Source organism: Microtus oregoni, unplaced genomic scaffold (assembly GCF_018167655.1).
Source record: "Microtus oregoni isolate MIOR12 unplaced genomic scaffold, Mior012 000035F_ref0000213, whole genome shotgun sequence".
Taxonomy (NCBI): domain Eukaryota; kingdom Metazoa; phylum Chordata; class Mammalia; order Rodentia; family Cricetidae; genus Microtus; species Microtus oregoni.
Window position 1 is genome coordinate 13,712,710 of NW_024543094.1, and position 143,526 is coordinate 13,856,235.

At 46.5% G+C, this 143,526-nt stretch overlaps 1 protein-coding gene across 7 annotated transcripts; it reads left to right on the forward strand.

Annotated features, from left to right (window-relative positions):
* The first annotated feature begins 12,555 nt into the window (after positions 1-12,555).
* On the forward strand, positions 12,556-98,441 carry Pfkfb3 (6-phosphofructo-2-kinase/fructose-2,6-biphosphatase 3). Of its 7 annotated transcripts, none has more exons than XM_041630753.1 (18): positions 12,556-12,673; positions 77,381-77,506; positions 78,811-78,907; positions 81,371-81,437; positions 81,894-81,968; positions 82,809-82,865; positions 85,418-85,542; positions 87,067-87,274; positions 87,629-87,775; positions 87,932-88,036; positions 89,446-89,575; positions 89,897-89,959; positions 90,071-90,135; positions 90,712-90,798; positions 91,631-91,804; positions 94,143-94,165; positions 96,045-96,097; positions 97,493-98,441. In XM_041630753.1, the coding sequence occupies exons 1-17, from the start codon at positions 12,658-12,660 to the stop codon at positions 96,085-96,087; spliced, it is 1,608 nt and encodes a 535-aa protein (XP_041486687.1). In that variant the 5' UTR covers positions 12,556-12,657; the 3' UTR covers positions 96,088-96,097; positions 97,493-98,441. The 7 variants fall into 7 exon arrangements, with proteins under 7 accessions (XP_041486687.1, XP_041486684.1, XP_041486686.1 ...); XM_041630750.1 differs by lacking the exon at positions 12,556-12,673 and adding an exon at positions 70,745-71,166; XM_041630752.1 differs by lacking the exons at positions 12,556-12,673; positions 96,045-96,097 and adding an exon at positions 70,745-71,166.
* The last annotated feature ends 45,085 nt before the right edge of the window (positions 98,442-143,526 follow it).

The following is a 143,526-nucleotide window of genomic DNA, read 5'->3' on the forward strand; positions in this document are numbered from 1 at the left end:
CATTAAGACTCAATTTGCTAAGACTGAAGGCTCTGGGTTCCCAGGGGAACTAACCCCAAAAGACTGTTGACGTCTTTACCTTGGCATGTGGCTGGAGGAGAGGACAAGGTGCCCCAGAGAAGGATGCTGTGGTACCTAACAGCAAGCAAACAGAGAGATGTGGGACTCTTGTATGCCCTTGTCTGGCTTAATATCCAGGTCAAGTCACTCCCCTAGTAGAGGCCAGTTCTGTTGTCAGGGAAAGTAGGATGAAGTCTTTCCTCTGAATCAAAAGTTTGTCTGGGCCAGGCTTCATGGGGCATTCATGGGGCAGACTTGTAATCCTAGGCACTCGAGAGCCGCTGCAGAAGGATCAGAAGTTCAAAGCCTGCCTGAGTGACTTACCACGAGCCTGTTTCAAAATTTCAAAAGGAAAATAATGTAGAGGATGTAGTGGGGGGCTCCAGTGCAGTGGGGGAGCCCTTGCCAAAGCTCCGAGGGATTCTTATTGCAGCAAACACACACACACACACACACACACACACACACACACACTAATAATTTTATACAGTTGTCGGATGCTATAAAAGTAACCCTGTGAAATCTCCCTGTAATATCACACGGCAAAGAACACAGCCAAGAGTCAAGCTACGCAATGAGAGGAAGCAGTGCAAATGACGTCTCATCAGGAAGTAGGTATCTGAATATATAAAACTTAACAGCAAAAGCAATCAAGCAAGCAGTCCACCACCCAACAGTGGACAGTAAAATTAAGTAGACACTTCTCAGAAGAGAACAGAGGGCCCACAAATAGATGCGCCATGTTCAACATCACCTTAGGAAGATGAAACTCAAGGCCAATAGGAGGCACCACCTCACCCCAGTCTGAGTGATGGTTCTATACGTGCCTGTGAAGATGGAGAGACAAGGAAGCCCTTCTGTGCTGTCAGTGGGCCTAGGAGTCGGCCATAATGGACAACAGTGTAAAAACTAATAGACATGCCATCTGGTCCAGTATCCCCACTCCAAGTGTATCTATTCAGTGAAAATGAAAGCAGTACGTATGCATCATGTATTATTTTGTTTGTTGTTTCTGCTGTGTTAGATAGGGACGCAGCCTGGCCTCAAATTTCTTATGTAACTGAAGATGACTTTGAACTTCTGATCCTCCTGCCTCTACTTCCCAAATACTGGCCAGCAGGCCGGTGCTACCATGTTCCACTGATGTGATATTGGGTTTGGGGCATGCTAGGTAAGTACTTTACCAACTAAGCTGTGGTCAAGACTAACCTCAAACTCTTAGTGATCCTCCTGCATCAGCTTCCCGAGTATCAGGATAATAGCTCTACTAGGCCCTGTTGAAATCAGTATTGTTATTTTTTGTTGTTGATGATTTTTTTTAAAGACAGGATCTCACTCTGTAGCCCTGGCTGGCCTGGAACTCAGTTTGTGGACCAGGTTGGCCTTCAGCTCACAGAGATCCACCTGTTTCCACTTCCCAATTGAAAACGCGTAGCACCACTCCTAGATCTTGATAATGGTTTGTTTCATTTTTTTGGAATAGGGTCCCATGTAGCCCATGCTAGCCTTGGACTCAGTAAGCAGCCAAAGATAGTTTCAAACTCCTTTTCCTCCTGCCTGCACCTCCAGTGCTGTGGTTACAGGCACATGTCACTACAGCTAGTTGAAATCAGTGTGTTTTAATTTTTTTTAAAGATTTATTTATTTTTTATTTTCTGAATGTGAATGTTTGCCTGCATCCACGAGTTACAGACAGTTGTGAGTCACCATGTGGGTACCAGGAATACAATTTGGGTCCTTTAGAAGAACAGCAAATTCTCTTAACCACAGAGCCATCTCTCACACCCTTGAATAAGTAGAAGAAACAACCGCACTCGCTCCCCAGTGTTCTCCGCAGTCCTGTTTCCTGGTGACACGAATGGAAACAACTTGTCAACTGATGAGCAGATACTGAAGATGTGGTCCACATCCACAACCGAATTCTTTCCAGCCATAGGGGAAGGGATGGGGAGAGATGGGCTCATCAACAGGAAAATAGTAGACAGAGAAAGAGGTCTGATCTGTGGTTCCATCAGTACAGTAACAATGACTGTACCTCTCATAAAAGTTTTCATCACAAAGACGGGATGAGGCAGAGGCAGGTAGATCTATGTGAATCCTAGGCCAACCTGGTCTACATAGTGAGTTCCAGGCCAACCAACTGCTCATAGTTAGGACCCTGTTTTACAATAACAATAAAGGGAGAGAGAGATGGGGTGGGGGAAAGAAAGGGAGGTGGTGGGGTAGGGGGAGAAGGAAAAGGAGTGCCCAGACATAGAAGTGGATGTCTGTAATCCTAACACACTGAAGGCCAAGGCAGAAGGATTGCTAGCAATTTTGAAATAGCCAGGCATTCTCTCCAAAAAGCATCACACTCTGCATGTGTGGGTCAAGACATCAGGTGACCCCACTAATGCGTGCAATTTTATGTTTTTATATCTCAGTTAAATGTTAATTCATAAATAAGAAAGAAAAAGAGAAAACCTGGGGCCTTCTGACCTAAGGAGGGTTTCCTAAGAGTAGACAAAGTACAGCCCTGAGTTGTGTGTGCCCTGCCCCTCTCCGTGGCTCCATCTTTACCGGGGCCCCATCCTTCTGTTTGGTGAGATCTCGAGGTGCCAGGTAAGCCCTGTCGATTAGAACTTTCTGTAGGTGCTCTTTCTTTCTGAGGCAGGATATTGGTCCAGGGGCATGCATTCCCAGGAGCACGTGGTTAGGTTGCACCTGCAGGATCTTCATTCATTCAGTTCCCAGCACCCACCTCCAGTGACCCTCCAGCTGCCAGGGCTCCCTGCATGTATGTGTTGCACAGAAACTCATGTCAGGCACAAATACATATGCAGAAGTAAATAAATCTAAAAAAAAAAATATAAGAATCTGTCTCTAGAGACCAAATCCTGACTTCTGAAACTTCGGCAGAGGGGAGAAAGAAAAACTAATTGAATTCCTCCAGTCAGGGATGTACATAAAAATTGATATGGATGGATGGATATAATATGGATAAATTGATTTACTAAGGCAAGAGTCTTGACATGTATCCCAAACAGACCCTGAATTTGCTATGTAGCCCAGGCTGCCCTCAAACTCATGAGCCCCCTGAGTATTACAGATATGTGCCACTAGCCCAGGCTTAGGGTTTGAATTAACCAGGAGGATTAATTGAGAGAGAAGGGATATGCTTTCTGTGAAGCCAGGCCAGGCTGACTGAGGACACCCACAAGCCACTGATGCCTAAGGCCCATTCCCTCCCAGTGTAAACTAGCGGCCAATTGAGAGCTGACTGTCTTCATAAATCACCATCAGAAGGGGTTAGAATTCTAAAAGGAACTCCGCATTTCCAGCCCTTGCATACAGTTACCCAAATCAGCTCACCTGAAGGGGTTTGCAGATGTGATTAAAGTCAGTTAAGCAACAGTTGACTTTAAGATTTTCTGAGGCTGAGGGCTGGAGAGTTAGGAGGAAAAAATGTCTGAGGGTAAACTGGGGGTTATAGCTCAGTTGGCAGAGTGTTGGCTAGGCACGTACAAAGCCCTAGGCTCCATCCCCAGCACCTCATCAACTTGGTATAGTTTACCCATGCCTGCACTTGGGAGGTGGAGGCAAGAAGATCCAAAGCCAGCTTCAGTGCAGGAGGCAGAAATGAATTGGGGGCTAGAGGCTCTGTCTAAAATGAAAAAAAAAAAAATGTTGAGGGAAATGCTGAGTCCATTAAAGCATGTTTTTCTCTAGAAGAAGCCAAATGTAAAACCCTGGATGAACTCAATACCTGACTCTTGGAACCAGAAAACCACGTGGCAAGAGACACAACTTCTGGGGTGGCGTCAGTTTGACAGCACAGGAAAGCAAGGGTGAGGGAAATGAGGTGCTTGTTTTGTCCAAACAAATATCGGAGCTGTGATCTGTTGTGTGGATTAGTCTACCCCAGTGAGGGGTGCTTTAGACAGGTGATCAAGAACCTGGGTTTTCCTCCAGTTCTGTGAGGCCTAGAAACAGCTGTGTTAACAGCTAGACCTTCCCCGGAAAGCCAGGAATGTGGATTGCTGGAGGGGTGGGCATTCCAGCTACCTTTAGAGAATTAATTTAAATGTCCACCCAGACTGAGATCCTCCATCCTCAGAACCTCCTGGGAGCTGCGTTTGGTAACTGTGGCCTATAATCCCAGCACTTGGGAGGCTGGAGAAGGAGGGTCACAAGTTTGAGGCCAGCCCAGTTTGCATGATAAGGCCCTGTCTTAAAATAACAACAGTGAAAACAAACACAAAAACACTGAAGACTAGAGGTGTAGCTCAATTGGTAGAGGCTTGCCTAGGCTGTGCAAACTTAATCCCAACAGTGAATAAGCAGGGTGTCTGGCACTTGCCTGTCACCCCAGTATTCAAGAGGTGGAGAGGAGGATTAGAAATTCAAGGTCATCCTTGCTATGGAGCAAGTTAGAGAAGCCGCGACTACGTCTCAAAACAAAACAAAAAATTATAGCCCTCAGGGCACAAATCATCTCACCCAAGGTGACAATTCTGCAGTGATAGAGGGAGAAAGGGTGGAGGAAGCCTGGAGCCCAGCCCTGTCTCCTCGACATCCCTGGCAATTAGGTTAGATTTTTAAAACACTGCTGTGCTGAGTCAAGGTCGCCCGGGGAAGCAGCACCGTCTTCTGATCGATACGCATCAGACAGGGCAGATGTGTCAGTGGCATAATTGACATCTCAGTGAGTAATGATGAAATTCCATTCTCTGACTCATACTAGATTGTCAAGGCCTCAGGACATGGTTTCAATTAAAAATGGTTTCGAATCCATTCTCGGTGTCTGAAAATCATCAGAGGCTATGTTCATACCTCTGCTGCCTTCCTCCAATGCTGACCACACTAACTCTGTCTTTCCACTCTGGAAGGCCTAAACAGGTTCACCCTACACTGGCCCAACCCATCATTGGGAGTTTCACTCCCTCCCCCTCTTTCTCTTTTCTTCTCCTTCCTGTTTCTTTCTGGCTGTCCCTCGCAGCTAGGTTGACCTTGAACTCACTGTATAGCCAAGAATGACCTTGATCTTCTGTTGTCCTGTTCCTGCCCAGGGAATGCTAGGATTACAGGCATTGAACACCCTGCTTGGGTTGTTGTCCTTTGTTCATTTGTTTTAAATGACTAGGGATCTAACCCCAGGATCTGTGTGTGCAGGGCAGGCACTCTTCCAATAGAGCTCCATCCCCAGCCCTCACTGGGTGTTTTCTAAACCAGCCCCTCCTAGCTGGTGTCTTGATGCTTTCTTCAAGGACATACCAGAAGCGTGCTTTGAGTTATGAAACATTGCCAACCGATTCCAATTGGTAGCAAAAGAGCAAGTGTTCCCAGGATTATTAAACAACAACTAAAATCAGAGGGTGCTGTCTGTTATTTGAACATGGAATGGAACAAAGCCAGCTGCCGTGTTTTTTGTCGTCTGTTCCCAACTAAACAAGCAAAGGAGAGAGATAGGGATACTAATTGTGTGGGGGTTTCCCTTCCAAGAACTCAGCCTCCAACTCTCCGGATGCCAGATGGTCGTCCTACGTTCTTGTCCAATTCTGATGATACTCGAAGTTAGTATCAGAAGCCACGATTTGAAGGCTGAGCATAAGACCCAAGAAAGTATTAGAGAAAGGGGTGACCACAGAGATGGCTCAGAGGTTAAGAGCACTGGCTGCTTTTCTAGAGGACCTGAATCCAACTCCCAGACTCTACATGACAGCTCTCAACCATCTGTAGTTCAGTCCCAGGAAACTGATGTTTCTCTTCTGGCGCTTTACAAAGGTGCTATACAGACACACATGCAGGCAGAACACCCACATATATAGAATAAAACAATTTAAAGAACTTTAAAGTATTTGGGGCAGTGGTATCTAGCCTGATGACTTGAATTTGATCCTTGGGCCCCCCATGTGGAAACGAGAGAGCCAACTCCCACAAGGTATCCTCTGACCTCCATATGTTTGTGGCAGGTGTGTGCCCACACACATACACACAAACACAAGTGAAATAAATGTAAAAAGAAAAGAAAGCAGAGTGTTGAGTGCCCAGCCTACTGACACTTCTGTCCAAAGTGGCTATAAAATCAGATGTCCTGCCGGGCGGTGGGTGCATGCCTTTAATCCCAGCACTCGGGAGGCAGAGGCAGGCAGATCTCTGTGAGTTTGAGGCCAGCCTGGTCTATAAAAGCTAGTTCCAGGACAGGATCCAAAGCTACAGAGAAACCTTGTCTCAAAAAATTAAAAAAAAATCAGATGTCTCTCTCTTCTTAAACCCTGTCTTCATTTTCATGTTCAGTTACCCACTAGAATAACTTAGAACCGGAGATGGCCATTTACTTGGTAGCAAAACGTTTTATTATGAAAGGTTTGAGTTAGGAGTGACCTCTGGGAGTTGGATAAGGATAGCTAAGTGTGGGTGGGGCACGGAACTTCTCTGTCCTCTGGGCTTACCAACTGGAATCAAACGGAATTTTATCCTAAATTGTTTAAATGGAGGCTTTCTTGCATAGCCATAATTGATCAAAGCATTCATCATAGGTGATCAAATGCTCTTTCCAGGGACTTGGACTGAGGGTACCAATCCCCTACTCATATCTTTCCAGCCATCGGCAATCTCACTGGCTTAGAAGTGACCCTCATCAGTCTGAAGGCCTAGGATGAAAACTTAGATGAAAGACCAAATACTCTATGTATGCCTTACAGTGTGCCCATCAGCAATGTAGCCTATGAATGAATGGATTCACTGGGGTAGAGGTGCCAACTGGAGGGATGGCCATCTCAGCAGACACCTGCTCTGGCTCTACTATGGCAACTGGGATCACACACCTGATGTGTGCATTCTGTGTAGCAGGCCCCCAGACCTTAGCACAACTGGCTCCATGATAGAAATGCCACTCAGGCTGTAAAACAAAGCACAGAGACAGAACCACCACCAAAACAAAGAAGACCTCATCCATCAAACTCCATAGTTCTGGGGATGCCTCTAACTGTACTATAGCCTTCCTTTTTGACTCCTGTAGTTCCACGTCTGGCTAATTGTTCTTGTTTACTGAAGTATGTCAATGCAGGACATGCTTTTGTGCTTAAAAGCTCACCCTGAGAAAGGCTTGGAGCTACATTAGGATCCTGAACACCCAGTATTGTTGCTGGTGGGCTAATAAAGACTTTCTCTTGACTTAAACCCTGTCCAAGCAGTCTTCTCTGGTGGATACCCCACAACAGTCTGTCTGACATACTCTTTTAAAAAATATTTGTGTGTGTGTGTGTGAGTGTACATGTGTGTATGTGAGTGTACGTGTGTGTGTGTGTGTGTGTGTGTGCGTGTGTATGTGAGTGTGTGGAGGTCAGTGGAAAACTTGTGAAAGTCAGTCCCCTCCTTCTACCAATGGGGCAGACATCCTGGAAGTCAGGGCTGGTAGCAGGTGCTTTTACGCACTGGGCCAACTTTCCGGTTCTTTTTTTTTTTTTTTTTTTAAGAGACGGGGTCTCGCTATGTTGCCCAGGCTGGAGTGCAGTGGCTATTAACAGGCGCGATCCCACTACTGATCAGCACGGGAGTTTTGACCTGCTCCGTTTCCGACCTGGGCCGGTTCACCCCTTCTTAGGCAACCTGGTGGTCCCCTGCTCCCGGGAGGTCACCATATTGATACCGAAGTTAGTGTGGACACCCGATCGGCATAGTGCACTACAGCCCAGAACTCCTGGACTCAAGCTATCCTCCCGTCTCAGCCTCCCGAGTAGCTGGGACTACAGGCGTGCGCCACTGTGCCCGGCTAACTTTCCAGTTCTTGACATACTCTTTATCTGGATCAACTGGCCAGAGATGAAGTTGTCGTCAGTAACAACCAAGTCCATGAGGCTAAGTCCACCTCCACTTCACAGCAGGGAAAAGGTCAGAGGGAGTAGACAGTCACTCACAGCACGGAAGCTGGATCTCTCCCATAAACCTCAGCCTGTACTCCTGAGACAGACTGGGGTCCATGCTTCTAACAACAGTGGTCTGACAGCTCATCTGACCTGTTCTCAGGCAAGATCCCTTTGCTGTTAGCTCAGAAAGTTTCACAGCTGAATACAATGATTTGTCAAAGCCAAGCAAGTCGGAAGGAAAAGTGAGAGCAGAGAAAGATTCATTACCTGCAGTAGTAAGGCAAGTGCAGGAACTTTTCCTGGAGCAACATGCTCCTCAAACAAAGCAGGTGGGGAGGTTTATCCAAGGCGCACACATGTTCAAGAAAGTACTTCATGAGAGGCTCAGTCCTGTGCATGCTCCCAAAGGTCATAGTTCAATCAAGGAACATCATAGATGCACATTTTGAGCTTATAGTCTAGCAGGGATATTTGAAAACCTATTCTGGCAGACAGGAGCTCATCTGGTCATGCTTACCTAGCTCACATAGTAAAGATGGCAGACAGTGCCCCTACCGGCATGTGCAACTCAAACCATAAAGTTCTAGATGGGAAAAAGTACTTTGAAGGTAAGACTTTGCCCTTAGAGTTGCCTGTCTCATGCAGCTGCTGACAGACCTCCATTTGAGACTCACTCCTCATTCTCGAGGGGATCAGGATAGACGTCATTTCTCTGAAGCTACTTAGCAGTGGAGGGGAGGGCCTTGTGCCTTCATAATTAATAGAATGTAACTTGTTTTGTTGAAGTTACACATATTTATCTGTATACGTGTAGGTATATGGGCATGCGTGCCTTGGCACGTGTGTGAAAGGCAGAGGACTTTTGGGAAATTGTTTTCTCCATCTGGAATGTGGATGCTGGGACTGAATTCAGGCCCTTAGGCTAGAAGCCACCTTTGTCCTAAATTAAGTCTGCTTCCTTGCTGGCTCAGTTTCCATATCAGCACGTGTTTCAGGGCTCATTCTCTGTGGAAGTATTCTTTCTATCTATCTATCTATCTATCTATCTATCTATCTATCTACCTATCTATCTATTTGCTTTGGTTTTCTTTTTTTTTTTTTTTTTTTTTTGGTTTTTCGAGACAGGGTTTCTCTGTGGCTTTGGAGCCTGTCCTGGAACTAGCTCTGTAGACCAGGCTGGTCTTGAACTCACAGAGATCCGCCTGCCTCTGCCTCCCAAGTGCTGGGATTAAAGGCATGCGCCACCATCACCCGGCCTGCTTTGGTTTTCAAGACAAGGTTTTTCTGTGTAACTGCCCTGGACATCAGCATGTGCTTAGAATTTTTTCTCTGTGGAAGGACCTTCCAAACAGCATTCTACTTACTTGTTTGTTTGTTTGTTTTTCAAGACAAGATTTCTCTGTTTAACAGCCCTGGCTGTCCTGGAATTCACGTCGTAGACCACAGGCTGGCCTGGAACTCACAGAGATCTGCCTGCCTCTGCCTTCTGAGTGCTGGGATTAAAGGTGTGCGCCACCCCCGCCTGGCAAGAGGTAGAAATTTTAATCAGTTTTTATGAGCTTTTTGACACAGTTTGGCCATTGTAACCTTAAGTGTACGGTTGACTCAGTTTTGTGGGATGACCGAGGTCTCCATGTTGTATGTCACCTGTTTTACTCCTGGGATCTGGAAAATTCAACACACAGTCTTTAAAATAAAAATGGGGGGGGGCTGGAAAGATGGCTTAGCGGTTAAGAGCATTGATTGCTCTTCCAGGGGACCCGGGTTCAATTCCTAGCACCCACATGGCAGCTCACAACTGTCTGAAAAGGATCTGACACCTTCACACCAATGCACATAAAATAAAGTTAAAAAAAACTATGTCTGTGCTGCTATCAAAAAATAAAATAAAATAAAAGTGGACCCCATTGTCTTTTAAAGTCCATTTTTAACTCTTTCTGTTTTTTCTGTCTAGCTTCTGTCTAGTCTGTATGAGTATCCACTAGGGCCGGAGGTGTAGCACAGTTGATAGAAAGCTAGACTAGCATGTAGGAAGCCCTGGACTTGACTCCCAGCACCACATAAACTAGGCATGAGAGGACATACCTATAATTCCAACACTTGGGAGGTGGAGGCAAGAAGGTCAGAAGTTCAAGATTATCCTTAATCACATAGGAAGTTGAAGGCTCCCTCGCGCTGGAGATCCTGTCTCAAAGAGATGTTAAATTCTCCTGGGACAGCTGGCATAGCTGTAAACAGCATGTATCGAGCTCTTGCCAGGCAGCACGGCTTTGGCTTGCTTTGTCTTTCCCGATGGGTACAGGTGGCTCGCTGATGTCACTGCTCTAGCAGTTTGGATGTGTGAGCTTTACCAGGGTCTTCTTTAAACATGATGGCTTTATTACTCCTAGGAGCTGGCCTACACTGTGTCTTTTCCCTGTAAGTTGAACTATAAGCAGATTTAACGATCGCTTAGGCCAACCTTTCTTTTTGCCTTCCCGATATGTTCTTCTGTGTAGGATGTAGTAGATTTATAGAGAGGCAGAGGTGTACACAAAGCCAGCTGGGGGAATTTCTTCAGCCCAAACCGCATGCTTGGTGGCACGGTCTCTCAGTATTTATGCTTTTCGTTATTCTTGAACAATGAAATACGATCATATCTAGTGTCATTTCCACCCTCCGACTCCCATTTTATCCCCACTACACATCCTCCTCCCCATCCATCCCTTTTCTTCTTCTGATAACCCACTAAGTCCAGCTAGTGCTGCCCGTGTGTGCATAGATGTGGGACTATCCCCCCAGAGTCTAGGAACCCCACCAGTGACTTGCCCCCAGATAGAATGATTCTCCCTCCCCAAGCAACTCTCAGCTGCCAGTAAACTCCTCATGAAGGCGCAGGGTCTGAGTGTGATGTCATCCCAGCTGGGCTGGGATTTGGGCTGGCACTTGGGTCCCTGTTGGGCAGGTAACCACAGCTGTCGCGAGTTCCTGAGTTTACGAGCCAGCCGTGTTGTGTCCTTAAGGCAGCGTTTCACAGTGTTCTTCCCCATCCTCTTGCATTCTTCCCACCTCTTCCTCAAGATAATGGAGGAGGTGTTAGGAGCAATTTGGGGACATAAAGGTGGCAGATGGCAAAGCCTTTGGGAGTGAACAGCTTTTATTTTAAAGATTTAGTTGAAAAAAGTAGTACAGGACACAAATTTGACCCTGATTCACCTACCTTGCAAAGCAGTGAGATAGACCTCAGGACAGTGACTTCCTTCTCTGTGGCTTTGCCTTTCTTCAAAATGAAGGATGGAGTTTCAGCTAGAACCTGTAAACCACAGCGGACTGAGACACTGATTCAACTAAGAAGAAGGAAGGAAGACAGGAAGGACATCCCCACACTCACTCCCCCACACCCCCAAACTATTGGAATGTTCAGCTCACCTGGACAGGTCCGTCCATTGCGTGGAGAGCCAGCCTCTTGTCATTTGAATGAATGTTTTAAATGCTAGAAGTTCCGTGACTCTTGCTTTCTTCAGAGTGCAACACAGAATAACTTGTTCCAGCAAGGCATGGTGGTGCATCCCTGGAATGTTTTCGGGAGTGTGAGACAACAGGACCAAGAGTTCAAGGTCAAGCCTTGTCTACTAGAGAATTTAAAGCCAGCCTGTGACTTGTGAGGACCGACCTTAAACAAAAACAGAAAAAGGAATAGAGGGAGGAAGGAAGGAGAGAGAAAGTATGCTGTTTCCTTAGACAGAAACGAACTTTTTAAGGTCCCGGAGTGTCTCACAGGCTGGTTTTGAACTCCTGGACTCAAGCAATCCCCAGCTTTCTATGTGCTTTGACTACAAACTGAGAATTTTTTTTATTCTTTCTTTTTTCCTTGTTTGTTGGTTTTATGAGGTTTGACCGTGTAGGCCAGGCTGGCCTAGAAGGGACAGTGGTCCTGGCTCCGGGTCTCAAGTATTAGGATTAATTAATTACCAGCCTGATAACACTATATTAGGCTTGATTAGTTAGTGAAAGCCTTAATTAATCAAAAAGAGGATCCTGCTTTGGGACATTTGGATCAACCAACTATCCAGCCTGAAGAAAGCTGCCGCCTCCTCCTTCTGGTTCCCTAAGCAACACTCTGTGGACAGATTATCAAACTGTGGGCGACGAGCTGTTTCAGACTCTGGGGAAACAAACCATTCACCCCTGTGGATTTAAAGATGAACACTCTCATCAGGTATGCCTTGGTGTAGGTGCGAAACTAGCTTAGCACGAATACTGTTAAACATGAGTTTTCCTAGGCTGCTCCTCTCAGCCTGTATTTTAGTGCCTATACAAGTCAGTCAGCCATTTGAAAGCCCCAACTTCATTAAGGTAAAAGAAGATAAAATTCCTCCAAGTTCATTCCTTCTCTACACCGCCCGAAGGAGCTGATGGATGAGCTAATTTTCACCCACTTCTAGATGGTTTTCCTCCATGGTTGGCATCTGCACAGGCAGGCGTCACCTTCAAGGCTCTAGGCTCAGGGCGGGACCTGGTCGCCCACCCCGGGCTCCGGGCTGCCGCCTGCAGGCGCTCAGAGCGCACGGGTGACGCGACTCCCGCGCTTCCTGCTCCGCGGCGGGGCCTCCTCCGCGCGGTGACGTGCCAGGCTGTGACCAAATATGTCCCTTTCCCCTCCCTCGCCGGCCCCATCGCCCGCAGGCCGCCCCGAGCCTCGGGGCTGCCACTTGGACGTCCGCCTGCCCAGGTGTCGCGGGCCAGTCCCCCGCGCGGCGTCCCCGACGCGATGCCCTTCAGGAAAGGTAGGAGGTCCCGGTTTCTCCGCAAGTGCGGAGACCCTTGTCCCCTCGGGGGTTCCGCCTTGCCTCCTCCCTTCCCGCACTAGCCATCCTGCCGCGCGTTACGCCCCTTCGCTCTGCGCTGCACCCGCCTGTCCCGCACTGTCCCCTTCAGTCTCGTCGTGTCCGCCGCTACACCACGTGGATGCGGGAACCCCCCGCTGGGCTGGGAGGCGGATAGCGCAGTGCTAGTACTTCTAGCTAACCCAAGGGTCCTACTGCGTCCCAGCTCCGGGATGCAGACAGAACACCGAACCGGGAATTTTAGGGTTTGTTTCTGGGAAACTTGGGTCATTCTGTTGGCCTGAGCTCGGCAGCCTGGGACGCATAGGAGGGCGACTGCTGAGCGGGGGAGGCCGCGTCGTATGCACGGCAGATCCCGTGCTAGCCCTGCGTCTGCATTGTCACCCCGGGGAAGTCATTTTTACCCCGCACTTTCAGTTTCCTCCGCGGCAAAATGGGCACAGGAAGAGAGCAGTCTGTGGGAGGACCGGCAGGCGAGTATAACAGGAGCGAACCGGTGGTCCGCTGAGGTCGGTCTGGCACACACGCAGTGCCCGTCTAGGCTTTGCAGGATCTGCCCACTGCCACTGCTGCATCACCTTGGCTTGGCGTTCTGCCCTGCAGGCCGGCCGATTCCCATGGCACACTGCGGGGGTCGTCAGAGTATTTGGTCCCATTTTACAGGCAGGGCTAGGAAGGTCTAGTGTCGCTCCAAGCCACTGCTTAGAGCTGGGCTGGCCTCGGGGCACGATGGTCAAGTCGAAATCTTGAATGGAAGTGGGAGCAGCAGAGGTGTAGACTCTGGCCTCTACGTTTTTGTTTGTGTTGAGAGGTATCAGGAGAGCCCGGGAGGCTCAGCAGGACTTGGTGGCACGTGCCTGTAATCGCAGTGCTTGGGCAGGTGGGGGAGGGATGGAGGCAGGAAGATCAAAAGTTTAAGGCCATTCTAAACTTCAAAGCAAGTGGGAGGCCCTTTGGGCCACTGGAGACCTTGCTCAAGACAAACAAAAAACCGCCTAAGGCTCTCCCGCTGGGCAGTGGACTTGTGGGTAGAGACCTAAAGAAAGCCTGGCTCTCCAGGTGTTGAGACTAAGGAGTGTGGCTCTCCCAGCTGCCCCTACCCACCTTTCTTGCCAAGCTTCTCTTCTTTCATCATTCAGGTGAATGGGCAGGTTCTTTTTGTGGTTGCTGGGAGGCTATGGTGGCCTTTGTCCCTCATAAGCAAGCTAAGGTACCATTCCCAGCTCCCGGCAGGGAAGAGAGCTGGCTCACACGCCTCTGCTGCTGCTGCTGGAGATATGCAAATGAGAGAGCTCGGTCAGAAAGCGGGGTGGGGGGGGGGTGGGGGGGTGGGGGGGTGGGTGGTGGTGGTGATAAATGCTCTCTGGTCAGCTGACCATGGACTAAGCCCACAGTCACTGTCCTCAGGGTCTCTGTTGTTCCATGGATAATGTGACCACTCTGTTCCCGAACTGTCCTGAGGGTGTCAGAGTCCCCATCTCATCTCATTAACTGTGGTGTGAAGAGTCATTGATCACAGTTACTTCTCTCATGTTTATGAGCTTATGGTCTCTGGTGGGCAAACTGCAAGAAGGCAAGGGGGTTCGTTAGCCATCACAGTGCTGAGAAGATGAAATAATTAGGTTGTTCAATAATTTTATATTTGGTGGGGTGGGAGGGGGTTGGAGGAAGTCCGGGTAGAGTGGTGGGTTGAGATAGGGTCTCACTCTGTAGTCTTGGCTGGCCAGGAGCTCAATATGTACACCAGGTTGGTCTGAAACTCACTATCCACCTGCTTCTGCCTCCCAAGTGCCGGAATTAAAGGTAAGAGCGACCATACCTGACTCTCGGTGACTTTAAAATAAGATTTTGCTTTATAGCTTGCCGTGGTAGTACATGCTCATTTTCCTAGCCCTTGGGAGGCAGAGATTTTTAAAGATAGGATAGCTTGTAGCTCACGCTGGCCTCACACTCATTCAGAAACTGGCCTTGAATTAATCTTCCCACCACCCAAATGCTGGGTTCCGGCAGGCCTGGGCTGTTTTTCCCTGCCTGTAATTGTTTATTTATGTTAAAAGATTAAGTTATTTAGGGCATTATTAGATTATAAAGGGAAGCTATTTGTCAGCTGCTTACCAAATTAGGCTCTACTTTTGTTCCTAGTGTTAATCTGAAGAAGCTTTGCTGAACTGTGAGGAAAGGGTCGCTTTCCCATTCCGTGGTTTCTTTCTGAAGTTTCTAGCGTGTGAGAAACTGTTTGGAGGCCATGCTGTCTGGATCTCCCAGATGCTTGGATTTGAGCCAAGGCATAGATTCTGGTGGACTTTGAGTCTGAGGCAGAACTTCCTTGTATGTTAAGTTGTGAGCTTAAAATTTTCTTTATTTGTTGGTTTGTTTGTGTATGGGAATATACATACACACCGTGGCACACGTGTAGATGTCATCTCAGGAATCAGTTCTCTGTCCACCATGTGAGTCCTGGGGGTTGAACTCGGGTTGTCAAGTTTGGCTGTTACCCACTGACCCACCCCGCCGGTCCTAAGTTACAAACTTAGCAGGTTTGTTGGCAGCAACCCAGCAAGTAGGAACCGCTGGGAGCCTAGGTGTGGTTTGGGTTGGCATCCTGATGAGTCACGCTCTGTGACATGGTGAGTTATGAAAGGGACCACTATTTCCCATTCCAATCCTGGGCAGAGGTGGGAGGGCATATGTATACACATGTATCTATATTTTTTTTTTAAATTTTGAGCCATCTGAACATATCAGCTATTCAGAGTATAGCTAAAGTTAAGATATGAAAAAATCTTTGCTGTTTTCCACCCTAAGCCAAGTGCAATCTGATGGATGAAGGAGGCTTTCTCGGTGAGCCAGAGGCTAGTTGCTAAACCTATTTTTTTGATGTACTTCTGTCTTTAGTGTTTATTTATTATTATTGTGTGTGTTTGTGTCTGACGGGTGTGCACGAGTGTGAGCATATTGAGGTCAGAGGGCAGCTTTCAGAGCTGGTTCTCCTTCTCCTGTGTGTTCCAGGGATTTAGCTCAGGTCTTCAAGCTTGTGCGGTAAAGTACTTTTACCTGCCGAGCTATATTCCTGGCCCTCTTCTTATGTCTTGGCAATCGTAAGGCCTGGGACCAGCACTGTTGGAACCTGGAGGAAACATATCAGGTAAGCTGAGAAGAGATCGTTGAAGCTGAAAGATTGGGTAGGACATAGGAAGCCCCCAGAGATTAGCGAGAATGCTGGGTATCTACCTCAGGCCCAAGAGGCTGAGGGGGCAGAGTGGCTGTCTGACTGAAGAAGCCCTGGCCTCTGTGGAGGATGCCGGCATCTGGTGGGCTGCCGAGAGATCCCGTTTTCCCGTGTCTCTGTTCTCACGGCATTGGCAGCTATGAAGCCAGGAACAGGATGGAGTAGATACTGCGCATGCAGACTAACCTGCCTGGCTGTAGTGCAGGGTGGATGTGCCCAGTGGTGGATAGCAGGTTTGTTGGAACCGTACATATCAACCTTAGGTCCTGCCTCACTTGCAGGAAGCACTCAGTAACAGCTCCTGAATTCCATTAGGGCAAAGGTGAGCGATAGCATGCCAAGTCATCCGTTTGTCCTTGAAACCAAGCGCCAGCATTTTCCAGATAATACCTGGAAACAGATACGGGGCTCCCTCCCTGGAGTTCCCCTCCTGTGCTATCGAGCAAGTGTCAAGACGAGGAGGTCAGAGGTTGGCACAGGGCTAGGATTCTGGCTCTGTTGGTAGAATTTGTGTACAACACACACTAGACCCTGGGTCCAAGCTCTAGCAGTACAAAAACACCTGTAATCCCAGCACTGGAAAAGTGGAGGACCATACAAGAACATCCTTCCTAGCCTGAGCTGTCTGAAACCCCATAGAAGGAAGAGGAGGAGGAGGAGGAGGAGGAAAATTCTGAACACAAAATGCGGTGTGATGGCAAATGTCTGTAAGCTCCATTCTCAGGCGGCTGTGCTGGCAAACCTTTGGGAATTCAAGTCCAGACTGAATTACATAGCAAGACCCTGTCTCATAGAATCAAAACTGTGCACGGTGGTGCAATCCTACAATTCCAAGCCTTGGGAAGCAAGACCGGGATTTTAGCAAGTTTGAGGGCAGCCTGGATTACGTGAGGCCCTGTCTCAGAACAAACTAAGAGCAAAGAAAGTAGTGGCGCTTTCTTCCTCTTCCTTCTCTAACACCGCCTCTAATGTTTCCGAAAATCAAATAAGTAAAATCAGAAGAAGCCTGAGCAGAGAGCCAGTTCTGAGTTTTTGTTTTTTAAGGATAAAAGCCCTCCACCCCCATCCCATGCCTGCTAAGGAAATGAGACTCTGGACAGAGAGCGCTGTGGACAGACAGAGCTGTGGCCTGGCCAGCTGTGATGGGTGAAGACAGCCTCTCACTGGGTGTGGTATCGTGGAGCTAGCATCCCACCTTTCTGCTGTGGACTGCAGGGGTAGGGCACTTGTTTTAGGTGTCGTTGTTGTTGCTTTGACATTTGTAATATGGGCAGAGAGAGTGGGAAGGGCAATGCCCCTCATACTCTCTGAGGCCCAGGCAATAAGTGACTGCCAGGGAAGCAGGATGCTGGCATCGATCGGCTAGGCATCTTGTCCCTGACTGGTCTCCAGGGTAACCGCGGCTGTGACAAGGGAAGATCTTCAGTCCCAGGGCTGATTGAAGAAAGAGGACCTGGCTTAAGGTTGGCTTGAGTGAGTAAGGAGAAGTTAGGAAACATGAGATTTGAGAAAACAGAAAGGGGGACAGGAAACATGTCAGCTAGACCCAGGGAGGAAGTCGAGAAAGCTGTGGTTAAGCCAGGGAGCCACTGTGGAGGGAGGTTGAGGTGGGACTTCCACAAGAACTTGGCACCTCAATGCCTGGGTCTTCCAGTATGAGGAGGATGGTTATATAGCTCAGCAGGAGAGTGTTTGTCTCACATGCAAAAAGCTCTGGGTTCTGGGATTCCATCCTCAGCACCACAGAGAGGGAGAAATGGGGGAGGGGGAGAAAGGGGGGAAAATAATCGAGTCTCATAGACGACAGAGTATGGCTTAGTCTAGAGCACTGGTTCTCAACTTGTGGGTTGTGACCCCTTGGACCACATATCAGATATTTACATTACCATTTCTAGCAGTAGCAAAATTCCAGTTATAAAGTAGCAATGAAATAATTTTATGGTTGGGGGTCCCTACAACATGGGGAACTATTGAAAGGCTGCTGTATTTCAATACAACCCGAGAACCACTGGTCTAAAGCCTGGGCTCTTGACTAAATTTCTGAGGTTCCTTTCAGGACGAGTGTCTGTCAAAAAATAGTGTTTCAAGTGTTCTTGCATGGGCCCTTCATCAGAAAGGACAATAAACAGCAGGAGAAAGTTCCAACAGCAATGACGGGCTGGGGACTAGCTCACTGGTAAGACACTTGCCTGTATGCCTGAGGCTGGAGTTAGAGCCGCAGCATCATAAAAACAAGTCATAAATGCTAGACACAGCAGTAGCTCGTGGCTATAATCTCTAGCGCACAAGAGACAGAGGCTGGAGGATTCCTGACAAGTTTGAGGTCAATGAGGGCTAATTAGTGAAGTTCAAGGTAAGCCTAGGCTACATCGAGAGACTCTGCCAAAACAGAAAACAAACAATCACAACTCCCCCCCCCACCAAATAAAAACAAAACCCAGAGCCGTGGAGATGGCTCAGTGCATAGGGGTCCTTGCCACACAAGCTTGGTGGCCTGAATTTGAACTCCAGAACCTGTGTATATAAAGGTAGAAAGAGAAAAGTGACTTCAGAAAGTTGTCCTGAAATCACATCACACATATACACCACACACATCCACAGAGAAAGACTCACACACTCTGCACACACGCACACTAATTAGAGTTAAGGGCTGGAGCGGTGGCTGGGTCATTAGAAGCATTTACTCCTCTCAGACAACTGAAGTTCAATCCTTAGCACCCAAGCTATAACTCAAGTTCCAGGTTCTGATGCCTCTCCTGGGCTCTCTGGGCTCCTGCACATAAACTCACACAAACAAGGATGCTAAGCAAATCCTCTTAAAAATTAGAATGCTTCCAGAAATGGTGGTGCATACAGAGAGGCAGAGGCAGGCAGATCTCTGTGAGTTCGAGGCCAGCCTGGTCTACATAGTGAGTTCCTGGACAGCCAGAGATCCAGGGTTCCAGAGAGACCTTGTCTCAAAAAGAGGAGGAGGAGAAGAAAAAGGAGGAGGAGAAGGAACTGTGGCCAGCTCTCACAAACAAAACCAAAGGCTGGCCATGTGATTTACCCCTGCAGCCCAATACTCCAGAGGAAGAGATTGTCCTCTGCTGCGTATCCAGTTACAGCCTGGGCCATGGTAAGAGACCCCATCTTACAAAGTTTAAAACCAAAACCAAACCAAAAAGAAAGAAAATAAGTAGATTTTAAAAACCACAAAAGTAGTCAAGTTCAAACTCCTCCAGAAACAAACAAATAAAAACAAAGTAAATAAAACAATCCTCCCTCCCTGGCCAAATTCTCCCAGCTTCTTTCCAAGTGTTGGGAACTAATTGTAAGGTGCTTTGTGTGAGTTCATGATCCCTATGTTCACTCTCACAGATGCCTGATGTTAGCATGACTGGTTGGAAGATAAGTGAAAAGAGGCTGGGAAGGGTTAAGTAACATGCTAAAAGTCTCACAGCAAACTATGTGAGGAACAGAGCTGGGGCGGAGACCTTTGTAGTCTGCCTTTTCAACATGGGCCGGAACTGTCACATGTTGTGTGGTGTGGCCTGGCATGGTCTGATCTGGTATGACATGGCATGGTATGGTGTGCCATGGCATGGTGTGATGTGTGGTGTCAGGCAGACCCAAGTGATGCACCAAGCCTCCTTTAACAACCAAGTTCTCTCTATAGAGAAGTAGAGAAACAGCATCAGATGTTGGGTCTCTCTGCACCTGTGAGAGATCTGTGCCAGCCCATGAGAGGTGCTCGTGGTCCCAATTCAGGCCCCTGCCCTCTCTTCCTAATATGGTACAAAGAGCAAGTCCCAAGACATCCTTAAGGAAGGAGGGGAGTTAACTGTTGATACTCTCATTGGATCCTGGACTCCAGTGCAGTGCCCCATGCTGTCCTCCACTTGGGGCTCCTTAGCAGGCTGCATTCAGGGAACTCTCTGCTTCTTTGATTCCTAAGAGCCTTCTGGGTATGGATTGAGCGCCCTAGACTTGTGTGTGTGTGTGTGTGTGTGTGTGTGTACTTGTATGTGCATGTGTGGGCTTGTGAGCAGGAATGTATGAAAACTGGAGAGTATGCTCAGTGTCCCTCCTCAGGTGCTGACCATCTTCATTTTTGAAATGGTTTCTCAATAGCTTGTAACTCTCTAAGTCTGCTATGTCTGGTTGGCCAGTAAGCCCCAGAGATCTGCTTGTCTCTGCTCCCCCAGCCCTGGGGTCACAACTATGTACCACCAACACCACTGTCATCTACAAAGTTCACATTTGAGAACCACATAATCAAATTATGAAAATAAATAAACACCACAAGAAATCTCGCAATGTTTTAAGTTAGTTTAAGATTCTGTGCTCAGATCCATTCATAGCTATCCGTTGGCTGCATGGGGAATCTGGGCCACAGGTTGGATACACCACATCTTAGAACTCATTCAAGTATGTTTTCTTCTTGTAGAAAGTTAAAATTCCAACTGCTCGTGAATCCCGGGGGATTGTGGGTTTGAAATTTCCAAGATGCTGTGAACTGAGTCTTCGTTTCACTGTTTCAAGCCACCAGAACACCCTAGGGGAGAGCCCCTTCTTACTCTCCATCCCAGCACTCGGCACAGCTACCCACAGTCTCACTGTTGCCTCCGTGTCTGCCACGGATGCCCCTTACTCTGTATCTTTCTGTCCTCCTCCATATTTATAGGGGCTGGGGAGATGGCTCAGTGGGCAATAGTACTTGCCACCAAACCTGACAAGCTGATTTTGATTCTTGGGATCCACAGGAAGATTGCCTGCACAATTTGCCTCTCACCTCCACGCATGTATCATGGTACAGGGGATGTAGTTCAGTTGAAACAGTACTCAAGAGCATGCATGAAACCCTGGGTTTATCCCCAGACACATAAACCAGTGTCTATAATCCTAGCACTCGGAAAATAGTTCAACACTATCCTTGACTCTACATCAAGTTCAAGACCAGCCTGGGGTATGTGAGACTGCCCCCAAAATTAACAGCGGGGAAAGAAATCTCAAACAATCACACATGTCATACAAGAAGAGCGAGAGCAGAAGCAGGCAGGCGAAGACTTTCCTCTTGCTTGCCATTCTACAGGAGCTGTGTGGTCTGAGGGAACGCAGTAGCTTCATGTATGTTACAACCATCTACTAACCCAGTCCTCTGCCGTAAGGGTTCCTGAGTGACCACCTGTAGGGACCACACATTCAGTCTGTCAATAAGCTGCAGTCTCTTGTGCTCCTGTGAGGTGACTCTGAGAGTCACTTATGCAGGAAGAAACCGTGGAACAACCAGGAGCTAGGAACCTAGACCCTGACAGGTCACCTCAATCAGGCACTGTTTGGGTGACTTCAAGGAAGCCACTGAGATCACTGGACTCCACTTACTTACCTATCTGTGAAAGAAGGAAGTGAACTAATGTTCTCCCAGCCCTGATTCTGAGGTCAGAGTTTTCCAGTTGCTTAGAGCTGTGTCACACATAGACACCAAGTGTTTGGCCTTTAGAGCTTCGTGGCTAAACTGAAGGCAAGAGAGAAGGGAGGGGCTCGGTGGGTAAAGCAGCTCAGTTGCTATTGTGCTTGGATAGCGTGCCCAGAGTCCTGGGTTTTCACCACAGTACTAAGTGAGTTGGTGCTTATCTGTAATCCCAGCAGAGCGGAGGAAAGCAGGAGGGTCAGGAGTTTAAGGTCATCCTCGGCAACAAGAAGAGTTTAACAGTGGACTGAGCTACTTGAGACTGTCTCAAGGGTGAAAGGTGGGGGAGTGGAGAGATTTCATTTGCACTTTTGTCCTCCAAAGGCTTTGTGCTGGATGTCTGTCAGCATCTGTAGGGGAGAAGCCAAGTGTTCAGCCGAGTGTCATCCGAAAGGCCCTGACTCTGGTGTCTTCCTTTGACTTGAGAACTGAAATTTACATCATGAATATACTTTATTCCTTCACTGAGTCTGCCTGCGATTCTCTGGCTCTCAGATCAGGCTGTCCTCTGTAACAGGTCTGTTGTTGCTTCAGGTAGCTTAAGGACAAAGCGCCCTTTGATAGGCTTCCCCGGGCCTAAAGTCTTTGTTCAAGTCCCTCCTGCAGTCTAGGGAGAAAATGACTATGCATTTTTACATTTGGCTAAAAAGTTAGAAGCCCTCGTGTTTTCTTTATATGCTCAATGGCAGGCAACTTGAAATCTACAGAAAATGAAAAAGAAGACAAAACTGCTCACCATTTCTTGTCCTGAGGAGAAATTGATAACCTAAGATTTCCTGCTTAGGACTAAGGGTGAGAATTGTAGCTCAGGTGTTAGAATTCTTGTTCAGTATGCACCAAGTTGTGGGTTCAATCCCCAGTGCTTCATAATCTGAGAGTGGTGGTGTACATTTATCCCAGCTCTGGAGGGTCAGGAGTTCAAGGTCATCCTTGGCTACCCATGAGGGTCATCATCATCATCATCATCATCATCATCATCATCATCATCATCATCATTTGAGACAATCTTTCTGTATAACCCATGCTGTCTAGAGACTCACTATGTAGATCAGTCTGGCTTTGAATTCAAAGAGATCTGCCTGCCTCTGTCTCCCAAATTCTGGGATTAAAGGAGTGCCACACCGTGTCCCCAGCCTTCATAGAGAATTTGAGACTAGCATGGGTTACAGGAGACCCTATCTCAAGACCCAAGAAGCTAACCCCCTTCTGTCCAAAATGGAATGGGGAGGGAGCAACGATGAGACAACAAGAGGCTGAGGAGGAACAGCTCCGCCCTGCTGAGCACTGTCTGTCTTCCTGTTGCCCAGTAACTGTATATACAACGCCCCCCCATTCCGGGGGCGTGTCTCAAGAACTAAGCAAGCTTGCTTGGCTCCAGGGTGTCTCAACTTTTAGGGGAAGAACTTCAGAGGAGTAGACAGGCTTAGGGTTACCCTGCCCTCTCCCAGAGCTCCATCTTCAACTTGTTTCAGAAGCCCTCCTCACGGACCACTCAGCAAACAACCTCCACCTCTGTTTTTGCAGGCGGGAAACTGTTTTGATCCTGTCTGGAGGAGGATTTTCCAGTCTCAAGTGCCTGATGCAGACACTGAGATACCAAAAATGCTTTTAAGCTGGCTGCTGTAGAGGCGTTGGTGTGGGGCTTTTCTCTACAGTCTCTCCCTGGGGCTGCTTCCGCCAACCCTGTGGTACTGCACGTATAAAAGGGTTTATCAGTTAGTAGGAGGCAAAGGGGAAGTTGGGAAGATACCTCAAAGGAAGCATGGACTTTGAAACCGGAAGAGAGAAAGTGAAGGTCTGCCGTGGGTTTGAGAAAGATACCGGCTCCAGAGAAAGGCTGCCCTTTGTACTGAGATCTGTGCCTGCTGGGAGCCAGATGCCAGCTTAGATCAGTGGGCACTGTAGCTGGAGGACAAAACTGCACGCAGAATTAATTCAGTCAGTGTCTTATGTAACCCCCGTGGTTCACAAACTCAATTTGTAGCGAGGGCGGGCCTGAACTCCTACCTCCTCTCCAAGTACTGAAGTCAGAGGTGTGTGTCACCATGCCCAATTTTACTGCGAAACTTTTTCTTCCTTTTTCTTTTTCTTTCTTTTCTTTTCTCTTCTCTTTTCTTTCTTTTTTGCATGGAAGTGTCCATATTTTTTTATTGATTTTTTTTATTGAGTTCTACATTTTTCTCTGCTCCTCTCCCTGCCTCTCCCTTCTCCCCTTCAACCTTCCCCCAAAATCCCCATGCTCCCAATTTACTCAGGAGATCATGTCTTTTTCTACTTCCCATGTAGATTAGATCTATGTAAGTCTCTTAGTGTCCTTATTATTGTCTTAGTTCTCTGGGATTGTGGATTGTAGGCTGGTTTTCTTTGCTTTATGTTTAAAAACCACCTATGAGTGAGTACATGTGATAATTGTCTTTCGGTGTCTGGGCTACCTCACTCAAAATAATGTTTTCTAGCTCCATCCATTTTCCTGTGAAATTCAAGATGTTATTTTTTTCTGCTGTGTAGTAATCCATTGCGTAAATGTACCACGTTTTCCTTATCCATTCTTTGGTCGAGGGGCATTTAGGTTGTTTTCAGGTTCTGGCTATGACAAACAATCCTGCTATGAACATAGTTGAGCACATGTCCTTGTGGCATGATTGAGCATCCTTTGGATATACAACCAAAAGTGGTATTACTTGGTCTTGAGGAAGGTTTCCTAATTTTCTGAGAAATCACCACACTGACACTCAAAGGGGCTGTACTAGCTTGCATTCCCACCAGCAGTGCAGAAGTGTTCCCTTTTCCCTACAACCTCTCCAGCATAAGTTGTCATCAGTGTTTTTGATCTTGACCATTCTTACCGGTGCAGGATGGAATCTCAGAGTTGTTTTGATTTGCATTTCTCTGATGACGAAGGATGTTGAACATTTCCTTAAGTGCCTTTCAGCCATTGTAGATTCCTCTGTTGAGAGTTCTCTGTTTAGGTCTGTACTCCGGTTTTTCTTTGTTGGATTATGTGTTCTTTTGATGACCAATTTCTTGAGTTCTTTGTATATTTTGGAGACCAGACCTCTGTCTGATGTGGGGTTAGTGAAGATCTTTTCCCATTCTGTAGGCTGTCGTTTTGTCTTGTTGACCGTGTCCTTTGCTTTACAGAAGCTTTTCAGTTTTAGGAGGTCCCATTTATTAATTGTTTCTCTCAGTGTCTGTGCTGCTGGGGTTATATTTAGGAAGTGGTCTCCTGTACCAATGCGTTCAAGTGTACTTCCCACTTTCTCTTCTATAAGGTTCAGTGTAGCTGGCTTTATGTTGAGGTCTTTGATTCATTTGGACTTGAGTTTTGTGCATAGTGATAGATATGGATGTGTTTTCATTATTGTACATGTTGAAATACAGTTATGCCAGCACCACTTGTTAAATATGCTTTCTGTTTTCCCTTTGATATTTTCTGCTTTTTTGTCAAAAATCAGGTGTTTGAAGGAGGGTGGATTGATATCCGGGTCTTCTATTCGAGTCCATTGGTCCTCCTGTCTGTTCTTATGCCAATACCAGGCTGTTTTCAGTACTGTAGCTCTGTAGTAGAGTTTGAAGTCAGGGATTGTGATGCCTCCAGAAGTTCTTTTATTGTACAGGATTGTTTTGGCTAACCTGGTTTTTTTGCTTTTCCATATGAAGTTGAGTACGGTTCTTTCGAGGTCTGTGAAGACCTTTCTTTTCTTCTTCCTTCTTCTTTCCTTTCCTTTTTCAGTTTTGGTGGTGCTAGGAATAGAACCCAGGTCCTCAAGCATGCTAAAAAAGCATTCTGGGGCTGGAGAGATGGCTCAGAGGTTAAGAACATTGCCTACTCTTTCAAAGGTCCTGAGTTTAATTCCCAGCAACCATATGGTGGCTCACAACCATATGTAATGGGGTCTGGTGCCCTCTTCTGGCCTGCAGGCATACACACAGACAGAATATTGTATACATAATAAATAAATAAATATTTAAAAAAGCATTCTGCTACTGAACGCATCTCCAGTTCTCATTTTTACTCTTAAAATTCTTGCGACAATTCCATTAAGTTGTCTTTCAACTCATTCTATAGGTGGGGCAGGCTTTGTTCTTTCTGCTTCAGCCTTCCATCAAAGCTGATATCATAGGCCTGTGCCATTAGATTCATCTTACTGCAAAGCTTTTCAAGACCATTTTAAAGGCCAGGTGTGGTGGCACATGCCTTTAATTCCAGCACTTGGGAGGCAGAGGGAAGTGGATCTCTGTGAGTTCCAAACCAGTCAAGGATACATAATGAGACCCTGTCTGAAGAAAAAGAGATTCTTAAGATTCACTCATTTATGTTAAAATTTTTTGAGATAGAGTCTTTACATAGCTTTGTCTTTTCTGGAACTCACTGTGTAGACCAGGCTGTCCTTGAACTAACAGAAATCTGCCTCCCTTTGTCTTCCAAGTGCTAGAATTAAAGACTTCTATCACCATGCCTGGCAATTTAATTAAAAAAAACCATTTTGTTGAGATGTTATTTATTTTTATTTTAGGGATTTTGCATACATGTACATCTGTGTGCTATGTGCAGAGAGTGCCCAAAGAGGCTAGAAGAGCATGTCAGACCCATGTGGACTGGAGTTACAAAGTTATGAGTTGCCACGTGGATTCTGGAAACCAAATCCGGGTCCTCTGGAAGATCAGCCAGTATTCTTACCCACTAAGCCACCTCTCCACTCCTGCAATTTAAATTTTAAAACACCATGTGTGTGCATTGCCTGCGGAGGTCAGTAGAGGTCGTTGGACCTCTGGGACTGGAGTTACAGATGGCTGTTAGGCCCATTGTGGGTAGCTCTTCACCAATCAGCTGACTTTCCAGCCTTGTGTGTGTGTGTGTTGTTTTGTTTTTGAGATAGGGTCTTACTGTGTCACCCTGGCTGGCCTGGAACTCGTTTGCTACGTACACTAGCCTGGCCTTGAACTCACAGAGCTCCTCCTTCTGTCTTCCAAGTGCTGGGATTAAACGAACATGCCACCACATTTTACATTATGTGTCTCTGTATGTGGGTATGTGCATGAGATTGAAGGTATACCAGGAGGCCAGAAGAGGGCATCAGAGCCCTGGGGCTGGAGTTAACAGGAGGCGGTGAGCAGCTATAGGTGCTGCATATTGAACATAGACCCTTTGGAAGGATCACTCTGTACTTCTGAGCCATCTCTCCCTCTCACTGCAAAACTTTTAAGAAAGCTTGATGCCCCAGGAGTTCTGATGAATAGTTTTGTTTGCTGATTTGGGAAGATGTTTCCTGAAACAGCTTGTCCTCAGGCTATATGTGCAGCACACCCTGCTATTTTCTGGTGTGTTCCATTTCATTGACAAAGACACTGGTTTTGCTTCAGTAAATTCACTCCAAGGCCATAATGGTCTGTAATTCATCATTTTGAGGTCACTCTTTGAGCCAGCTTATCTGCAGAGGCCGGAAGTATCAGCCTCCCTTCCCCAGCGTCCAGCTTCCTTGCAGCTAAAGTTCTGGGTATGGCTTAGGCACCGTAGAGAGTTCTATGTAGTCCAAAGTAAATGTTCCACTAATGCCCATGTTTTGAAGGTTCGGTCCCCACCTTGTGGTGCTAGTGCAATGTGGCACAAAGGTGTGGGTCTTTTAATTATTACTATTTTTTTACATGCGTTTGTGTTTGGCCTGCATGTTTGGAGTTACACACAGTTGTGAGCTGCCATGTGGGCGCTGGGAATTGAACCCAGGTCCTCTGGAAGAGCAGCCAGTCCTCTTAACCACTGAGCCATCTCTCCAGCCCCAAAGGTGTGGGTCTTAATGGCAGGAAGTTAAGTCACTGAGGGCACACCCTTGAAGGGGATATGGGAACCTCAGCTTCTTCCACCTCCTCTCTTTGCTTTCTGGTTACCATGAGGTGAGCCACAGGACCAGCAAGAAAGCAACAGAGCCAAGACATATAATCTGAAACCAAAGTAAACTTTTTCTCCTTGTGAATGTAGGGGGAGGTAGGGGTGGGAGTTGAACAGGTTGGGTGGGGTTAGGTTAGAGAAGAGGCTTAGTGGCTAAGATCACTTGTTGCTCTTCCAGAAGACCAGAGTTCCATTCCCTGCATCCATTTCAGGCAGCTCACAACTACCTGCAACTCCAGCTCCAAGAGATCCATCACCCTCTTCTGGCCTCCACAGGCATGCATACACACACACCACACACGTGCACATACACAAATTTTAAAAATCAATTTATAATACACTCATAAGTTGATGGACCTATGCATTTTGTCATGGAGACGGAAAGTTGACTAACATACCAAATGACTAATGAACCAAGTCTGAGTGTCAACAGTGAGGGTTCAATGGTAACATATAGCAGATAGAAGTCGTGCCTGTGGAGCTGACACCATGACAGAGTTGGAGTGGGAACAAGATCCACAAGAAAACCAGAAGAACATGAACACTGAGTGTGTCCAACATGTGTAAGTGCTAGAGAGAAAATAAAGCAGGAAGAGAAAGGAGTGTAGGGAGGCCGCTGGGTGACAAGTGGACAGAGACAGGGAGGTGGGGACGGAGGCCGCTGGGTGATGAGTGGACAGAGACGTGAAGGGGAGAAATGTATGGAGGCCGCTCGCTGGGTGACAAGTGGACAGAGACAGGAAGGAAGGAGGGGTCATGATAAGACCAGGATGTGTTGCAAATGAGGAAGCACCAAGCAGTGGCCGGGGTGGGCAGCTAAGCACTGAGGAGCTAGAGCTACTGTTATAGAGGAAATGGGAGCAGAACAGGGGCGGGGGGCTCAGAAGGCAGTGGGCGACATCCATAGGTTCACTATGGCCACAGTAAAACCTTCACCTTTGTATACATGGAGATATGAATGCCTTGGATGGTTTGAGTGAAGGCAGCTGTGATGGTTTAAATGCAAATAGCCCTTGTAGGCTTACATACTTGTATGATTAGTCCCCAGCTGATAACTGCTTGGGAAAAATTGGGGAGGTGTGGCCTTGTTGGAGGAGGTGTGTTGCTGGGGGTGGGTTTCAAAAGCTTTCCTCAGGCCCAGTCTCTCTCTCCCCTTCTCTCTCCCTCCCTCCCCTTCCCTCCCCCTCTCTTTCTTTCTCTCTCTCTCCTAGCTCTCTCTCAGCTCTCTCTCTCTCTCTCTCTCTCTCTCTCTCTTTCCCCTCCCCTCTTTTTCTGCCTACCACCTGTGGATTAGGATGTAAAGCTCTCAGCTACTGCTCCAGCGCTATGCCTTTCTGCTTCCCACCATGATGATAATGGACCAATCCTCTGAAACTGTAAGCAAGCCTCCAGTAAATGCTTTTTTTTTTTTTTTTTTGATTTTTCGAGGCAGGGTTTCTATGTGGTTTTGGAGTCTGTCCTGGAAAATGCTTTCTTTTCTAAGAGTCGCCTTGGTCGTGGTGTCTCTTCATAGCAGGAGAACTAAGGCAGCAGGATGCACTCGATGTTGTAAATACACATTCAGTCAGTGACCACTTTCCCGAGAAGGAATCGTGGAGTCAGGGGTGAAGCAGTTCAGTCAGGTAGGAGTTTCAGGCACGATGCAGCAAGCAGACGGTGGCTTAGGCCGGAGATAGCAGCACTCTGTTGATGGATCTGATGTGGGCGAGAGCAAGTGAATCACCAGTGTCTCCCACAACTGCCTCCTACCTGAACTTCAGAGCTGTTGGGGCCACTGATTCATTCTTTAGCAGCTGCACTAGAGTCAAGGTGGTAGACTTCAGTGTGCTGAGTGAAGTCTTCATTACAACAGAGATGCCTGCTGTCTTCAGGCCATCTCTGGGGTTGCCTTCGGTCACCTGTGTGAGGTCACAATGACCTGTCTGAGGTCCTGTGTTTGATGTTTTGAACAGCCCACACGAGGTCAGTATAACCTGCCTGAGTAGCAATTCAGCTTCAAAAGGACCGAGATTCAGCAAATAGCCTTCCAGAGAGAATTATTAAACTTTTTGAATCAGTCACCCTGTAGACTTCTTTTGTTGTGTATCTTTTTATTCTTTCCATGTGTATACCTGTGGGGTATGTGTACATGTGTGTTTGCATAAGTGTTGGTGCACATGTGTGCAGGCATGTATGCTTGTCTACAAACATGTATGTGAGGGCCTAAGGGTGATGTCAGGAATCTTCCTCGATTACTCCACCTTACTCATTGAGGCAGGATTTGTCAGTCAAACCCAGAGCCCTCTGGTAAGGCTGCTCTCAATAGTCAGTTTGCTTTGGGGATTCTCTGTCTGAGCCTTTGCAGGCTGGCATTACAGATATGCTACCATGCACACCAGGTATTTCTGTGGATGCTGCATATTTCTTGTATGTGTGCGCAGTAAGTGGTTTAACCACTGACCACCACACTAAGTCCTTACCTAACCTTTTAAAGAAGAAACTAGCTGGATAAGGTGATGAATGCCTGAAGCCTAGCATTTGGAAGACAGAGGCAGGAAGATGAGGAGTTCAAGGTCAATCTCAACCGTAATGGATTCAAGCTTAGCCTGGGGTATTAGAGACCCTCTCTCAAAAACAAAAACAAACAATAACAACAAAAGCATGATATCTCAGGCCTGTAATCCTAGCACTCAAGAGGCTGAGGTAGGAGGTTTTCTGAGTTGAGGCTAGCTTAGGTGGTGAGTTTGGAGGCCACCAAAAGACTCCAGTTTGAGACCCTATCTTAACCAAGAAGAAACTGAGGTTCTAAGCCCAGAATTTAGAGCCCCTTCACATACATCACTTGGGAGGTTGAGGCAGGAGGATCAATACTTCTAGGACCACACAGTGATACTGTGTCTTGAAAGAAAACACCATTGGGAGTTCTGGGGATGTAGCTCAACAGTTATCTAGCATGTGAGATGCCCTGGTTCCCAAACAAAACATAACTATCCCAAAACAATAAAAACCAAACAGAAATGAGATCTTGAAGGAAACACTACCACTACCCACCCACGCCCACCTGGCTGTGGTCGAGCACTTCCCATTTGTCATGCTTGCAGGTGCTGCAGAAAAAGGAAAAGAGAAGAACCTCTCCATACTGGGGGCTAAGGATCACTACTAAGAGTTCTAGAAGTCTCTCTGTGGTGTACTTCCATGCACTACAAATGCCATCTTGCAAGAAAGGAGTACAGCATTTAGTGTTCCCATTTTCTGGGTATTTTTGAGAATACAGTAGTCAGTTGCCAATAGCCAGTCCTTCCCTGCATTTGTATAAACTCTGAAGAGAAGGGAGAAACCCAAGCCATTATTCTAGCACCAGCTCAACCTAGTTTCAAGTCTCCCAGGTTCACCTCCAAACCGAGTGACCAACTCATTCTAATTTGTGTTGGATTTCCCTCCTATCAGAAACCGTAAGTTCCATCAAACTTTCAGTCCCAGGCAAACCAGGAGCACATAACTGCAATCTATAACCAGCTAACCCATGGGCTACCCCTAGGTGGCCACATCCTACAGAAATGGACTTTGAAACCTCTGTGTTTGAACAATAAAAAAGAAGAATCCAAGTTAATTCCATAGCTTTGGATTGTAGGATCAAAATGACAGAAGATATGACAAAGGAGAAAAAAATGCCCCCCCCAGACTTAATAGAAGAAAATCAAAAGAGTGACTGAAGAGATGACTTAGTGAGTGAGCATGCTGGCCGCACAAGCATAGGGAATCTTCAGATATCTCTGGCACCTACATAAAGAGTTAGGTGTGGCCGTGGGCACCTGTGACCCCAGTGCTGTGGAGAGCAGAGACCGTCTGCCAGCAGGTCTCCAGTTCAGAGACAACCCTGTCTCAAGGGAATAAGGTAGAGTGTGACAAAGGAGAACACCTGATGTCCTCTTTGACCTTGGTACATGTGCCCAAACACATACAAATATATAAAGAAATAAACAACAAAATCAAAATAAGAGGTTTTTTTTTTGTTTTTTGTTTTTTTTTTTTACACAACTTGTTGCCTCATAATTGCCTTATAGTAGCGGCTGTGCAGGGTGTCACACATCTTTAACGGCAGATCTCTAGGAGTTCAAGACCAGCCTGCTCTACACAGAGAGTTCCAGGCCAGCCAGAGCTACGCAGTGAGACTGTTTCAAACAACAGTGACAAAACAACCCTCTTAAAAGAAAGTCAGTGTGCACTCTGCCAGGAGTCTGGCTGGCTGTTGTCATGCCGTTTCCTGTAGCTGAGATGTCACCGAGGAGGGACAGAGGGCGTCCAGTTCTAGCTGAGATCATGTTTTTCAGATGCTGGTTTATATGGAAGCTCTTTTTGTATTAACTCATTAGGCTGAGAAATGGGTCACTTGGTCTCTAGTGCTTTATAGAAAACTAATTCATTCTCTAACCTTATACAGCAACCAGATGCCCACTTCAGAAAGAATCCCCATCAGTAACAACTGCAGTGTTAGGAAACTGAGCAAGGAGACAGTCTTTTTTTTTTTTAAGATTTAATGTACATTTATTCTTAACATGTGGAACATATAGTATAAAGATTTCATACTGAATAAATGATATTCATTAAGCCAAAAGAGGAAAAAAAGGAGGAATTTACACGAAGTTTTTAGCTGAGACAGTCGTTTTTTAAATTCTGTGGCTGTATACTTCTTCCTGGCTTCGGTTAGAAGGAACTGGATGACTGCTAAGACCTTTTTTTTTTTTTTAAATATATTTATTTATTTATTTATAAAATATTCTGTCTGTATGCCTGAAGGCCAGAAGAGGGCGCCAGACCTCTTTAGAGATGGTTGTGAGCCACCATGTGGTTGCTGGGAATTGAACTCAGGACCTTTGGAAGAGCAGGCAATGCTCTTAACCACTGAGCCATCTCTCCAGCCCCCTGCTAAGACCTTTTAAAGAGCAGGCTGTAGGCTGGTGAGGTGGCTCTGTGGGTTAAGGCACTCGCTGCAAAGTCTGATGACCTGCGTTGGACCCCTGACACCCGCAGAGTAGAAGGAGAGAATGGATCCAGAAAGTTGTCCTCTGGCCTCCTGTGCCTTTAGGCACATGTCCCCTACCCCTCCCTATACATACGTAAAAGTTAAAAACAAAACAAAAACTATTTCCCAAGTCTGATGGTGTATGCCAGTAGGATATGCCAAGGAGGCAAAGGCATGACAGAAATCACAAGTTCCATGCCAGGCTATACCTTTGGAGGAGCTGAGAGTAAATAGAGATCAGAATGACCAATATATGAAATGCTCAAAAAATTAAAAATCATGCTGTGTGATCTGGGTAGGGTGGCCCATACCTGTAACCTCAGCACTCAAGAAGATGAGGCAGGAGGGTTTCTGTAAGTTCAAAGCCTGCCTGGGCTCCATAGCAAGTTCCAGGCTAATCTGACTTTTGTTAGGCAATAGCACTTATTTCTGGGTTTCAGGATTAGCTGTAGGTTAGAGTCTATGAGATTGCATCAGGCTTCTGGTATAGATGAAGGATACTGTCTTCCAAACAACGATTTTAGATGTGCAATGGTTGAAAGAGCATCGAATATGCCTGGTGTTATTTCCTTCTAAACTTGCCTATCTCATGGCTGCTAATACATGTAATCCCAGAATTCAGGAGTCTGAGGCAGGAGGATTACTTGTATGTTCAAGGCCATCAAAACCACGGTGACCAGATTCTGACTGCTTTAATTAGGAAAATAAAATCCCTAATGATAACATCAGATGACCCCCCCAGGAGCAATGGCATTTTGTAAAGGGCAATTGGTGAGGTCAAATACCAGAGCTCCCAGGGCCTCATAAAGTATCTGCACAGATAGGCAAGTTGAGAAGGAAATATCAACACAAATATTTGATGTTGTTCTTGCCCAAGGTAGCATATGCTACTTTAAAAAACAGAAGGTAATTTTTGTATCTGGGCATGGAGGTGCACATCTATAATCCAGCTCCAAGGAGGCTAAAGCAGGAAAACTTTTGTTTGGAGGCCAGCCTGGGCTACATAGCAAGATCCTTTTCCTCCTTGTGTGAAGATAATAATAAGGTACAGAAGGCCAGCCTGGGCTATATAGCAAGATCCTTTTCCTCCTTGTGTGAAGATAATAATAAGGTACAGAAGGCCAGCCTGGGCTATATAGCAAGATCCTGCCCATGAAGATAAAAATAATAGCAAGGCCCAATGACATATATGTATGAAAATGTTACAATGAAACCCATTATTTTGTATGTCCACTAAGAATTAAAAACCTCAATTTTTTTTTTTAATTTTTTGAGATGGAGAGTCATGTAGCTCAGACTGGCTTCTAACTTATTGTAGTATGATTCTGAACTTCTCATCTTCCTGCCTCCGCCTCCTAAGTGGTGGTCTTACAGTTGTGGACTACCACTACATCTGGCTTCCAAAAATTAAGTTCATTTACTTACTTGTTTATTTATTTATTTAGACAGGGTCTCACCACCTGGCTTGTCTGGAGCTCCCTATGTAGACAAGGTTGGCTTTGAACTCCTAGAAATCCACCTGCTTCTGCCGCTTAGAGTGTTGGGATTAAAGGCATGTCTGGTTCAAAAGTAACTCTGCCGCCAAAAACAAAACAAACACCGCTGTAGACTGCATGCCAACGCTTGGAACGTTTTTAGTCTGCCTACGTTTTCTGAGAGTCGGTGTGGGGGTGGGAGCGATGAAGGCTTATGTCCTGAAGTGGTTACCAGCGAAGAGGACCCGGGAGAACCGGACGTCCTAGCCTGGGAAAGGGGAGGAACCCGGTCTCAGAGATCTCACAGAGAGACAGGGACTCTGTCCTCCACCATATTCGTACCCAGAAAAGCGCTGGGTACCACTGAGCAGCCTAGGCAGAGAGCGTCGCTGGCCCCAGCATCCCGGAGAGGTCAGCCTGGGACTCCCAGCAGCTGGCGCAGACAGGGCGTGGCCTAGAGGCAGGGCCGCGTGGATTGGCTGCGGCTCACGATCCACAGCCCACGAGCTGGTCAGCGCACGCCCCTCCCGTCCGGGGCCGAGCCGCACGCTTAGTTCACGTGCCCCGCGGGGCGCTCAGCTGTCGCACGCACGTACCCGTGCACTGCCGGGTTGGATGGAGGGCTCGTAGCCCAGGGGCTTCCCGCCGCCACTGGCAGGCTGGGTCGCTTTCCTGGCAAAACGAGTTTTCCGAGAAGCCCTGGGAGCGGCAGCGCTTTGTAAATAACTAGAGGAATCCTCCGGAGCTGGGTGTGGCCGGGGTGGGCGTGCAAACCTCACAGGAGGAAAACAGTTACCGGGAGAGATCTTTAGTAAAGAAAACAACAACAGCATAAAAAATAAAACCACGCCGCCCCCCCCCTTAAATTAATTAATTAATTAATTTTGAAATCTTGAATTTGGGCGATTGCCTAAGAGCACAGCATGTTTTTAAATCTTAGACAGTAGTACAATTGCTTGGCAGCAACGCTTGCCAACCCCTCTGATCATGGACGCAATGTTCTGCAGGACATTTGTGTAAATAACCCACGGAAACCGCTGAAGGAAAACAGTCCCCGACCACCACCATCAATGTTCGCTTTGGTCCGGAAACGACAAGGTCAAAGTTATCTCTGGTAGGACATCAGCTCTGAACCCCGAGAATGCCCCTTTCCTAACCCTATAGGCCCATAGGACCTAGAGTGCTTTGTGTCTGTGATTACACGTAGCATTGAGCTAGGAGGACAGGAAGAGTTGCTGAATTGGTGAGGGTGGAAATGTCATGTGAGGCTTCCATGTAAGCACTGAGGATGCTTGACTCAGGACAGGAGAGGGGAGGCCGATGACTTCTATCTACTAGTATTTGGAAGCCTGTGTAAACAGAAGGTTTCACTGGTCTTGGGTGTAAATTTCTAAGAGGCAAAAATGAGGTCTGTAACAGAAAAAGTATAGACTTCTGTCCAGGAACCAGCTGCAGCTAGATGTTCATGTTCATTCATGAGGGATGGGTGGCTAAGATCAGTTTTCCTCTTCCATACCTTAAGCCTTTGTGTCTTCATAAAGCATCTATCTTTACAGAAGAGGTGACTTTGCAAAGAGCAATATTGCCAGGAGAGTTTCTGCATTGATTTATCACTTTGGACGGCAAGGTTTGTCCAGCCCTCTTGAGCTATGTTGCTGATTCATTTGCAGGTGGAAATGGACTGCCCAGTGCTAAGAAAGGATGCCCGGTTCCCATCTCACCAGTGACAGCCCCCATCTACGGTGGCTTCTCAGGTCCTTGTCCTTATACTTACTGAGAGAATGATCCAGTATATGGGTTGAACAAATACGACAGGATCTTGATACCCACAGTTGTTCACTGTTTTCGCTACCCCTAGCTTTAATTTTCTACCCCTTCCCCTCCACACAGCTAATGAAATCTGGAAGACCTGGGACAGAAGGAGTGATTTTGGCCTGAGATTATGGTACCTGGAAGGCAACACCAAGTCTACTGCCCTGCAAGGTCACGAGGGTCTGATTCAGCTCTGTGGTCTTTAGGTTGTGTGATATTTCAGACTTGAAGGGATGTCTAGGTAGGATGGTATGCATGTATAATCCTAGCAGCTCACAGGAGGATCAGGAGTTCAAGGCCAGTCTTGGCTTCATAGCAAATTAGAGACTAGTCTGGGATACATGAAACCTTGTCTTAAAAATATGTATACATGTTACCCATGGTCTCAAAAGTCAGAAACAGAAGGATTGTTATGAGATGAGGCCAGATTGGGCTACACAGTGTGAATCCCAGGCCAGCCTGGGCTACAGAATTTAACATGAACCTGTAGAGGTGCCAAATGTTTTAGATAATTTTTTTCCTTCTTTAGTTTTGAGACAGGTACTCATGTAGCCCAGACTTTTAAATAATTAAGAATCCATTCTGATAATATCAGAGTTTTTTTTTTAAAGTTTGTTTGGTTTGTTTTTGTTGTGGTTGTTGTATTTTTTTTTCCTGAAACAGGGTTTCTCTGTAGCTTTGGAGCCTGTCCTGGAACTAGCTCTTATAGACCAGGCTGGCCCTGAACTCATAGAAATCTGCCTGCCTCTGCCTCCTGAGTGTTGGGATTAAAGGTGTACACCCTTTGGTTTTTTTTTTTTTTTGCTTAGAAAGGTTTACCTGAGGCAGCATTCATACCTGGTCGCCTCTCCACACTGACTACCGTTTTTGTTTTTGTTGTTTTTTTCTTTTGTCAAGACAGAGTTTCTCTGTATATACTTGGTTGTGTTGAAACTCACGCCATTGACCAGGCTGGTTTGAATTTACAGAGATCTGCCTGTCTTTGCTGGCATTAAAGGTGTGCTGTAGTGAGGAGCAGCGGGCCACTTCCTGCCACCCGGCTAGCTTTATCCAAAATAATTACACGGAAACTTTATTCTTTTAAACACTGCCTGGCCCATTAGTTATAACCTCTTATTGGCTAGCTCTTACATATTGATCTAACCCATTTCTAATATTCTGTGTAGCACCACGAGCTGGCTTACCAGGAAAGATCTTAACCTGTGTCTGTCTGGAGTGGGAGAATCATGGCGACTGCCTGACTCGGCTGTCTTTCTCCCAGAATTCTGTTCTGTCTACTCCGCCTATCTAAGCTGCTGTCCTATCAAAAGGGCCAAGGCAGTTTCTTTATTAACCAATAGACATATGACCCTCCTCCATCAGTGTGCAACACATCTAATGGTTTAAATAAAATGCTTCAGGTCCCCTCATGGCCCCACTCTGGGCAGTGGTTCCCAGGCAGGGAGCTGTGTGGCAAGCAGGTGACCGAGAGCAGCAAGTCCCAGGCAGGGAGCCTAGGCAGGGAGCCATGTGGTGGGTAAGAGACCAAGATGGATAGGCACGCCATGCAGAGTAAGGTTGGATATTTATTTACTGGGTTATGGAGGGGAAAGGGAAAGGGGGGAAGGGGAGAAGGGAGAGAGAAGCAGAAAGAGAGAGAGAAGGGGGAAGGACAAGGGGAGAAGGGAGAGAGAAGCAGAAAGAGAGAGAAGGGGAGGGGCAAGGGGAGAAGGGAGGAGAAGGGAGCGAGGCAGAAATGCCTCTTCAGTAGAGAGACAGAAAGGAAGAAGCTCAGACTGGAAGCGGAAGGAAGATCCGCTTGTCTCTTAAAGGGACAGGTCAGACTGAGTACTTGTTTGTTTTGTTTTTGTTTTTAAGAGCACCAGAAGTAGTGTTGACCTGCTGGGCATTGGCTGGGCCTTAGGGAGAACATATTTTCCATTCTTACTCTTGGGCCTGGAAAAGTTAATGGGTCTCTAGGTTACAAGTAGAGCAGGATCCTCTTAGTGAGTGGAGGGGTATAGGCAGCTCAACACTAAATCACCATGACGTCATTGGGAGTCAAGGAGGCTGGTATCATCACTGAATACAGAGTAGAACTCCTTTGCTTGAGAGATTTGCTTTTATTGAGAGTGAGTGAAACCTCTGACTGGTGACTTGGAGTTGTGGTGAGGAGAAGAGAGGCAGGAACTGCTGGGATCTGTAGAAAGACTTATAGATACCGTGGAATCTTATTGGGGATGTAGCTCAGTCGCTAAAGTACTTGCATTCAAGAAGCCCTGGCCCACAGCCCTAGCACTGCAATACCTGGGAATGGGGGCACATGTCTGTAATCTCAGCACTCTGGATGACCAGGTGTTCCAGTCATCCTCAAATATCTAGAGTGTTTGGGGCGAGCCAGAGGAGAATGAGACCCTGTTTCAGAAACAAACATTTACGTGTAGTGACAGACACCTTTAATCCCAACACCAGAAAGATAGATACAGGTGGATCTCTGTGTGTTTAAGGCCAGCCTGGTCTAGATAGTGAGTTCTAGGCCAGCCAGAGCTACACAGTGAGGCTGTGTCTCAAAAACAAAAAAGTCACTGTCATAGGATTTTTATTGCTGTGCAGAGACACTATGACCACAGCAACTCTTATAAAGGAAAACATTTAATGGGGGATGGCTTACAGTTTCAGAGGTTCAGTCCATTATCATCATGGTGGGGAGCATGGCAGTGTGAAGGCAGACGTGGTGCTGGAGTAGTAGCTGAGAGTCCTACATCTTGCAGGCAACAGGAAGTCAACTGAGACACTGGGTGGTATCCTGAGCACAGGAAACCTCAAAACCCGCCCCTACAGTGACACACTTCCTCCAACAAGGCCATACCCACTCCAACAAAGCCACACCTCCTGATAGTGCCACTCCCTATGAGATTATGGGGCCAATTACACTCAAACCACCACAGTCACCTAAACATTTGGCACCTTTCAATATTCATGCTTAGAAAAAAATCCCAGTTTCTGAGCAGGAGGGGCAGAGACCAGAGGAGAAACTGTCCCTGCCTGCCTCTCAAGTGTACATTTTTTCCCTTGCATGTGTGTTTCCTTGAGGCTTTCCCAGTCTCTTTCAGGTTCCAGACCTAGAATGTTAAGATTATGGTTTTTCTGTTTGTTTGTTTGAGACAGGGTCTTGCTGTGTCTCCCAAGCCAGCCTTGTACTGTGCATGAACCCAGGCAACCTTGCCCGCTCAGTAATCCTCCTGCCTCAGCCTCCTGAATGCTAGGATTATAGGAAGGCACCTCTTCACTGGGATCTATGAATTTGCTTTTAAGCAAAAGAGCCTTATGTACCACAGCTCCAGAAATAGATATTAGGCTCAAGACCGGATGTGGCATTCCCAAAGGCACGCAGGAAGGCTCTGTGGCTCTGTTGTCACTGTGTCGTGAGTGACTTACTAGGTCGTTGAATGGTCTCGGAATCAGAGAGCAGCTAAAGTTAGCCTCGCCACGTTCTAAACCCTTCCCATTCCTCTGCTGTATTTTGTTTGCTTGGTTTGGGGTCGATGTTTTTTGAGACAGGGCTCAGGTAGCCCAGACTGGACTGGAACTTACTATTTTCTTGGTTTTTCTCCAACTCATATCATTGCTCCTGCCTCAGCATTTTTTTCTTGTGTGTTTATTTTTTTCTTAATTTTTTTTTTAAGCTGGGCATCGTGGCATATCACTTTGATCTGAATGCAGAAATAGCCAGATCTCTCCAGTTTAAGGTCAGCCTGGTCTATGTGTGAGTTCTGGGACAGCCAGGGGTACATAGAGAAACCCTGTCTAAAAACATTTCTTTTAGTATGTGTCTCTGTGTCTATATGTATAGAAGCTGGAAGAAGGCACCAGCTCCCCCAGAACTGGGGTCACATACAGGCTGTCACAAGACTTCTTTTTGTTGTTGTTGTTGTTTTATTTTTATTTATGTTTTTGGTTTTTTGAGACAGGGTTTCTTTGTTTAGTTTTAGCTGTCCTGGAACTCACTCTATAGACCAGGCTGGCCTCAAACTCAGGGATCTGCCTGCTTTGCCTCCGGAGTACGGAGATCAGAAGTGTACCACCACCCCCCCCCCATACGTTTTTGTTGTTGTGTTTTGTTTTTTAAGACAGGGTCTCCTGGATGTCCTGGAACTAGATGTGTAGCCCAGGCTATCCTGGAACTCACGATTCATCTGCTGCAGTGTCTGAGTTCTGACATTATGGAAATGTGCCAACCTTACCCTTAACTCACCTTCTTAAGTTTGTTCTTTTCCAAATGTGAGCTTTGTTGCGTACACAATCACTCAGTGCGGTACCACACATCTTAGAGGAGGTAATAATTTGTTATCAGCAAGGATCTGCGAGCCCCGTTCAAAACAGGAATGAGATAGCAGAGATAAGCCAGCACTTCCAGATCTGGATGCCTGGAAGCCACTTGTCTATCATTTCAACTGCTAGTGTTCCGCGTCTGGTTGGAGCCCAGAATTCCAAACGTTGGAAGGCTGACTCAGAAAGCTTGAGTTGGGTGCCTTTGCCTCTTTTGCCATGTCTGAGTCATTGAGGGAAACCCAAAACCACTGGGTGTTGGGGACAGATGCTGTGCTGTCAGCTGGAACGCTGCGGTTCTGTATTTGAGGCTGCAAGGAAGTCCCTGCTTGCTCACTCTGGGAAATCATCAGCACATTTGCTAGGACTGTTCCCATCGAGGATGGGTCATGTATTTCCCAATGTTGCTTTGCGTCATGGTCCAAATGGTTTCTGTAGCCCATTGCAGCAGAGGGAAAGGGCCCTGCTCATGCAGTCAAAGAACTGAACTCCGCTGTAGTGAGGGGAAGGAGGTGGGCATGGGCTGTCTCCTTGGAGTAGAAATAAAGAAGTCAGGAACAAAATGGTGTTCCCCTTACCAGTCTGTACTGAGTCTGCTTGGAAGCCTCATTCTCCCCCTCTGCCTCAGAATCAGCAAGTGTGAGAAGACAGTAAGATGCCCATGGCTTCCTATGGCACTGACATTAGGAGTACGTACAAGCACCGTTTCTTCATATCCAGGAGGCAAGGCTTATTCATTACTGCTTTTCAAATGATACTGAGATACTGAATGTGTACGTGACTTATCTAACCGTGTTGTGTGATGCGACTTCTTGTGGGAAGACAAAACACACTCATCTAGTCACCCCAGAAAGGGAACCCACGACAGACCAAAGTACTGATGCCACCATAGTCCAGCTTGGTGAATCAAGAGTTTTATTGGGGTTACTTACAGGAGAATGGCTGCGGGTGACTTACAGGAGCAGAAGAGACTCTAAGACAGCTGCTTCTTCCAAGCCTGCCATCCTGTGACAGCTCACAAGGGCTGAGACAGCTCAGCAGGCCAGACAGTGTTTTCTAGGTGCCCCATTTGTTCTACTCTCCTCCAGGCCCGGCTGCTTTCTGCTTCTTCCAGGCATCGGGTCTGGTCTGAGAGTCTCCTTTGCAGCTGAGCTCTGCTTACTCTGGCATGGTGGGGCCTAGTGAACCTGGTCAGTTTCAGGGAGTTTGTACTTGTTTACCTCGCTACTTAAGGAGCTCATTGTTTCAGCCTCAGAAGAAACTGTCAGACACAAACAGGCACCAGTCTGTTGATCACTGATCAGTCTATTTTATTTTTTTTAATAGGCCTCGAACTCATGATCCTCCTGCCTCTGCCTCCTTCACCAAATCCTACCATGCACCACCACAACCGGCTGCTCAGTCTATTTTAATTAATTGTGAGTATCCCTCTGTGTGTCAGTGTGTGCATGCATGTATGTGCATGCATGTGTATATGCATGTATGTATGTCTGTGGTGTGTGTGTGTGTGTGTGTGTGTGTGTGTGTGTGTGTGTGTGTGTAGGCATGCACATACCAAAGTGCTCATGTGGAAATCAGAGGATAGCTTGGGGGAGTTGGGTCTTTTCTTCTGCCAAGTGGAATCCAGGAGCACGTACACTCTAGCTTTGTTCCCCCTCCCTTTTTTTAAAAAACAAAAACAAAAACAAAAACCTGGGTCTCACTCTGTAGCCATGGCTGATTTAGAACTCTCTGTATAAACCAGGACTCACTCAGAGATCTGCCCACCTCTGTTTCTGTGTTAGGATTAGAGGCACAAGCTAGAATACCTAGCCTAGGTGGATAGGCATCTCTCTGGGGATACTGCTACAAGGCTTGTCTTTTGGAGATTTAAACTCTAACTCATCAGTTACATACAATATGTCCAGTCCAGTATTGTCTTAAAATTTCTAATCCAGGCATGGAGGAGATAAAAGGAGGAGGATTTTCATGAGTTTAACGCTAGCTTAGGTTGTAGGATGGGAACCTGACCCAAAACCAAACAAACAAAAGAATCAAGATGGAAGGCAAGTGTAATCGTCTGTCCTGTCCCCTTTAAGAGACAAGCCCTGCCCACTCCCTCTCCTCCATCCACTGAGGCAAGCAGATCTTTCTTCTGCTTCCAGCCTGAGTCCTTTCCCTTCCATCTCTCTCCCAAAGAGGTAGCTGCTCCTCTCTGCTCCCCCCTCTCTGTCTCTCTGTCTCTCTCTCCCTCTCTCTCTGCTCTTCTCCCTTCTCCCCTTACCCCTTTTCCTTTACCCTTCCATAACCCACTAAATAAATACCCACTTTCTCTGCATGGAACATCTCTGTCTCTCATCCATCATGGCTCCCTGCCTAGGACCTGCTGGCCCTCCTGTCCTGTGGGCCACTTGGGGATCCACAGGATTTTATTTTTACCATAACAGCAAGGACCAACACTTGAGTGTTGACCTCAACATGTGCACCACACACACACACACACACACTATAAAAAAAAAAGTAGATTAAAAAAATTAAAAATACAAATAAGGAAGAAGAGAATTTTGAGACGAGAATTGGCACAGCACTCAAAAGACTGAGGCAAGAGGTTTAAAAGTTCAAAGCCAACCTGGACTATATAGTAAGCCTCTGTCAGAAAAAGAAAAATAATTCACTGATGAGTATGATACCGACCTTGGCTGTAAGGAACTCACGATCTCTGGAGGGGAAGAGATGAGTAAACTCACTAGACTCTTAGGTGCTGTGGTGGGGTAAGCTTGGGGATTCTTAGGATTTCATCACCCTCAAGGGATGTTTAAGAAGATTTACTGGTGAGGATGTCCAGACTGAGCCCTGTTAGGTGAAATGACAAAGACTGGGGTGGGGTGGGGGTGGGGCGCTAGTTAGAAGTCAATGTGTAAGCATCAGAAATAGCTCAGTGAACCAAAACAGAAATGCTAAAACATCTGAAATTGAGTAAAGATAATTTCAATTACTTATGTTAGTAAACTGATAGATCTTCAGAAGACACAGGCTGGAGTCATCTGAGAAGGGGGTCTCAATTGAGAGACTGATAGACCAGCTTGTGGGGATGTCCCTGGGGAATTGCCTTGATTGTTAATTGGTAAAGGAGGGTCTAACCCACCGTGGGTGGCACCATCCCGTAGGCCAGGCATCCTGGACTGTAAGAAAGCTATCTGTGTGTGAACTTGTGAGCAAGCCAGCAAGCAGTGTTCCTCCATGGTTTCTGCTTCAAGTTCCTGCCCTGATTGCTCTCAGTGATAGACTGTCACAGGAGGTATAAGCCAAATAAATCCTTTTCTCCCCTAGGCTGCTTTTGGTCTGAGTGTTTTATCATATTAACAGATGAAGGTCCAGGCAGCCACTTACCATGAAGTCTGCCTCTTTGAACTGGTAGATATCCTTCTGAAATTTTCTTTGCTGTTTATGTAGTGACTCCTTTTTCTGTTGCTTAGTGTTACGGGCATTTTTCATCTTTTATTTTTAAATTTCAAAAACTATCTCTTCATATCTGAAGTATGTCTTATATAGTTAGACTTGTTATTAAAACTATGCTTGTTTTAAAATTTGTTTTGAGATAGAGTCTTTTTTGACTGTGTAATTAGGCTGGTGGCCCAGAACTCACTACGTCTCAAAGGTTGGCCTTGAATGTGCAATTCCTTCTGTCTTGGTTTCTCACTGCTGAGATTACAGGCTTGTTGCCACCATGTCTTGTTCAAATTTATGTCTTTTAATTAGAGTGTTCAGATCATTTATTGATGCAATTATTAACTACCTTTAAATACACAAAACCCAAAAGCTCTGAGTGTCCTTGTTCTTCCCGGAATGAAATATGTCACAGGAGTGGCAGCCTTCTTCAATCCGTTTTGAGCTGAGTAAGTCTGGGCTTAGCTAAGGCTTGCTCTCTGAGGATTTCCTTGGTGATGGACCCCAAAGTATGGAGCTTGCAAAGGGAATTCTTCAGATTTTGGGTGTTGGTCTTCCAAAATCTGTTCTTTTTAAGGGGCTGGTGGAGCCGGGAACAAGCATGAGGACCTGAATTGGTAGTGCTAGAACCCACAAACAGAGGCGAGCCTCCAGTGCACCTATAACTTCAGTGCTGTGGGGTGTGGAGACAGAGGGTTGCTGAGGCCTCTGGCTGCCAGTCTAGTTCCACTTCCAGTTAGAAACCTATTTCACAGTAATAAGGTACAGAGGGGTAGAGCAGGACACCCACTGCTCTGCGGTTGGTTCTTCAGGCCTGGACTCCCAGCACTTAGAAGTTTAAGGACAGGCTTGGTTTCGTGTTGAACTCAAAGCCTGTTTGGGCATGACTTTAGTCCCAGTACTTGGGAGGTAGAGGCAGATGGAGCTCTGTAAGGCCAGCCTGGCCTACATAGCAAGTTTCAGGCCAACCAGAGGTATATAGGGAGGCCTTGTTTTACAAACAATAATCAAAAACTAACAAAACTAGGCCTGGAGATATAACTCAGTTGGTCCAATGTCTGAGTTCCATTCCCAGCACATAAGCTGGGTGAAGTGGCTGAGGGCTGTATCCCAGAGTCAGGGTGTGGAAGTCGTAAGGTCAGAAGTTCAAGGTCATCTTCATCTATATAATGAGTTTGAGGATAGCCTGGCTGTATGAGATACTGTTCGCCCATTTTTTAAAAAAAGTATGTGTATGAGGATGGGGGCTGCTAGTTGTTGGAGTTACACTTGAGAAGACCTGCCCTGCAGTCCACAGGGCCCTCAGGCCTTTCTCCTCTACTCTCTTTCTGCCTGGGAAAAGCACACTGACATCTTGATGACCCCTTAAGATAATAAAAGACTTGTGAAGTTCCAAGGGATTTACTGATAAACGGTCTTATCTCAGTGTGGCTTCCACACTGGCTGGAAAGAATGCTGGTAGGCCTGACAAAGCACCAGGAAAATCTCAGCGCATTGCCTTCATCCCTCACCAATCCCTGGTTTACCTAGCTTGGCACATCCTGGATTTGGGAGATGTGACTCTTCCCTTCTGTGTTTATATCGTCCAGTTGAAGGCATACCCCAGGCATACCTGAATGCTCTGGTGATGTGTCTTGCCACTAGGCAGACCTGACAGTTCCTCTACCAACAGGTTTCTCAGCTCCCTCAAGAGACCTAGGAGACAATGGGAATGGACTCCTTTGTGGTCAAGCCCTGAGAAGCCCAATTTCTAGCACATTGTATTGGAGCAAAAAGTAAAGGGATCAGAGATATTACACCATGAGTTACCTGCTCAGATATTAAACCACAAGCTGTTCTCTTGACGTCTCCTTGTGGTCTGTAGAAAGCAGGATGAAAACATTCATTCATCTAAAAAGCTGAGGTAGAGGCTGGAGGAAAGGTAACTCCCTTGATATCTGTCTAACATAGAGCTGCGAATTCCATCCCCGGCATTGAATAGACATGCATATGACCTCAGCATTTGGAAAGTGGAGGCAGGAGGATAAAAGTTTACGATTGTCTTAGTCACTGTTCTATTGTTGTGAAGAGTTACCGTGACCAAGGTAATTTTTATTTTAAAAAAACAAAACATTTAATCAGTGGCTTGCTTACAGTTTCAGAGGCTTAGTCCATTACCATTCTGGTACATGTGGAGGTGGAGTAGTAGCTAAGAGTTACATTGTGATCTGTAAGCAGAGGGAGAGACAAGATAGACAGATGGGCAAGACAGACATAGATAGACACTGGACCTGGCATGGGCTTTTGAAACTTTAAAGCAAGCCCACGCCCAGTGAAATACCTCCTCCAATAAGAGCACACCCCCAGATCCTTCTCAGATAGTGCCACTTCCTGGTGCTTAAGCATTCAATTCTATAAGCCCATGGGGGCAGTCTTATTCAGACCACCACAGTCCTCATAGTGAGTTTGAACCCAGTCTGGGAGAATGAGGCCATGCTGCAAATAAATAAATAAAGGGCAAAGGGGTTGGGCACTGGAGAAATTGATCGATAGATCTCCATGGTATGACAGTGATGTTGGGATACATGTGTCTGGTCTCCCTAAAACAAGCCAGTGTAACAAGCTTCTGTCCCTACCTGTTTAGCCTCACTGAGACACTCAGTCTCACTAGTTACCGTCCACTACAGCTATTCCCACGATCCTGACATTACCTTGAGGGTTTTGCAAGGGACAAAACCTACGCCATGCTTCTGCTCACTCTGCCCTTCCCACCTCACCTCGCAGAACATCCCCCAGGAAGCCTTCCTTGACTACTCAGGTAGAAGGGGAGCATTCTCAGTCGGGATTACAAAGGGAGGCTCTGGCTCAAAAATAAAATGAAATAAGGAATGGGGAGAGAGTATAGGAAAGCCGGCTTAAGCATCCCTTGTAGAGGCCGTTTGATGAACACTGAAGTTCCATGTTGGTCTTGGAGGCAGCAGGGAGCCATCGGTAGCTTCCAGGGGAAGAGAAGGAGAGGGCAGGGCTGAAAATGGTCTCAGGAACTTAGATTGCACACACAGAGAAGAATTAGAGAGGCCATAGGGATTGTGATGGGAAACCTGGGGTGAGGAGTTAAGGTGAATAGACACCTGGGAGCCTGAGGTGGAATATGACTGTGAGTTCAAGTCCACCCTGGGCTTCAAAGTGAGACCTTATTTAAAAAACTGTCAGAGTGCTAAGTGGTGGTGGCACACACACGCCAGCACTCGGGAGACAGAGGCAGGAGGATCTCTGTGAGTTCAAGACCAGTCTGCTCTACAGAGCGAGTTCCAGGACAGCAAAGGCTACACAGAGAAACCTTGTCTCGAAAAACCAAACAAAAACAAAAAATAAAAAGCCCATTAGTTTGGAGACAGTAGAATATAGATAATTTATAAAAGAAGCTTATGAGCTAAGATTTAATGACTTTAAGAATGTTCAAAAAAAAGCCCCATACTTCCCCAGGTTGACTTTTCTCCAAAGTGCCATTTTTCTGGTGATCCCTCTGCTCCTAACATTCTCATTTCTAAAGTGAGGGTTCATTCTGACCTAACACATCACTAGGCAGGTTGTTTTTCTCTCCGAGACCTGTTTACAAGGGGAAGTTGACACTTGGCTGGCCTGCCCTGTCTCCCCTTAACTTGTTTCTTAATTCAGCGTCACGGTTCTTAGAAAAGCCACCGTCAGTAAATAATAAACAAGTTCGATTTCCCTCTGCCTCACGATGCGGGGTGCACCTGGCTGAGGATATCACACCAGGTGGCAGGGGACACCCGGCATCCAGCTCAAGTTCTGCCGGGTGTGGGATTTTTTACCCTGGGCTCATCTCCCAGACCCATTGGCCTAGAACTATCTGTGGCTTGCCAGCCAAGACCTTGGCCTTGTTGGGCTTGTTTTCCAACATAGGATCTTGGGTTCCCTGCAGACATGGACAACAGCAGAAGCCTGAAGCTGGATATGGTGGCTCAGGCCTGTGATACCGACATTTGGAGGCTCAGGCAGAATTGCTGTGACTTAAAGGCCAGTCTGTGCTACAAAGTTCAGATTATGTCACAAAACCCTCCAAAAAGAAGAAGCAAACAAACCAAAGGCAAACCAACAGCGAACAGGAACAACAGAGGGAAGAAAGAAACAAAGCAGGGCATGGTTGTGTGTGCCTGTAATCCCGCACTTGGGAAGTGGAGGCAGGAGGATTAGGAATTAAGGGTAACCTTGGCTCAGCTTCTCTGTGTTTTCTGTGCTCGTGCCAGCTGCATCTCTTTGGTTCCCAGGCATAATGTGTCTTTCTAGAGAGGAGAAGGCTACAGGCTGCTCTTCATGTGGTCATAATTCCTAGGAAATTGAGACATCTCAGTTTCATTTCCCCGCCCCTCTCCCTCTTTCCCTTCTTTCTGGTTAATTTGGTTTTTTTTCTCATTCTTTATCAGCTCTTTGAGAATGTCATATATGAGATGTACTTTGATCATATCCACCCTCTCCCACTCCCCTCAAATTCACCTTTGCCTCTACTCATCCAACTTTGTGTCTGTTTTTGGTTTTTTGTTTGTTTGTTTTTTGATACATGGAGTACAGTCGGCGCTGCCCATATTCTCTTGAATTATATCCTTCCGCTCGAACATGGTCAACCTACCAGGAGCCTTGCCCTTAAGGAAAATGGATTTTCCCTCTCCTGGCAGCTCCAGTTGCCAGTAGCTCTTTATATAAGGTGGGATTTCAGGCTCTCATTCCTTCTCCATGCTGGGATTTGGTTTGGCTTGAGCTTGTGAGGGTCTTGGACATGCGTCTCAGCTGCTGTGAATTCATGCGTGCAGTTGCCCTGTTGTGTCCTAGAACACTGTGTCCCTGTGTCTTCCACTGCCTCTGGCTCATAGAGTCTTTCCGATCCCTCTTCTGCAAAGATTCCCAAACCTTTGGAGGAGGTAGGTGATATATATGTCTTACATTTTAGGAGTGAGCCTTCTAGTCTCTTATTTTCTGTGCTCACATATTGTGAATCTGTATTAATCACCATTCACTACAAAGAGTCTTCTCTTATGAGAGTTGAGAAATACACTAATCTATGAGTATAGGAGCCAGTTTAATACTGTGTTCATTTGCCAGTAGGTTCTTCCCTAGGGCCTATGACCTGTCTAGCCACAGGTTCCTTGACCTGACATCAGTGCTGGATATAAGTTTTATATTGTAGATTGGGTCTAGACAGGGTCTCATTATATGACGCAGGCTGGTCTTGAACTCTTCTGCCTCGGCCTCTCAAGTGCAGGATTATATGTACAAGACTTTACCTCTGCCTGACTTTATCTCTCAGTCATGCTGCCACCGCATGCCACGTTAACCCCCTCTCCATGGCAACAATCTCAGCCACTCCCATAGGCTATGCAGCATCCTGTGTGCCTAGAAGCGCCTGCAATTGTTGCAGTGGAGAGAGGACTAAGTGTTGAATGCAGAACTCACGCAAGTGTAGGGAATTACACTGTTGCTGGCGTCATCTTATTTTAAGATGTAAAAATACCTAATAATTTAGCAACTGGGAGGTGATGGCAGCAGGATATGTAAAAGGTACAGGACAGTCTGGCCCTCCTCCTCCTTTTGTGAAAGAAACAAAACCTACCTTTCTGATATACAAATCAGATTTGTTCCCTTCTGTTCTGAAAAAACTCATGTCTGTAAGAGATAGGACTAAGGGCAAGAGAATGCTGGAAAATTCCCTGGTAAATACCCAGAGAGCAAGTAGGAGGAATGTTACTGTCCGTGGGTACAATTAAGGACTGCTATGAAGACCAGCAAAGGGGCTGCAAGAGGGAGAAGAGAAAGAACCCATCCCCAGACTTCCAGTCTGCACTCTACAGAGGCAGATGATGGAGCAAAGGCCACTGAGGGAGACAGGCAGAGATATTGTTGTCTGGACATGTAGAGAGTGGGCCAGCAGGGCTGGTAATAGAGCTCAGATGGCAGAGGGCTTGTCAGCATACATGAAGACTCCAGTTAAATCCCAAGAACTGCATTAACTGGGCATACTGACACACGCTTGTCATCGCGACACTCAGGAGGCAAAGGTAGAAGGATCAGAAATCTAGCTATGTAGGGCACACACACACAGATCAGGCTATCAGAACACAGAGGCTCAGAATCCTCCTCTACATAGAAGTCCAGGGCCAATCAAAGGTGCTGGCGTCAAGGGGCTGAGTGCTCAAACCCAGTGTTTGTTCTAGATTTATAAGTCCTGAGATAACTGCTAAGTCACTGGAGTGACAGCCAGGCATGTGACCATCTTGAGAACAGGATATGTAATTCAGCTGCAAGGAATTCTGAGAAGTACTCTGGAGGCCCTGGGTTCCATCCCTAGAACTGGGGGCAGAAATGAGCCTCCTGACGTTCTAATGGTATGTCTCTGATCATGACTCTCGGGAGGGAGGCAGGAGGTCAGGCTTTAACCAGGTGCTTTTCTCATTGCTATGGTAAGTGACAAGAGCAAAATAAGCAAGAAAGGGTTTATTCTCGCTCACAGTTGGAGGAGAGAAGGCCATGGTGAGTTGGTCATATTTCAGCAGAGGGAGGTGGAGGCTTACTATTGACTTAATTTCCGTTTTTTATTCAGTTTAGGACCTCAGTCCATGGAGATGGAGCCACTTACACTTAAGATGGTTTCCCTCCCCTGTTAAACATCCTCACAGTGTCTCCATGGTGATTCCAAAGCCAGTCAAATTGATAATGAAGCCTAGGCAACCCATCAGGGCTGCAAGGGGCAGGGGTAGGGGTGTAGTGTTGGACTGAAGACACAGATTCAGTTGGGGAATAGGAAATGTTCCAGAGATGGGTGGTGGAGATGGTTATTGCAGAAAAATGTGAATATACTCAATACCTCTTGGATGTGTGCTTAAAGATGGTTATAACAATACATGTTATGCCTGCATATTCACCCATAACAAGAATTCCAGCAAAATGGAAGATGAGTTTGGAGTCCTAGCTAAGTATGCTAGTGCATCTATAATCCCAGCACTAGGGAAGCAGAGGCAGGAGGATTGCCACAAATTCTAGGCCATCCTGGTCAATATAGTTCTTTCTAAGACAGCCAAGGCTTAATAGAGAGACTCTGTCTTAAACAAAAAACAATCAAACCAAGCAAATAAGCAAAGCCAGTCTTGGTTCTTAGTTTCTAGCTTCCACACATCTTGCTTTTGCTCCATCTTCTTCCTTCAAGGGTGTTGACTCTGGCCAGAAATCAGCCAGTCCTCACTCTTTCTCCCTCATCTTTGTGTTTCTCCATTCCCAGCACACATGCATGTGTACCTGCTCACCTCTCCCTGTGTACAGACTGAGGCTCCCAACGTCTGCACCCTGGTGGCAGGTAGGTCAGGGACTGAGGCACATGGCGAAGAAAGGAAGGGCAGGCAATGGTCAGAAACAAGCTGCTTTGTATCCAATGCTGGACAGGAGCAGGATGGGGGGGGATGGCGCAGTTGGCAGCCTGTCTGTCTTAGTGCTCCATCAGGGATAACTAGGAATCTCCTAAGGAACAGACCTTTGCTTCCCCAGGTTCTCACAGGCTAGGATTCTACGCCATGGCTCTGTGTTCCACTTGGAAGCACAGTGGGAGGAAGAGCAGTAATCGCCAGTCTGGAGCCCAGAAACTCAGCCTTGGTTGTATGATGCAACACGTAGCCCATCCGGGCCTTGTTTCTGCTATGTTTCTGCTGCCACAAGCCAAAACTGAGAGCTTTGGTCTGGGGGAGAGATGTCCATCTGACTCAACTGGATCATGCCCAAGTCGGCGTGTAGTTTGCCGTCAGGTCAGGAGTCTGGGGCCAGGGTAGGAGGACACAGGGTACAGCTGGTACCATGCATTTCCCAACTCTCCAGACACCCCACTTGCTTTGTAGCAGGTACAGCCGGTGCACTGTGGATTCTCATGGACCCGCTGGCGTCTCAGGTTCTGAGTGTGGAATTGCAGAGACCCTGCAAGCACACACACACATCCATATTCCAGACGTGTTCAGACAACCCCTTGCTTAGGAGACTGTGTCCTTCCTAGCCATACCTACATTTCCTCTTGGGGATTTCCAGTAGGGCTGGCAGCGGGCAGTTTCTCGGGAAACTCCCAAGGAACTTAGTACCCTAAGAATGTGTCTAGTCTTCTCACAGGTCAACTCAGTTTTAGTTCTCAAAATCAAACCAAAAAGAAAAACATTTTTCCTTTTCAGACAGAATCTCTCGTAGCTTAGGGTGGCCTTGAGCTGAACATGACTGAGGGTGGCTTACAGGTCTGGACCACCATGCCTGATTTGTACGGTGGGGATTGAACGCAGTACTTTGTGCCTGCTAAGAAGTACTTCATAAACTGATTCATACCTCCTGCCCACCTTGTTTGGATTTTTGAAACAGGGTCTTATTATGTAGCCCAGGCTGTCCTTCAACTCACAGCAATCTTCCTGCCTCAGCCTACTGGTGTGCACCTGGAGTGCACCAACCACCTGGATAGCTCTCAACATATTGAGACTAGAACAGCATCAAATGTGATTAAATAGCCAGGAGGCCAAAGTCTTGCTTCCTGCAGGTCTCTTGTGACAACTCAGATGACTGGAGATCACCTACGGCTTTGGGGGTGATCTGTGGACACATCACCATCAGCAGCCTACAAGGCCTCTCAGTTCTTTCCATACTTCCGTTGAGTCTGCTAGTGTTTGGGAGAGGATTATGGAGACAACTGCTAGCCCCCTCAGTAATCCACTCCAGAGGCATCCAGGTAGGCTGCTCCTCAGGTGGCAGGCACGTCTGCTTTCTTAAGTGGTATGTGGGGCTTTCTCCCAAGATGTTTATCAGTCGGAGATGATTTAACAGGAGTGGGGCTCAGGTTGTTTTCTGAAAGCATTCGTTGACCAAGATTGGAGAGCAACGGGGTGGCTCCGTGGTGAAGCTCTTTGCCTAGCAGGTGCAAGGCCTTGGATTTCAACTCCAACACTGGAAAACAAAACAATAACAACAACAGCAAAATCTAAGTCAAAATATGGTAAAAATGACCATAATTACATACACTTGTAATTCATCGTGTGTGTGTGTGTGTGTGTGTGTGAGGGGGGTGTACCTGTGTGTATAGGTGTGTATAGGAGTGTGTATTGTATGTGCAGGTGCACCTGGCTCAGTCACTCTGCTTTATTCCCTAGATATCTGGTCTCTCACTGAACCTGGAGGCAGCGAGCCCCAGTGGTCCTGTCTCTACCCCCCGTCACTGTTTTGACTACACTCTGCTTTTTATGTGGATACTGGGATTTGATCTCACATCCCCAGGCTGACTCAGCAAGTGCTCTTGTCCGCTGCACCATTTCCCTAGTTCCCACATTTATAATTCAAATTGGGAGGCTGAGTCAGAAAGATCAGTAGTTTGAGGCCAGCCTGAGGTACATGGTGAGCTCCAGACCAGCCAGGGACTACATAGCTAAAACGTGCCTGAATACAAATGCCAATTCAATAGTCTTTTAGATTTTAAAGTAATTTTTCATCTTAAAGTAAACAACAAACAAAAGTCCCTCATGTGCATACAAAACAGCCCAGAGAACTGGGAAGGATGAAATACAGAAGTAGAAGCCAGCACAGGGGTGGGGCAGTGGCTCCTATGCTTTCTGTGGTCTTCTCTATCATCTGTCTGTTGTCACTGGACCTATGGTGGGTTTCAGAGCTCAGCTAAGAAGCTGCATGGTGATGGGTGGCGGTGGTGCATGCCTTTAATCCCAGCACTTGGAAGGCAGAGGCATATCAATTTCTCGAAGTTCAAAGCCAGTTCTTTCTAAGACAGCCAGAGCTCTTATACAGAGAAACCCTGCCTCGAAAAACCAAACCCTCCCTGAACAAAAAAAGGCAACAAACAAACAAACGAACAAAAAACAAACCCCAAACCGAAGCTACATGATGTGCACTGGTGGTGACCCATGTTCACTATCTCAGTACTTCAGAGGTGGATGGAGGAGGACCAGGAATTCAAGTCTAACTTTGTCTGTATAGCTGTGTAGTGAATATAAGTTCACTGTCTGAAAAAGAAAGTAATCCCTAAGCCAACAAAATAGATGATTTGGTAAAGGCTTTTGCCCTCAAGCCTGACTACCTGAGTTCAATCCCTAGAATCTACTTGGTGAAAGGAGACAATGGTTCTAGAAAGTTGCCCTCTGACTTGTGCAATATGGACTGTGGTGGTCACTCCCCAGCCCCAACAACTCCCTTAGCTCATTCTTGCTTCCTTGTACTACATCAACAGTGCCTTCCTTCCTTTCTCCAGTTGTGAATTGATTAGTTTATTCATTCTTGAGTCTCAACACTGTAGCCCAGGCTGGTCCCAGAATCTAGTATGTAGTCGAGGCTGGGTTCTAGATCACTGTGTAGCTGAAGATGACCTTGAACTTCTGGTCTTCCTGACTCTACCTGTCCAGTGCTGAGATGATAGACAGGTGTAAACCATCACGTCCAGTTGATGCAGTACTGGAGAGTGAACCCAAGGCTTCAAGCCTGCCGGACAAACATCCTACAAACTGAGCCACCTCCCCAGCCCCATTGCCTTTGGTTTTTATTTTGTTTTAGTTTTTGAAACAGGGTCTTACTCTGTAGCCCAGGCTGAACCAGAACTCAGTGTGTCGTCCAAGGTGGCCTTTGACAGTTCTCTTGCCTCAGCCTTTGGAGTGCTGAGATTTCCAGCATACACCACTTGGTATCTGGCTAAAAGACTTTCCTTCCTTCCTTCCTTCCTTCCTTCCTTCCTTCCTTCCTTCCTTCCTTCTACACACACACACACACACACACACACAAATAAAAATAACAGATCAATAAGACAAAAAGTGCCCAAATGAAGCAAAATGAGACAAAAGTCTACAAACATACCACTGACTTCATTTTTCCCCCTTTGGTTTTTCAAGACAGGGTTTCTCTGTGTATCCCTGGCTGTCCTGGGACTGTAAACCAGGCTGACCTCAAATTCAGAGATTCACCTGCTCCTGCCTCCCTAGTGCTGGGATTAAAGGTGTGTGCCACCCCCACCCAACATCACTGAGTTCATTTTGTGTTGGCCAATTACTTCTCGGCAATGGGCCTGCCCTGAAGTGTGGCTAATGTACCCAGCAAGAGTCCATAGGAAGAAACGGATTTTTCCTTTGCCAGTGGGTATCAGTTGCATATAGTTTCTTGGTTAGGGGCGGGGACCCCTCTCTGGGCTGGGACCCCGCCTGTCTTCAACCTCTGCAGACCTTGTGAGAGCTGCCCCAGTCTCTGTGAGTGCACATGCGCATCGGTCCTCTTGTGTCTGGGAGATTCTGCTTCTCTGGAGTGGAGTCACCCATCACCTCTGGCTCTTAGCATCTTTCTACATCCTCTTCTAGGTAGATCTTGAGCCCCGAGGGAGGCTCTGATAACAACATCCCATTTAGGACTGAGTGTTCCAAAATCCTTCAGTCTCTTTACATTTTTCAGTCACTGGTGTCTGTTAGTTCCCATCTACTGCATGAAGCGCCTCTGATGGGGGCTGAGTGAGGCAGTGCTCTATGGGTATAGCACTATGTCACTAGGAGCCTTTATTGCTGTGTTTCTTTAGCAGAGTATTGGGCTCCCCCTCCAAACCCCTGGCCTATCTAGTTGTAGGTTCTTGGGTACTGGAGCAGGGTCAGATATGGGTTCCATCTTGTGGAGTGAGCCTTAAAAAGACTTTCTTTTGGTGTTTGTTAAACACTGTCTTATAAGAAAGTGATACTGAAAGAGACTGCGAGCGTTATTCACTCAGCATCCATTCTCTTCCTCTTCCGCAGTAGAAGAATTCTGGGCAGTGGACCAGCTAAGAGGTGACTTTTGTTCCCTTATTTGCAGATAGGTGTGGGCTGTGACTCAGTCTGGCCTGGGAATTGAATGTGAAAGCGTTTCATGGATTTGGGGAGAATTGCCATCACATGAAGGAGCAAGTGCTTTATCTTTGTCTTCTTCTGCTTCCTCTGATGGCCAGATGGCCTGTCATGTATGCTACCCAGTGTTACGGTGTGGTCTGATGGTCAGTGGATGGTGGGATAGGGCAAGTTTCCTGCCACTGTGGTAGAAGGAGACATCACCAGTTTCACTCATCGAAGGTCTTTTATTTATTGCTGCCAGCAAATGCCAAGTCCAATTAAGTGTATTAATCGTTATCTGTCACATTTTGTTTTTAGTGTTAAGAAATGATCCCATGCTAACCAGCTGCTCTAACATTAAGCTATAGACTCAATTGTTTCGTTCTGTTTTTTTGTTGTTGTTATCATTGTTGTTGTTTTTTAAATATTTATTTATTTATTATGTATATAATATTCTTTCTGCGTGTATGCCTGAAGGCCAGAAGAGGGCACCAGACCTCATTACAGATGGTTGTGAGCCACCATATGGTTGCTGGGAATTGAACTCAGGACCTTTGGAAGAGCAGGCAATGCTCTTAACTGCTGAGCCATCTCTCCAGCCCTGTTTTGTTTTTCTTAAACATCGTCTCCTGTAGCCCAGATTAGCCTTGACTTCCTGATTCTTAGGCCTGGAATTCTGAGTGCTGAAATTACAGACCTGCACCACCATACGGTGCTGGAAACAGGACTCTGGGGCTTTGTGTATGCAATCGAGCACTCTACCAGTTGAAATACAGCCCTGGTCTTGTTTGGTTTTGATTTAGACATAGCTATCTTGAAACTTACTCCTAAGCCCAGGATGAATTTAAATTCTGTTCTACTTGCATTTCTGTTGTTGCTATACAATATCTTGACCAAAGAGCAACTTAAAGAAGGAAGGGTTTCTTTGGCTTATGGGGCCAGGTTACAGTTAATCATTGCGAGGGAAGTTAAGGCAAGAATTAAAGCTTCGTATCCACAGCCAAGAGCAGAGAGAATAAGTGAGCAGATCCTTGCTTGCTCTCAGCTGGATTGCTCCTGTCTTGCATTGTTATGGACCCTCTGTGTGGGGGATTGGTGCAGCCCACAAAGGGGCTGCATCTTCCTCTGTTCATTAACAATCAGTCAGTCCCCCCAGTCATACCCAGGCAAACCTGATCTAGATAATTCCTAGAACTCTCCCCCCAGATGGTTCTAAGTTCTGTCTGTTTGACAGTTTAAACTAAGCAGCACAAGCTCATAGCAATCCTTCTGTCGCAGCCTACCAAGTGCTGAGATGACAGGCATGTGCCTGGGATCACAGGCTTCATCAGAGAGATCTCTGTTTATTGTTTATTCGTGAGCCAAAAGAATTCTGACTAGATGGAGGGTATTCCAAGTGGAGGAAGAGCCTTTTGAGGGGAATATCAGTGGAGCTTCTGACATTTTGTGATCCACGTGAACTTTAACATTTTCAAATTTTGACTTTCCATTTTGTAATAATTTCAGATTTACTGAAAATGTTGCAAAACAGGGCTAAGTATTTCCACTAGCCTTTACCCAGATTCTACAAATATTAGCACGCTGCTCTTACTTTTTGATGTTGTCTGTCTTTTTGTCTGTACACCTGTCCTCTGCCTCTAAACATTTCCGAGCATATTTCTTCAGAACAAGGAGAGGGTTGAGCATGGGAGCTCACACCTGAAATCCCATCACTTTGGAGTTTGAAGATAGGTAAGATTGCCGAGAGTTCAATGCCAGCCTGATCTATGTGCTGGGTTCTAGGCCAGCCCAGGCTATAAAGTAAGATCCCGTCTCACAAAACCAAAACTGAAATCCAAAACCAAAAGTGAGACCAAGCAAAAACAAATAAAAACCAGGAAATGACTTCACCCAGAGCCCTTATCTCACAGGTAGACTGCTGAAGTTTCCGGTGTCAGATCATTGTTCTGTGTTTATAGAAGGCAAACACATTTCAGCAGATGTGGGACTTCTATCCAGGATCATGCTTTTGGGGACCTTGCGTCTTCTTGCAGAACTATCTTTCCTCCCTTGTGTGTGTGTCTCACACCCTTCGTTGGATTTGAAGAGTATTGCTATATGTTTTTAAAAGTAATTTTCAAAGTCTTATTTTGTGGTGAAAACATGTGACACAGAGTGTCCCCTTTAACATTTCCAAGTGTTCGTGTCAGTGGGCTTGAGTATATTTACCTCATTGTGCAGAGGAGTTTCAGATTGTTCTCATCTTGCAAAACTGAGAGTCTCCCTTCATTTTCCCTCCTCTCTCAGATCCTGGCATTCTTCATTCTAGTCTATCTTTTGCCTTAATGAATCAAACTGCTTAAATATCTCAGATAAGTGGAATCATACACACACACACACACACACACAGGCACATACACACTTGTGATTAGCTTATTTTGCTTAGCCTACTATTCTGGATGCTTATCTATATTCTTTTGTGGGATGAGTAATGTCCAACACTCTCCACGTATCATGTCTTATTTGTTTATTCATCCTTCAGTGAATACTAGCTGTCTCTGCCTCTTTGCTATTCATATATAAGAGCTGTGTAATGGTGCTTTGAAAACGAATGTGCAAATAGCAAATACCTTTCTCCCAGCCTCCTTCCTTTCTTCCCTCCCTCCCTCCCTCCCTCCCTCCCTCCCTCCCTCCCCTTCCTTGAGGTCAAACCAAGGGCTGTGTACTTACTAGGTAAGTGTTCTCCCACTGGGACACATCCCACCTCCATTCTTTTTGTTGTGTGTGGTGGATTGTATCCTTGGACGCTGAGCCAGAATATGATTTTCTTCCTTAGGTTGTTTTCGTCCTGTTGCTTTTGGTAACAGGAAAACAGCTAAATCAGGGAATGTGATTCCAGCACTTGGAAAGTGGAGGCAAGATGATCTGGAGTTCAAGGCCAACCTTGGCTATGTGATGAGATCTTGTCCAAGAAAGCTAAAATAAAATTTAAAAATTAGACATGGAAACTGTGCTATTTCTATGTGCGGTTTGAACCCCATGTCTCCCTCTGTGAATTCCTACCTACTAGTAAGGATGGCTTCAGTCATTGCTTTTCAAAGGACTTGTCAAAGGAAGGTCTTGCCCAGTGACTTCTGTACCGACTACCAAGTAGTCAGTTGTGTTACTGTTGTGTGTAAATCTACAGTTTCCTACTAAAGCTCCCGTGTTAACAGCTTTTTCCAGATGATTGGAACTGAGGGCTCTGACACTATCAATAGAATAGATTCAGAATCCATTAATGGGAAATTAGGAGGTAGGGCCGGGTAGGAGGAAGGAGATCATGGGGAATAATGTCTAATCTTATCTCCAATCCCCATAGTATCTCTGTCTCTCTGATCTCTCTGTGTCCGTTTGTCACTCTCTTTGTCTCCTTTCTATCAGTTGTGGGCTGAACCGTCCTGCTACCCTGTATCTTTTCACTCCCGACACTGTCTCATTAGGACCAGCGGGTCCTATTAGGCAACGGGTCTGGCTGATCTGGAAACAGAAGCTAAAATAAGCCCTCCCCTTTTGTGTTGTTTGTGTCTGGTGTTTTGCCACAGAGATGCAAAGTGGCGAACACAGTCACTGCGTGCCCAGTCCGCAGTTTTATATCTGGACTCACTCTGGATTGCACTCATGGATTCCAAGACAAAAGAATTCTTGAGAGCAGAGATTTGTCTTGTTCAGGTCCTAGAACTGGTGAGAGGTTGAGATTCCCTCATTTGCAGGACTGGTTGGAGACCGGCTGCTTTGACTTCCAGCTGTTGTATTTGTGATGTGGGTGTCACGGTGATGGTGATAGGGTAGATGCTTGACATCTCTCCAGCCCACTGCTGCTCCTCTCCCAAATACAGTTTTCTTTGTACCGTCTAGCTAGCACTTCCTTTCTGGTCATGGCACAAAACAATGGGCACAACTCCTTGGGGCTGGTGATATAGGTCATCAGGTAAAAGCACTTGATACAAGTCTGATGGCCTCAGATCAATCCCTGGAATCGGTGGTGGGAGAACAGAGCCCACTCCCAAATGTTCCTCTCTGACTTCCAGGTGCGAAAAGATAAGACCTTGAGTCTTTGTAAGAGGTTGCTATTTTAGCTATAGTCTTACTGTTTGGGGAAGTGATGTGTTGAGATAGGGTCTCACTCTGTAGCCCAGGCTAACCTGAAACTCACTGTGTAGCCCGTACCAATCCCAAACTCATTGAGATCTTTCTAACCGGCAGGATTAGAGGTGTGAGTTACCAAGTTGGCAATGTAGCCAAGGGTGACGTTGAACTTCTGATTCTCTCGTCTCTACCTTCCAATGCTAGGATCACGAGCATGTATCACCCTGGCCAGCATCTACAGGTAGAACACCAGGGCTTTGTGCATGCCAGGCAAGCACTCAACCAACTGAGTCACGTGTTTGTATCTTATATCTAGTTTTTTTATCTGTTTCTCACAGGGAACAACCTGATAGCTCTGCTCTGGAGAGATACTGATTTTTTTTTAACACTCTCTTTAAAAGTCATCATCAGGATTGAACGGGCTCTTTCTTATCTCTAGCTGCTCCAGACTGTCCCAAGCCCTACTCTCTACTCTAAACATTACGCATTAATACAACCCAGCTGGAGTCGGTTTTCCAACATCTAGTTAGTTTTGCTTTCCAAAACCTGCAGGTTTTTTTTTCTTCATGATCCAGCTCTATTTTTAGGCTGTTTTCCATTGGGAGAAGTAAGAATTGTACAGGGGGAAGAGCAGGGGAAGGGCGCCAGCCCTGTTTGTCAGCTGGGAGTTGCGCCACAGCACGTGTTTGCGCCACAGGCACAGGCAGGCAGGCCTTGCGACACTGCCCTCCACTGCTCTCTCACTGCCAGTCCCTCTGAGCAGTGCTGGAACTCACTTTTCCCTACTCAGCAGAAGGTGGGCTGTTTTGCAGGTCATGGTTTCCCCAAGCCTGGTAACGTTAGCAACTTTAATAGACTTGACTGTGACTTCCCCCACCCCAGTCTGCACTCATGCACCGAGAGTGAGAATGTGTGTGTGTGTGTGTGTGTGTGTGTGTGTGTGTGTGTAGGTCAGAAGGCAACTTCTGGAGTTGGTTCTCCCAGCACAGATTCAGGACCAGGAGCATAGAGCCAGTGCTCTCACCAGCCAGGTGTCACCTGCTGGCTGAGCTGTCTCACTAACCTGGTATCAGGCATAGTTTCTTCTTTGCTCTTCCATGCCTGCTGGCCAAGCTGGATCATAATCGTAAAGTATCTTAACCTGCAAGACTTAGTACTTGGAATTGTTTCCCCTTCTCCTTCTCATTGTAGCTTCCTTCTTCCCTGCCTTTTCCTCTTCTTTCTGAAGGCAAAGTCCCACTGTAGCCCAGACTGGCCTGGAACTCACAGTGACCCTCTTGCCTCAGCCTCTCAAATTCTGGGGTTACAAGCATAAGACACCACACATACCTATAATTGCTTTCCGTTGCAGCAGAATTTTTATTGTTATTGCTTTGAGAAAGGGTCTCATGTAGCCCTGCCTGGCCTCAAATTCACTGTGTTGTCTTGTCTTGGTCAGTGTTCTGTAACTGTGAAGAAATACTATGACCATAGCAACTCTTATAAGAGAGAGTATTTAATTGGGGCTGGCTTACAGTTCCAGAGGTTTAGTCCATTATTATCGTGGCAAAAGCATGGCAGCACACAGGCAGACATGGTGCTAGAGAAGTAGCTGAGAGTCCTACAGCTGGATCCACAAGCAAAAGAGAGAGCCACTGGGCCTTGCTTAAGGTTTTGGCACCTCAAAGCCCACCCCTCCAAAGGCCACACCTCCTAGTTCTTCTCAAGTAGTGCCACTCCCTGATGACTAAGCATTCAAATACATGAGCCTATGCGGGGGCATCCTTATTCAAACCACCAGTCCTTGATCTTCTGATCCTGACCTTTTCAAGTACTGGAATTACGGTGTGTGCCTGCTGCCTGGGGAGTCTTGCCACATAGTTCAGCCTGGCCTTGAATTCACTATTCTCTTGCCTCAGCCTCCTGCATGCTAGGATTACAGACACTCACCATCATGCCTAGATATCATTGTTGTTTTTTGCATCATGGTCTCCTGTAACCCTGGTTAGCTTTAAGCTTACTGTACAGCTAAGGGTGGCCTTAGACTCCTGATCCTCCTGCCCTCACCTCCCCAGTACTGAGATTACAAGGCATACCCTACATCTTCTTTATATGGTGCTGGGGGTTGCAACTAGGGCTTTCTGCATGTTAGATAAGCACTCTGCCAACTGAAGCACACCCTCAAACTTGGTTGCCCACCTTGTGAGCCATGCCCCATGTGCACCTCTTAGAGTCCTCTCTGACCATCTCTTTTTTAAGCTTGCTCTTAGAGGGGAAGACTAGGGGAAGAGTCACAGATTGTCTTAGAAGATCTACCTCAAACTCCCCAACTAGTACCCACCCTTCACTCTGTCCTGGTGTTGGGTGGAAAAACTTTTCCTGAGGAGACGCAATACACAAATTTTTACCCCAGATAAAGAACTTCCCCATAATAAACCAAAGTACTGATCCCACCAAAGTCCAACTTGGTGAACTAATGAGTTATATTGGGGTTACTTACAGGAACGTGGGGGAGGGGTTACAGGAACAGAAACAAGTTAAAAACAGCAGCATCACTAAGGTCCACCCCAGCGTGGGTTACAGCTCACAAAGCTGAGAACCTGGAGCACACTGCACAGCCTGCAGGCAGCTCGACAAACTGGAGAGTGTTCTTTTCAGGTACTTAGTTGGTCTAAATCGTTTTTTAGGAAGCTTGGCTGGTTTCTGCTTCTTCCAGGCAACTGGTCTGGTTTCTTTCTGAGTCTTCTTTGCAGATTTTTCTCCTCTCAGAGTCTTGTTTATTTATTTATTTATTTATTTATTTATTTATTTATTTATGCAGCACAGCTTGTCTGAGAACCTTCTTTGCAGTTGGGCTCTGTTTCCTCTGGTATCCGATGGGTTTCAGGGAGTCTTGAAGGTATTGTTTTAGTTGTTTCTCTGCCTGCTGAAGGAGCTCCTCTGCAGGACTGGATGTTTTCACCTTGGTGGAAACTGTCACACAGCACCTGGATTTTTCCAGGTGTAGCATCAACATCGATGCAAACTCCACCCACCCACCCACCTACCCACCCACCCACGTCCATACATGTCCTTTGGAAAAACCAATGCTGTGGTCAACACATGCAGTCACCATCACACAGTGTTTGTTTATCTGAAGTCAGGCTCGAACTCCTGACCCTCGTGATTTCACTATGGAATGCTGACATTACAGATGTGTGCCACCACCCCTGGCACCACGGAATTCTTCACTAACATCCTGTCAAAGTCCAACCTCTCAGTGTCAGAATCCACACAACTATGTGCTTTCTCCCTGGGGTTTAAACAAAATGAGTTATCACTCATTGACAAACACGAAATAATTTTAGCTGTTACCAAGGCATGGTAGTGCGTGCCTTTGATGCCAGCCCTCAGGAGGCAGAAGTAGGCGGAGTTCCAGGCCAGCCTGGTCTACATAGTCAGACCCTGTCAAAAATATAAAGGGAAACACCATAAATGTGTGTCTTTGTTTGAAATAACTAGAGACTCACAAGTGTTTGCAGAACATATGAAGTACCATGACCTTTTTGTGTTCACCTTCTTCTGATTGAGACATCTTATGTAGCTCTAGTATAATATCAAAGTGAAATTGACCTTGGCCTAGTACTGCTATTTGAATTGTAGAACATTGCATTTTGGAAAATCATGAATATTCTGAAGGTATAATACCTTTGTTTTCAGGGGGCAACAGTTCAAGACAGCGTTTCTCTGTATAGTCGCTGGCCTAGAACTTAGAGATCCTCCTGCCTCTGCCTCCCAAGTGCTTAAAGACATCAAAGGCATACTCCACCACCTAGCTAACCCTTGTTAACACAGATCTCTGTGTCTTGATGGGCTGAAGAGGCTGGCAGAGGGTTTAAAAACATTCTCAGTGATGTATGAAGGAGCACACACAACACCTACAGAAAGCTTTAGTAGCATGGACTACGCAGAATGTCATTAAAAAAGACAGGATCCTGCCTGGCATAGTGGTCCGTGTCTGTCATTACAACAATTCAGGGGGCTGAGACAGGACCTTGAATTCAAGGCTAGTCTGTGCTGCATCTCACGAGCTAATTTCAAAATGTAAAACAATGCCCAGGCCCTGGGGATGTAGCTCAGTTGGTAGAGAGTTCGTGTTCTGTGCATGAAGTCTTGGATTCAGCCTTAAGCACCACCTAAACTAGACATGGAGGCATATGCCTGTAATCCTTGTACTTAGGAGGTAGTGGCAGTAGAACCAGGAGTCCTGTGTCAGGGCTGGAGATGGCTCAGTGGTAAAGTGGTTAAGGGTTCCTAGTACCCCTCTATATAACTATTTTTTTAAAAATATTTTATTTATTTATTATGTATACAATATTCTGTTTGTGTGTATGCCTGCAGGCCAGAAGAGGGCACCAGACCTCATTACAGATGGTTGTGAGCCACCATGTGGTTACTGGGAATTGAACTCAGGACCTTTGGAAGAGCAGGCAATGCTCTTAACTTCTGAGCCATCTTTCCAGCCCACCTGTATATAACTAACAGCCATCTGTGACTCCAGTTCCAGGGGACCCAGCACCTTTTTTGAACTCTGTGGTTACTATGTACATTGATGCACAGCCATACATGCAGGCAAAATACTCATAAACATAAATTAAGAAAGGAGAGAGAAGGGGGGGTCGTTCATTCAGTGTCATCCTTAGGATATAGAGAGAGTTCAAGGCCAGCCCAGTCTATAGGAGCCTTCTCGAAGAACTCCAAATAAGTAAATGAATAACAGTATAGCAGAGAGGTGTGAAGTGTGGGCAAAGACCTGTAAACCAGCGCTCAGAAAGCCAAGGCAGGAGAAGAGTGAGATTCATGCTTGCTTGAGCGACATAGTGAGATACAGTCTCACAAAACAAGAATATTTAGGCCGGAGAGTTGGCTCAAGGGTTAAGAGCACTTGTTGTTCTTACAGAGGATATGGGTTCAGTTTTCGGAACCCACAGGGTGGCTCACAGCTATCTGTAACGCGGTCACAGGGGATCCATAGCCTTCTTCTAACCTTAAAGGGCAATAGGAGCACATATGGTGCATAACATGCATGCATACAGACATACATATGTACATACATACAAGGAACTCATATATATAAAATAATCTAAAACCTTTTATAGAATATCAACAACAAAAAATTAAAAACACCACCAAAATAAAACAAATATAAACAACAAAAGCCAGGCATAGAGGCTCTTATAATTTTAGCACTTGGAAAGTTGGGGCAGGAGGATCAGCATGGCCTGGATTACAGAGTAAGAACTGTCACAAATAACAACAAAGCAAACACTCAAAAAAAAAAAAGAGCAAACAACCAACAGCCCTCTCCCAAATAACCCACCCACCACCAACACCCCCCCCCCCAATAACAATAAGAACAAGGGAACATTGATTGGACCAGGAAACTTGTTGGAAGTTTGGTTGCCCCTCCTCCCCGACAGGTTGGCAAGTGCTCACCCACTGAGTGGACTTGTGTAAATTGCACAATCTGAGTTGATTCATCCACAGCCAGGATGTGACCACAGTAGACCTTCTTCATTCTCTAATAATGCAACAGCTAATCCAGATGGGAGAAAAAAGTAATGAGATGCAAAAATAAGGAATCCCTTTTTCAAAATGGATTTTTCTTTCAGTGCAGTTTTAGGTTCATGGAAAAAAAAAGATTCTTATTGCCCATCCACCTCTGTCTATGTCTCCGTGTACATTTCTCCTCTAAATGTGGTTGAAATCTTAGTGTGCTCCCCACACCCCACACACATTTTTGAAACAGGGTCTCAGAGTAGCCCATTCTGGCCTTGGACGTCCATATAGCCTAAGGAGATCTTCATCTTCTTTTCTTTTCTTTTCTTTTCTTTTCTTTTCTTTTCTGAGACAGGATCTCACTACATAACCCTGACTTTCCTGGAACTGGCTACCTAGTCCAGGCTGACCTTGAACTCACAGAGATCCAATTTTCTTTTCCTCCCAAGGGCTGGGAGTACAGGCAGATGCCACTACACGTGTAGGGAAACTTTCTGCTCCAGTCTCCCCCTCCTTGAGTGCTGGGATAACAGTAGTGGTTCCTCATGCCTGACAACTTCCAGGTTTTGAATATATTTAAGCACATAACCTATGAACTGGATTCGGGAACCTCTTATGTCATCCATGCAGCTAGCCTCCAATCTCTATTTCCATTCGTATACAAGTCACAAATATTTCTTTAATAAAAGTCACCTGGCAGGAGGAGCTCTGTAAATTTGAGGCCAGCCTGGTCTACAAAGGGGGTTCAGGACAGCCAGGGCTGTTAACATAGAAAAAAACCCCTGTCTTGAAAAACAAAGCAAACAAAAAGTCACCTCCCAAGATGAGGGGAGGTGACATAAAGGTTTGCTTTTGCTGTTTACTTGATGTCCTGCTTCACCCTCTCATACGTGGGGTCTTTCAAGCAAGCAAATAATGACACTTTGGGTCTAATTAGCAACATGAGATTGCTCACAGCCTGCCGGAGCTTGTTCCCTCCATCCTTCCTTCCCTGGGGAGTAGGTGTAGGCACCAGTGTGGTTTAAACATTTAACTCTAAGCAGTTGGTGCAAGAGCAAGGAAATAGAGTTGCTTGTTGCTGTTGTTGATAGACACAGTTTGGCAGCACTGGTAAGGGTTAGGTGACACTGGTCAGAGAATGGGAACAAAGGTCATGGAGGAAAAGTACTTCCACGGCCTTTTTGCTTAACTAGACCCGGCTCACCGACTTCACACATCGAGCTCTCCAGCAGGTGTGTGGTGGCTTGTGAGTATGAGAATATCATTTTAGGTACTTGCTATGCTAATGTCTCATTTACACGATGAGGCCTTTCTCTTCTTTCATGCCAACAGCTTAACTGGTCCAGGTGAAAGGACTGAATAACAAATAGTTCAGTCTTCCCTTGTTTAGGGTTGTTCTCAACACCCTGGGTTGTGGTAGGTCTGTAATATGACCGACCACCTGTGAAGCTCTCTGCTTCTGTGCCAAGTATGTGATCATTTTACACACGCACACACACACACACTCACAGGGCTGGAGATGTAGCTCAGTTGATGGAGTATTTGCCTAGTATGCCTAAAACCCTGGATTTGGTTCTCAACACCAAATAAACCAAGCACGATAGTTCGTGCTTGTAATTTCTTGGCTAAATATGGAGTTTAAGGGCAGCCCAGGTTATATGAGACCCTGTTTCTAAAACAGAACAAACCAGCCACAAACACACGGTCTTCCTAACTTCTTCCTTTCTTGGTCTTTGGCTTGATTCCTTGACCTTTCTAATCTCCAATCTCCCCTTTATTCCTTCCCATAAACAAGGGGTTGCAGGCTGTGGAATGTGAACTAGATTGTTCAGTAGTTTCTTTTGGCTTTCGTGGGGGTCAAGATTGTAACTTAAGAGTCCAAGGGAAATTGTCAATCAGTTCTACCAATTGGAGTCGCCTGACTTTAAGAATGCCAACCTTGAAGAATGTTCAGATTCTTGGCAGCCTCTTCTAAAGGGCTGAATTCATAATATCCACCCTGGAGATGTGAGAGTTAGTGAAGCCCCAGGGGACCACATCTGAGCTAAAGATAAGGGTGTATTAGCAGATCAGGAGGAGGCAGGAGGAAGACTAAACTGCAAGCCTAAGGAGGCATTTTTGGATGTAGTTGCAGCAGGTTGTTCCTAAGGAGTATCTATCATATTGAAGCAATTTTACCTCCCATGAGGACGCTCATTTACCCGTGCTTACAAGCTGACTGAATTCAGCTGTGTCCTTCATGTTCCATCTACACCTAGATATCTGGAATCCTATGGGGGTTAAGTCAACTTCCCCTTGCCTCTCTGGTAGCAATGGTGACTGGAGAACTTGGTCTTTGTTCTGGACACCCACTGCATTGTTGGTACCTGGGCAGGGAACATGCACCATTTGAGAATGCTTAACTGCCTCCTGCCTTGAGAGCTGACCTTAAGTCAAGAGATTTAACATCTCCTTAATCACCAGTCTGATCACAGGGGAGGGCCAGTTCAGGCTTGGCATCCACTACTGGGGTCATCCTTGCAGACTCATGGAAGTTTCCCTTGCTTCAGGCTTCTACCTGACTCTGTAAAGCCCCCCTTTTTCTGCCATCTCTTTCAGCACTGTCCTCCTCTGCCCACCCCACCAATGCGATCTTTCAAGTTCGGCCCCAAGTCTAACCAGGGTATCTCCTCTAGTTTCCCTCCCCAGGGAGATTCATGCGTTCCACCTTGGGCCCTTCCTTGTTACCTAGCTTCTCTGGGTCTGTGGATTGTAGCATGATTATCCTTTATTTTATACCTAATTATTATACCTAATATCCATTTATGAGTGAGTTTGTCTCATGTTTGTCTTTCTGGGTCTGGGTTACCTCACTCAGGATTTTTTTTTTCTAGTTCATTCATCTGCCTTCAAATTTCCTGATGTCATTGTTTCTAACAGCTGAGTAATTCTCCATTGTGTAAATGTACCACATTTTCTTTATCCATTCTTTGGTTGAGGTGGCATCTAGGCTGCTTCCAGGTCTGGCTATGACAAATAAAGCTGCTGTGAACATAGTTAAGCAAGTGTCCTTATAATATGATTGAGTATCCTTTGGGTATATGCCCAAGAGTATCGCTGAGTCCCAATTTTCTGAGAAACAGCCATATTGATTTCCAAAATTGGCTGTACGAGTTTGTGTTCCCCTTCCTCCACATACATTCCAGCACGAGCTGTCATTTGTGTTTTTGATCCTAGCCATTCCGACAGGTGTAAGATGTAATTTTAGTTGTTTTCATTTGCATTTTCCTGTTGTCGGAGGATGGTGAACATTTCTTTAAGTGATTCTCTGCCATTTGAGATGCTCTGTTGAGAATTCTGTTTAGGTCAGTACTCCATTTTTTAATTGGATGACTTAGTTCTTTGATGTCTAGTTTCTTGAGTTCTTAATCTATTTTAGAGACCAGCCTTCTGTCAGGTGTGGAGTTGGTGAAGATCTTGGTTGTCATTGGAGATCCTTCATCCAGTGACTGATGGAGGCAGATTCAGAGACCCATGACCAAACCTTGTGATAGGGGAGTCCTGCTGAGGAGAAGGGGGAGGAAGTATAGGAAAAGTGGGGTGAGGAGCGTCTCAGGAAAACAGAAACCAATAGTTGTGGCTCCTGGGAACTCATGGAATCTGAACCAATAACCAGGGAGCATTCATGGGACTGACCTGGGACCTCTGCAGATATGTGACAGGTGTGTAGCTTGTTCTGTGTGTGGGACTCCCAGCATTAGGAACAGGGGCTGTCCCTGATGCTTTGACTGGCTCTTGGGAACCTATTTCTCACGCTGGGTTGCCTTGCCCAGCATCTATACATGGGAAGGTGCTGGTCTTATGGCCGCTTGATATGCCCTGCTTTGCTGATGCCCATGGGAGGCCTGCTCCTTTCTGAGCCATTTTGGAGGAGGGGTGGATGGGGGGGTGGTGATGGGGAGGAGTGGGAGGAGAGAAGGGAGGGGATGTAAAATAAATTAATAAAAATAATAATAAAAAGAAGAAAAATAAATTTAAGCAAACGATGAAAGGTATAAATAAAGATTGATCTCTAGTGGTGCTATTCCCACCCTGTTCGCCATGAACTCCCAGCAATCTCTTCCTAAGCTTTGAAGTGAAGGAATGCCTTCTGACAACTGGACTGGCTTGTAGGTGTCTGCAGAATCTCAAGTGGGCAGCCAAGGGCATGTCACCGGCCTGTAATACCAGGCTGAGAAGGAGCAAGCTCTAGGCCGGCCTGAATTACATAGGAAAGCCCCGTCTCAAACAAAGAAAACAAAACCAGTGGGAATTTGAACATGTGTCCAGGTGCACTGTGGTTGCTGGGGAGCAGGAAAGGTGTGGGGTGTCTCCTGGCAGGGATGCACCTTCACCTATCCCCCCCCCCCGACGCCCCCGCCCCAACGTCCCGCTTCCCTCTCCGCACCCTGCAAACCCAGTGAGGGGGACCCTTCCAAGAGACACGTACACTCGATGTTTTCCTTGTCGAGTCAGTTCACTCTGATTTCAGGAGTGGAGCGGGACTCACCCTTGGGCATTCTAGGGTGTCACCTCTGGCATTTGCTCTCACTGCAGAAAAACAAGTTCAAATGCAGAACACAGACACCAGACGGTCAGCAAAGCTGTCCTGAGAGTGGGGGCAGGCTCTGAGGAGGGTGGCACGGAAGGGTGGGGTGCGGGAATGGGGGTCAGAGCCCGGAGGTCTCCAGGGTCTACTAGCCAGGTGGGCGACTCTGTGCACCAGGTCTCCTGGGCTCTCCAGGTTTCTGGAGAAGGCGGAGGTCCCGGGCGGGGCAGTCTGGGTTGGGAGCAGAGCAGCTGCGCCCGCCGCCTGGGAGCCGGCGCCCTCCCAGCAGAGCATGCAGGACGTGCGCGACGTGTGGCAGCCTCTGCGCAGACTTTTCCACTGCAGTGTGGGGTTCCGCGAGCGCCTCCAATCACAGCCCAGCTTCATCGCGACGTGTACAGCTCGCGGCTAGGCAGGGCAGGGCAGTGCTTTCTGTGCGGAGGCTTCACTCGCTATAGACACATTTAAGGTGCCATGCTTCCCCGCCAAAGGACCCCCAGACTGTTGCTAAATCAATGGCTTCTTGCAGTTCAGTGACTGCCTCTCCTGTATCGCCAGCCTATGCAAAGTGCAAATATCGGAAAAGGAAGCGGGGGCATGTTCACATCAAACTAAAAGTGGCAGTGTGTACCGGAGGAAGTGACATGAGTTTAGGATCTCGTCACCTATCGACTATAAGCCTCGGGGCTTATAGTCCGGTAGTGAAGGTGGGAATGGGCTCCACGTTTTATTCATTACTTGCAGAGATAAAGGTCTTTGAGATATGGTCTATGTTGAAAGGGAAACTGAAAATACCAACTCCTCCCCTCTACCCCAAAGTTCCGTTTCTATTGAACCTCCTTTACTTTTTTGCTCTCTCCAAGTGCCTAGTAATGCGGGACTGGGTGAGGGGTGACAGCACTGCCCAACCTTAGGTTTCTAGGGCATTCAGAAAAAAAAAGGTGCCATCCCGAAGGTGGCAGTGACAGCAGTGGCAGAGGACGTAGTGGGTGATGACGCACAGGTGTTAACAGGAGGCAGATCTGACCTGGGTTTTCTCTTGGACTGTGCCGACCCCAAAGCTTGGAACTGTGATGCTCGCTATTGGGGCCCCACTGCTTGAAAGGCCGAACTGGGAAAATGCCTTTTAAAACAGCATCTAGAGATGCCCTTAGGGGATAGGCTTAGCGAAGTAAAAGAGGGCTAGAGAGCCAGACTGGGTTGCAGGAGCCGAGCGTGCTGCCCTCGCCTGCCCGCAGAGGGCAGCAGCAGGCTATTTCTTGGCCTTGCCCACCCTTCTCTCAACGTGAAAGGGGGCTGGGACGCAAAGAATGCGGCCCGCCCCGAGGCTGACGCGCCGCGTTACCGGTCAGATCTTAAAAGGCCGGGCAGTGCGTGTGGCATCCCGATAGAGCAGAAGAGGAGCAAGTGGCAGTGCTGGGTGGCGGGAGCGCGGCTGTCACTGTGCTGGAGCATCCCTGAGCTTCTGAACAGAGCCGACCAGTCAGCCAGCATTGCGCGCCGCCGCCAGCCCGAGCCGATCTCATCCGTCTCGTGTCTCCGCTCAGGCGATCCTCCAAGACTTCGCACAAAGCACATTTTTCAAAGCAGCGCAAGGGAGCGCCCAGCCGCGTGCAGGCGGACGCACCCTTCCTGTCCTTTGTTCCGGGGGGATCTGCAACTACTCTTCTCCCCAAGTCGGAGTCTCTTCTCCTGGGGTGGCGGGTCGCCGAGTGCAGCTACGAAAATGCCTTTGGAACTGACTCAGAGCCGGGTGCAGAAGATCTGGGTGCCTGTCGATCACCGACCCTCGTTGCCCAGAAGTGAGTGCAGCTGCGCCGGGGGGCTAGATTGCAGTCAGCGCCGCGTGCAGATCCCGGCCATTGTGTGTGCAGCGGCTTTGTGCCGGTTCCCCTCTGCGGGAAGCGCACTCGTGCCGGTTGGCCGGGCGAGGCGGGGGTGGCGGCGGGCTGCGTCTCCCGGGCTGAGCTGCAGAGGCGCTGTGGTTCTGGAAACCTCCAGTGTGCCTGGCCTGGCCTGAGATCATGGAGCCAGCGCCTCCCAGAGGCTAAGACCCGGCGCCCCGACTGCACCTGGGGCTCGGCTGCTGTCGCCACCGCCCCTTTTCTTGGGCTCTCCTCAGGTTCATTCTCTCTCACTCTCCCTCCCTCCCTCGTATCTCTCTGTACCTCCGTCTATTCCCGTATTCACCCTCACTGCGGCGATTGCAGGCTCTTGGTTTCAGGGATGGTCTATGCGTTTGCTGACTACACGCTGGTGGTGTTTCACAGGTGCGCTTATTTACCCGGAGCACGGAATTTGCTGGCGGTTTGTCTTCGTGACCCACCTGTTGCTGTCGGTAAACGATTTGGGAAGGTTTCGTTCAATTCCATCCCTAGCTTGGGAAAGGTACCGCTGGAGAGACGGATGGAATTGCTCTAAGGCGATGTGTTCCTTCTAGGCAGCACGCCCAGGAGCCCATGGGGGTAGACAGAAGTGAGCTGCCTAGCGGGCATGAGGCTCAGACCACTTTTGTAGCTTGAGTTGTAAGCATGGAATCCAGTGACAAAGCCAGGAGGTGGTTTCCTGTCATCTTGGGGACACTTGAGCGCCGGACTTCAGGGTGGGCTTCTCCACTGCCACGTTTCACAGGATAGATGGTCATCACAGGACATGACAGCTCTTTTGGAGCATTGAATGCCTGAGTCACCAGCTTCCCTGCCGACCTGAGTCCAGCTTCCCCGTGGTGCAGTGTGAGACACCTCCAGCAGGTCTTCTCTGCTGGACCCGAGGGCGTTGGTGGAACCCGTTCCTAAGACAGGGCTCCTTTTCTCTTTTAAAAGGAAGTCAGGGGCAAGGGCTTGGCAGGTCTATTTTCCTAAACCCTGTCAGACATGTTTATGCACTGGGGCTGCCTTTATAAAAAAGCTCCAGGGAATAGCCAAACTTTGTGGCACATCTATAATCGCATTGTGCTGTAGCCGGTTAACTGAGGAGGTTAAGAGAACCATGAACCTGGACTGCAGAGTGAGACTCTACCCAATAAATAAATAAGTAAACAACAACAACAAACCAGGAAAAGTTGGTCAAGACCGAATTTAAACCACTGGACCCACCCCCCTGCCTGAGACAGGGTTTCTCTCAGTAGCTTTGGAGCCTGTCCTGGAACTCACTCTGTAGACCAGGCTGGCCTTCAACTCAGAGATCTGCCTGCCTCTGATTCCTGAGAGCTGAGATTAGGTGTTTGCCGCCACTGCTTGGCCCTTCTGGCCTTTTTAATAAGGAAAATTGTAACACATTTTTGGACAGGACTTGGTCACCCAAAACAATGACTGGCTTCATATGTATATATAAAGCCGGGAGTTGCATGTGTGCGTGTTCTTCCCTTGTTTGGGTCTTCGGGAACCATGGCAACTTTTGCATGGACCCTAAGCTCAGTGGGGTTGACTGTAGCAATATTGAGAGACATCACAGTGCAGCTCTGTGCCCCTCCTCCAGGCTTCAGAACCTGATCATTAGATTCCGTGAGCTTGCACGTCTGTCACGGAGTTGAGAGATTTGCCAACAATTGCTGTCAGAGCCATTTAGAGCTTGAGGTGTGTGGGTCTAAAGCTGACGGATTAAGGTGACCAGTTCACCAGCTTCTGGAATTCTTCCGTGTGACACTGGGGTGTAGCCTCAGACACATCCCTTCACATGCGAATATCTACAGCCATGGTGTTTACTACATATCCATGTTTTAAGTCCTATCTTTCCTATACTCAATTTGTTTCTGACTGCACTAGAGAAAAGAAATGGCTTTTGTGCTGACATTGGGAATCTTGTGGACTTCTTTTTCTTTTTTGGAGACAAGGTCTCTCTGTGCCCTAGCTGGCCTGGAACTTTGTAGACTGGGCTGACCTCAACTCAGATGGGATTAAACAGGCAAGCAGATCTCTGAGTTCAAAGCTAGCCTGGTCTCCATAGCTTGTCTTGAAATTTAAAACAAACTGAGTATGTTTGCCCGTGAAGCACAGTAATTCAGTGCCAAGTTTCTTTACCAACATTGTGATGAATGCTTCTTGCAAAACTGGAAGTTTCTGTCAGTTTAAACCACAATTCAGAGAGACTTGACTATATTTGCAAATTAGCTTAGGTGATCTTCAGTTCTACTAGCAAGAGCTGCCTTTCCTGTTACCTCCACTGAATATCTGCAGCCTGCTACACAGTTGGGTGCTGCTACTTGCTTGGAACCCTAGTTTCCTCAGTTTCAAGAAGATTACGTTTTTGTATATGTAGTGTATCTGGGCTGTGAGCTATCCCAGCCTTGGGCAGTGTGATGGGTGACCTGGGTTATAATCTATGTAGGTACAAAGATCCCATCGCTAATGCAGCAAAGGGACATTAAGACTGATTACACAGAGTTACTGTAAACAACAGCTACAAAGAACATCTCCTTTAAAAATACTTACTTACTCTGATGAGGAGGGTGGCACATGCCACGGGGACGATCAGAAGAGGACAGCTCTGTGGAGTTGGTTCTCTCCTATCCTTAAGTGGGTTCTAGAGATGGAACTTAATCCTTGGACTTGAGAGACAAGCAAAGCCATCTTGCCAGTCCTCAACTTTTTGTTTTTCCCAGATACATGGGAGTAAGATACCAGTTTATCTTTGGTTAGGATTTAGAACAGACTGCATGTGAAGGAAGATGGGCATGGTATTCAACATCTTACAGAATTCTATCTGTTGATGCCCAGCCAGGCATATGGATAGCAGCCGTTTCAGGTGAGTTATGTGGTGGTTCATAGGGTGGCTTTTTGTGAGTCTTACTTAAGGAACCATGGCCTTAAACTATGGGCAATACTTTTAGTATGAATCTTCCCAAACTGCCACAGGGCCTAGCTCTCGTTAGACAATGGGTTTTCCCCTCATATATCGGTTATTGTTCTCATTGCTGTGACCGAAGGGACTTCTGGAAGGAAGTATTTATTTTGACTAATTTGAGGGTCTAGTCCATTATGGCTGGAAAGTAGTGGAATGTGAGGCTGTTGATCTCTGCATCCGCAGGCTGGAAGCAGAGAGATTTGAAAGTTGGTGTTCAGCTCTTTTCCTCTTTATTCAGGCCTGCCACACCCGTGGAATGGTGCCATCCACAGTTAGAGTGAGTCTTCCCACCTTGGTTAACCCAGTCTGGAGGCATTCTCATAGATACCCCAGGGGTGTGTTTCCATCTAGTCCAGTTGACAAATGACGATCAACCATCATCACACTTTAACAGAACATCTGTGCATTCCTTTATCCGTATTTAAGTTAATACCTAGATTTGTTGCTAAAAAAAATCTGGTATGAAACATTGAACATTAACTGGGTGGTGGTGACTCACCTTTAATCCCAGCACTTGGGAGGCAGAGGTAGGCAGATCTCCGAGAGTTCAAGGCCAGCCTGATCTACAGAGGGAGTTCCAAGACACCCAGAACTAGACAGAGAAACCCTATCTCAAAAAACACAGAACAAAACAGTGAACATTTATATGAAAGGAAAGGAGACATGTTTGTCTTAGGAAATCTTATGTTGAACTCAATAAATTGAGTTTGTTGGGAAGAAATAGCAATGTTAAGGATTGGATCCAGGGAGTGTTGTGAGATGGAGGATGAGGGGTCATGGCTGGTGTTTCTTTTCTTTCTTTTTCTTTTTTTCTTTTTTTTGTTTGTTTTTCAAGACAGAGTTTCTCTGTGTAGCGCTGGAGCCTGTACTGGAACTCACAGAGATCTGCCTGTCTCTGCCTCCCGAGTGCTGTGATTAACGTCTTACCCTGCTGCCGCCACCACCACTACTACCTGACTTTAGTCTGTCTCTCTTTCTGTGTCTCTCTCTGTGTCTCTCTCTCTGTCTCTCTCTCTCTCTCTCTAAAGATTTATTTATTTATTATATATACAGTGTTCTGTCTGTATGTATGCCTGCAGTCCAGAAGAGGGTGCCAGATTTCATTATAGATGGTTATGAGCCACCATGTGGGTGCTTGGAATTGAACTCAGGACCTCTAGAAGAGCAGCCAGTGCTCTAAACCGCTGAGCCATCTCTCCAGCCCTGGTGTCTCTTTCTCAATGGTAAAAGTGTTTATGAAGAAAAGAACCCGGGGCAAGGGGCAGGACATTGTATGTTCAGCGAGACCCTTGAACTGGGTTATAAGCTGAAAAAGGGCTGTGAGGGGGTTACTAGATTCATCTGGAAAGATTTGTACATCTTTCCACGCACAGATGTCTGGGTGACGAAGGTACACTTGGTCTGGCAGCTCCTTTGAGTGCCTCAGCTTTGGGCAGTAGGAAGAATGTCTTTTGCTTTGTCAACTAAGAGTGATCTAGGTTTATTTGCTCTTGAAACCCAGCAGCACTCTGCTGAGTCTACGGTATTGCCTTTTCTCTTCCAAAGTGTCTATTGTTGGAGGTTTGTTCCTGCGATTAGTAGATAGACTTAATCCCTGATCTGATAACTCAGCCGGCTTCCGCCTTTGCATCCCTGACACAGTTCCAACAGAAACTGCCCATGTACACATGCATGTATGGGTGCCTGTTTCCAGGCATCTCTGGGTGCTTTCGGTAGCATAACTGTTCTTTCCAGGGTCACTGGAATGCATTCATGGGGAATGTCTCTAAGGCTGTCTTTGGCTTCTGAATTCCTTGTCTAGATAGCCTCACACTCCTCACCCAGGTCCCCACTATCAAAGAGATCACTCACCCCTGCTTGTCCTGTTGTTTCTACTCAGACCCTAGTCTGCAGTTCTGGAAGCAAAAGAATCCACCTTAGTGGCCCCCTTTGCCTGTAGTTCCCATGAGCCTCTGTCTAAATCTGACATCTGTCTAGATTGGTGGCATGACTCTCATCTCTTTTTCCTGCAGGCTGTGCAGCCTGTGTCTGGGACGGGAGAAGGCCAGCTGGGTTAGAGTTGGCAGACAGCCTCTTTGGCTTGTAAGCTTACTTGTCGCCAGGATGCAGGAGTCGCCCAAGAGTCTCAGTGGCAAAGAGACAGCCAAGGGAATACTGGAACTTTAGTTTGTCTAGCGGGATTCTTTTGGCTGCTTTCTGAAAACCTCTGTCCCCGGTGTTCTGTCTTACTGAGATTCTGAGGATATATGGGGCACTCATTTATCACAGGCAAGAGTATCTCTGGAGAGCCTGCCTGGGACTTAGTGACTAGCTTACATAGAACCCTCTGACTGGCGGACTCAGGCGACCCTCTGAACCTGGCATCCATCAGATCCCTGGCAGCAGGATGGAGGGGGGTGGTCAGGGAGGACGTGAGAGGCACAGGCATGGTGCCCAGCCAGGGTCCTAGCATTCTGTGTCCCTGACCCACTTTTACTTGATAAATTCTTACTGTTTAATTCTTTTTTTCTTCAAGAAAGTCTGTGGAGTTTCTCTCTTGGTTTCTGGGGCTCCCCTCTGTTTGCTTTCCACCTGTTTGTTCAATTTACAATTGAATTAGAAAACCATCTTCCCCTAATTCTACCCTTCCTGGTATTAGGGTCGCATCCTTGTATCCCCAAGAAAGGCTCTTATGTTATTCTGTTAGGAACTGGAATCACCGTCTGGGGCTCAGTACCTGCATATCTGATTGTGCCTTCTGTTTGGAACTGCCATTGCCAAATATTGCCTGAGAAGTGAAACTAAACTACAAGGTCAAGGGATGTGGTCACTGGGGGGGGGGGGGGTAAAGTGTGCAGTCCCATTGGGTCATCAGATGGCAAAGACTTTGGGATGTGGAATGACTTCATAACTTGAGAGTTATTCTTTTTTTGTTTCTTTAAGAATAGTTTCACATTGTTGCCCAGGCTGGCCCGGAACTAACTCTGTGTAGCCCAAGCTGACTTTGAACTCAGCTATGTTCAAGATCACTTTGAACACTCAATCCTCTTGCCTCTGTCTCCCAAGGACTGGAATTATTGACACGTGCCACCATACCCAACTTTGGTCCCATTCTTCAAAAATCTGTCTTTAGGCAGAGGACTCTGGCATTAACTTTTGCTTTTTGATTGATGACTCTTCACTTGGGCTTTGCAGCCTGTGGGCCGAAGTTGACCAACTCCCCAACGGTGATTGTGATGGTGGGCCTCCCAGCCCGGGGTAAGACTTACATCTCCAAGAAGCTGACTCGCTACCTCAACTGGATAGGTGTTCCCACGAAAGGTAAGCCAGGACGCGAGGCCAACAGCTGGTACTCTCCGGGTGGCCTCTCACAGGCGTAACTGTCCTGGGTCATGGAGTCTGATCCTGCTTCCCAGTCCTGTTAGCTCAGTTCACCTTCACCTTCTTCAAGCTCCCTGTGGTGACCTCACGTTCTGTGGATCGTTTTTCTTGGAAAGTCCCATCACATGTCACTGTAGCCTTCTTTTGGTGGCCATTCTTCCCAGCTTCACGCTGAATGCTATTGATGTCTTCCCAACTAAATGGGAAGTGTCCTGAGGAGAGGGATTAGCATCCCTCACTGTGCTGAGATTTTTGCTTTTTAATACTGGTGCTTGACTCTAGGTCTACATAGGTTAAGCAGTAACTATTAAATATGATCTCATCATCAAAGGTGTGTCAGCAGGAACATGGCTAATTTAGACATGGCAGGGGTAATTTAGAGTTAGCAGCTCAGCAAGTAGGCAAGGCTGGTTGTTCAGTGAGACCCACTTATGTTTGGATACCTTATTTATCTTAACATATATTTATTTCATTATTTTATATGTATGGGTGCTTTGATTGTGCACGTGGAAACACACGCGCGCGCACACACACACAGTACATGTGTGCCTCATGCCCCAGACAGTCAGAAGGAGTCAGATCCCTTGGCACTGCAGTTATAGATGGCTGTGAACCTCCATGTGGGTGCTGGGAATTGAACCCTCATCCTTTGTAGAGCAGCATGTGCTCTTAACTGCTGAGCTAATGCTCCAGCCTGTCTTATCTGTGTATCTGTCAGTCTGTCTTTCTGTCTGCCTGTCTCTGACAGTGTTTCACATCTCAGTGGTCTCCAATGAGCTATACTATATCAGAAACCACTGAACTTCTGATCCCCCTGTCTACATCTCTGTGCTGGGATTACAGTCATGTATCACCATAACCAATGCTTTTGGTTGGTGCTGGGATCCAGCCCAGAGTTTCATCCATGCTAGACAGGACTCTAACAGCTGAGTGACTGACTTCCTGATTCCTACAGTACCTTTTTTCCCCCTGGATTCTGACTGTTCTCGGAGTCTGTTTCTGGTTGAGAACCCTGGGAGATGGGATCGGGACTGGTCCCTAGGAGACACTTCTGGTACAGCAAGAGTCATGGGTGCTATCCTTTGGTCTGGACCTTGTTTCCCAGACTGTGACCTGGGATGACAAGCCTGGACTGGGACGTCCACGCTGTTTGCATATGAGATTACTTATCCAGATAGGTATTGACTGAGAAGCCGTTTGTTCCTGATGACTTATCCAGGACTGTCCTTGTCTTTCCTGTCCAGTGTTCAATGTGGGAGAGTATCGACGTGAGGCCGTGAAGCAGTTCAGCTCTTACAACTTCTTCCGCCCTGACAACGAGGAAGCCATGAGAGTCCGAAAGTAAGCCTGAGCTGCTGTGGGTTTCCCGTGTGCGTGTGTGCATGCGTGTGTGTGCACGCGTGTGTGCGTGCGTGTGTGTGTGCGCGTGTGTGTGCATGCGTGTGTGCGTGCGTGTGCGTGCGTGCGTGTGCGCGTGTGCGCGTGTATGTGTGCGTGCGTGTGCGTGCGTGTGTGTGCGTATGCGTGTGTATGTGTGTGTATGCTTGTGTGGAGGCCTGAGGAGGAGCTTGCGTGTTCTTTGGGCACTGTCCACTTTATAATAAAATAATACATGTAGCTGAGTGTGAGTGTGTATGTGTGTCCACGTGTGTGGAAGCTCAAGGACGTCAGATAAATTCCTCTATTACTCCTCTGTCTTCTGAGACAGGGTCTCTTTAAACAATTGTTTTATGTGTGTGGGTTTTTGCCAGCATGTATGTTGTTAGTGCCTGGTGCCTGGGGAGGCCAGAGGAGGGCTTCATATCCCCCGGTGCTGGAGTTGCAGGAGGTTGTAGTGTTCCAGGTGGGTGCTGAGAATCAGACCCGGGTCCTGGAAAAGCAACAAGTCTTCCTAACTGCAGTCATCTCTCCAGCCCTTAGACAGGGGCTGTTGATGAACCTGGCACTAGCCTGGCTGGCCAGTGAGCTCTGGGGACCAGTTCTAGGGTTACAGAAAGTGGTGTCATGTGGGGCGTTTCGATGAGTGTTGGAGATGGAAACTCATGTCCTTGTGCACATGTAACCAGCAGTGCTTTACAAAACTGAAACAGCTCTGCAGACCTCTCTGGAGAGGTAGGGTCTGTCACTGTAGAACTTAACAAGTAGTCTAGACTGGCTTGCTGCCGGTGAACCCTAGGGTTCTCCACCTCCCTGGCACACCCCCAACCCAGCATCCGCTGCTTCCTTCTCTCCCTCCTTCTCCATGTAGGTTCTGAGAATCCAACTCAGGTTGTACTATGATCTGAGCTCTCTTCCCACCTAGTGGCTTCCTTTGTTGTAAAGCCAGGTTCTGTAAGAGGAAGAAAAGGCCAGTCTGCACGCTGGCTCTTTGCTGGTGGCCATTAGACCGAGCTAGTAGTAGGACAATTCTCTTGGCCTCTCTGCGACTGGATGCTTTGAACTGCTCCCAGGAGTAGGAACTGAGCCTCCCTGAGGCGGTTCAGCAGCAGCCAAGCACCAGGAGTGAACAAAGCCCCTTTCTTTGGAAACCATCAGTTTGCATTTGCAAAAGATTTCTTAAGCTGCAGGTGACAGGGTGGTGCTTTTCAGTTCTGCAGGTGCTGGAATCAAAGAGGTCCCAGTCTCTGGTGCCAGGCCCAGCCCTAGGCATGGCCCAGTGAGGCTCTGTGTGTGTGCTCTGGCATCCGTCTTTATTTTACTAGTATTGTTATTAGTTTTGTTTTAAGTTAGGGTCTTGTTATAGAATCCTGGATGGCTTGGCACTACCTTTTATAGCTCGGATTGGCCTTACATGCGGATCTGTCTTCCTGCCTCAGCCTCTGCAGTACAGATATTATAAGAGTATTTAGCACCCTGTCTGCCTAGCACTGATTTTTATTTTTATTACTAATTTTTGAGATAGGGCCTTATGTAGCCGAGGCTGGCCTTGAGCTTTCTGTGTAGCTGAGGATGAACTTCTGGTCCTCTGGCTTCCGCTCCCCTGTATGAGGATTATAGACTGTGTCACCAAACCTGATTTATACAGTGCTAAGGACTGAACCTGTGGCTTTATGCATATTTGGCAAGCACTCTCCCAAGTAAGCTAGATCTCTTGCCCTTGGTACCAGTTCTTTAAAGCTCCTAGGTTTAATTTTTAAGCAGAGCATGGTTCACTGTTTCTATAATCCCAGAATTTTGGAGGTTAAGGCAGGAAGTCAGCAAGTTCTAGGCCAGCTTCAACTACTGAGTAGGTTCAAAGTCAGACTGGATAACTTAGTGAGATCCTATCTCAAACTAAAATGAAAAGGGGGCTGGAGTTGTTCATCGTAGAACACTTGCTTGGCATGTTCAAAGGCCTTGATTTTAGTTTCCAGAACCACAGAAGAAAGACAAAGAGCAAAAGGTTAAACCATTAAAAAAAAAAAGAAGGCCATGAATGGTATCTGGTGCCTGGAATCTCCACACTGGAGGGGCTAAGGTGAGAGGATTGCTGGGAGTTTGAGGCCAGGTTGGCTACGGAGTTGAATGCCAGCCTGGGCAGCGTAGTTGGAGTTGGTCTTGTCTGAAAACAAAACAAAACAATCCACAAATACAAACGTTTCTCAGGGAAATTGATCCCACTGTGAAGCCAGGCATGATGACTGCCTCCCTCAACTGTGTGGAGGTGGGTGTTTGTGCTGGTCCCCAGGTCAAGGGCTCCGGATCTAAAGAGGCCTGGTTAGCACTGAGCAGCTTGGAACGGGAACATCAGTGTGTATCAACAAGGGATGTGACTGCTCAGCTGGACCTGCTCTGACCAGTGCTTTCCCTCCTGTGTGTTTGCAGACAGTGTGCCTTAGCTGCCCTGAGAGACGTCAAAAGTTACCTGACGAAGGAAGGAGGCCAGATTGCAGTAAGTCTGGGGGGCCCAAGCACCTCTGTCCTCGGGGGCCCTAGCAGTATGGAGAGCTACTGTAGAATGGCTTTAAGGACTGAGGGAACAAGTGGCCCAAAGCAGCTCCTGACTCAGGAGTTGTCTTGTGATGGATGCTGGGATGTAGCTTTGTCACTCACCTGTGCAGTGGGCATCTGGGCACCACCTCTACTGTGTTGCTTCCAGCCACAGCAGTGAGGGGCCATTGCTTGGTTCCTCATTGTATGTAACTGCTTGCTAGTTCCCCAGTTTCCCTGCTTTGCTGGAGAGCTGAGGGCAAAGAATGAGGAGGGAGCATTATGGAGGATTAGGGGATAGGACACCCTGTCTAGAAGGAGGAATTTGGGGCTTATTTCTGGAAACAACAGATTGAATTCCTTGTGGTTTAGGTAAGAATCATTTTTGGTTTTTCTGAGCTGCCTTTTTCTCTATCAGGTTTTTGATGCTACCAACACTACTAGAGAGAGGAGACACATGATCCTTCATTTTGCCAAAGAAAATGACTTCAAGGTGAGCCAAACTTGCCTCCCCCAGCAAATGCCAAGTGGAAAACACCTTGGGAGCTGCTGATTACCTGACTCTGGCTTTAGCCTCTTTCTGTCTCGAGCTGTTGTTGAGGCAGGGTCTCACTCTGTGGCCCAGGTTTGTTGAAAGACACTCCGTAGCCCAGGCTGCCTTCAGACTCACAGCAATCCTCCTGCCTCCGCCTGCTAAATATCGGGAGTGCAGGTGTGAGCTTCCACTCATCGTTGTCCACATTTTACTGCCTTAAACAAGGTTGTCCTTGTGGCAGGATGCCTAGGGACAGTGAAGCCCGCCCTCCCTCCCTGGCGGAGGGTGAAGGCCGTGGCCATGCGAAGTTGACGTTTTATGGAGTAATACTTTCCCAGTTCTTCTCTTCCTCCTTATGAATATTTTGGTTAACAAACAGGTACAAGAGCTTCTGGTTCTAAAGCACAAAATCATGGGTTTTGCTGAGACATTTTCATACATGGGTATCATTATACTTTGTTCCTATTTGCCCTCCCTTCTTCTCTCGCCCCCACCTTTTACTGATTTACTGGTCCTCTTCTGCTTCCCAAATAGCCCCTTGGATTCTGCTTTCAGGGTACATGTATTCCATGCCTATCATTCCTCACCCCTCCCTTTAGTCTTCTGTCATGATACCACCCCCCCCACATTTAAATCTAGGTTTTGCATATAGATGGCAGCATGAGTCTGAGTCTGGCTTACTTTGCATCTCCCCAGTCCCATCCTTTTCCTGTTGTTTTCCTTTCTTGGGTCACAGTGACATTCAGGTTGGCCTTTCGTGGGTTGTTTTTACATGTCTGCCTTGCTTCCTTCCTCCAGGTATTTTTCATTGAGTCCATATGTGACGACCCTACTGTTGTGGCCTCCAACATCATGGTAAGATAATTAGGAAGCCCTGTTTGTATATTGTCATTATACTGGGAGGCCATTTGCAGTCTTGGTCAGGGACTGGACAGTAACTAAACCCGGAGAAGCAAACCACCCTGCTCCATGTGTGGTTGAGTGTCTTCACGTGGATACTGGGATGGCAGAAGTACATGGGGGATATTAACTTAGCACAGCACAGGCTGTGACCTGGACATGCTCTTATGGGTCATCCATTCCTAAGGACTTTGAGGACATACAGCAGGTGTATGCCTTGGCTGGGACATGGTAGACAAAGGAGATAGACAGGAAGTAGTTTCACCTGGTGGCAGAAACCGAGTGATGGTGGAGTAGCCAGGGATGATGGGCAGCTCATCCCATCGTACAGCGGAGGCCATTCAGATGTTCACTTTTGCTTTCCAGGTCCCTGGTAGGGAACGATGCTTTTATGTAGGCCAAAGCCTCCGAGGCTCAGTATGCCAAAGACAAAGTTCCTGAATTTGGGCAGAAACGGTGTAGTGATGCACCCCTCTCTCTCAATTCTACTGTGCCTAGGATAGCTTTTCCAAATAAGTCAAGGTCAATGGCACCATTATTTGATTAAGCCTTAGTGTTACTTGATAGCAATAGACCACAAAGAGAAATGAGTATTATAAAGATGTTTTCACAGGTTAGTTTTGTGTGTGCATGTGTGTGCACGCACATGCGTGTATGTGTATGCCTGGTGGGGTGGGCACACATGTCACAGTAAGAATGTAGCCATCTGAGCCGTTTCACGAACTCACAACTTCTTATGTTTTTATATCGTTTCCTTTTCAACGTTATTGTTGTTGCTGTGTGTTTGAGTCAGGATTCCCACACTGTAGTCCAGGCTGTCCTGGATACTGTGTATCCCAGGCTGATCTTGGAATTTGAGGCTCCTGCACTGATCCTCCAGTGCTGGGATTATGGGTGTGAGCATCACTTCTGGTTTCCAGGTTAATCATATTGGAATAGGACATATTTAATAAGGAAGGCAAGTTTTTCATAGGTAGGGGAGGCAGGTGGTGTGACTGCATATACATTTGCTTATTTATTTATTATTTGGGGATGAGATCTCACTGTGTAACCCAGGCTGGCCTTGAACTCAGGGCAGCCTGCTTCCTCTTTCCTGAGTTCTGGAATTACAGGTGTGTACCACTGCCCAAGGTATAGGTGTACCTTGCCCAAAATATACCTTACCTTTAAAGGGATGCTAAGTATCTATAGCATCTTTCATTGGTCTTTTTCTTCAAGATGGTGGGAGTGTCTGCAAGCATTTCTAAGGAACAAGCTCACACTTCAGGAGGAGCGGGTCTGGAGGCTCAAAGCTTGAGGAAGGGCTGTGCTCACAGAGGGAGGGCTTCGCTGTTTGGTTTTGTTTTCCCCACTCTGCTTGATAGTGAAGCTGGTGCAGCTGTGAAACCATTTTCCCCACGGTGTCGTCATTCCCGTACTTAGGAGCTGTCTTAGTAGTAGCTTTCTATCCATTCACATAGCTGTTGGCCCTGATCCTCTGTATTCAGAAAATCTTTCTCTGATTAAACCAAAAGTTTTGCAGATTAGGTTCAGGGCTTTGCAACCTATATTTATGTTTTTTATTGTACAATTCACACAATATACAACTGACCTTTATAGCTATTTTTAGTGTGCCATTTGGCAGCATCAAATACATTCAGATTTTAGGCAACTGTGTTTGTGATGTTGGGCTGTTGGTAGGGTGCTTGTCTACCACATACGAAGCCATAGGGTCAGACACCTGCACTACATAAATTGGATATGGGAGTAAATACTTGGAATCTCAGCATTCAGGAGGTGGAGGCAGGAGGATCAGAAGTTCAAGATCATCCTTGGCTAAATAGTGCGTTTAAGGGAAACCTGGGGAACATAGGAGCCTGACTCAAAGCAAGCAGACAAAAGAAAACCAGAAGCAAAAACGCTGGGAATCTCCAGGCCTTTCCATCCCCCTCTCTGCCTTCTAGTTGTGGAATCACAAGATTAAAAACAATTCTGAGGGCAGGCATGATGGTGCCTGTTTAAATAATTCCAGCACTTAATGGACAGAGAAAGGTAGGGGTTTTTTAGGAATGTTTGAAGCCATCTGACTTTACATAGCAAGGTTCATCCCAGTCAGGGCTAGATAGTAAGACCCTGCCTCAAAAGACGAAAATCCATCAGCGTTTCCTTCCCATCTACCTGGGTTTCTCGGCATAATTGTCCAATTATAGGAGACTCCTTGTCCAAGAAGGGCAGCTCCAAAAGGTAGAGGCACCAGGTCTGCCTCAGTGTATGGTCCAGATGTGTCCCTTATGGGGTCTCTGTGGGTATCCCGTGTCTGTCCTTCACGGGCATCCTTCTTATGTAACCACAAGGCCATGAGTCAAACCTCCTGACCCACACTCTTTTTTTTTCCCTCTGAGACACTGGGTAGGATAATCTTTATTCTGAGAATTTCTGGGCTTTTCCCATTTGAAAGTCCACATCTGACTTAACTAAGCAGAAAGCCTTCCAGTATGATTCATCAGCTGCTCTTTGTGATGTTACAGGAAGTTAAAATCTCCAGCCCGGATTACAAAGACTGCAACTCGGCAGAAGCCATGGACGACTTCATGAAGAGAATCAATTGCTATGAAGCCAGTTACCAGCCTCTTGACCCTGATAAATATGACAGGTGATTTCCAGAGATTGCCACCCTCAATTGTCCATAAGGGGCTTGAAATATCTTCTTGAGGTTCCCATAGAACAGCTCCCAAATGTGTTTGTAAATTCTGAAAATGGCTTCTGGAGGGTCCCTGAGGCCCCGCCTGTTGGTGATGGAGCTATTGGCAGTTGGTTGCTGAAGGAGGGAGGGTCCCTATTCTTTTGGGGGCATGACTGCTGCTAAGTTGTCCATGACCCAGTGGATGGTGCACACAGGTCTGCACTGATAATAAAACACGTGAGGTGGGGACATTTAGAGGGAGATAGTGGTGGATGGGCAGGTTCAGAATAAGGGATAGCTCAGCAGTACTGCTTCTCCCCATGGCTGGAGTTCTGTTCCCAGCAGCCACATCAGGCAGCTCACAACCAATTGTAATTCCAGCTGCAGGGGGTCAGATGCCTCTGGCCTCCAGGTTCCTGCACTTATGCATGCGCGCGCACACACACACACACACACACACACACACACACACACACACATATATATTTAAAAATAATAAAACAAGAAGTCTTTAAAAGTATAAATGTATAGGCCAGGTGGTGGTGGCGCACACCTTTTATCCTAACACTTGGAGGCAGAGGCAGGCAGATCTCTGTGAGGTCGAGGCCAGCCTGGTCTACAAAATGAGTTCCAGGACAGCCAGGGCTACACAGGGAAACCCGGTCTCAACCCCATTTTCCTCCAAAATAGTATTAATGTATGAAAGTGTCTTCTTCGACTGTTTTACCTTAAAAAGATATATACTAGGTGTTTGTTTGTTTTGATTGGATCTCACCATAGCCCAGACTGGGCTGGAACTAGTTATGTAGAGTCACAGGTCTGCCTCCCTCTGTCTGTCCAGCGCTGGTATTAAAGCTGTGTCACCATGGCCAGCTAGGTTTGCTTTTCTCTTTTTTAAACATCTATACATTTATTTATTTTTTTATTTGCTCGTGTTTGTGTGTGCATGCATACACACATGAAGGCCAGGGGCCAACCTTTGAGAGGCCTTTTCCTCTCCTTCTACCTTGTGAGCCTAGGGAATCAAACCCATGCCGTCACACTTGGTGGCGAAGCGACTTCACTCGGAACCTTGTCACTAGTCTCTCCGCCTTGCTTTTTGAACAGTCTCTCACTGAACCTGGAGCTCACTGGTTTGGCTAGGCTGACTGGCCGAAAAAAAGTGGGTTTCAGGCAACAACCTGTCTCTTTCTCCCCAGCTATGGGATTACAGACCCAGAGCTTTTTAAGAAGGTGCACCTGAACTTGATGTATAAGACTTAGGCTTGTGCACCACTGGGAAACTTGTCTGTCCAGTTGTACTACTTGGCTTGAACAGCCTGACCATGGAAACTGTTGCCTTCATTTCCTCTCTGACTCCCAGAGAAGACAACAGTCCCTGCTCTGGGCCCCCAGGAAGCAAATATTCTAGAAGCTGGCTAGGCCTAGGGTGAGGAGTGCTGTCCTGTGAACTAGGCCGGCCTCAATGTGGTCCTCAGTGATGTTTCTTTGCAGGGACTTGTCGCTCATCAAAGTGATTGACGTTGGCCGGAGGTTCTTGGTGAACAGAGTGCAGGACCACATCCAGAGCCGGATTGTGTACTACCTGATGAACATCCACGTGCAGCCCCGCACCATCTACCTGTGTCGGCATGGGGAGAATGAGCACAACCTGCAGGGCAAGATCGGGGGCGACTCGGGCCTGTCCAGCAGAGGCAAGAAGGTAGGGGGGAGAGAAACAAACGTGGGCTACTAACTGAGTGGAGTCAGGAGGATGATTGGGTGATTGGCTCCCACCAGTAGAATAGAGGTTCTTTGGGAGGGTAGGATGTTGTGGTTCATTTATTTATTTATTTGCTGTTTTTGCCTTACTGTATTGGGTGCATTTGCGTGTGTCTGTATGTGTACATGTGGGTGTGGACTAGGAAGGGGAAATAAGAGTCAGGCCTCTTGGACTCTGATAAGGTTTAAGTGGCACCGGAGGTTTGGGTGGCCTTGGTGGCTCCCAGGTGACCACATAACATAACCTATGGAAGGACCTGGAGTTGGGGTGACCCCTGTCTCCTCATTTCCTCAGTTCGCTAATGCCCTGAGCAAGTTCGTGGAGGAACAGAACCTGAAGGACCTCCGTGTGTGGACAAGCCAGCTGAAAAGCACCATCCAGACCGCGGAGGCCCTGCGGCTTCCCTATGAGCAGTGGAAGGCGCTCAACGAGATTGACGCTGTGAGTCCCAGGCCCGTGTGGCAGTGGGGAGGCATGGCAAAGAGTGGAAAGTTCTCTCCAGGGCTCTATGGAATCCTGGGGGCTTCCCGAGACCCCCTTTATTTGAGGCGGCATTATGGGTGAGTTCCCTGGCGTGAATATTGGTCTCTCTGACAGGGTGTGTGTGAGGAACTGACCTATGAGGAGATCAGAGACACCTATCCTGAGGAGTATGCGCTGCGTGAACAGGACAAATACTACTACCGATATCCCACAGGCGAGGTGAGCAAGGAACGCCCGCATGCGCGTCTGTTGGCCTTTATAATGGTCACGAGCTGTTGGATGTGTTGTGTATGGAGGTGGCTGAGAGAAGGCCTTGGGGGCCCCAGCAGGACCAGGTGAGTCCCCACAAGGCCTCTACAGCCCACCCCATCTCTCACCAGTTCTGTGAGCTCATTTCTACTATGACTTTGGTCTTAACGCTCACTAGAGGGAACCCCATAAAAAGCCCCAAGGGAAGCGCGTTGTATTTCTCCCACACGGGACAATGAGAAGTCTGGGTATCTGTCTCTGATGATGTGTGTGATGATGCAGGGAAGAGCAAAGAGGATGGCTGGTGATTCACTCCAGACCAAGCTTTCCCCTGGACGGCAGGAGACATGATAGAAGGCTGGCTGTGAGGATGTCATGCTAGGTGGCTTGTGCCAGGTCCGGGCCGATGTCGGTGGAGGGAATGACTGAGCAGGCAGCTACTCTTGAGTTGGAATGAAGTGTGCTGAGCCATGTGGTACTCTGGGTGTTGAGCCAGGTGGCTGTGTTGACACCTAGTGGGTGTCCTTCTGAGCCTTTGTCATAGTTCCCATTCCTGGTGGGCCACCATGCTGTTTTCTGATCTCTCTCTGGTCTTCACTCGCTGTAACTCTGGTTAGAAGGAGGAAAGGCACAGAAGAGTCAGGGTAAGGAAGAACTTCTGCTACTTTTTTTCTGTCGCAGCTTTGCACTCGTGGTGTAGCTCAGACCGACCTTGCTTGCAGTCCTGTCCCCCCAACCCCCCAGTGCTGGCATTCCAGATGTGCACCACCGTACCTGGCTCCATTTCTGTTGTTTGAAACGGTATCTTTAATGTGTAGTCCAGGCTGCCTTGGGCTGTTGCCCCTCCTTTTGCTTCAGCCTTCTGGGTGCTGAGGATTATATAGATGCGTACCAGCCATATCCGAAAGGAAACTGCAGCTGTGTTAGCGGTCAGTCTAGTGTCTCCTAGCTCCTAGCTCTGCTCACCACAAATTCCTCATCTCTAGAGTTGCCTGTTCTAGGTGGTGAACAAGAGGAGCCATTCTGTGTATGTAGATGGTGATGCTTAGTGTCTTCCACTTGGCATATAGATTTTCAAGGTTCTCTCATGTTGTGGCACGTGCCAGGACTTCATTGCTTTTCATGGCTGCCTGAGTAATCGCCATGATAGCCTGACAAAAGTCTGATCTTCTCCAGTGCTCAGGAAGAAGGAGCTCAGACAGACAGGATTGCAGGCTTCTCTCATGATTCTTTGGGATGGTAGTTCATTACATGCAGAGCTGAAGACTTAGAAGGGTGGATGTGTGCGTGTGGCGGGGGGGGGGATGGGCTGCGAGCGATTACAGGATTCTTCCCTGCCTATCCTCCCCTAATGTACTATCCCATCCCTTCGTTCTCAGTCTTATCAGGACCTGGTCCAGCGCCTGGAGCCTGTGATCATGGAATTAGAGCGCCAAGAGAATGTGTTGGTCATCTGTCACCAGGCTGTCCTACGCTGCCTGCTAGCCTACTTCCTCGACAAGAGTGCAGGTATTAAGGGCAAGCCATGCCCAGGAATGAAGGAAGAAGGAAATGGGCCTTGAGTGCATGTGGCAGGGGATCCATCCTCTCTGCTTTGTTTCTAAATATAGATCTGCCTCACAGCCTGCTAAGGGGTCTCTACCTGCTCCCTATGGAGCAGTGTGATGCTCAGTGGGCTTCATCACTTCATAAACCAGCCTGAGAACCCTCAAGCCTCCATGTGACCCAGGGCTAGGCATGAGGCTCTCACCGTGAGCCTAGGGATGCCCCTGAATGTCTCCCTTCACGTCAAGTCTCTTATTTAACATGACAACGTATGTCTCGTTTCAGAGGAGATGCCGTACCTGAAATGTCCCCTTCACACTGTCCTGAAACTGACACCTGTGGCGTATGGTGAGTAGCAGCCCCTACTGGGCCTTGACCCTGAGGCTCCTGATGGCTGTGGGGCTGCCGATGAGGACGATCTCTTTAACAGAAGCTGTCTTCTCCATCTTTCACCTTCAGGGTGCCGTGTGGAGTCCATCTACTTGAATGTGGAATCAGTGAGCACACACCGGGAGAGGTCGGAGGTGAGTTAGGCTCCGGCGTGTGGGACCCTTGGGAAACCCTGGGTCTAGTTTTCTTCTGGAGGGTTCTGACTGAGTTTCTTTGGTGCCCACTGGCCAGCTACCATGCTCCATACCTCTGTTCCTAGCCTGTCTTTCCTGTGACTTCATGGGATCGGTTCCTTTTCTTTCTGTCCACACTTTCTCTCTGCCCCCGTTTCTGCTTGACTGGGAAGAGTGAGTTAAACAGGGAGTTAGTTCCTTCTCTCAACCATGACCCCAGTGCCGTAGCTGTTGCTGCCTTCTCAACAGCCCCAGGAGGCTGGCACGAACAGGATTAGCCGGTCAGCAACACCATGTGTGTGCACTTCGTTCACAGTTAGGCCGGGCTAGAGGATAGGAGTCCTAAGGGCTGCTGAGCAGTGGTCTGCAGGAGACTCAGTGCCTGGCTGTTACTGTGTTCCACGTCAGGGAGGTCTGAGTTTTTTTTTTGGGGGGGGCGGGGAGGGTGTGTGTGGTCATGTTGAATCCCTTACTGGGCAGATTGTGTATCTGTCCAGGTCTGCGTTGTGAAAGTGGGTTTAAATTTGCTTTATGCAGGCTGTCAAAATACAACACTTTGCCAGTGTAGTCAGACCTTCCTCTTACACCGAACTTGACTTTCTGTCTGTGGAGTCCGAAAAACAGGTGACTTCCCCATTCCCAAGAAGCTTGGCCGTCAGACGTTGGTAGGAAGGGTCCATGGGTATCAGCCAGTTCACCGCCCAGCTTGCAGTGTGGACTTCACTGGAAGAGGACTGTGTCCCTGGGCTGTCTTGCCCTGTCTCCTGGCCCCACCCCTATCAACCAAGGCACCTGGAAGATGTGCTCATTTTAGCTGAATGAGGACACCCCAACACTGGGCTTAAACATGAGATGGGGTCCAAGGACCTCAGAATACTTCCTTACTTGGTGTTGGGGATGAAGCTGTCCTGGGCTTTGAGGTGGTGGGCCATGCACTGGACCCCAGGAGCCTGCTTTCCTGTCTTGCCATCCTTTGTTGGAAGGTTGACATCTCATCCCGGCTGACAGACTCTGTCTGTCTCCTGCTTTGCCTCCTAGATGGAGGCTGGGTACCGTTTGGGGGAGCACAGTGTATTTCATGGGTGCTTGTGTGTGCTGCAGTCCCAGGTGGAAGGCAGTCGCCCCTGATACCTTCCCCCTCCCACACCTGTGATCTCAGAGCCAACCATCTCTCCTGGGCCCTCTGTGGGTGGGGTAGCTGGGAATAAGGTTCTTTATTTTGACCCCCTTCTCTCCTGTGGTTGTAATTATTTTTTTCCTCCTCTGTTTTGCACATAGCGAGAAGTTCAGTGCCAGCAACAGTTCAGGGTCAAGGCCACTCTCCTGGGTGTTCCTCTGGTTGTACCCCTACAAATCGCAAGAAGTGTGTGTGTGAGTGTGTGTATGTGTGGCTTTTCTACCTCCCTCCCCACTCCTTGTAACTGTCTCCTTCTTTCTTTTGTCTTTGTCTGCTTAGGATGCAAAGAAGGGACCTAACCCGCTCATGAGACGCAATAGTGTCACCCCACTAGCCAGCCCTGAGCCCACCAAAAAGCCTCGCATCAACAGCTTTGAGGAGCATGTGGCTTCCACCTCTGCTGCCCTGCCCAGCTGCCTGCCCCCGGAAGTGCCCACGCAGCTGCCCGGACAAGTCAGTGATTCTGCTTTAATTACTGCCTCCAGGGGAGACGATCCCCAGACCTGGGAACTGTGTTTGCGTTTGCGAGGGAGGATGTGTGCCTGTGTTTAGGGTGGGCTGCATGTGTGATGTGCAGTAGACTGTGTTTGTGGGTCTGTAGGGTGTGTCCATTGCAGTGGGCAGAATGCGAGATGCCCTCTCTGAAGATCTTTCCTGGTCAACAGTGACTCTGTCTGTCCTTTCTGAGGTCATGGTCTTTGTCCTTTAATTAGCAGACTCAGGCAGAGCAAAAGAAATTGTAAAATGTTCTGCACGTTTGTGAATAGTTGCCTCTAGGACAGTCTGTACTTTAGCAATGCCCAATCCAGGAGTCTGTACGTGTCTTCCTATCCCGTAGCTAATCACCTCTAGGAGAGAAAAAGTTGAGGTCCCATAGAAGAACCTATCCCCTCTCCATAACCAGCATAAACTGTCCCCCCGCCAGAAATAGTCCAGACCTGGAGAGGCAAATTGATAAAGCTCTTTGCATGCAACTGTGAAGACCCAAGTTCAGATCCCTAGAACCCATGCAAAAGCTGAATGAGGAGGGATGTGCCTGTAAAATCACTGGCGGTGGATGGGAGGAAGCTGAATGAGGAGGGACGTGCCTGTAAAATCACGGGTGTAGACATGAGAAGCAGAAACAGATGGATCCCTAGAGGCTCCCAGGTCTGCTGGCTCGACCTACACGGTGAAATTCCAGGACAGTAAGAGACCTTCTTTAAAGGAAAGGTAGAATACTCCTGAGGACTGACATCTGCTATTGTCCTTCAATGTCCATTCACGTGATACTTGTGGTCATCGGCATCCCTGTACATGGTGCACGTATGCACAGTCTGTGTATACATAACATGCGTAGAATCAGGCAGCCAGGATAGCCACGTTTTCACACAGCAGGTAGATTATCAGAGTGAAAACAGACAGAACCCAACAATATTCTCTATTTCGCTAGCTTAAAAGATCAAAGGCTGGAAGAGTTTGGCCATTGAGCATGAAAATTTTCAGAAAACCAGATACCCAAGAACCTTTGCAAACATGAAATATAGACCATGCCCCGATGCCTAGCTGAATTGATCTCCATGCTAGGCAAACTCTCACTATATCTGCTGCCTACCAGCGCTACTGTTGACTGTTGACCCCTGATCTTCCTTTGACTTCCTGAGGTCTGGGATGTGGTATGGAGAGAACACTGAGGCCTCCAAAGTTCCTTTAACCACCCCAGACCTCGGTTTCCTAATCTGTGGAATTGGGGAATAATATACCCCGCAAAAAGTGGCTTGGAGGGGCTGGAGAGATGGCTCAGTGGTTAAGAGCAGTGTCTGCTCTTCCAGAGGTCCTGAGTTCAATTCCTGCAACCATATGGTGGTTCACAACCATCTGTAATGAGGTCTGGTGCCCTCTTCTGGCCTGCAGGCGTACACACAGACAGAATATTGTATACATAATAAATAAATAAATATTAAAACAAACAAACAGAAAAAAGTGGCTTGGACAAGGTGATTGGTGTGGTACATGTGATTGGGGTCTGGCATGAAGTAAGATTTGGGTCCAGTAAGATGACAGATTTGCTGAGAACCAGGAGGCTTGGGTTGTAGCTCTGCCACTAATGTGAGGTAAATCCCTCCTCCCCCCACTTTGGCCACAGGATCTTGGTTCAGGCGTTGTCTTTTATGTAGTCTCAAGTTTATGGCCGTCCTATCTCTGCCTCCCGAGCATAGGGTTTTGTTGTTTTGTGGAGAACAGGGTCTCTCACGATGCTTAGAGATTGGCCTCAAAGTCACTATGGAGTTGAGGATGATTTCAAACTCCTGATCCTCCTTCCAGCTCCCAAGAGCACTGCCGTACCTGGCAGGTGTAAGATTTGAGTGGCCAGGCTCAGTCTCTTTAGCTTTGGAGATGGGCTCAGGACTAGGTGGGAAGACTCTGGTGGATATTCCTTTAGATCTGAGAGTTTTTTGTTATTGCCAAGCAGAACTGAATTGCATCACCATGCCACTTGTCCTGGTGCATTGTGGGAGTCTTTTGTTGCAGAGGCCTGAGGAGATTAACCTGGGCCTGGGACAAGGGACATCCAGAGCTACACTGATCTGGTTAAGGAGGACGCTGACAAGAGTCCAGTCTTATCCCCCACTTCCCCGATGCCTCTGAATTTATTAGGATAGCCCTTCAGGATAGCCAGATCCTCAGGAACAAATGTCTGGGATCTATTGGCCGGGTCAGACATGGGAGGTGTGGAGGTAGGCTCATCTCACCAGCTGCCATCTGGCCTCCTGACTGACTTTTTCTCTCTCCTTACCTTGTCTCCCTGCAGCCTTTGCTAGGGAAAGCCTGTCTGTAAGTATTTTTTCCTTCTTGATAATTCTGTCGCTTGCATTTGCTCTTGCCTGTTTGCCAGTCTGTGTCCTGCCTGTTGAAATATTTAGGCTGAAGACAGTTTGGATAGACTCTGAGGCTGTCCACAGAAGAGAAAGAGATGGGAGGAGAGAATCCCCAAAGTTGATAGAGAAGGGTTGTGTTGTAGCCAAACTGACAATGTTCAGCAAACTCCATTACCGTCAGCCACGGAGTTCTACTCCCAGTCCCTCTTGGGGTTCTAGGTTTTGTCTTTAATGGTCACAGGCTGGGGCCTATATAATGTCAGATTTCCCTGGTGGGGTCAGCTTTTGGTGGAAAGTGAAACCAGTCTTTGCTGTCATTTCCTGCCTGCCCTCTCTCAGAGGAGCATCCTTTTATTCAGAAAGCAATATTTATCCGGAGCCTAATATCCAAACATGGGGACCTGCCGTGATGGCCTGGAGGTGTGCCTGCCAGTCCTACCTGGGGGCAGTCTCTAGAGAGACATCCATGTAGAAACTACTTGATGATCCTGCTTCACTGCATCCTCAGACCCCACTGCGGCTGTGTCAAGCTTGAGAAAGAGGAGTGGTCCGGCACTTGGAGCTGTGCAACCACAGAACGGGAGGGCCCAGCCATTGTATTTCTGTCCTTACATAAGAGACGGGCAGGGCAATCCTCTTCCTGTTTAACAGTACGGTCGGGTGACCTGCTTGCACACCCACCAACCGGTAGGCAGTAGAGGCAGGCCGCAAAGAGACCTTGTGTCCCAGAAAGCTAGCTTCTTGCAAAGGCCTAGGTATGTTTTTTCTCTCACTGATTCTTCTGTTTTTGTTGTTGTTGTTGTTTGTTTGTTTGTTTTTGTTTTTTGTTGTTTTTCAGGACAGGGTTTCTCTGAGTAGCTTTGGAGCCTGTCCTTGAACTCACTCTGTAGATCAGGCTGGTTTTGAACTCACAGAGATCACCTGTCTCTGCCTCCCGAGTGCTGGGATTAAAGGCATGTGCCACCGCTGCCCAGCATCTCTCTGGTTCTTGAAACCTGAAGGGTACATTGAGCAGCCGCTGGCCTGTGGGTTAGCTCCCACAGCTTCTCTTGCAGCCACTTCCCAACGGAGGGGATTGGCCTGGCTGCCACTTTCCCCTCAGAAAGCAACAATGTCTATCACCCACCATCCAGTGTCTATAATTTGAGGACCAAGGGTTCTCCTTGCAGAACCTTTGGGTTGGAACTTGTGGCTCAGCTTGTCCACTCCAAGATGAATCTAATAGTGCTTTTGACTGGAATCCCTTAGTTAAGCAAAAATGTTTCCTCCTAAAGACTCATCACCCCAGGTAGGGTCAGATTCTATTCCCGAGACCCAGAATCTAGTCCAGCCCAATCCTGTGACCAAAATTAATCAACTATTCTTTTACTGAGATAAGACAACTATGACCCTGGAACTTACTGTGTACCCGAGGCCTCAAACTCAAAGCAATCCTCCTGTCTCACCCTCTGAGACTTGAATTGCAGCTATGCATGGACCAACTTACCTGACTTCCAGCATTTATTTTAAAAGCCAGACTAAACCAACTTTGCCACAGCCTTTGGAACATTAGGGAAGTTAAACCAGTCTTAAGACTTGAACTTCCTTATCTGTAAATGGGGATTGCAACCCTGTAGGGACCTTCGATGGTAAAAATGTGCAAAAATTTGGCACCTAGGAGGGTCCTGATGGGTGATGGGCATCTACTCTATGTAGAGTGCCGCAGGCCAGCCTGGGCTAAATGAGACCTTATCTCAAACCCAAACAGAAAATACTAAAATTGGTTTTGCTTTCTCCTTTTCCAACCTTCCAACCTGTTTTTTTTTTTTTCTTTTTCCCCCCACTGTGCTTGAAAGACGAAGTGTCTGTCACATTTTTTCAAAGTTTTCTCCTTACTAACCTGGGAAAGGTAATGGAGCTGTGCATGTCCCTCTGTTTCCTCCTGCATCTGGGTCATGGCTTTCAGCCGAAGGGGACTGTGGTCTGTGCACAGATTGGCCATTGTGGAGTCCTGTGGCTCATGTGTCAGTGCTGGGTGGTCTTTCAAGCAGCACCATTGATGTGGGGTCCTTCCATCTCTGCCTCTGTGTGTTCCAAGCCGGGGGTCCCTGGGGGAGTGATGTGGACACGGCTCACCATGTGGCTTCTTGTTATTGTCACATTGTCATCCTGTGTGAATGCTAGAGGCCCCTGACTGGAGGTGTGGCAGGTGAAGGGGTAACCCCCTCCCCTCTTAGATCCCACTCCATGGCCAGGGCTCTTCCTACACACGTGGCCCTGGGCCCTGCCAGAAGGAACCCTGTTTCACACAAGGCACAGCTGCCTGGATCTCAAGTCTCACTCAGATGAGTGGTGACCCTAGGGCAGACCAGAACTAAGTGTCCCTTCTTTTGACATCTGCAACTAGGCTCCTTCATTCTGTGGCTGAGAGTAGTTCTTGCATTCCTGCCTACCTGAAATCCACCACTCTGTGATCCTACCCCTGGAGTTTGGAGGGCCCAGACAGAATACTTTTATTGGACATTTCTTTTTTGAAGGCTTAGATCTGGGGGTTTTAGGGAGAGATGCTTACCGGCCAGTGGTAGTAGTCAAGGCAAGGGACTGAAGAACATTTTAAAAGGGAACTTGATACCAGCTAATGTTTTATGAGACTTCTTGCTAGGGGTACACGGGTCAAGACCCAGTAGACTTTAGTGATACAGCCCCCTCTGGGCCTCCATTGAATGGCCAGCCATTGTCTCTTGTATTCTGTGGGGCTTTGTGCCCAGACTTGGGACACCCCTCCCCCTTGTAGCTGAGTGCAAGGTTCTGTTCACTGATCCCAGAGAGCAGCCCTGCTGTTCCAGACAGTCCCCGCTGATTTTGCCCTGGCTGTGACCAATGAGAGAGGGCTGTGTGGCATGGAGAGTGGCCCTCAGTTCCTAAAGCGAAGGGTGCATGACGTTCCTATCTGTGCCTCATGGTCACTTGTCCTCTCTAAGCAGCCTTGACTGAGGCCTGTGGCAGCAGGCTCCCGAGTAACATGCCTGTCCTTCTCCATGCCCTGCTGGCTGGAATCTAGAGCCCAGTGCTAAGCAGAGTCCTGGCCTGTGTCTCTAGCTTCTTTCTGCAACCTAGGGTATTTTCTGTCTTGTTCTGAGACCTACTTGGGCTCTTCCACATGTTTGTGGTTATCCTCTGCCAGGGGTGTGTTCTTTCGGGGGATGGAGGGCGGAGGTGTCTTGTGGCATGGCTTTGAGCCTTTTGCTTGTGGCACAGTGAGCACCAGGTCCTGACCCTCCCTTCCTCTCTCTCCTGGTAACAGAACATGAAGAGCCCCTGGAGCGGCACTGACTCTTCCCAGAAGCACTGAAGCTGAAACATGGGTTCCGTTCCATTTCTACAGCCTGCCTTGTGCCCGCTCATCTACCTGAGGCCAAGCGATCCCAAGGACTTCCGGACTGGGGGAGAATGGAGGTCTGTCTGCTGGGTGAAGAGTAGCAACACCGCCTGAGATGTTGGGGTGGCAAAGACAACTAGGAAGTTGGACAGATCCCATCTTCCCATGGCAAAGCTGCAGCCCTCCCCACACTCTGTTCTCCTGGGACTTCCAGGGTGTCTGACCTCACAGACCCGACTGAAGAATGGGGAGGACTATAGTTCTAGAGGAGGTGAGGTCAGGCCTCTCAGTGGATGTCACCATGCTGTTCTGGTTTGTTTTTTTGGATGCTGGCCTGGCATGTTGATAGCCGAGAGACAAGACTGGCAGAGAATCCTGAAGTTCAGAGTGAGTTAGACCCCAGATGCTAGAGGCTCAGGGATGTTCAAACACTCGCCTGGCTTTTATACATCTTGGCCTGGGAAGAGGCCTCAAAGATAAGGGACTTGGACAAATGCTGCACTGGGTGTGGCCGTTCTCCTGAGGCTCACTGGTCAGCTGGGCAGTGACGTGCCCTGGCTCTTTCACGCGTCCACATGCCTTCTAGGTCTCGACTTAAGGGACACACTGTTTGCATCGGTGTGGAAGGAAGCATTTTGCTGAAAAAAGAACCAGGACCCCCTCTTCCCTTGGGCTCTTAGGCTTTCTGTTCTCCAGCCTTGGCCTGGAGGCATCTGAGCAAATTCTGTGGCTGGCTGTTTGCTGTTTTGCACTTTCTTTTCTTTCCCTTTCTTCTTCCCTCCCTCCCTTCTTCCCTCTCTCTTTTCCTCTCTCCTTACTTCCCTCCCTCCCTTCTTCCCTCTCTTTTCCTCTCTCCTTCCTTCCCTTCCTCCCTTCTTCCCTCTCTCTTTTCCTCTCTCCTTCTTTCCCTCCCTCTCTTCTTCCCTCTCTCTTTTCCTCTCTCCTTCCTTCCCTCCCTCCCTCCCTTCTTCCCTCTCTCTTTTCCTCTCTCCTTCCTTCCCTTCCTCCCTCATTCTCTCTTTTTTTCCCTTCCTTCCTCCTTCCTTCCCTTCATTTTTCTTTTTCTTTTTGGACAGAAGTGTGACCTGAAAGTCCCACTTCACTTCAGGAACCAAGATGGCAGGGTGTTGGCCCTTGGAGGCTTGGAGCAGCTGAATGGGAGGGATCGGAGTGTCTGTGAGATGGGAAGGCTCAGAGTCTTCAACTTTGCTCACGGTTTCCAAGAGGAATGGTGGCCTAAGTAAGGCTTGTTCCAAGCCAGTTGTTCCTAGAGCTGTCTCCGTGTTTTGGTCTAGTGTCTGTTGTATGCCTGATACAACCCTGCTAGGCATCTCAAGGAGTTCCCAAGAATAGAAAATTGTCCTTGTCGTCTTCATGATGTCTGTGACGTTTTTGCGTGGGTTGAAAGCAGTGCTGATGTAACTACCTATTGTTTTTATCTGCCTGTTTGGAAACTCAGTGGGTTTTGCCCAAATGAGCCTTTTATAAGGATGCCCCACAGCTGGTGCTGAAGGTTACTTTCCTTCCCACCTTCTGCCTGTGAGTCTTGGGAGCCTATCCTCCCCAGGTACAGGTCCTGAGGTGACACAAAGACGTGCTTTGGATGCTCCAAAGTCATTTCGTGCTTCTCACAGCTAACCACTCAAGTTCTCAGTGCATCCCACTACCCTTTAAATCTGTGGTCACCAGAGAGGACTATGTACATAAGACGTGAACTGTTTCCTCTTAGTGACTTGAGTCTTGACCAGGATATCTGTAGTGCAGACTTGTGCCCGGGTGTGCACAGGCAGGTAATACTTTGGCCTGGGGGCCTGCAGCGTTGCATTTGGCAGGTGGACAGGATCTTAGCTGTGTAACCCAAACTAGTCTCAAACTTCTAGCAGTCTGCCTGTCTCAGGTTCCCAAATCCAGCATTGGAGTCATAAGCATGAGCCACCATGTCTGGTAATGTGACTTTGCACTTGGAGGTAGTTTCTTAGGTGTCCCCTTCTGAGCACATCTCTCTAGTTACAGAACTAACTCTTACAACATAGAGACTCTCGAGGCTGGGACAGGTAGGGGTGGTCACCCGTGACTAACGTAAGTCAGTACATCAAGCGAAAGCTTTGCCCGATGTGTTTTCACTTTCTGTGAAGGGGTGGATAAGATTGGGCTCAGGAGATCTTGAAGGGGGTGGAACACAGCTTAATTTGAAACGCAGTGACTGGATGGATGGGGTGGTGTCACTCACCGAACTTCCACACTTCCACCCAAAGCAACAAAATAAAATGGGGACCAATGTTTTTTAACTTTGCATATTTGTTTTGGGGATAAATTTCTCCCATTCCCTTCAACCATGGGCAACACCCTTCATTTATGAGAAGAAAAACTGTTGGAACCACGCCAATGATATTTTCATTTGTAATACTTGAAATTTATTTTTTTATTATTTTGATAGCAGATGTGCTATTTATTTATTTAATATGTATAAGGGAGCCTAAAAATAGAAAGCTGCATAGATTGGGTTTAATTGTTCATTGGTTTGGGGCCTTTCAGTGTGTGATCGGTGACTTCTTCATGTTCTGTGTGTATTTGTCTCTCCATGACCTGGGAAGAAGCTATGCAAGCTTTTAAGCAGGATACGCCTTTCAGAAATTTGTATATTTTGCAGTTGCTATAATAATAAAAACCGGGTTGAGATATGCCAACAAAACTCACTTCTGGGCCTTTTGCAGGCACAAGTGTCAGTTTTCCTTCTAAGCAGCGTGTGCGTGAGTGTGTGTGTGTGTGTGTGTGTGTGTGTGTGTGTGCGCGCACACACACACACATATGCATACATGTAGAGGTCAAAGGAAAACTTGACAGAAGTCGGTCTCTTCCAGCCTCCAGAGACTGAACCCGGGTGGTCGGCTTGTCAGTGCCTTTGCTTGATGAGTCGGCCATCCTGGCCGGCCACAAAGTGTCTTCATGGCCATTGTACCTGCCAGCTCCTTGCAGAACCACCGAGTATTTTCCTTTAAACAGGACACAACAGATTGTCAAGTTTGTACATTTGGGAAATAAACAAAATGTGTTAATTTTAAATTAATAGACTTTTGCTGTTGGTTTATTTTTCCTTTTCTTTCTTCCTGTCTTGGTCTCCCAAGTGTTGGGATTATAGGCAGACAGCACCACACCTAGCTTAGACTCAATTTTTAAAAAAAATCCTATGTTTCCGTGTGAGTGCCCACCTGGAGAGGTCAGCTGACAACTGCAGGTGCTGCTCCTTGCCTTCCACCTTGCTTGAGACAAAGTCTCTTGATTGCTGCTGAGTATGCTAAGCTAGCTACCCACAATCCTAGGATTCCCATCCCCCCACCCCCATCTCACTATAGGAGCGCTGAGACTCAGCTTTCGGTGGGGTCTGGGAATGTGATGTGAACTCAGGTTGGTACAGGAGTGCAGCTAGCCCTTTCCTCACTGAGCCGACTCAGTCCCTCTAGAATTTAGAGGTTGAGTTTAGGGATTCATGAAGGCTAGGTCAGAGCTGGACCACTGATGCTTCCCACCAAGCTTTATGGCCTGTACGGTGAAAGAAACTCAGCTCCTACCAAGTAATCCTCTGGCTCCCACTTATGCTGTGTCAGTGTGCCTGTGCCCCACTTCCCCCAAATAAATGATTTTTCAAGCTTCAGCAACTTTTTTTGTCCTTATTGATAGTCAAAAGTTAAGAGCTTGGTGTTTTGTTTTGTTTTTCTCCCAAGAGTCAAGCTCTTTACAGATTGAGGAAAGTTTAAGACAGAATGAGAATGAGCATCCACTTTGAACTGTACACATCGCAGAAGTTGCCCTGATGTCTAAATCCTTCCACTTTTCTAACCCTAGCAAAGAGAGCCGCCTTGGGGCATCTTCATGCTGAAGTGACTCCTGGGGTTGTCTGGAAGCTGCAGTGGGACAGACCACTGTAGACTTCCGTGCTCTCTGACTCCCAAGCAGCCCGGTGTTGGATCTAGAGGATGGAGAGAGCTTTGTAATTTGGTCCCATCTTTTAGGTCATCTTCTGAGAGAATGAAAAGATTGCTAGGGCTGTGGATAGGGCACCGCTTTGCTTCTGCAAGGCCCTAAGTTTGATCTCTAGCATGCTTCTTTCCCTAATTAAATGCAGCTTAACATAAATTTTAAAAATGCTAAGTGTGATGGAGTATACCTGTAGTCACAGCACTTGAGAGTCTGAGGCAGGAGGATCATGATTTTGAGGCTGACCTGGACTATATAGTGAGAGTCTGACAAAAGTAAAAAATGAATAAACAATACCCCCTCCCCCAGAGGTATGGATAAAGAAAATATGGCTTTATAGACACTGGAAATTCATTTTATTTATTTATTTATTTATTTATTTATTTATTTATTTATTTATTATGTATACAATGTTCTGTCTGTGTGTATTCCTGAAGGCCAGAAGAGGGCACCAGACCTCATTACAGATGGTTGTGAGCCACCATGTGGTTGCTGGGAATTGAACTCAGGACCTTTGGAAGAGCAGGCAATGCTCTTAACTGTTGAGCCATCTCTCCAGCCCCTGGAAATTTTTTTTTTCAGCCATAAAGACCAAAGAAATAGAAAGCAAACCAGGCTACAGTGCACCACGGCAGGGTGTTGCACAGGTCAGAGCTCCAGGGAGCTGGTCACATTGTATCTGTAGCCAAGAGGGAGAGTCAGATGCTTACTGGGTTTGCTTTCTCCACTTTATTTAATCTAGGATCCCTTGCCCAGGCAATGGTTTTTCTCACAATTAAAATGGATCTTCCTACATAACCAAGATAACCCTTAGCAGACATCTCCAGAGGATCATCTACCAAGTGAGTCTAGAATCCTACACTTTGACAACACTAATCGTCACACTGTTCAAGGAAACAAAGAAAACTAATGGGAAGGTGACAGCTTTAAAATGAGAGGATAAGGGGAGAAATATGCTCAAAGTATATTATACATTTAGATGAAAATGCCCTTGTGCAACCCAGGACTATATACTATGAATACATGCCAATTAAAATGTTAAAGAACAAGCAATAGTCTGGTATGATTTTTATTTATTTTATTTTTTTAAAGTAATTTTATTTATCAATAGCTACATCAACCTGTCACTCCCAGATCTAAAACCCAAAACAGGTCCACAAAAAGCAATTTCAGAAGCACTAGTAGGCAGGAAAAGAAAGTCAAAGAAAACAATGCTCATAGGCAAGAAAATGCTCATGTACAGACCTATAACCAGCCCTTGGGAAGTGGAGGCAAGAAGTTCAACATCATTCTGTGCTAGCTATGTACTGAGTTGACAGCTAGCCTGGGACACAGTCAACCTTTGAGGGGTGTTAAAAGAATTAAAACCACAACCCCGAGCCCAGAAGAGGCAGAAGTCACTGAGGTGGGACCCTGTGGGGTGTGGCACTGTGGAGTCTCCCAGAGGCCCCCTAGAGACTCAGAGACTTCCTACTTTGTCATCTTTCATGTCATTTCTGTCCCTGTCTTGGCATCCAGGAGTTTACATATGGACCCCTCCGCTCTCATAAGCCCCCAGTTTCTAGAAAGCCTCCAGCATTTTGGCGCAGTTCAGTGAAGCCGGGAGGCGGCAAGGGGGTTTGGAGTGGCTCTGGGGGACAACAAACTCTCTGGATGGCAGAGTCAGCAAGTGTGCTCACAGCCGGTTGAGGACTCCAAGGAATTGATGGGAATGAGCCTGAATGGCCAATGTGGTGTCCCGCAGCAGCGGGCTTTGAGGGAAGCAACGGAAGAGAGGTTATGACGGCCAGACTCCCGTAACCAAGCCAAGTGAGGACGCATCTCCTGCTTCAAGGAACACTGGATGAACCAAGTCTCAACTTGTTCCTCCTTCAGGTTGAGTCTGGTAGCCAGGACCCTTCGAGGTCTGGGTATGAATCCATCTTGAAGTGTTTTTCCAGTTTCTGTTGCCGTTCCCAACTGTACTCCTGGTCAAGGGTACCCAGCGTATAGGGGTGCAGGGAAGGCAGAGATGCTCCCATCTTTTCTGCAGCTCACTTTAGATGTCACTACCCTGCCCGTCAACCCTTCTGCTGATATGATTTTTAAAATCCCACAAACACACATTAATGTGTGTCATATGATATTCTTATCTAGTCAATGCTCCCCACTACCTTAAATAGTTGACCAGGTTTTCCAGTGATCTGTTAAACAAGTCCAGGTAAAGGTGGTCTCAGCTGTGCTTGGTGAAGAGATGAAAGGGAGGTGGAAAGCCCAAGGAGACAGCAATCTCGCCTGAGGTTTCTCCTGAGCTCGGGGCAGGAAACCATCTAGACTCACTCATTTCCCTGCAATGAACATTTCTAGGCAGCCCCATGCTTACTCCACGAGCTTACTCCATCTGACTCACTGAAGCCTTCCCATCTTATTCTGTCAGCCAAAGCTATGAGTTGTGGACACGAGTTTCTGCCCTGGGGGTGTGTGAGAGTATTCATTGTTCATTTGCCCTGGTGATTGATGTGTGCCTTGTCCTTTGAACAAAGTGCTTTACCCCATAGCTATTGGGGCCTTGCTTGGGGACAGCCCTGACCATGCCAGTCCCCACTGATCAGCCTTTTTGACCTCTCTGCTGGGATCCCAACCAAACAGGATTATGTCTGAGTGGTTAGATGCCACAACTCATCGATCTGAGTTCAGTTGTTTTTAATCAGAGTTGCACAGCACAGTTGCCAGGCAAGATCTCACCCTGGGAGATTTATGTATTTATTTATGTGTATGCGTTTGTATGGTGTAACGTACATGTGCACAGAGGTCAGAGGGTCACATTAGGTGTCCTGCTGTATCGCTCTGCCTTGTTTCCTTGAGCCAGGGTCTCTCATTGAATCTGGAGATAGGGTAGCAGCCACCAAGCTCCAGTGAGCCTCCTGTTTTTGCCCTGTACAGTGTTGGGATTACAGGGCGCATGTGGCGTGCTCTGCTTTTTTATGTGGGACTGGGAATTTAAATTCAGGTATTCAGGCTTGTGTAGCAATCACCCTTACCCACTGAGCCACCTCCCCAGTCTCTGCTGAGAGTTATAATGTGAAGAGCCAAGGCATTCTGTGTTGTAGGAGGACTTGCGGAGTCCTATGTGATTTTGAGAGAGATTGGTAGACAATCACCGGTCCAGAATGAGCATTATACATAAGGTAAGAGCGGAATATATAGAGCAGAGCTCGGCGCGCGCCCTGTCCAAGCGAGCACGCCTTTGCTTCTAAGTGGTAGGGACTCTTGTTCTTTCCACTAGGCCTCCAGCCCCTCTCTACCCCGCATCTCACTCGCCCACCACTCCCCAGTTCCTGGTCCCGCCAGCAGCCCTGGCCACCTGCCAGCCCCGACCCCAGTCCTGTGTCCTCAGACCGCCTGCTCCAAGACCAGCAGAAGGCGGAGGGTTGCACCAAATTCATAAAAAAAAAAAAAGAGTGGAATATATTCACCTCCATGAGGCATTTAGAGTGATTCGTAGAACATTGGTTCATATAACAATGCTGATGGCCAAGAGCTGGGGGTAGGGAACTATGGCAGTCGAGTTAAATTTCTATTGTAGAAGATAGAAAGTTCTAGAGATCTGCTGTATAAGATGTCTCTGAAGCCAATGGTTGGTACAGTATTGTGTACTTCTTTTAAAATTTATTTGATTGAGCTCTATGTTTTTCTCTGCTCCCCTCCCTGCCTCTCCCCTCCCCCTTCAACCCTGTCCCATAGTCCCTATGCTCCCAATTTACTCAGGAGATCTTGTCTTTTTCTACTTCCCATGTAGAATAGATCTATGTATGTTTCTCTTAGGGTCCTTATTGTTGTCTAGGTTCTCTGGGATTGTGATTTGTGGGCTGGTTTTCTTTGCTTTATGTTTAAAAACCACTTATGAGTGGGTACATATGATAATTGTCTTTTTGGGTCTGGGTTACCTCACTCAATATGATGTTTTCTAGCTCCACCTATTTGCCTACAAATTCCAGTACTTTATTTTTTAACTATATTTATTTACTTTATGTATGTATATGTGCCTGAGTGTATGTCTGTGCACCATGTGTATACAGGAGACTGAGAAGGTCAGAAGAGGTTTTAGATCCCCAGGAACTGGAACTGGGGTTGGAGTTGGTTGTTAACCACCATGTGGATGTTGGGTATTGAACCTGGGACCTCTGGAAGAGCAGTCTTAACCGCTGAGACATCTCTCCAGTCCCATACCGTGCACTTTAAAATATGTTAAGAAGATGTTAAGAAGTTCAGGTGAACTTCTTAATACACACATGAAAATCCTAACAAAGCGAACATCTTGCAAAGCCCCTGCCCCCCCTCCAAGAGCACAAGGAAGTCTGGGAGGAAATGGGTGTACTTGGCACCTTAGACAGTGTGGTGGTACCAGGAACGAATGCAAACCTTTTGGCAGTTGGAAAGAATTTCCTTACGTGACCCCGGCTGGTCTCAAACTTGTGATTCTCCCACTTCAGCCTAAGTGTTGGGATTGTAGGCATGCACAACCACACCCAGATAAAGTTTTTGGTGTAGATCAATTACCAGTAAAAAAAGAAATTCTTTTTAAAGAACCCACTGAGATATACACAAAGTTAAAAAACAAAACAGCAGCAACAAAAAAGGAAATGGACTATGAGCTGGAGAGATAACTTATTTGGTAACACGCTGGTTGTGCAAGCTTGAGAACTGGAGTTTGGACCCCCAGTGTCTATATAAGAAGAGTCTGGACAAACGGACTCAAAAGTCAGTCAATCTAGCTGAACCAGTGAACCTCAGGCTCAATAACAGATCCCACTTCAAAAAATAAGGGGGGGGGGAGACTGAGGAAGACACTTGATGCCAAACTCTGTTCCCTCCCCATAACACGAGCATGTATCTCTCTCTCTCTCTCTCTCTCTCTCTCTCTCTCTCTCTCTCTGTCTCTCTCTCTCTGTCTCTCTGTCTCTGTCTCTCTCTGTCTCTCTCTGTCTCTCTCTCTCACACACACACACATTTGCTAAACACTCACTGGATTCTCTTGCCAATGAATGTCAGCCGTTTAGGGGACCCAGGATAGAGGCAGGATCTAATGTGCAAAAACGACCTCTTGTCTTCCATTCGAGGAGCTCATTGCTGTGTGGATAGGGTTTCTTGCAAGGCCAATGTGAATGTGCCTCTTTTTTCTACACAGCTCCACCTCATGCCTCTCCTTCAGTGTCTGTTTCCTTATCACATGCATCTTGAAGTCAGTGGGCCAGAGATGCTTTTCTGGCAGAGAGAACGCTGAAACAACCCAAAGCATAAAACCTTCTTCCAGCCCCTCAGGACGAACAGTCTCTCTTGGTTTCTAAGTTCTTCCCAAACTCTTGAGTTCTAGTAATCCCCCTGCCTTGGCATTCTGAGTATGTGAAACTACAGGCACATGTCACTATTTGGCTTTCTTCCAGTCTTTTTCTTTTCTTTAATTTTTTTAATTATTAATCAACTAATTAAAAATTTCCCCGCTCCATCACAGTTCCACTCTCTCCCTCCTCTCCTCCCAGTCCTTCCTCCATCCTTACTCCCCCCATCCACTCCCTCTCTCTTCTCTTCAGAAAAGTGCAGGCCTTCCTCCTGTATCCGTCAGCCATGGGATATCAAGTTTCAGCAAGACTAGGCACCTCTTCTCCTTTAAGACTGGATAAGGTTTTCTATTTCCATCCATTTGCATGCAAAATTTGAGAAGTCATTGTTTTTTACCGCAGCGCAGTGTATATATTCCACACTTTCTTCATCCATTCTTCCATTGAAGGGCATCTAGGTTGTTTCCAGGTTCTGGCTATTACAAATAATACTGCTATGAACATAGTTGAACAGATGCTCTTGTCATATGATAGGGAGAAGCCAAGGACGATGGCACGGGGTTTTGATCCTACTTAATGTTCTGGCTTTGTGGGAGCCTAGCCAGTTTGGATGTTCACCTTCCTAGATATGGACGGAGTGGGGAGGACCTTGGACTTTCCACAGGGCAGGGAACCCTGACTGCTCTTTGAACTGGAGAGGGAGGGGGAGAGGAGTGGGGGGGAGGGGGAGAAGGGTGGGAGGAGGGGGAGGGAAATGGGAGGCTGGGAAAAGGAGGAAATTTTTTTTTCCATTTTTTCAATTAAAAAAAGTGAAAAAAAAAAGGACTGGATAAGGAAACCCAGCAGGAGAAAAAGGTCCCAAAAGCAGGCAACAGAGCCAGACACAGCCTTCCCCCTCCCAATGCCAGGAGTCCCACAAGAAGACCAAGACCCACAACTGCAACACATGTGCAGAGGACAGAGGTCAGTCCCATGCAGTTCAGGGTCCGTGAGCCCCCATGAGTCCCTTAAGGGCCCACGTTAGTTATTTCGGTGCCCCCGCCCCATGGTGTCCTTGGACCCTCTGGCTCCCGTAAGCCTTCCTTCCCCTCTTCCACAGGATTTCCCAAGGTCCACCTAATGTCTGGCTGTGGGTCTCTGCATCTGTTCCCATCAATTGCTGGGTGGAGCCTCTCTGATGACAATTGGGCTAGGCAACCATCTGAGTATAGCAGAATATCATTTGGAACCATTTCATTGCCCTCCCCGCCTTTTGCCAGTCATGTTTGGTTCTATTCTAGGTCTCTGGGATGTTCAACCTCTGGGTCCTGGCTCTCCAGGCAGTGTCATCGTATGGGTCTCAAGCTGGACCAGTTATTGGTTGGCCACTCCCATGATTTCTGTACCACCTTTGTCCCAGCATATCAGGTAGGGCAAATTGGAGGTCAGAGTTTATGTGGCTGGGTTGGAGTCCCAATCTCTAACTGAAAGTCTTGCCTGGCTGCAGGAGATGCCTGGTTCAGGCTCTGTATACCCCATTGCTAGGAGCCTTAGCTAAGGTCACCCTTATAGATTCCTGGGAGTTTCCATTGCACTAGGTTTTTAGCTCATCCCAGAGATGCCTCTGATCCCAGTAGTCTTTCCCAGTACTCTCTTCCTCTATCCTGACCTGATCCCTTCTGTTCCCATGTGCCCTGCTTCAGACCTCTCCCCCAGTCCAACTGTGATGTCTGTTCTAGTTCCCCTTCACAGTGAGATTCATGTGTCCCCTTTCCCTGTCCTTGAGCCTTTCTTGTTAAAAATTTTCCTAACTCAAGCTCTCTCCCAACGCAAAAAAATCTCAATCAAGCCAAATCACAACAAGCCAGATTAAAAAAAAAATATCAAAGTTTAATGGGATTTCTGTTCTCTCAGATGGCCCTGAGGGGGACTGGGAAGCCCCGGAACACGACCATGGAGGTGGGGGGGTTGGGATAGAGGGGATGGGGGTTGGGGGGTAGGGTGGTGGCAGGGAAAGACCATGAAGGAACTTTCCAGGGAAGCAGTTTAAATAGACTGGGGGAGTGGTCAAGATTTTGGCGGGCTGTCTTGACACTCCTCCAGGGAGGGGTCAAAGCTTGGTGGGCAGGGACGGGGCCCATAAGATGGAGGCCAGAGACCGGGACTTACATTTGTTATTTAGCTTTTTTGGGTATGTGGACTGTTGTTGTGGAATATTATTTATTTGTGTAAAGGTGTGTTACATTTGTTTATGTTGCATTTGTTTAATGATGTAAAGATGTGTGCTTAATTGTGTAAAGATGTGTTGTATTCTGTTTCACTTTGCCTGCCTAAAACACCTTATTGGTCTAATAAAGAGATGAATAGTCAATAGCCAGGCAGAATAGGGAGAGGTGAGGCTGGCGGGCAGAGAGAATAAATGGGAGGATAAATTAAGGCAAAAGAGAAAGGAACAAGAGAAGAAGAAGAGAGGAGAGAATGAGGGAGACTCCCAGGGCCAGGTAGCAGCCAGCCAGCAGATACAAGCAGTTAATGTAAGACGTACAGAAAGAAGGTTAAAAAAAAACCAACAAAAAACCCTGAGGCAAAAGGTAGATAAAGAGAAACAGGTTAAAAAAAAAAAAAAACCCCAAAACGAGCCTAAGCGAGGCTGAGCATTTGTAACTAATAAGAAGACTCCGTGTCATGATTTGAGAGCTGGTTGGCGGCCCCAAAGCCTGGTACAGATTGTAGCATGGTTATCCTTTACAATATGGCTAATATCGACCTATAAGTGAGTACACACCATGTTTGTCTTTCTGGGTCTGGGTTACCTCACTCAGGATGATCTTTTCTAGTTCCATCCATTTGCCAGCAAATTTCAAGATGTCATTGTTTTTAACAAGTGAGTAATACTTCATTGTGTAAATTACCAGATTTGTCTTTATCCGTTCTTCAGTTGATGGACATCTAGTTTGTTTCCAGTTTCTGGCTATTACAAATAAAGCTGCTATGAGTATAGTTGAACAAGTGTCCTTGGGGTATGGTAGAGAATCCTTTGGGTATATGCCCAAAAGTGGTATAGCTGGGTCTTGAGGAAGAACAATTCCGAGTTTTCTGAGAAACAGCCATACTGATTTCCGAAGTGGTTGTACAAGTTTGCACTCCCACCAGCAGTGGAGGAGTGTCTCCTTGCTCCACATTCGCTCCAGCACGAGCTGTCACTTGTGTTTTTGAGCTTAGGCGTTCTGACAGGCATATGATGGAATCTCAGTTCTAGTATTTTTCTTTAAGCTGTCTTTAAAATTATTTTTTGAGCAGTTTTGAATTTCCTGGACAGAAACTCCTGAGTTTCACAAAAGCATAATCAGTGCTTGAAAAGGCTCAGAATTCAGGGAACTTCAAGAAAATAATACTAGACATTGATTATAGCTTATTATATTAATATAATAACATATATTCTTTTTGACTGAAATTTGAGTCTTCTACATAAGTAATCAATCTCCACTGAGAATCCATAAACTCTGTTTCAGTCAGTGGTCAGGAATTTGGGATTATTCTTCAATGTCTCAATTTTCAATTCTTCTCCAAGTTCATTAAGGCTGTTGTCTTAGTTTCTTTTCCTGTGGCTGTGATAAAATACCCTGACAACAGTCACTTCAGAGGAACAGGGTTTATTTCAGCTCATTGCTCAAGGTTCATAGCAGGAAACTAAAGGACCCCGGGAGCTTGAAGCAATCCGGTCACCTCATATCAATGTTCAGAAAGCAGAGAATAAAGAAACACATGCGTGCTTACACATTCAGTTGTTCTTTATATAGTCTAGGATCTCCTGTTCAACTAGTGTTTCTGCCCACAGTCAAGTTCTTTCCACAGCAATTAATATAATCAGCACAACTCTTATAGGATGCCCTGGAGGCTCAACTCTCAGGTTCTGCTAGGTTCTGTTTTGTTGACAACTTTGCAGATGCTTAAATGAAGCTAGGCACGGTGATGCAGGCCTGGAGTCCCAGCAACTAGGGGGTAGAGGTGGGAGGATTAGGAATTCAAGGTCATCTCTGGGTACACGTCGAGTTTCAGCCCAACTTGGGCTGCAAGAAACCTTTTCAAAACACCAGAATGAACAAAAAAACCAGAGCCTATGTGGACCCACTTCCCCACTTCTGAGGTTATTGCCTTCATCTAAGACAGCGATTCTCAGCCTTCCTAAGGCTGTGACCTAATCATGTTGAGGTGGCCACCAACCATAAAACTATTTTCATTGCTATTTTATAACTGTAATTTTGCTACTGTTATGAATTGTAATGTAAATATCTGTGTTTTCCAATGGTCTTAGGTAACCTCTGTGAAAGGATCATTCAACCCCTGCCCCCAAAGGGGTCATTACCTACAGGTTGAAAACCACTGATCTAAGACCTCACCATCTGCTCCCTGAACTATTGTCTATTTCTATATCTAGTCTTTTATTTTAATTTTGCTTTTAGGCAGGATCTCACACTGAAACCTAGACTGGGCCCAAACTGACTATGTAACCAAGCCAAAATCAAACTCATGACAATCCTCTTGAATGCTGGGATTCTAGGTTATGTATCACCACACCTTGATCTTCTGTTCACTCTTTTTTTCTCTGTATCAACAGGCTCTCAGACTTTCATAGACCCCTTAGCACAACTGACTCCATGATGGAAGTACCATTCAGGTCATAACACTCAGCATGTAGACAGCATCACCTGCCAAAACAAAAACAAAGATCTGATCCATTAAAATCCATAGTTCTAGAAAGTCTCAAAACGTACTAAAAGCCTTGCTTTTGGGCTTCTGTAGTTCTGCTTCTGACTAACTGTTCTTAGGACATGGCTTTTGTGCTTCAAAGTTCACACTGAGAAAGACCCAGGGCTACACTGGGATCGTGAACACTCAATGTAGTTACCGACTGTCTACTAGAGTGTAGTATTATTGGCTTAAACTTGTGTCCGAGTAGACTGTGCCCTGACCTTCTCCTCAGATATCCAAGGACTTCTATTGTTGAATGTTTTACTCTTTGGCTCTTTAGTCTTTTGACTTCTTTGGGGGTTTACCACCCAGCTCCCAAATAAATCACACACAGAAGGCTTATTCTTAGTTATGAATGCCTGGCTTTAGCTTGACTTGTTTCTCACCAGCTTTTCTTAGCTTAAATTATCCCATCTATCTTTGGTCTCAAGACTTTTATCTTTCCCTATTCCTCTATACCTTTTCTTTCCTTCTTACATCATGTCTGGCTGTGTAGCTGGGTGACTGGATGGCTGGCTCCTGAAGTCCTCCTCCTTCCTCTCTCATTCCCAGATGTTTTTCTTCTTATTTATCATCTCTGTCTGCCAGCCCCACCTATTCCTCTCTCCTGCCTCACTTTTGGCTATTCAATTCTTTATTAGATCATTAGGTGTTTTAGATAGGCACATTAACACAGCTTCACAGAGTTAAGCAAATGCAGCCTAAACAAAAGTAACACACCTTAAAATAATATTCTTCAACAGACCTCCTTTAATACTTTATTTTAATATCGATTTAAATGCCACTGATCAGATATACCTCCAAAGTCCAGGTCAGAACCCTCCTCCCCACATATGGGAGAAGTGGAGGGGGGAGAAAATATCAAGTTATTTTTCAGACTTAGAGAGAGGACTAAATCTTAGGAATGACAGGCCCTTGGGCATCTCCCTGCAGAAGGTGGCACTGGAATAATAATTAAGAACCTAATCCTATGTGCCAAGTGCTTTTGGTCCAAGGTAGACAATTATCCCTTGAGAGATGTCAGTTGAAACTAGGTGGAATTTGTGATCTGCTTTATTTGGCCTAGCCATATCTGGTGGCAAATCCCCGGATGGACTGGCTGATGTATTTCCAGGCAAACCCCAGCCAGCTAGGCAGCCCCGGTGAGTCACCAGCTCACAGAGATGAGAGCTGACTTCACCTTCATCAGCAGCAGGCTTTTTGTGGTGGCAGCAGGTGCTGCGGAGAAATCCAGTGACCAAGAACTCTTCATAACAGCGGTGTAATTCAGTTCTCTCGTGTAACCTCGGGGACCAGGTCACCTGTTCTCAGTGTCCAGTGTGTTACAGACCCAAGTCTGTTCGGCCCCGTTCGGTATGCCAGCCATTGACATGAGCCCAAGGAGAAAGAATCTATTATTTCTTGAGGTGGAAAAGATTGTGGACAATGGGAAGCAGCCACCCTATCTGCTTGGAGGAGCATTTATGGGTGAAGAAATAGCATTTTGAGGCATGAGGAGAGGTGATTGCAGGCAGAAAAGTCAGGTAGCTGGTGGCTCATGCAATCGAGCTTCATGAGAAAATGCCTCATGGGAAACCGTCAGCATTAGCGTGTGGTTGGAGGCCATTTTGATTTTCTATCGGCAGAAGGTCGCCCATGGGACACTTTTACAAGCTTATGCAAAGGACAAATGGTTTCAACAGTTCGAGAAAGACAGAAATAGCCTCTATGTTCCAGAAGGACACTTTAAGCTACTGTGGTCTGACTGAGTTACCAGAGAGCTATCCAGGGAGCAGGCTGGTGTGAGCCGAGCTGTTTGACTGCTCAGCCTGGTGATAGAGAGCAATGCTAATGGCAAGTGAAGCGAAAGGGCTTGCTCAGGTTTGCCCTCCATGTCTGGTGTTTTCTCCTCTCTGATACCTCCAAGTGGGGCTTGGGTTTTCTAGGATGCTTTTTAGGGGTTCATCTGTATAAGAGTATCCTCACCTTTTGTAGTAACCCCTTCTTAAATCAGGCTGAGAACTTCACCCATATTTGAAAAGTCTTCCTCCGTTTTGCAGAAATAAAAAATAAAAAAGATTAAGCAATGGGTGAAGGAGTTGCTACCAAATCTGATGACTTGAGTTCCATACCAAGGACATACATGGTGTAAGGAAAGAACAGATTCTTCAGGTTCTCTGGTTTCCACACACAATTCTCTCTCTCTCTCTCTCTCTCTCTCTCTCTCTCTCTCTCTCTCTCTCTCTCACACACACACACACACACACACACACAAATACAGAAGTGTAATAAAAATTTGATTTTTTAAAATTGATTTTTATTGAACTCTACATTTTCTCTGCTCCCCTTCCTGCCTCTCCCCTCCCCTTCAACCCTCTCCCAAGGTCCCCATGCTCCCAATTTACTCAGGAGATCTTGTCTTTTTCTACTTCCCATGTAGATTAGATCTATGTATGTCTCTCTTAGAGTCCTCATTGTTGTCTAGGTTCTCTGGGATTGAGATTTGTTGGGTGGTGTTCTTTTTTTATGTTTAAAAACCACTTATGAGTGAGTACATGTGATAATAGTATTTCTGAGTCTGGGTTACCTCACTCATAAAAATTGGATTTTTAAAAAGACAAACCTCACATTCACCCCAGAAGGACCAACTACAGTGAATTGCTCCCAATGTCGGAGTCCCCCTGAGACAAATCTTTCATTATTAATTCCAACACTATAAATCCCAGGGACTTCTGTCTTCTCTTCTTTATTAAAGACAAAGCCCAGATAGTTTAATTGAGAGCAACTGAAGCACTAAGGCTATTGCCTCCATTCTTAGAACTTTTGGTATACAGATTCTGTACACTGTGTGTGTTGTATGTGCATGTTCAAATGGATGTTACATGTGTGGGTCATACGTCATCCTCACATAGCTCTCTGTTTCATTCTTCTCCTCTCCTTCTTCTCCTCTTCCTTCTTCCCTTTTTGCTTAATTTTTTTCAGACAGTATCTCACTGTGTAGGCCAGGCTTCCCTGGAAATCACCGAGATCCACTTGCCTCTGTCTCCAAGAGCTGGGTTAAAGGCGTGTGCCGCCATACCCAGCTTTCTCTTAGGAGACAACGTTTCATCACTGGACCTGGAGTACATAGGTTTGACTAGACTGGCTGGTTAATGAGCTCCAGGAATCCTCCTGTCCCAGCACTGAGGTTGCAAATATGTATCTCTGCACCTACCTTTTATCTGGAGCCAGGGGTCAGATCTCAGGTCCTAACGCTTATGGAGTAGGCACTTCCCCTGAGCTTCCCCCGCCCCCAGCCCCTCTTGCACTCTTCAGGGCTATTAAAGACCTTGAGGAACTAAATCAAAGTGGAAGATCTCTATATTTAGTGCATATGAAATTAAAATGACAATTGAAAATCTACTTAATTTTTATTTGAAAATAAATTCTTATCTTTCATGACCATGTGTTATAAATGCAAATTTTATGAAACTAGCCATGATTTCCTAAACAGAAACATGTGGGGGAAATATCACGGACATGTTTGTAAATCTCTCCCTGATGTATTTTTTCACACTAATTTTGTCTTCACTGTGTTGATCAATGTTGGGGCTGAAGCTGGAGAAGACCTGGCCTCCTGCAGACAGTTGGAAAAGGAGGAATTTCAAATAATTATAAATATTCCTTTTTTATCTTCTACTCAGACCAAATATATTACAGTTTTGCTTTATTTTGAGACAGGGTAGCAAACTTACTATGTGCCCCAGGCCGGCAAGTTCACCATTGCATTTTCAATGTGGAAAACAAAGGGATCCGACTAGTTAGTTGTACCGTTCGTTCATGTTGCGAGGTATATTATGGTACAACGCCTGTAGTGCGGTGGCTGCACTATGAGACAATTCACGGGCAGGGCAAAGGCCTGGAGATTTAAACACACACACACACACACACACACACACACACACACACACACACACAAAGACAGTGAGACAATGACACTGGTCATCCTAGAATTCCCCAAGAATACCCTCTTTATTGTCAGCTTATATAGGGCTCTGGCCACGCCCCAGCGCTTGGGATCTTTCAGCCACAGGCCTCACCAGAAACTACTCCCCTGCCATCAGGGTTTGTGCTCAGAGCAGCTGCAGGCTGCTCAGAGCAGAGGAAAACAAGTTGTTTACAGAAAATTCAGTGGCTAGTGGTCTGCAGTCCCCAACAATATTTTAAAAATCTTATTTTCAAGTTATTGTGGCTTTCCGGAAGTGTTGTAAAACAGTATGAATTTCAGCATAGCCTGCCCCCAGCATGTACTGTAAATACATTATAGAAAGGAGTATAGCAAAACTGCGAGCTAACATTAGTGCAATCCTATTCCCAACACTAGCTTTATTCAGGTTTCCTTGCTTTTCCTCTTTCTGTGCTTTCCAGTTCCAGGACCGAGCTGTCCCATCTCTTCAGAAACCTGAGAAATGTGACCACAGTTCCTCAGTCTTTTTTCTCCTACATGACCTTGTTGCTCTGAAGAACAGCCGGGCATTTCGTATATGGTTTCTCAGTTCAAGTTTGCTTCTCATAGTTTCTCGTGTGGGGACAAAATACTGTTGTATAGGTTTTGGCGGGGAGACTACCACAGAGGGGACGTGCCATCCTAGGGTGTCACGGTTGATGTGAACTTTGATTATTTTTACCTTATTTTGCTATTGTAAAAAACACAATTTTCCCTCTGATCTTCCATTTTTTTTTAGAAATGAGTCATGTGTAGTTCAGTTGACTGTCAAGGAGAAAACAATTAATTCTCCCATCTGAAGACTGAATATGGCAGCAGCAAAGAATGTGTGCCTGGATTTTATTCACTTTTTTTTTTGAGACTGGGTTTCATGTAGCTCAGGCTAGCGTCAAGCTTCCTACGTAGTTAAGGCTAGCCTTGAAACTCCTCACCCTGCTGCCTACCCTTCCCAGCTGTTGGAATTAAAGATGTCCACCAGTTTGTCTCTGTGGATATATTTTTAAAACCACTGTAGTTGTGCGTATTTTAGAGGAGTCTTCTTTGAGGATATTCAAATATCCTGTACTTCTTGATGTCTCACTCTCTGATTTGAATGTCTGTTAGCTTCGCTCCTGCAGCAGGAAGGAGGACCCTTCTTATTATAGTGTTCTGAGTGATTTCTATTTCTATTTTTTTTTTTGAGACAGGGTTTCTCTATAGCTTTGGAGCCTGTCTGTCCTGGAACTAGCTCTTGTAGACCAGGCTGGCCTCGAACTCACAGAGATCCACATGCCTCTGTTCGAGTGCTGGGATTAGAGGTGTGTGCCGCTACCACCCAGCTTCCTTTTCCTTTCTTTACATCTAGCACTTAGTTCTTCCTAAGGGACATCGTCTCATCTTTCTATTTGCTAGTGGAAAGGAATTAATCATGTCACTGTGGACTTGTGACTCTTTCTTACTGGTGGGTTCTTTGGTACCCGAATCAGCTCCGTGGCTTTCTGCCTTCCAGGATCTCAGCTTCCACCATCCACAGCATTTAAGGTGTATTCCTGACTGAGAAAGGCCTGACTAGGGTATGTGGTCACCTCTCAGAGTGACAGCAACTGCTCCAGTTCTGTTTGGACCCGCGGGTTAACAGCAAAGTCTCACTTTGACTTTCCTTCGGTGCTTCTGTTATGACACTCTTGGATGTTGAGGTGGTCTGGTGGTATAAAAATAGTCTCACTAAAATGCCCTAAAACAGTTGTTTAAAGCCATAGTAATAAGCTGGAGAAATGGCCCAGCTATTAAGTACTTGCTGCTCTTCCAGAGAACACAGGGTTTAGTTCCCAGTTCTCACAGGGTAGCTCTTTGGGGCCTGTAATTCAAGAGATCTGACGCCCCCTTCAGACCTCCATGGGCACTGCATGCAGGTGGTGCATATGTATACATGTAGACAACACACACACACATAAAATCTTTTAAAAAAATAACAAAACATCAAAATGTAGCGAAAACCTCTGAAATCGCAGCACAAGAGAGGCTGAGGCAAGCTAGTTAGATAGAGGGTAGCCTGGGTCATGTAGTGAGACATTGTCTCAAACAAAAACAAAAGTAACTGCCCCCACCCACACATCCTGCGGACTCAGTTACTGCCCAGTCTAGATGAATGAATTTTAGTTATTCTAGTCAGATTGGGGAGGCTGGCCCCCACCAGCAAGTATCTTTGGAATGCCTGCGACATGCAAGTCATTGTGCCAAAACTTAGAGGCAGAAAATGTGCAGAGACATGGCACTTCCTTGTCAGAAGTAGGCAACTAGCTGATTCCCTGCAAATATTCAAGCCAACAGCCAAGGCTGTGAAGGGAAAAGAGGGTTTCTTTCGGCTGTTTGTGCCATTCCAGGCCTCAGGTATGGAGCGCAGAGCAGGTAGTAATTCACCCAGGAGGACTGTGGGTACTCTTGGCATGGCAAATATAGGGCAGGGAGTGTCAGTAAAGACCAAGATGTCTTTCCCACCACAGGCCGCAGGAATATGGGTTTGGTCAAAGTGGATGGGAATGGCTGCAGATATTCTGGTCTTTCTGAACCAATTTATGGCTTACTCATTAAAAAAAATTTTTTTTGAGATTTTATTTGTAAGAGTGTTTGCCTGCACAAATGTGTGTGCACTGTATGTATGTAAGTAGGCATATAGCGAGTCAGAAGAAGGCATTGGATCTCTTGGGACTGGAGCTACAGACAGCTGTCAGCTGTGGATGGTAGGAATCAAACCGGGTCTTCTGGGAGAGACCAGAAGAGTGTGCTCTTCACAGTTATTCCTCCAGTCCCATGGCTCACTCGTCTTCAGAGTTCCGATTCTGACCAGGTCCGCAACTGTGGGCACAGAACGAGGAAAGGCTGGGTGAAAGCAGGCGTTCTGGGCCAGGCTGGACTCGTTAGCATATTTCAGTACAGTCGGGAACCTCGGCCTTCTCACATAGGAATAAATTACCTCTATCGTATCTGGACGAGCGATTCTTGGTCCTTTAAGTCAGGAGCTCACAAGGGATTAGGACTGAAGAAGATGCAGAGGGCAGTTTAAGCAAAGACATGTGAGTCTAGGAGAGAAGCCTTCACCACTCAAAAGTGGTGCTGCCAAGAAGTCAGAGAGCTGGGTTACCTCGGGTCTACTGATTCACTCATTCAGGATTTATGGAGATCCTGCTATTGTCCTAAGTAATAGGAACTTTTGCAAGAGACGGGAGAAGGCTTGGAGATGTGGGTCATTTGGGAGAGCCCTTTCCTGGCGTGGGTTTGATCCCCAGAACCTCATAAAACCAGATATGGTGGCATATGCCTATAATCCTAGCACTTAGAAGGTGGAGCCAGAGGATCAGAAATTCAAGGTCATCTTGGGCTATGTGACCACTCCCCCAAATGAATGAGAGTAGAAACAAAGTATCCACTCTGTGTGTGTGTGTATATTTATGTGTGTGTATGTGTGTGTGTTTATGTGGTACCTGATACATTTATTTGGTTTGTATATTATGGTTAATATAAGCCTTTAAAACTGATGCTTATGGCCAGGCGGTGGTGGCGCACGCCTTTAATCCCAGCACTCAGGAGGCAGAGGCAGGTGGATCTCTGTGAGTTCGAGACCAGCCTGGTCTACAGAGCTAGTTCCACAGAGAAACCCTGTTTCAAAAACAAAACAAACAAAAACAACAACAACAAAAAAAAAAACAAAAACAAAAAACTGATGCTTATGCATCAAGAAAGATAAGATGGCAAACTTGTATAAAATATTATGCTCATGAGATTTAACTACTTAGGGCAATTTAGCATTCAGAATTTACTTATTTTGAAATCTCTTATTTTTACAAATAAGAAGGCTGTACTTTTTCTGTGTGGCTTTGAAGAATAAAATTAGAGCCACCCATGGGGGTTTTGTGTTGGGCTTATTTATCATCAGGAAGCGTGCTTGAAGAAAAGCATCAACTCTCAGTAAGATGTCCACACTCACCATAGGAGCTCCTCAGTCCTAGAAGTTCAGATGGCTGGAAATCAGACCGTCAAGATCTCTTAATGCAACTGTCTCCCTTTGCTGGTGAGAAGCCAAGGCTCACAAAGAAACACGTCAGATGTATGCGGCTGTCACTTAATGACAACTCTGGATTGCTCCCTTTTTGTTGAGCACCTTCCCTGGAAACAGTATCCCACCATGGGTCAGGAGCTGTCCTGTGCCCCGAGCCACAACGGCTATTGGCCAATGAGGAGACAGCGCCTAATGACCGGACAGCAGATTCTCATTCTCTCCATGAAATTTCTTCAGGCTCCTCTTTCTCCCCTTTGACGGAGAAAATGGTTGCTTTTCCATGGTCTCTGTCCACTTGGCTAGACCCAAGGTTGCTCAAAATCTCTCTTTTAAAGAGTAAATATGCATTTGCTTCCTGGCCTTTGGCTGGGGTCAGCTGTAATCTGTAATAACTGTGTATTATTTTCCATCTCGACATAAGCTAGAGAGCTAGAATCATCTGGAAGAAGGGAGCCTCAATTGAGAAAATGCCTTCATATGATGATCTGGCTGTAGGATATTTTTGTAATTAGTGATTGATGGGGGAGGGTCCAGCCCATTTCGAGTAGAGCCACCCCTGGGCTGGTTGTTCTGGGTTCTATAAGAAAGCAAGCTGAGCAAGCTATGTGAAGAGACCCATCCATGGTCTCTGCTCAGCTCCTGCCCCAGGTTCCTGCCTCCAGGTTGCTGCCCAGTTTGAGTTCCTGTCCTGATTTCCTTCAGTGATGAACAGCAATGTGGAAGTGTAAGCCAAATAAACCTTTTCCTCTCCCAGCTGCTTTGGTTATGGTGTTTCATTACAGCAACAACAACCCTAAGTCAATACCTATCTCATTAGTCTAATATCAATCAGATCTGCCTGTTGTCCAAGGATAACGTGGTTTCTTCAGTCTGTGTCTCAGGTAGCACAGCTGGCCTTCAACTCACTAGCTGAAGACAGCTTTGAGCTTCTGAGCCTCTTGTTGGCATCTCCAACCGCAAGGACTACAGGCATTAGCCACCACACTGGACTCATGTTGTGCTGGGAATCGAACTCAGGGCTTCAAGGATGTTAATCAAGGAACTGACTTATTGAGCTACATCCTCAGTTCATACTAAATGACTTTGGACAAGGAAAAAGGGACAAGGAACTTGCTGTGTCCACTCCACACACTGACCTGGTCTTGGAGTGATTCCCAGAACATTGCACCATCTCAGGGGACTTAAAAAAATAAATAGTTTGTCATGGTATGTTAATGAAGAAAGCTTGGCAGTTTTTCCTCAAAGAAAAGTCTGAAGCAGTTTGTGTTCAAATGAAAACCACAGAACATAATCCTTTAATCCTAGAACAATCAGTTTTGACAGCTGTTGATCAGAGAAACATGTTAGTTTTGTAAGTTGGGTGCCAATTCCTAGGATGGCAACAATTTGCAGATGAACCCCAAAGACTGATACACATCTGGTTGCACAGACATGGAAACGTCATAGGTCCCACAGTAGGTAGGGGGCTGAGGCAATTATAGAGACAGGCCATGGCAAACTTGGACTTCACTCCTTTAATGGAAGATGTCACAACAGTTGTATTCGAACATGGTGCTGCCTGTCTACCTGTGCCATCAATTATCTTGATATAGCTCTCCCATGAAGGACAATCTATCTATCTTTCAGGGTACCCCCCCCCCACTTCTCCCTCTTTCTCTCCTTTCTTTTCTTCCCTCCTCCATCCTAAGATCTACCAAGTCTTCCTTCTGTGCTTCCTAGACAGGCCCGTACTTCTGGTGTTTGGATGCTGCCACACCTCATGGTGGCCAGCCTTCGTGTGGGGTGGACAGCTTTAGTTCAGCGCCTGGAGGAGGAAGCGCTGTCAGCGAACTTAAAAAGAAGCAACATTTCTTTGCTTTGCAGAGCCAGATCATGACCCCACATCTGAAGACTTCATCTCTCAGGCAGGCTGATTTTAACCACACAACAAAGCCCTCTTCTTGTCGGGGAAGAGAGAAAAGGACTCCAACAATTAGCCTTCTAAGATGTTGCTCTGTAAAAACAATAGGGAGGAAATAGGCAGGGACATCCATCCACCCACAGCTTTTTGGCTAACCCTGGCCAGGGCAAAACAAAGGCAAACACACGCTCTTGGTTCAAGAGTTCAGCTCTCCCTGCAGTATGAGAAAAGACTGGCTTCAGGTCACTTCTAGGCCTCTCCATCTCCCATGCGATGTTTCACTTTCTAGACCAAATCCCAAGGTCCCCTTCTTCCTTGAGGTATCTCTCATGACCTTGCCTTGCCTTTCCTGTGAGATGAAAGAAGTGGCTTTAAAGAATGAGAAAGAATAATAATAAATATTTGGCTGCTCGCTAGGTATTTTAGTCTCGGAACACCGTGTTCCACCTTCCCTGCAACTTTATGAGCTAATCGTCTCCCTTGCTCGAGCCTGTTGTATCTAAGGATGTGACAAGACTTTGCTCAGGGCTTTAAAAAATGTTGCTTCTGGTCATACAGGTTATTGCAGGTGCATCACTAAACAAACCGTGTGACCATAGCTACCGGGGGAGTATGAAGTCGATGTCTTCCCTGTTTTGCTGGATCTGATTTGATTAGTCAGTAAGTTTTCAAAAATGCAATCCTGAAGGAACAGAGTCTACTGAGATTAGGGAACTGTCCTCTTTGTTTAGACTTATTTATTAATTATTGTTGTTGTAGGGGTGGGGTCCCGCGGACCCTGGGCTGCCTTCAAACTCATCATGTTGGATGACTTTGCATATCTGATTCTCCTGCCTCCACCTCCCTAGTACTTGGACTAGAGGCATGCACCACCTCCCCTGGTTTATAGGGTGTTGATGATGGAACCCAGAACTTTGTGTATGCTAGGCAAGTACTTCACCTACTGAGCTACACCCTCAGGTTTATTCATTTATTTAAAAAATTAGATTGGCATACAAAGTAATGGGTTTCATTGTGACAGTTTTGTACATCTAGCTTGTCCCTCTCCTCCAGGGCCTTCCCTGTGTTCCTGCTCCGCTCAGCCTGTGACTCCCTTCTTTCAATATCCTCTGGGAATCATTCATTTCTAGTTTATATTCCAGGACAAGGTAAAAGCGTAAGATGTCACCTTTTCTGGTTTGGAAATTATATTCTCTCCTTTTATTTTATGTACTTATTTTTCATTTATTAATTATTGTCTTGAGACAGTCTTACTCTGTTGCCTAGCCTGGAACTCCTGGCAATCCTCCTGCCTCCTTCCGAGTTCTGGGATTGCAACACGTGCAGTTTTGTTTTCTTGATGTGTAGACCTTGTAGGTTTTTGTTTTAAATTTCAACTGGTTGTAATGGTGTGAGCCTTTAAACCCAGCGCTTGAGAAACAGATGCTGGCAGATCTTTGTAGTTTGAGGCCAGCCTGGTCTACATAGTGAGTTTCAGGACAGCCAGAGATGAGGAATGATTCTATCTCAAAAATAAAACAAACAGCAACAACAACACACAGACAGCTACACACACAAACCCAACAACAAATTATTTCGTCTGTTACTGAGTACTTAAACTCTGACTCTGGGGATGTCTTAGCACATTTGCTGGTTATCAGCTGCTTGGAAAGCACTGTGCTTCATGCTGTGGACGTGACAGAGGGAATCTAGAAGGGGCCTCGGGGAATGGCAGGAGTGAGTTGACCTGAGTTACTTCTTCATTTTGGTCACACTCCAGAGTCATCTGTGGTCTTTCCAGAGTGTGAGCCTTCCCCACGGAGTCTGTCCGGGTTGGTCCAGCAGATCCTTTGTTCAGGCTTCCTGGGTGTTTTTAGAAGTTTCCCAGGTGATTTGAATATGCAACGAAGGTGAACAGCCATTGCCCTGGAGTAACCTGAAGTATCTTCCAGGGCTAATATTTTATAAACTGAAGTCAGTGCGAGGAGATCCCAGATGTTCAGAGGGCAGGGAGAGGGTGGGAAGGCTAATATTTTATAAACTGAAGTCAGTGCGAGGAGATCCCAGATGTTCAGAAAGCAGGGAGAGAGTGGGAAGATCTTACCTCCCAGAAAGCTTCTCTCTGAGTCTGTGGTAGCCCTGGCCATCTACACCTATCCCATGGGGCATTGCCTCTGGGAACAGCACCTGACTCCCCTCACCTGGGAAGAGTACCCCCCCCTCTGGAGTTATCTGAGTCTACAAATCTTAAATGACTTGAAAGTTTTTAAAGTAAAAAACATTTCATCTATGCCATGTGTATAGATGATTTGCCCACCTGCGTGTCTGTACACCACAGGTGTGCCTGGTGCCCGTGAGCACTGGGTCTCTTGGAACTGGAATTACTAATAGTTGTGAGCCATCATGAGGTGGCTGAAAATGAGCCCAGTGCCCAGTGCTGCTGAGGTCATCGCTCTAGCAACCTTCTTTGCTTTTTTTTTTTAAATTAGAGACAGAATCTTTCTTGCTATGTAGTCAAAGCTGGCCTCAAACTTCTAGTGTTTCTCCCAAGGTCTGGGTTTACAAATAGAGTATATATGTAAAACACCTCAAATGGTCCTTGATGTGGACTGGATTAAAGAATATGGTGCATAAGTCCAGGTGCAGTGACACACGCCTTTAATCCCAGCTTCCAGGAGGCAGAGGCAGGCGGATCTGTGTCAATCAGGCTGGTCTACAGAGTGAGTTTCAGGACAGTTAGGACTACATAATAAATAAGATTCTGTCTCAAAAAAAATACAACCCCCCCCAAAACCAAGCAAACAACAATAAAATACAGCTAGATATGGGTGGGACATCCTTGTAACTCCAGTCCTTGGGAGGCAGGGAGCAGGAAGATTTCAAGTTTTTGGGTAGCCGGGGCTATAAGAAAAAAAAAACCTGAAAAAATTGTGATTTTAGTATGGAAAGTTTATTATCGTTATAACTAGTGAAACAGACACACGTGTGCAAACCTGAAAGCATCTGAAGTACATACTACTGCAGAGCAGATAACATCTTTCCATCTTCTTTGCAAAAGACTGGGAAGGCACATATAGGCTATCAGCAGATGTATTTAGTGTTGTAGAAGTTGACCATTTTAATATCAGCCCTGGGTATTTTAAAATAATCCTGTGCATTACTCTCATACCCGTATGTAATATATTTTGATGACGTTCGTGACCATTCCCCTGTTATGTCTGTCCCATACCCTTTGGGATTTGAATCTTCTTCTCCCCTCTTCCTAATTTCATTTCTTTTTTCTTCATTTTCTAATCTACTGAGTTTAGTTAGGGTTGTTTGTACGTGCAGAGCGTGGGGTTATTTACTGAATCACGGACCACTTACCCTGAAGAAACTGACTCCTCACCCCCTGCAGTCATTAGCTAGAGGTCCTTCATGCTTTCTGTGAGTATCTCAGGATCTTTTATAGTATGAGCATTTACCTCGGTTGTGTGCTTAAACACCTTAGGCTCTCATCTTTTAAAGGAGACTTGAACTTCAAGTTCCATTTACACATCTGCTCTTGAGGCTGGGCCCGCTGTGGAAAGCCAGAAAATAAGCTTGCTGTCTTTTTAAGAAAACCAAACTGGCCTTAGAAAGCAACATTAGTGGTAATCAGGAGGTTATCCAGTGAGGTCCACGTTCTGTTATGGTCAACAGTCTTGCCATCCTGGACAGCAGAATATGGTACCCTAATGGGCCTGAGTAGGATCCAGGCCAAGTGGTAGCATCAATAGGCAGGTGTTGGGCATGCTCTGTGCCGCGAGCTGGGAGTTCTCTACCTTCTCCCATCTTAACTGCTGGCGTAGAGATGAGAAAGGAAATGAAGGGCTGCCCGGCCCAGTGACAGGAGTGGGGGGGAGCAGTCAGTGATGGCAGTTTGTGGTATAGCTAGGCTGTCCAGGGATCTACCTGTGTGGTGGGATCAAACTAAGCCCCTCATGCTTGTGCAGTGAACACTTTGCCTATTAAACCTCTTCCCCAGGTCCCAAAGGGTCATTCTTTAGTTGTTTAGCATCCAGAGCTTGGCCGAGTCAAACATATGATAGCTACTAGAACCCTTAGCGTCTGACAGTAGTTAGGCCTGACAGCTCGGGCTCAGCCTGTCGTCTTCAAGAGACAAAGACTATCAAAAAGCAGAGGAAATCCTTATTCAGTGTGATGAGGCTGAGAAGAAGAGCAAATAAAATGACCCTTGAAGTCCGTATCTGGAGTCCTGACATGAGATTTAGGTCTCAGCAGAGGGCTAGAAGTATATATAACAGTCCTGGTCAAGTATGGTCCTGCCCATATGGACTCATTATGAGCATAGCTCCTAGTCTTTCTTACAAGGTGTTCTGACAAGTTGCTGGGACTGTGAAATCCTTTCTGAGTGACATTCTGCCTCTCTGACTGGCACCAGGCCCTGGACTGTTCCTGGTCATAGCATGAGATTCATGGAGAAATGTAAAGTTCTTGGAATCCATTGTTTCAACAGTCTGATACCTGAAGGGAGGGGTGCACATGGGTCCTAGCTCCTGCCAAGACTGCTACAGTGGTGAATGATGGATCGGGCCTTGCCCTGAGCCAGCTGGGATGTACATTTGGGAGTGGAGAACACTGCGTTCTTTCCATCAGTCATGCTGGTGATGCTCTTGATGCTAACCCGCGTGACAGTGCCTCTGCTTCTCCTTCAGGGTCTCCCGGTTGACAAATCTGACCCCAGCAGTCCAGCGGCAGCAGGGACACAATTAAAGAAGGTGCTGGCAAGGACGGCAGGGCAGCCTTGACATTTAGACTGTTGTCTTCCTGTGCTCTCTGTGTTTCTAATAACATTGGCTCCTGCGTTTACTGGAAAGAGCCCCAGGACCAGGAGTAAGAGAAGCAGGCTACAGCCTCCGACTTGCTAATAATGAGCTGGTTCGGACTGAGCCCTGTAAACTTAGAAAAATTGCTGGTCTTTCACTACCCCTCATCATGACTCAGTCTCAGGCTCTCCTCTGAATTCAAGAGGCCAAGGTCTATGCGTAACCTTTGAACTCTGTTTCCTAATTGCCAGTATCAGTGCTGGAGGCTGGGGCTGGGGAGGGAGGCTCAGTCTGTAAAGGGCTTCTTTTGTCAGCACAAAGGCTTGAGTATGGTTTCCAGAACCAATGTGAAAGTGCTGGGCCTGGGTGCTCAGTGCTTATAATTCAGAACTAAGGAGGCAGAGACAAGAGGATCCGGGGATTACAGTCATCCGGTCTAAACCCAATTGGTGAGCTTCAGGTCAAAGGAGGTGGAGGCCTTCCTATTTAGATGATACTCAAGGTTGTCCTTTGTCCTCTGAGTCCACACACATGGACACACATGGACACACAGACACACATCTGTAATACTTTTCCAGAGAGAATATAGTTCTTCTTTTCCTGGAAGACGTGACCCAATTTCTCTTAAACCAGAGGCTATAAAGTCCCAGGTACTAATTGAGCCCCTTTTTTTATGATAGGAAGGGATGAAGTTCTACGAGACCATGAGACATGTAGGTCAGTCAATCTGTTTCAGTCTTTGCCATGTCTGGTTGGAAAAGGAAAAAGTCAGGCATGAGACGCAGAGGGAATTCTGTCTCCTTCTGGCCCCACTGGGCCCAGAGTTATAGCATTGCCGTCAGGTTTGTAATGCCTTCTCAGAGTCTGTCTCTCAGATACACTGCCGCGTGAGTCGGGGACGGCAACCGTCACACCTCTTCTCTCACGTGATGCTGTGTGAGGTATGTGGGCAGATGTATTCCCGGCCCTGAAAAGGAAAATGCCAACCACGAGGCGCTTCTCCTCCCAGGTATGTTTAATGCAGGCAAAGCTGTCGCAATCCTGAAACTTCGCTAAGAAACTTATTCCATGAGTGGAAATCGGTAGCTAGAGGAGGCTTCTCACACTTGTCTGCCCACAAGGAGGGGAGCACAAGGCCGATTGCCAGGACCCATGTGTAGGAAGCCTGGTGGCAAGACAGAAGCCGAAGGAGAGACAAAGAGAAACCATAGTTTTCGGAGGTTTCCCAGTTCTTGGTTGATTTCTATGCATCTCCACTCCTCATTTCAAAAACAAACACTGAACCTTTTTAGGGGCTGGGAGATGGTTAAACTGGTGACTGCTTACCCTGCAACCATGAGACCTGAGTTCCTTCTCTAGGACCCTAACTCCTTTTAAAACTAGGTATGGTGGTTTATGCTCATAATCCTTGTACTGGGCAGGAGACAGCAGATCTCTGGGCTCACCGGCTTGCCAGCCTACCTTAGTTGGTGGACCCTATGTCAGCGAGAAATCCTGTCATAGAGATTACAATGGATGGTGCCCTAGGAAAGACAAAGACATCTGGAGCTGTCCTCTGCCTTCCACACATACCAGCACATATATTCCAGCCCACTCCAGCACGATCTAGTCTCTTGAGTCTAGAGTATGTGATAACCATTGATTACCTAGGAATCCGAGACCAGGGTGGCTTGGGAAATTGCGTGGGCTGGACTTTTTGATCTTAACTCCAGGAAAAATAAACAGAGCACACTGACTCATTTCTCTTCACCATAGCTAATAAAGGTAGTGGGTTCCTGGCAGCAGTGTTTGCATTCTTACTTTGAAACTATGACAGCAGAAAGGCAGGCTTGACTTGACCATACAGCTCACTAGAGGGGCCAAGATGGGGGTGCAATTAAGGACTCTTTTTATAGAGGACTGTGTGCAGATGTATGCCCAGCACGCTCCAGCATGGCAAGAGCCAGAAACAAGCAAACAGACCATTCACAAGATACCAGTTCTGCAAATCACGGCATGTCCGGTACATTCTGTACCATGGAATATTACACGTCTTGGGTCATCTCCCCAGACACACCTGATATAAGAATTTCTGTGTACCTGGTCATTATGGAAGAGTTCCTAGGCAACCTAGTAAAGGGAAAGGGATGCAGAAAATGAAGGCAGAAGAGGAAGTCAGGGTGTGTGTTCAGATAAAGCCTTGAGATCTACCCGATCCCTTTGCTGGCTCAAGTACAAGCTGTGTCAACTGGAGACGAGAAGTTGGGTTTCCTAATAGTTCTTTGTGCTTTCAGAAAAATGTGTCCAGAGGCCCAAGGGCAGGTCTTGAAAAAATCTGGGGGCAAGCGGGGGCAAGGGGGGGGGAAGATATATTAAAATGACACAGGGGTGGAGGGGAAGGACAGAGTCTCTTACTATGCAACCATGGAAAAGTATGAACTAACTAGGGCTCTGAGAATGATCATAGAAAGTGTATGCGTGTGTATGTTCACGTGCATGTGTAACAGCACACAGGCATGCATGCACACACATGTAGATACCAAAGGTGTATGTCAGGATGTCTTTATTTTTTCTTTAGACAGAGTCTTTCAGTGAACCTGGGGCTTATCATTTCAGCTAGACTGACTGGCCAGTGACCTCAAGGAATCCACTTGTCTCTGCCCCACCCAGCTGAGGGTTTAACCTGTACTGCCTTTTTATGTAGCTTTTTTTTATTGGCCTTTTTATGTATCCAGGCTCCAAACTGAGGTCCTCACGCTTACACAGCAAACACTTCACCCACTGAGCCATGCCCTAGTCCAGGGGAAAGCTCATTATGAGCACTGATTAAAAATAAAGTCTCGAGCCAGGCGGTGGTGGCGCACGTCTTTAATCCCAGCACTCGGGAGGCAGAGGCAGGCGGATCTCTGTGAGTTCGAGACCAGCCTGGTCTACAAGAGCTAGTTCCAGGACAGGCTCCAAAACCACATAGAAACCTTGTCTCAAAAAATCAAAAAAAAACAAAAAACCAAAAATAAAGTCTCCCTGAGCTTGATCTTGTTTCGTTTTTATTTATTTATTTATTTATTTATTTATTTATTTATTTATTATGTGTACAATGTTCTGTTTGTGTGTATGCCTGAAGGCCAGAAGAGGGCACCAGACCCCATTACAGATGGTTGTGAGCCACCATGGGGTTGCTGGGAATTGAACTCAGGACCTTTGGAAGAGGAGGCAATGTTCTTAACCTCTGAGCCATCTCTCCAGCCCTTGTTTCGTTTTTAAAATGAGAAATACGTGATTGCATGCATGTAAAAGAAAAGTCTGAAAGGAAACAGACCCAGAAATGAACTCTGTTACCACAGGAGGGGCTAAGGTTGGGGAATAAGAGTGGAAGCACAGGGACCTTTAGGTTTCATTTTATAACTAGAACGAAAAGTAAAACAATGCTTATGGGCCCTGCCCCGTGATGGGACAGTGCACTCGGGCAGCTGATGGACTTCTTTGCCACTGGTCCAAAAACCAGAAAGTTCATAATGAGTGGACCGTGGGAACCATTTGGTGAGCTTGATGTTGTTTTCCTTGAATGAACAAAACTCTAAGTCTGCAATTAGCTGTCATACTGGACTGGAAACTGTGGCTACACTGGTCTCCATTCCGGATGGCTGGTTGTCATTTTATGCTTTCAGAAAACATGTTCTTAGCCTATTGCCTCCTCTTCCTGCTTGAGTAACTGTTAGATGTTTGTTAGTCTATCCTCTGCTCTCCACAGGGGACTGTCTGGGTGGAAAAGGACTCTCGTGTTTTGTCTAAAGTCAGAATTGGCAATCATGCCAGACCACTACATTTTTAGATAAACAAAGTCTCTCCTCACTTCTACTTGGGGCTATCTACATGTTGGAGACAAAAATCTTTTTTCCTAGTCTATAATCAGCTAGGAAAGAACATGGAAAAGTCTGCAAAAAATGGTCTCTAACTTCCTTGCTGGAAGTGATGCCAAAGTTCTGGGCAAAGAAAACCAAATGGCAGGTGTGTCCATGATAGTACAACTGAAAGATTTACATTGGAGAAACTCTTAATTCACTCCATTTATTCATCCTGTATTATCCTTATACCCATCCATCCTATATCATCCATTCAGCCATTTATATTATATTATCCCATATCCACCCACACATTGACACAATTACCCACCTGTTCCAAATCCATCCATCCATCCATCCATCCATCCATCCATCCATCCTATATAATCCTATATGTCATACTCTTATTATTTTTTAATTATTTTTATGTATAAATGTTTTGCCTACATGTATATCTGCCACATTTGGTTCTGCTGCCCATTGGAGGTCAGAAGATCCATTGAAACATGAATCTGTTAGAATATGGCTATTAACAGCTATGTTAGTGCTGGGAATTGGACCCGGATCCTCTGCAAGAACAGCCAGTGCTCTTAACTGCAGAACCATCTCTCCAGCCTCATGCATTTTATTTTTAGCATGAAACAACTTCAGGCTTAAAGTAGAGCTACAATAGTGTGTTGAAGCCCTTTTCACTTTTAACCCCAAATATAACGTTTGTACAAATAAAGAATTTTCTCTATCCTGTTGTTAGCGTCTACTTTTTTCACTTACTCACGTGTGTGTATTACTTCCAAGTGTCTATTTTTCCTTAACCAATTGACAGTAGACTGCATTGATCAGCTGCTTTACCTTTTAGTATTTCAGTGTAAAATTTCCAAGGAGACTCTCATATAACCATACCATAATAATCAGGTTCAGCTGATTTAACCTTGACAAAATTCTTTTATGTAATGCAATTTCACATAGAGTGTCACAGTGTTTTCAAATGTTTTATTTATTATGCATTCATTCACTCATTCATTCATTTATTCAGCGAGTATCATGGCACATATGTGGGGGTCAGAGGTCAAGTTGAAGGAGCTGCTTTTCCTCTCTCACCATGTGGGTCTCAGGGATTGAACTCAGATCTTCAGGCTTCTGCCTTTACCTGCTGAACCATCTTGCTGAGTGAGCCCTGCCCTGAGTGTTTTAATATTGTCCTATATGGCTCATTTCCATGGTAGTACAGGCTCAGGATACATATTGTGTTGGTACTTTGTGTTAATATTCATTATTAATTTAGCACAATTCCTTACAATTTCTTTGCTGTTTTTATATGGACAATTTTGAAGAGCACAGGCCACTTCTTTTACTAAATATTTACCAATTTAGGCTTTGTCTTACCTATCTCATGGTTAGATTTTGTTTAAGCATCCTAGTTTGAGTATTATCTAAAAAAATATGTCTCTGAAAGTGCACGGCCTCTCATTGATTATAACTCTGATAGCCTGCTCAAGGGTTTGCTTTTTTCATTGTATGTATTTACTCTTTGCCTTCTTGAATCTAGTCCTGTGATGGCTAGTTTTTGTGTCAACTTGATACAAGCTAGGACCATAGGGCAAGAGGGAACCTCAATTGAGCAAATGCTTCCACTATATTGGTGAGTAGGCAAATCTGTGGGGCTTTTTTTTTTTCTGATTGACGATTGATGTGGAAGGGCTCAGCCTGCTGTGGGCACTGCCACTTCTGACCCACTGAGATGTGCTTACCTCTAGTATGTGCTTACCTTTGGGATTCTATTATTATATTATTATTATGTTGCCATTACACATGTGGATGTTTGAGATCTGAACCCAGGTCATCGCTCTTGTGCAGCTAGTACTTTTCCTACTATGCCAGTTTCCCCGGTTCTGAAGCTCTCGTCTTTGCAGTGAGACTCTCCTTGTTTATTGGCCACATTGATGTATTGTCTCCAATAAGTATTTTCTGGACCATGTATAAAAACAAAACTGCAGAACCATTTCTATTCACAGTGTCAGAAGGGTTACTAAACTATAACTGGACATGGTGGTGTAGGCCTGCAATCCCAGCACACAAGCTAAAGGCAGAAGGATTTTGCTTTCAAAGCCAGCTTGGTCTATATATTGAGGCTGTACCTGAAAACAAAAATAAAAACCAAGAGAAAGGACAAAGCTCCCAAACCAAAATTCAGCCAGCAAAACAAACAAAACCCCAGCCATGCTTCCTTTTAGGTCTCGGGTCTGTTTGGTTGTTTTCTGTGTGACATGGTTTTGCTGACAGTACAGCTGACCATAACTCTGCCCTTTGCTGTAGAAAATCTTTCTACATAGAAGCTGGGAAGGGCTTGATGCTGAGAAATGAGAGGATCAATAGGTTTAATATGTATAGAGAGGAGGTAGGAAGATTCACTCACAATTCCCAGGGGCAGAAGTTAAGTGAACAGTGTCTTTGGCCACTGGTTGAGGTGTTATATATACCTGGATTTCAGAATGCAAGTCAGAATGTGTAAGAGTCAAGGTCCATCTGCCGTGACTCTTACATGTATGTGTGTATATGTGTGTATGTATGTGTGTGCATGTGTGTGTATGCTTCTCTGTGTGCACAGGTTTGTGCTCACATGTACATGGAAGCCAGAGGACAGACACCCTTGGGTGTTGTTCCTCAGGATCAGTCCACTTTGGTTTTTGAGACAGGACCTCTCATTTCCTGGAGCTGACGTAGTAGGCAGGTTTATTGGGCACCAGAGCTTTTCCTGTTTCTCCCTCCCCAGCATGGGGGTTAGAAGCATAAACCATCTAGCCTGGATTTTTAAAAGTGGGTTCTAGGACTTGAACTCAGGTGTTTAAGCTTGCAGGAAATGCTCTATACTGACTGGGGCATCTCCAATGCTCTGACAATTGTTTTTACATTTATTTATGAAATTTATTTATTTAATTCTTCGAGACAGGGTTTTTCTGTGTAGCCAGGGCTGTCCTGGAGCTCTCTCTATAGTCCAGACTGGCCTTAAACTCACACATCTGCCTGCCTCTGCAGATGTTTACATTTCTGGCCTGGGTGGATGCTCCTGTTCTTGCCATCACTTGTAACATCTTCGTACTGGTGTTTCCCATGTCTGACAAGTATCCCCATTTCCTCTTCACCCAGGTGGTCCCGGATGCATTCACAGTCACGGCACCAGGAAGGTCTTCCCAGCCCACATCTTCATTAGACCCTTTGAGTGCATTCACTGGGCCCTCTGCTTCCATATCTTACAGGAATCTCAGTGATGTGATTGTGTCGTCATTGGTAAGATCATTTGATTCTTTCCCATTCTCTCTAGGCTTGAACACCTCGAGGGAGAAGCTATGCCAAGTGTGATCCATCCCTTTCTTTAGCATCTAGCCTAGGGTTGTAAACATCCAGTCAATAATTGTCGAATAAATAAAAGGAGAGAAAATCTTGTCAATTGTCCCTAACTGTATATTTTGCTCATCTATTAGCTATTTTGTAGCCTAAGAGAAAGTAGAATTCAGAAACAGATGACTGAGATGGTGGGGGAAAGAAAGATGATCTTTAAATGTCCTTGATGAAAAGTAATTGCTATTCATCCACTTCTACCATCTGGAACCTGGTTTCGAGTGCCAAGAGAAAATGTGTTTGGGTTCTTCTACATCAGTGCCTGTGAAATTCCTGAACCACCAATTAAGGGTTAGGTTTGCTTCTTACAGCTCAGATAAAGCCAGGTAGATGGCTGAAGAAGCATTTGCATGTTAACTTATTTCTTGGTGCTTTGAGTGATCGATAGTTGGTGGAACTTGGACTCGGTTCCTTCAGCTGCTGAAGGCAGCTACCTGGGAGCATGGAAGCCAAGAGGCCAGAAATCGAGTTTCAGATGCAGCTACTGAATAGCAAGATGAAGACCATGGAAACAGCTCTTGCAGAAGGACCAGGAAGCCAAGAAGTCTCTCAAAGCCTCCTCCAAGCAGGTAACACAAAGAGCTGTTTAAACACAATATCCCATTCAGATACATCTGAACTCCACTCCTGGTTCAGTCCCCTCTGTGTGACCTTGAACAAGTTGTTCAACGTCCTAAGCCCAGAGTTTCTAAATAAGGCTATTGTTCACACTAAATGAGTTGGTGAATATAAATCCTTTAATTAAAAAAAATGAATGTTCAATAAAGGTCACTGGAATAGTATTACTCCAAGTAGCCCCAGGGCCTTCTTTAGTGGATGAGGAGTGGGTGTGTCTGGTTGGTGTCATCTATGTGTGTCTAAAAGGCAGTTGTATGGTCTCTGCTCCCACATTTTAAACATGCGTGTATATATTTAAAGTTAAGTTCAAGTGAACTATGGCAAGCTTAAGGGGGAAGAAAAATTATAAAAGAAAGAGACCACAGAGGTGGGAATGGGAGAGGAAATCATTTATTCATTCAGGACTGATATAGACTTACATACTTGTCTCAAGAACTAACCGGCATGAATTCGGAGAACTGAGAATGCCTCATAGACCCCTCTGTCATATCAATGTGACCAGTAGAGTAGACAGATGAGAAGCCATGAGTACCACAGGTGAGTGTGTGGTGAGGAGGCACAAAGAGCCTTCAGTTTGTGGAATGGGCAGCTACAGCTGACTTGATTTGGCAACCAACTCACCAGGGAGGCAGATGCTGAGATGATAAATGTTCTTTATGTCACTTTGAAACCTGCAGAAATTAGTCTCCCCATCCCTTTCTTGGGCTCTCTGATGGAGGCTGTCATTCTGATTGCCTCATTATTATATTGGAACACTGAGGTTAATTGAACCTCAAAGAACACGTCACATTTGTGGATTGCAGCCAGCATGCTGAAATATGTCTGCTAGGGCTCCAGGGATCTGGGCTCGGGCTGGTTTCCACCTGACTTGTTTCTTATCCTGTGCATGCTGGCGGCTGTGTGGAAAGATTTCATATCAGGTCTTCAGTGAGCAGCAGGTCATGTGGAGGAGACAGGATTTCAGATCCAGAGACTAGGCCTGAGGTCGAGTTTGATCAGACAGATTCTCAGTAAAATACAGGATAATAAAAAGTCTTCATCTTCGTAATACATATATCTTCAATGTATATGGGAAGAAAAGATTGCAAGGCATTTTCTTGATGGGCATTGCTGGATTTATGGTGTCCCTGCACCTTACATCCTATATGGGAGATATAGATGACTATAATTGCCGTAAAAATGAGGGCTAGAAAGGTACCTCTGTTGGTAAAACACTTGCAACACAAGCCTTAGAACCTGGGATCCATCTCCAGTTCCCATTTACAAAGATGACATATTCTTGTAATCCCAGTGTTGGGGAGCTGGACCCAGGAAGATCTCTGAGGCTCTCAGGCCAGCCAGCCTGGCCTAATGGTTGAGCTCCAGGCTGGTGAGACATCCCATGCCAAGAAACAAGTTGAACAGTTCCTGTAAAATGACACTGTCTTACTTAGGGTTCCAGTGCTGTGTAGAGACACCATGACCACAGCAACACTTAGGAAAGAAAGCATTTGATTGGGGCTGGCTTACAGTTCAGAGGTTTGGTGCATTATCATCATGCCGGGAAGTGTGGAGGCATGGAGGCAGACATGGTGCTGGAGAAGCACCTGAATCCAGTAGGAAGAGAGAGACATTGGGCCTGGCTTGGGGTTTTGAAACCCCCGAAGCCCACCCCCATGACACTCTTCCTCCAACAAGTTCACACCTCCTAGTTCCTCTCAAGTAGTGCATTCTATGATGACCAAGCACTCAGATATGTGAGCTTATGGGGGCCATTCTCATTCAAACTGCCTCAGACCCCTGAAGTTGTCCTCCGGCCTCCACAGGCGTGTGCAGACACACGCAAGCAAGCAAGCCACCACATATACACGTATGACCTCAGCACACACCCAGCGAAAAAGCAGACTGAGCAGCTGCACACTCAAGCTAATTTTTAAAAAGGGAATCGGATGTTTTCCTTGATCCCCTCCTGGGGCCAAGGGCTGGTTGTGCATGGTGAAAAACTCTCAGTTCTCATCTGGCCTCACAGACTGGGAGTGTCTGCACATGGAGCCTCATTCTCTGTTTTCCGAAGAACCCCGGCCACCACACAGCTGACAAATACAAAACCTTTTACAGGTTAGAAAGCACTTACAATTCTGAACCAGGACACAAGCATTTCTGTCGGCCACTTCCACCTTGAGGCTGCTTGCGGAAAGAATCATGCAGAACAGGTTAGAGTTCATTATAGGATGAATTGTTTCCTCTTATTAAGGATGGGAATTCAAACTGCCAGAACTTTGAAAAGTGATTGTATGAGTCATGTTTTTGTTTGTTTGTTTTTTCAGGACAGGGTTTCTCTGGATAGCCTTGGCTATCCTGGAACTCACTCTATAGACCAGGCTGGCCTCAAACTCTACCTATCTCTGCTTCCTGAGTTCTGGGATTAAAGATGTGTGCCACTACCACCTTGTTGTATGAGTAACGTTCACATTGTGACTTCAGTATGCCTAACAGGATCAAAATGGGAAGGTTTATTTTATTTCACTTTCAGAGGGATTCCAGTCCATCATGGAAGCAGGTAAGGGAAGGCACATAGGTTCCATCTCTGATGTCGAGAGCAGGAGGTAGAGGTTTGTTCACACAGCAGTAGACAGACAAGCAGAGGAAGGGTGAAGTCAGAATTATGGCATTATAACCCTCAAAGGCCTGCCCTTGGGTTCTACATCACCATACAGTCCCCACCTACTAAAGGTTGCATGGCCTTGCAAAACACTGCAACCCACTGGAGAGCAAGGGTTCAAAAGATGAGCCTGTGGGAAACACTTTGAAATCAAACCCGAAGGTTACCTTGTTTGGAGATGGGGTCTTTGCAAAGGTAATTAAATTAAAATGAGGTCATCAAGTGGGGTCTTAATCCAATATGGCTTATATATTTAAAGCAACATGAAATTAGCAATGAACATAGACACATGCAAGTATGAGTACAACCCCAATGGGGAGGGGGTGCAGAGGGGAGACAGAAGAAGGGTGACTGGGATTTGTCGGCCACCCAGTCTATTTCAAGGTTAAGTGAGGGACAAGGTATAAGGAAGTAAGGCAGAGAGAGCGAGAACAGGAGACCCAGTGTCCCCCTTTTGCTTTTGAGCTGTACGTGGGTGTGAACACCCAAATACACATGTTCACATACATATACGACACAAACAAAATAATAAATATTTCCAGCATATTAAAGCACCCACTTGCCCCAAGCCTGACAACCTGAGTTTGGTCCCCAAAGCTTATATGGTAGAAGTAGAGAACTTCCTGTTGTCTGCTGATCTTCCCCACAGAGTAAGTGAAAACCAAATCATTGGAAAAATAAAACAAAACAAGACATTATTTTGTGATAATGTGAAGAGACACAAATCGGAGGCGACATCTCCCAGCCAGGGGAGAGGCGGGGACTAGGACGTTCTGCAGAGTTGTTAAAGGAACCAGTGCTGTAGGTATTGGGTCTTAGACTTACAATGCGTTACACGGGAATGGGGAGAGAGCTTAGCTGTGTGTGCGCTTGCTCTGCAAACTGAGGACCTGAGTTTGGTCCCTAGCATCCAAGTTTTTAAAGAGCTGGCATTTGTGGGGGGCACACTCATGAACACACACATATACACATATACACATATACACAAACAAAAGAGAAAGGAAAAATGTCTAAAGTACAATGGATTATATGCTAGATTAAGAGGGAAAGTACATTTATTGAAAGGAATGACCCAGAACACCACACATAGACATCTGTAGGTAGGAAGATGGTAACGCATCACACGAGAAGACACAGCAAATCTAAAAATAACTATAATGTCAAAGCAAAGCAGAAGGGTGAGTGACATTTTAAGGTACCTAACCCAATATAATGTGACATGAACATATTAAGATCTTGTTGGTGACAGGGACAGATGCTGCTAATATATGCTACCTACATTCATAATTAGAATTGTGGTGCTTTGAAAGAAAATGGTCCCCAACGGGTGGCACTATTAGGAGGTGTGGTCTTGCTGGAGGGGTGTGGGTGCAGGCTTTGAGGTCTCTTTTGCTCAAGCTTCCCTCAGTGTAACAACAGTCGACTTCCTGTTGTCTGCAAAATATAGTCCTTTCAGCTCCAGCACCACATCTGCCTGTACACGCCCTAGCTCCCTGCCATGATGACAATGGATGGAACCTCTGAAACGGTAAGCGACAATCTCAATCGAATGTTTTCTTTGTAAGAGTTTTTGCGGTCATGGTGTCTCTTCACAACAATAGTAAACCCTAACTAAGACAAAGTTCAAGAAAGCAAACAGAATTCTATCCCATTCCAAACTGCATGATGGCTAAGAGCCTTTTGAGATGTCATTAGTCTTGTGGGTTGATGCCTCCATGAGGGTGATGCCTGTTTTCTCTTGCCTGCACCCCTATCCCCGACCTTTTATCTGGGGCTTTAGGGGCTTTCATGCCATGCCTGGGACTCACGGTCACCACTCTCTTCTCTGCCTTCTCTGTTGTCACAGCAACAGGACCTATCTGGATTCTGGAAGCTCCACCTTTCAGTATCCTGTGGACCAGAGCGTCCTGCTGCTCCTGATCTCTCTGTCTAGCTTGCCTGTGACTCAGCGGGGGAGGACCGAAAAAGGGTGCTGAGAAGCAGTTGATTCTGCCAGCTGCATGACTCAGCCAAGCCTTCCTGGCTTGGCTACAGACAGGAAGTGGCTGACGAGCCCTCACCGGAACCCCATCTGAGGCCTTGTGATGGATCATCCACCAGTGACTCAGATCAGCTGGGCTCTGCCTGCACAGGGTCACCCAAGTGCTGGGCTCTGGGAATTTTCCCATGAGCTCATCTTTGAATGCAGCAGCCAGCTGCACAGTCTCCTCATTCCCCATGCAGCTCGCACAGTGCCTTTGTTTGCATCCTGGGTTTGAATGGAGGGATTATATCAGCATCCAGGGAAATATTTTCTTTATGTCACATGGGAGAAGTCTGTCCTTTTAAGAAACGGAGTTAACAGTTTCTCAACCCAGAGAGTCTAAAGCACGCTCTGCCCTGCTCCCATGCCTCAGATCGTCGGAAATAAAGTTGTGTTTTGAAATTCCCGGCAGCTTGTATTTCATAAGATAAGGTACAAGGTACAGGAAGAAGGAGGCTATGGGGCTGGGACTGCTCGGAATTAGAATGCTTCCTAGGATGAGTGGGGGCCTGGGTTCTATTCCTCTGCTCGCCTACCCCCCCCAGCAAAACAAACAAACAAACAAACAAACAAACCAAAACCAGAGAGAACAAGGCAATAAGAGAATTTAGTAAGAACAGAGCCAAAGCAAGAGAAGTCTTTGGTTACTTTTAGTGAACCTGCCCAACCAAATGCTAACTTTTTTTCCTGCAGTTTTGGCCTTTGAGTCGGGATTGTAGGTGGCATGTTATTTAAATAACCTCACAAATGTGATGGTGCAAGTTTATAAATGCCAGCACTCGGGAGGCCGAGGCAGGCAGATCTTTGTGAACTCAAGGCCAGCCTGCTCCACCTAGCAAGTTCCAGGCCAGTCAGGACTGCACGGGAGACAAACAACAAACGGAAGAACAAATGATTCTTTAAAAAGAAATAGCACGGGAATGAAAGGGGCTGCTGTTTACTGTATGCATGGGTCAGTATAGAGGAAGCATAATTTAGAAAAGATAAAGTTAATAAAAGTGCTATGCTTTAAGCAACAAGTGGACAAAAGACAAATTCTACCTAGACAAAATGGTGCACATCTCTAATCTAGCACTCCTGAGGCAGAGGTAAGTAGATCAAGCTTTTGAGGCCAGCCTGGGCTACACATCAAGTTCAAGGCCAGCCTAAGACAAAGTGATGAGATTTGTCTAAAAAAAAAAACCAAGGTCAGATGTGGTGACGTTTTTTTAGTCCTAGCTCTCTGGAGGCAGAGGCAGGGTCTCTGAGTTCAAGGCCAGCCTGGTCTACAAAGAGTTTAAGCAAACCAATACTATACAATTAAAACCTCCAAACTGGACCAAAATGAACAACTGAAATTCCAAAGGGCTGGAGATAAAATTGTGTGATAGAACACTTGCCTAGAATATGTGCAGGACCTAGATATCACCCGTTTTTTTTTTTTTTTTTTTTTTTTGAAAGCCATCTATGTTTAAGGACTGCTATTTGACAGTCTGGTAGGACAGTAACAAGTTAGCTCAGACAACTCAGACATCAGCTATGATAATCTCAATCATCGACTTCTGCCAAATGCTGATGAAATCTTGGCTTTTTCAGAGCAGTAGCCTTAACTGAGAAGTTGCAGCAATTGTGAGGTTAAATGGTCTCTCCTAAATAAGAATACTAGTATAATTATTATTAATTTAAATATAATTTTTTTTAAATTTTAATTATCTATATGTGTGTGCCTGCTTGTCTGTATGTGCCCTACATACATGCAGTGCCCATAGAGGCCAGGAAAAGGTGACAGGTCCCCTGCAATTAGGAGACTGACTTTAACTGATGGTACTCACTTCAACTTGTTTTATATGTACATTGTATATATACAAAGTATATACAAGTATATAAAGTATATATATTTGTGCATGCATGTGTAGCCCTATGTAGCTTTGCCATGCATAGACTTATGCAGTAACTTTCAGATCAAAGCCCAGAGCTTCTACATCCCTGGAAGACTCACTCAGGATTCCTCCTCTGCCTCCCTCCTGGCAGTCAGCACTTTACTTCCCAGTTCTTCGATGTTGTCCCAAATGGCATCCCACAGTATGGTACCTTCAGAAGAGGTAAGAGCATCCTTCCTTTTGAGATCCATCCAAGTCGCTGCACGTGTTTGTGTTTTAAGCTGGTGAGAAGGAGGCGTTCCCCAAGAATGTGCCAGTTTGTTGCTAATCACATCCTCTGAGGGACATCCGGGTGGACTCCACTTGAGGCTAATTACGAAGAAAATTGTTATCTGCATGGCAATTTAAAAGATAATGTTGTTATTGACTACAGACCAAAGGTTTGCTGAGGGCAGAGAGCATTTTGTCCCATCAACAAATAGTATAGAGTTTTCACAAAGACACAGAGGAGAGGGTTGAATGAGTGCAGACATAGGCCCCATTCCAGGAGATGGCACAATGCTACGGCTAAAATCAGTTTTGTAACTCAGGCAGACTAGAAGCTGAGGCCTGACTGTATCTGCTCCTCCCTGGGATAACCAAGGCAGGCCTGTTCTGGAAAGTTCCTCATCTGTCAAATGAAGTGAGTAGCAAAAGCTCCTGTTCCAGGACTGTGTTTGAATTAAAGGCGGCAGTATGCAAAGCTCTCGGTGTCATTAGTGTCTGGTAATAAATTCTGTTATTATTGCTATTAGTAAATCACTTATCTACCCAGTATGATAATAATAAGGTAGCTAAGAACTTCTTTAAAACTTTACTTATTTCTGTTTGTGGGTTGTGTGCATGTGGGTACACATAGATGTGTGGATACGTGTGCTTGTGTGTGCACATGGGTGTGTGGATACGTGTGCTTGTGTGTGCCTGCGGTTGATTTTAGGCATCTTTTTTAGTTGCTCTCCATCTGACGTTATATTGAGGCAGGAGCTCTCACTGAACCTGGAGCTTGCCAGAGAGCCCCAAGGGATCCATCTCCCCTGACCTCCAAAGCTGAGTTGCAGACGTGCACCACTACACCGGACTTTGATGTGGATGTTGGGAATCTGAACTCAGATTCTTATTCTGTGCAGCACGTGTTTTACCATCAAGTAAGTCATCTCCCCAGACCTGACACCATTATAAAACTGACATAAATGTGCATTTAAATTTTATATTTATATATGTGAACAGCTACCATTTTGTTTTCATTTTCTTTCTCTCTTGTTAAAAAAATTTTGAGACATATCTTACATAACCTAGGCTGGCCTCAGACTCAACTGTGTAGCAAAGATGACCTTGAACTTATGGTCTTCTTGCCTCCACCTCCCAGATGCTGAGATTACAGGCATGTGACATTTAATCAGGGTTGTTTAGCACTGGGGATCAAACCCAGGGCTGGTGTGCAGTAGAAAAGTATTCTACCAGTTCAGTTACATCTCCAGTCTGCGTTTAACATTCTGAATTGCCTTCTTTTAGAAATAGAAATTAAATTCTATCTTAATGTTATACTGGTGTGAATGCATGCATATGCATGATGATATTTACATTTCAAAATATTGAAAATTTTAGAAGTCTTGCAATATCTTTTTCTGTACAACCATTGGATGTTTCCATCAGTCTTGGAAAATGGCATCTGTCTTTAAACAGCGAGTTTAGAAGAGTTTATATTTTCCTTTTCCTAGTCCTCTATTTCAATGATAGGACTCTGGTTCATCTTCCTCCCCCCCACCAAAGGTTGATGGGCAGGGAGAGAGGAGGGGATCTCGTTCCGTTCCCCTTGCTTGCTGGCCTGCATACCTAGGGTCACGTGGGGATGTGGGGAGTGTCTCTCTGTGACCTCCTGGAATGCTTTTAGTGCTCTGAGTCACAGAGAGCCAACCTCCCACCAGGCAGCACGGGGCTGGGCGGTTAGAAACTAACCATTAACCAACTCCCGGGTAGCCAGGGGTGAGCAAAGTTTCCAGCTGTTGGACAGGACTGGTGATATTTGCCAGGACATAAATGAAGCCGAAGTCATCAGCTGTGACATCTCAGGGTGCTTCTTCAAGGGAGGTGCTGGACTGTGCTCTGTTAGATTTCTTAAGATTAATCAGACACTTTGCCTGACCCTGGAAGAATGAGTGTGTGCAGAAAAAGTTGATAAAGACGCTTCTGGGAGGAATTTGGGCTCTGCGGATGGGTGCAAAAGCAACCAGTAACCAGATGTGGTAGGCAAAGGGTTCCAGAGCCTTCCCTTGTGGCCGGCTATCACACAGTGGCTCACACAATAGCTGCCTCTGACTAATTTACTTCAAGCTGTGATTTCTTTGCTCAGCTGCCTCTGGCGTCTAAAATGCCCTGCCCTGGAGATATCCCACTCATCCGCTGAGACCCATTTTGTGGTCACCTCCTCCATAGCAACTTTCTTATCTCAACCGGGCAGAAAGGCTTGGTTTTCTTTGCTTGTAGTAAAACCAGAATGCTGTCTGCAGTAGTTGCTACATTGTTTTATTTTGATTCGTACTCCATTCTTCTGTCCCTCATAACTGTTACTTAATTGGATGGCAAAGCTGACTCACGTTCCTAGAAAATGTGTGTGATCCCATATCTAGGGAAGATATCCGACAGGTGTTTGCTGTCTTGATTTCCTGAAGGTAGGGAAGGCAGGGAGGAATCCAGGGGGCCAAGGGGATGGCATACTGGTTACTTTCTTTGTTACTGTGACATAATACTTGGCCACAGTCAAGGTAAGGAATCACCGTGGGGTGGCGATTTCAGCTCACGGTTCAAGGCTGTGCTCTGCCGTGGTGACGGCATGGAGTGGGAGCTTAGCGCA

Excerpts from the sequence above, each read along its gene's own strand:
- Pfkfb3 (XM_041630750.1), top strand. The coding sequence starts at position 71,091 with ATGCCTTTGGAACTGACTCAGAGCCGGGTGCAGAAGATCTGGGTGCCT. Across the intron at positions 89,960-90,070 it reads ACTGACACCTGTGGCGTATG|GGTGCCGTGTGGAGTCCATC; the intron begins GTGAGTAGCAGC and ends TTTCACCTTCAG. Across the intron at positions 90,136-90,711 it reads CACACCGGGAGAGGTCGGAG|GCTGTCAAAATACAACACTT; the intron begins GTGAGTTAGGCT and ends TGCTTTATGCAG.